The sequence below is a fragment of the Telopea speciosissima genome, chromosome 2 (genome assembly GCF_018873765.1).
Source record: "Telopea speciosissima isolate NSW1024214 ecotype Mountain lineage chromosome 2, Tspe_v1, whole genome shotgun sequence".
NCBI classification, from domain to species: Eukaryota; Viridiplantae; Streptophyta; class Magnoliopsida; order Proteales; family Proteaceae; genus Telopea; species Telopea speciosissima.
Genome location: NC_057917.1, coordinates 55,852,429 through 55,980,737, shown reverse-complemented (window position 1 = coordinate 55,980,737; position 128,309 = coordinate 55,852,429). Strand labels below are relative to the sequence as shown.

The 128,309-nt window shown below is 40.1% G+C and overlaps 7 protein-coding genes across 11 annotated transcripts; all 7 read left to right on the top strand.

Moving 5' to 3' along the window:
• The first annotated feature begins 8,023 nt into the window (after nt 1–8,023).
• LOC122651741 (senescence-associated protein SPA15, chloroplastic) lies at nt 8,024–26,730 on the top strand. 2 transcript variants are annotated; one of them, XM_043845259.1, is made up of 13 exons: nt 8,024–8,082; nt 10,475–10,924; nt 17,290–17,472; nt 17,722–17,795; nt 17,957–18,033; nt 18,129–18,200; nt 24,603–24,671; nt 25,063–25,109; nt 25,224–25,350; nt 25,442–25,510; nt 25,613–25,716; nt 26,270–26,367; nt 26,435–26,521. In XM_043845259.1, coding segments are annotated over exons 2-13 (1,260 nt in total). In that variant the 5' UTR covers nt 8,024–8,082; nt 10,475–10,586; the 3' UTR covers nt 26,437–26,521. The 2 variants fall into 2 exon arrangements, with proteins under 2 accessions (XP_043701194.1, XP_043701193.1); XM_043845258.1 differs by having other exon boundaries at nt 8,025–8,082; nt 26,270–26,345; nt 26,435–26,730.
• An 18,214-nt stretch (nt 26,731–44,944) lies between these two features.
• On the top strand, nt 44,945–66,857 carry LOC122649608 (vacuolar protein sorting-associated protein 26C-like). 2 transcript variants are annotated; one of them, XM_043842825.1, is made up of 11 exons: nt 44,946–45,163; nt 45,242–45,334; nt 45,457–45,521; nt 63,178–63,232; nt 63,710–63,799; nt 63,963–64,047; nt 64,148–64,243; nt 65,014–65,198; nt 65,276–65,364; nt 66,488–66,587; nt 66,660–66,857. In XM_043842825.1, exons 1-11 carry the CDS (start codon nt 45,113–45,115, stop codon nt 66,714–66,716), a joined length of 966 nt encoding a protein of 321 aa, XP_043698760.1. In that variant the 5' UTR covers nt 44,946–45,112; the 3' UTR covers nt 66,717–66,857. The 2 variants fall into 2 exon arrangements, with proteins under 2 accessions (XP_043698759.1, XP_043698760.1); XM_043842824.1 differs by having other exon boundaries at nt 44,945–45,163; nt 66,488–66,789.
• Nucleotides 66,858–72,763: 5,906 nt separating this feature from the next.
• On the top strand, nt 72,764–74,242 carry LOC122650894 (aspartic proteinase NANA, chloroplast-like). The gene has a single exon (XM_043844259.1). The coding sequence runs from the start codon at nt 72,764–72,766 to the stop codon at nt 74,240–74,242; it is 1,479 nt and encodes a 492-aa protein (XP_043700194.1).
• A 16,159-nt stretch (nt 74,243–90,401) lies between these two features.
• On the top strand, nt 90,402–90,794 carry LOC122650893 (uncharacterized mitochondrial protein AtMg00810-like). Its single transcript, XM_043844258.1, has one exon. It carries the CDS (start codon nt 90,402–90,404, stop codon nt 90,792–90,794), a length of 393 nt encoding a protein of 130 aa, XP_043700193.1.
• Nucleotides 90,795–92,228: 1,434 nt separating this feature from the next.
• Nucleotides 92,229–93,728, top strand: LOC122650892 (aspartic proteinase NANA, chloroplast-like). The gene has a single exon (XM_043844257.1). The coding sequence runs from the start codon at nt 92,229–92,231 to the stop codon at nt 93,726–93,728; it is 1,500 nt and encodes a 499-aa protein (XP_043700192.1).
• A 2,918-nt stretch (nt 93,729–96,646) lies between these two features.
• Nucleotides 96,647–99,701, top strand: LOC122651461 (probable NAD(P)H dehydrogenase subunit CRR3, chloroplastic). The gene is made up of 3 exons (XM_043844853.1): nt 96,647–96,959; nt 97,061–97,201; nt 99,434–99,701. Exons 1-3 carry the CDS (start codon nt 96,695–96,697, stop codon nt 99,556–99,558), a joined length of 531 nt encoding a protein of 176 aa, XP_043700788.1. The 5' UTR covers nt 96,647–96,694; the 3' UTR covers nt 99,559–99,701.
• Nucleotides 99,702–99,716: 15 nt separating this feature from the next.
• LOC122651460 (putative clathrin assembly protein At2g01600) lies at nt 99,717–126,038 on the top strand. 3 transcript variants are annotated; one of them, XM_043844851.1, is made up of 18 exons: nt 99,717–99,728; nt 104,555–104,556; nt 105,066–105,074; nt 106,315–106,476; nt 106,647–106,722; nt 106,843–106,940; nt 111,219–111,357; nt 111,656–111,783; nt 113,998–114,090; nt 114,167–114,217; nt 115,711–115,776; nt 115,878–115,943; nt 116,306–116,386; nt 116,477–116,557; nt 116,816–116,995; nt 117,093–117,168; nt 117,283–117,404; nt 125,428–126,038. In XM_043844851.1, exons 4-18 carry the CDS (start codon nt 106,390–106,392, stop codon nt 125,791–125,793), a joined length of 1,710 nt encoding a protein of 569 aa, XP_043700786.1. In that variant the 5' UTR covers nt 99,717–99,728; nt 104,555–104,556; nt 105,066–105,074; nt 106,315–106,389; the 3' UTR covers nt 125,794–126,038. The 3 variants fall into 3 exon arrangements, with proteins under 3 accessions (XP_043700786.1, XP_043700785.1, XP_043700787.1); XM_043844850.1 differs by having other exon boundaries at nt 106,315–106,482; nt 106,653–106,722; XM_043844852.1 differs by lacking the exons at nt 99,717–99,728; nt 104,555–104,556; nt 105,066–105,074 and adding an exon at nt 106,246–106,264 and having other exon boundaries at nt 106,346–106,482; nt 106,653–106,722.
• The last annotated feature ends 2,271 nt before the right edge of the window (nt 126,039–128,309 follow it).

Below are 128,309 nucleotides of genomic sequence, written 5' to 3'. Positions count from 1 at the left end.
TTTGAGGAGGAAAAAGAAAGAGAGAGGGAGCCAAAGTACTCTCCCCTAATGGCTCAAATAACCTTTGTCCAATAGTTATCCACATGAGATACATCGTGGAATTATTTGTGTACATGGATATAAGAATCTTATGTATATTAAAGAGTTTAAAATTTATGTAGAAGGTTGCCAAAAAAAAATTTACATTGCAAAGCCGATTGAGGAGTTATGAGGTTCAAAAATTTAGAGTTTTATTGGAGAGAGTTTTCCTTCGCTGTAGGTGAAAGAAACCCACCATCTTTTTTTTGGTAAATCAGAAATCTATTGATGATAAGTATGTGTAGTAGCCAAGGTTTCATTTATACACAAATAATGAAGCTAAGGAATGGTATGAGGCCAAATCGTCATACACACTAATGACAAGGCCTTTCTGACAAGGGAATTAGTTACACCATTTGTTCCCCTTGGAAGATAAGAAAAATTACATTCAACAAAAAAGATGAAAAAAAGAAGATCCACTTGATATGCATTAAGGTTTACAATCAATTGATGAGTTGTAACAACTTGATAATTAAAACTCACTTGATAAACTTTGAATTTATAATCAAATGATGAATTGTAACTGCTTGATAATCAAGAACCACTTAAGGAGTTTTGAATTTTAAAATAATTGATGAGTTGTAACCATTTGATAATCAAGACCCACTTGATGAGCTTTGAATTTTGTAATCAATGGATGAATTATAACTGCTTGATATTCAAAACCCACTTTATGAGCTTTGAAGTTTATAATCAATTGATGAGTTGTAAGTTGTAACCGCTTGATCATAATCAGGACTCATTTGATGTGCATTAAGTGTTGAAATCAATTGATGAGCATTAAGGTTCCCAACGGCATCGTCTTCTCTGGCAAAGACTACAGTCGGAGAACAATTCAACCTCAGCGTGGATGTCGATGAAGGGTTTTCATGGTTCCTATAACACTTGATTTCATCAAAATAACAAACATATGCAACCTTCCATACCTGTAACAAACTCAACATGAATTTCAGGTCGAAGATGACTGGGAAGAAAGTTTGAATTGCCCATATCTTCATTATGATCATCATCCCACCCTCATTAATGCCTACGGTGAAGGAATATCTCCGTCATGGGTGAATGGAAACTGCCTCCAACTTTATTTATTGGCATTTTATAATTATTTTTCCTCTCAAGTCTGAACCATACTTTTAAGGATTGTTTTTATTTTTATTTTATTTTTATTTTGGTTATTATTATTATTTTTTTATAAGAAAGAAAACAAACTAGATTAGTATAAAATGTCAAACAAAACATCCATATATAATTATAAGACCCTTAATTTGAGAGTTCATCGCTCTCAGGAATAACCCATATACTATATACAAAATATGAAAGCCTTTGGTTTTTATATTTACAACACGAAAAGACTTTAAACAACAAAGTATACGCAACAAAATTGAAAAAACCTCCCATGGCCTATCCATTAGAAGGCTTAAAGCATCCATAAAATAGTAATATTGATGGATCCTAAGAGGGGAGGTATGAGCATAAGGTCGAGGGGAAGAAAGGGGTGGGGTATAAGGATATCGTATAGGTAATGAAACATCAGAGTTAGAAAAGAATTTGAAATTATGCATATCAGCTAACCAACGATTAATCCAATTTATAACCAAAGGAAATAAAAGCTCGTAGCAAAAACAATAAAAAGCAGATGCTTAATATAGAGACTAGATCAGAGAATGAGAATCATTCTCGTACGCTCCTAGGCACACAGACGGAATCAACTCACTCTCTTGGATTTCTATCTCATATGCTTAATGGCTCTCGTACGAGAATCTGATCCAGGCTCCTTAACAAATATGGGTAAAGAATTATTCGTAAGAAATATTTTTACAAAAATGAAGAAATGAGGTGGCTACAAACCTCTCTATTCGTATATATAAGGGCCCTGCAAACTAATGTTTTGAAAGTTGGAACTAACCAAGTGGTTGAATTGGTCGGATCAACCTATCCATGATTTTTGGAAACATTGAACCATTGAACGTCTCATAATTATTTGAACCAAACAATTGAATTGTTCAGTCTAAATTACAAGATGCAACCAATTTTGTGGTTTTGTTTGGAATCCTCACTTTTGCAAAAGCAAAGATACTTTTGACTTACTAATTAATGGGCTATAAATGGATCCATTAATTGATTGTCATTAACTAGCATCCATTTTGCTATTACTTACCTTTTTTCTTACGAATGAGATATGCTTTTGAATTTTTAGTAGAGCATCAATTACTTCCTCCATTTGTAGGATTAATTAGCTCCTATTTTGGCATTAATTAAATCTTAATTTGTAGAGAATTTTATTTTTTTTGGTAAAATTTATAGAAATTTTTTTTTTTTGGTAAACAAATTCGTAGAGAATTAACTATCAAGGTTTTGAATGGTTTCCTTCAAAGGAAATTTTATGGGAAAATTACTCTCTCCCAAATACTTGACCTATTTTTACTCAAACTTCTTTCCTCTAATTTTTTTTGATTACCTTAAAAAAGCTTCGACTTTTTTTTACTTATGATAATTCAAAATACCTAAATTAACCTTGCCTTCTCCCTTGCCACACCCCACTTACGTCCTCTGCCCTCCGTCCACCACCACCCCATGGCCCCCTCCCTTCTCCCATCCACTCTACAACTCCCCACCCTCTTACCCACCTCCCCATAGTTGCAGTTCCCCGCCCCCTCCACATCTCTCCCTTACCTCCCTCCCTTGCTTTCTCTCTGTATCAATGTCTCCAACTCGAGCATAAACATAGAAACAAGCAAAGTAACATTGATGAATCCAATCCCATGACCTTGAGATAGGGCCTATCTCCACCACATGGCCTACCCTGATTGCTTTGCTTATGGTCGGAACCCTCATGCCGCCGACAACTTCACTAAAGGAGAACCACCACCAATGCTATCTACCTCTTGGGACATCTGAAAGAAGAACCCTAAAACATCTCCACGTGTACAACCTCCTATATGACTACCCCCCCCCCCCCCCATTTGCTACCCCAAAGTCTGCGTCATCGATGCAGCCCTCTGCACGGTCGGAGACCTCCGTTGCTAGACTAATTGGGTGTCTTCTTTGGCTTCCAACACACATTTGCAACCAAATGGAGCAACTGGTCCTCCACCTTTTCAACGCCATATTCGCGATCAAGCCCTTCTCAACAATATTTATTCCCTCGGTCTTAGAGTTTGTTTGTTTTCATTGTATACTACTCTTACCTCGAGCCCAAGTCCAACGTCAGAATCTTCGATCTATGGGACCCCTCGCCATGAGAACAACACTTATCCTATACCTCTTCATTTAGGAGAGCTGACAACATCCACTTCGTCCTCGAATGCATATCATATATCCTCCACTACATGATCATGGAACTTAGTCGTATCCTCATGGACTACATTGATAAGACAACAAGTATAGCCAACAACAAGCAATAGCAACAAGGCAAAATGTACAGTGATTTTGTTCCCACTCAGAGGTGGGACAATGTACAATAAAGTTTAGATTATTGGTACGCATATATGGACATACATGAGATGTTGCAGGCATCAAATTTTGTCACCTCAAACATTAAATCGACAATGATGGATGGGGTCTCTTGGAAACTCATCGAAAATATCAGTTGTGAAAGTTCAAGTTTTTATAGGAAAATGGTCGTTTTGCCCCTGGTATTACTTGAGTGCACCGACCTTTTCAAAATTGAATAAAGCTTATAAGATAAGTTTCTTTTGTCATTATAACCCTTGTTGAATCCAAAAAGTTCCATTTATATATTATGTGTTTTAGATATGAAACCATTATGTGATATGTGTTTGGGTATACTAATACGTGTGTTAATGTACTAAGAATTTGATGTTATCCAAACTTCTGATGATGAACAATTAAAGAAAGAACAAAGCATGTTGATTGAAAGAAGAACTGTCGAGGACGGTCCTCCACGTACAGGGGATGGTCTTATGTGATTTGAAAGATCAAGTTGTTGAAAGCTACATTAAGTTTGAAGTAATACTTCAAGAACAAGATTATGATTCGATTATTATTGGTATATCATTGTAATCCTAATGTACAAGATCCACGAGATGTAGAAAATCTAAAAAAAAAAAAAAACAAAACATGACGTCTAAAGGATCTAAATGGACAAACCCAACAAACTAGTAGATCTGATTTAGAAAAATGTCTAAATTTGTTGTCCATGGTCTTCCTTGAATAGAGATGGGCGACTAAACTTAAATGGTAAATCATATGGAATTCTAAGTCATCTTTCTGCTGAGCTTTAAAGTTTGAAGTCCGTGACAGGTCCTCACAATCCTCCGTGCGCGCTTTCGTTATATTTGAGAGTAGCGATACTAAGGCTCTGTATGGTAATGCTTCTGTTTTTTTTTTTAGTGTTTTTGGATCTGATACATTTTTATGTGTTTCTGTGTTTTTCGAGCGTTTCTAGGTCCTAAAATGCTGTATGATAACATTGAAAAAAAAACGTTTCTGAAGTTTAGAAGAAACAGAAATTTGTATGGGTCACACTTAACAGAATCGTTTCTATTGTTCCACACCAACACATTTCAATCTCCTTGTTATCAGCTCATTTCAGATTTAGATAATTAGGAATATAAAGAAAGAGGGTTTCCATTTAACTTTTACAAAAATGAATCTTAGTTTTGCTAGTCAAATGTTCTTATATTGTGGACAAGAAATCCTTTTGAGTTTCTTGAAATTCCTAAGCTGTTAGGTTAGTTTTGCCGTCGGGATAGAAGTATATTGCCCATTGATGCCCTCCGACGGTGAACACATCACTTGATATGTATTTCCCTGCACCCATCCCCTTCGCAAGAGAGTATCCCTTTATTGTGAATTGATGCGAACCATTCACCGTCTCGTTGATGGACTTGGAGCACGAATCCAGCGAAGGAACGTATATGGACGACAAGGAGCGTTTGTTCTGAGAGAGATTGGACTCACATTTAGCTATGATTTCATCAAATTAAGCGAACTCCTCAGACATTATGTTTCTTCTTTTTTCTCCTGGACCTTTTCACGCAATGATCAAACCCTAGCATGTAAAGCGAAACATTAAAACCCCAACCTGCATATATCTACGAATTCGCATCGAAATTCGATCTTTCTTCGACCACACTTTCTATCGTGGAAACCCAAAAGGAAAAGTTTAAATGCAGTAGATCGTCGAATCTTCCCGAAGAGGAAACTGAAACCTTTTGATTTTTAGCAGCAGAAACGACACCCAATTGCCCAAAACCCGAATCTCAGGGAGAAGATAGCCCGAGGCGAACCCTCGAAGACGCTGCAACCAGAGAAGCTTGAAGGTTCGATCGTGGTTTCAATCCCTCGCTGCCTTCGATCGCAGAGTACCTTCCAAGAAAAAGACGATAATTTTAGGGTAATTTTGATGGGTTTTATGTTTTTTAAGGAAAATACCACAAATACCCCTCGTAACTAAAGACGGGCGTTGTTTCTCCAACTTTTCAAAAAAGTGTTTTTATCAAGTGACTCTAAAGTGTGCCCAATCACCGGTTCGTTTCGAAAAACACAAAAAATAAAACCGGACATACCATTCAGTTTTAAGTGTGTTTCTATTCCAAAAAAACGAAAAAACACTAAAAACACTAAAAAAGAACGTTACCATACAGAGCCTAAATCGCCTCAAGACGAATGATCTTGTGATCTTCTGTGACCTGCTGTCATACATGTCCAAGAGTAATAGCCTCGAGTCTCTACAATCATGGTTTTTCGTGATTATCATGCGGTCTTCCATGTGATAGCTAGCATTTATTGTTGCATGGTTATAGATTTAAACAATTTTGACACATCATTAATTAACCACTTCTAGCCACTTGAGTGGAACTCTTAAACATCTTTACTGATGTTGAGGAGCTCTAACAACTAGTTTTCCTTGGAAACTAAAAGTTAAAAATTGGAGATCAACATTGGATATACTTCCAACAAACATATATAGAATGTAATTGTATCTTTAACAGTTACTTTTCCCTCGAAAATGAAAAGATGATTCAAATGTTTGAGTGAGAAACTAAGCTCGACTCTAACGGCTACTTTAATAGCTAGTTCGTTTTGTCTATAAATCTAAGTTGAGTCATTTGAATCAAATAGAGAAAACATATTGAGCTTCCAGTGTAAAGTGCTATTCTAAGTGGGCTATCTTGTGAGAATCTGTGCTGAATGTGTTAAGCTGTTGTTTGAAGAAAGAAGCCTTAATTGAGCTAGAATGTGAAGCTACTGTTGTGTTAAAATGTGAAGATACTGTTTGAAAGAAGAAACATTTGTACTGAAACATGTGTGGCATAAGTTGTATTTCGTGTACTTGTGAAAAGAAATCCTTAGCTTGTGTGGCTCGGGTCCTCAATCCGAGGGACAATGATTGAATGTAGGATGGTATATTATGATTGATAAGACAGATAGTGACATATCAGGGAAGAGTATCGTATTTTCTCTGATTTTCGTATGTAATTGTCAGTACCATCAAATACAACAAAGGTATCAATTACACACTTAATACACAATTATACAACAGTTGTATTTCAATTAACTCCATCCTACGGCCAAAGTTCCGCTAGCGTATTTTTTTTCTTCAATTTGTCCCACTAGTCTGCCTATCCCTTGCACACTCATGTATATGCATATATAGTATGCACTATATCACTCCCATCTCATCACAATTCTGGTGTTGTCCAAGTATGGTAAGTCGGCAATCTATGCAAACTTTGCTTGTACATGATAGTAAGTTGATGACTACTGCTATAGCACGCATTCCATAAACCTGGCATGTCCACATTAGTAAGTCGATGACTACTGCTTTAGTATGCATTGCATTCTCATCTAATCGCAATTTGGTATTTCGTTAGTCAATCCCGACCCTCAAAATAGAATCTTTTCTTGTGGAGCCCGATTGACACCCAATCACTATCATTAGATTTTGTTTAGGATATGTAGTTTAGACCATATTCCCCCATTTCCCTTGTGGATTTCTTTGGCCAATGAAGACCCTTGAAATAGAATCTTTAGTTGTAGACCTTCGATTGAGGCAGTCTTAGCATTTTTTGACCTCCGACAACTTGCATATATCTATTTTCAATATTGTGTCTACATTTCATAGGAACATGCGATCTAGAAAGACTGGTTCCTTTGGGTGAACTGGATGCCTAACCTATTCCTACATCCGTAAGGTAGACCAAGTGATGAAATGAAGTTCTTTTTCTCCCCCTGAAAGGGCAGACGATGTAAGAGATGCGATTTAGGGTGGAAACACCCTAGATTGTTATAGGGCCCAATACACCACAACCAATCATCATCCAGAACTGATGAGATACTATTCACCCTTCCTCGGGTACTAGTACCTACAGATGTATTTCAATACAAAATAGGGTATTTGATTGAATTAGATTTTGATTTTTTTTATTTTTTGGGTAAGAAGACTTTGAAATTGACACGTGGCTAATCTAAACTATGTCATCTGTATCTAACAGTTGGAATAGACATATCATTTGTCCACGTGACAGAATAAATACCTATGTCAAAAAATAATCATGTGGGGATAATAATTTTAAGTTTAAAAATTTCATTTCTCTTGCAACCAAAGAGCATTACCTTCCCTTGTTCCCCTTGCAACCAAACAGAGCTGTCACGAGCCTAGGGCCTGGCTTGTTTTTTGGATGAAATGATAAGCCTTGGCTTTTGGATTGTGAGCGATAAAGCTGGAAAGGCAAAAAGCCGACTACCGAGTGCCAAGATACTGAAAGTGAAGTCCAAATCCATTTGTAGTTGGGTATAATGGGCTTTAGAGCCCAGTATGGGCCCCATATTTATCAAATCCTTATTCCGCATTCTTGTTTGCTTGCGTTGGCAATGCCGGGGCCATAGCCTAAGCTTGTGGATATCATTTGTTCCAGAGTTTTCATGGTCCCTCGCTCACTACATCGTATTTTAATACACATACTGACCATTTCCTATCACACCTTAACTGTGCTACTACTTCGCTCTTCTTCTTCTCTCTCCCTGCATCTGCTTCACCAGGTCAGTCATCTCTCAGTTTATGCCTTTCTCTTCTCTTGAATTGTTTCTACTGTTCTACTGTTTCTTCGAATTGTCAGTGTTCTGTTTCTTGTATATGAAATATCTGGTAGAACTTCAATATGGTGGTTGTTAGATTGGATTAGCTTTCTTTTTTCTTTTTTTTTTTTTTTGGGTAAAAGTTTGGATTAACTTTCTATTTCGAACCTATGTTGAAGACAGAAACACAACGCGTAAAGCTCAGGTGTTTTATAATCTCACTTTGAATCGTTCTTTTCCCCTGTATTTTTTTTTTTTTTGAGAGTTTCATAGGACAGGTTTGAACCAGGTTATCGTATCAATTATATTAGTTTTTTGTTTGGAAAGCACACATGGAATGTGATATTTCATGCAATCCGGCCGATATGATTTCTGCAAACCATATATCAAATTGTGTCATTGAGGTACTGCAACTTGGAAAATTTTATTTTCTTAGTTGTCCATGCCTTCCTTAATGTGTTCATGGTTCAAGTAAGTAAAATGGGCAATAGGACTAGCCTCTACTGATTCCAATTCTGATCCAGGTGGAATTGGCCAAGAATCTGTTAGAATTGCCTGAACCCTAGAAAAAACCAAATAATAATCGTCTGTTTCGATCAGCTAGAATCGGGAGAGGATCGGTCCTGATTCCTTGAGCCAAAAATACGTTCATATGAGATGCTGAACTTCTCTCAATAAGTTCAGAGACATATATCTCGATAAGGGCTTTGTAGGAGGTTTAAATTAGTGCATGTGGTTTAAAATGGAGAAATATGTTTAAATGTGTACTCGTTGCGATATTGTGTCGTATATGAGAGGAAAGAAATGCTAGGCTATTATTGAGAACGCAGTAGTTGCCTGTGGGGCGTTGTAAAGGGGGTGCAAATTTTTTTTTCGAGTGAATGATTATTGATTGTTCTCCGGGTTGGGGTAAGGCGGGAATGTCCCCCCTTGTATTTATTTATTTTGATTGTTTCTATTTTAATAAAATCCTAAAGGCCATCCCGTGTCCTAGAGAATATTCGGGATTAAAAAAATATAAAAAATAAAAAAATAAAAAAAATATATTTATGCTAGGCTATTCCATGACAAATTCAGTACATGGGAAAAGGTTATCAGTTGGATAAACCCTAGGGTAGCATGCTGGCATCTGCTGATTATCTGTTTAGGGTGTCCTGAGTCCTGACCGATTATTTATATAAACATTGGAGTTACTTGATAGACTCAATCACTCAAGATCATAGGTCCACATCTTGGTTCTTTTAAGGAGCCTCCTTGAGAAGGTTCTGTTCAACTGAATGTCTATACATGTTTGTTGGGTAATCCTGGCCTGGCAGTTAGTGATGGAGAGGAAAGTAGTGTATTAGTTTCTATGTTGGGCCAACAGGTGAGGGGATTCAAGTGGAGTAGAGTTGCTGTCTCGTGCTCATGGATTGAGATACGTGAGATCCAAGGGATTCCGTAGTGTGACAGTGGAAGGAGACTCCTCTAGTATTGGAGGGGGGAGGGGGGTTGCGTGCGTGCGTGCATGTGTGTGTGTGTGTGTGTGTGTGTTCTGTGTGTGTGTGTTATCTAGCTTCCTTTGGAATCGACTAGTTTGATTTGAAGCCAAGATCTGCTAAAGTCTGCAGAATAGCTTGCTAAACAGAAGGTTGTCAAATTCTCAAGGAGAAAAATTTGGCTGTCGGACCCTAATTATGTTATGGCTTGTCTGATCTGTTGGGATCCTTTTTTGCATTTTGTTTTGATTCCTTCTATGGTACTCAAATGTTTTATTTTGATCTGATATGCTGTTTGTTCTTTCTATTCTCAATTAATTTCTAATTAAGTTGGTTCTTCAAAGCCACCCCCAAAAAAAGAGGAATGAAACTGCTAAAGGAAAAAGGTACAATGTAGTTAATACGGTATTTGAATGCTTACAACATACGGATAGCTTTGTATATTGTCTGTGTTTGATACCAAGATTGTAACTCAGGTACCGGAGGTCACATATGCAACCACCCAAAGTTTTTATTAATTTTGCAGTGCCAGGGTATTTGACACCTGTAGCACTGCTGTTTCCAGATTTGGTTGATTTGGTAGAAATAAGTGTCTTCTAAGAAATTCATCCCTCATTATAAAAATGGCCTGCCCGGGTGGTGGGGGGGGGGGGGGGATGAAAATACATCCAACATCTGTCAATTTTAGTAATATGAAATTTCTTTAACGTATTTGCTATAGAAGCATTGTTCTGAATGGGAGATCTAGGGTTCCTAAGTAACCATAAGTATTATTCTGAATATGTTTTATTCTAGTGGAGGTAACTTTTAGTATCTTAACCTAAAGTTTTGATTTTAATGGATGCTACCTAATGTGGCACATGCATTTTGTGTTTCAGATTGAGAATGGTACAGAAAATCCGGCAAGAATTTTCTTGGTGACTCGATCTATCCTACCAGTTGTTATCAATTATCATCGTTATTCATTTGCTACTTAGTTTAATCATCAATATGGCCCTTACTCCAAGCCAAGTTTCCGCTGGCCCTATGATGACTGATAAGGCCAATAAGATTGAATCATATGGAGCTGTTTATTTGTTTTCCAAGTCATTACAGCACACTGGGTTACATCCTACGAGTCAAAGAATTGAATTTAGAAGATCTAATAATGGACATCTCTTGGCTGCAAAGTTTAACTTCTCTTCAGAGAGTTTATGGCGTCTATGTGGAAAGCATTGTATTTACACAGTCTCTCGAGAACCTTCTGTTATATGCTCATCCACAGGAACACATAATACTGAAGCAAAAGAATGTGTTAGACACTCTGATGATTGTTCAGATATATCAAGGTATGAGTTTTCTAATTACAGAACTGGTGGACTGGAAATTTTTGTATTGACATAGTTATAAGACACCTACAAGTAGTAAATTCACTTTTCTTCCATCTTAATTTTGGCATTCTATTAATCTTAGATGGTTTCTGTTGTAGTTGAGTGTTATGTTGTAGATGTAAGTGATAGAAGGAGAGGAAGTTGAAGGAGGAAGAGGGAAGAAGGAGAAGAAGGAGACAAGAGAGGAGGGAGAAGAGTTCGGTTGTAATGCTTGTGTCTGAGATTATTCTCTCCAGTCTCCACACCTATATTACTCCACTAACAACAATAAACATATTACATCCAACCCTCCTAGGGAGGGAAAAGGTAAAAAAGGTGAAGAAAGGAGAAATTACATTATAAGTGAACTAGACAAGGTCCGATTCCTAAAGTACCCTTAGAACATTAATTCTAATAACTCTAACACTCCCCCTTAAGTTGGAGAATAAATGTCATGCATTCCCAGCTTGCATAAGAGGATACCGAACTGAAAAGAGGGAAGGCCTTTGGTGAAGATGTCCGCCAGTTGATCACCAGTCTTCACAAAAGGGGTACAAATACGGCTAGAGTCTATCTTCTCCTTAATGAAGTGTCGGTCCACTTCAATGTGTTTTGTCTTGTCATGTTGCACTGGATTGTGAGCAATACTGATAGCTATCTTGTTATCACAGTAGAGCCTCATAGGATCTTCAGTGCCAAACCCCAATTCTTGAACCAATCGTTTCAACCATATGAGTTCACACACTCCATGAGCCATAGCTCTAAATTATGCCTTTGCACTAGATCTGGCTACAACAGGTTATTTTTTGTTCCTTTATGTGACTAAGTTTCCTCCCACAAATGTACAATAACCAGAAGTAGATCTCCTGTCTGTGATGGATCTAGCCCAGTCAGCATCAGTGAAACCTTCCACTCTCAAGTGATTGTGCCTGGCATACAACAGTCCTTTCCCAGGAGAAGACTTCAAATATCTGAGGATGCGATACACAACATCCAAGTGGCCACTCTTAGGGGCATGCTTAAATTGACTCACCACTCCCACTGCATAAGAGACATCTGGACGAGTCATAAAGAGGTAGATAAGCTTCCCCACTAGTCTCTGGTACTTTCCCGCGTCAACAAGAGAGGGACCACAATCTTCCCCTAATTTGTGGTTCTGCTCAATAGGAGAATTTACTGGTTTACCTGTCTCTGTCAACAAATCAAGAACAAATTTCAGTTGACATTTGTTGATTCCTCTCTTGGACCTTAATACTTCAATTCCCAAGAAATACTTCCAGGGACCCAGATCTTTGATTTCAAACTGTTGAGCCAATTAGGTCTTCAGCCTATTTATCTCTGCTCTATCATCTCCAGTGACAACAATATCATCAACATAGACAATAAGGGCTGTGATGGTACCATTACCCCTCTTGGTAAAGAGAGTGTGATCAACTTGACTTTGGGAATATCCATTCTTCAAAATGGCCTGCCGAAATCTCTCGAACCATACCTTTAGTGACTGTTTGAGGCCATATAGAGCTTTCTTGAGACAACACACTTTCCCTTCAACGGAAGGTATTTTGAAGCCTGGAGGGGTTTGCATGTACACCTCCTCTTCCAAGTCACCATGAAGAGAGACATTCTTTACATCTAACTGATATAATGGCTAATCTTTATTGGCTGCCAAGGATAACAGGACTCTTATGGAGTTATGCTTAGCCACAGGAGCAAATGTCTCTCGATAATCATTCTATAGACTTGACTGTACCCCTTGGCCACCAACCTTGCCTTGTATCTGTCAACTGTACCATCAGATTTATACTTGATTGTGTAGATCCATTTACATCCAACTGGGACACGTCCCCTGGGAAGATCCACCAATTGCCAAGTACCATTCTTTTCTAGGGTCATCATCTCCTCAGACATAGTTTGTCTACACTTTGGGTCAGACATAGCCTCAGTAACATTCTTGGGAATAGAGGCAGAAGAAAGAGCAACACTAAAGGTAAAACCTGGAGGAGAAAGAGCATCATAGGGAATAAACTAGGATATAAGATTAGTACAAGCTCTTTCCTTTTCTAGCAATAATATGAAGGTTTAAATCAGATGGAGGAGAAGGGATGTCACCTGATTGAGGAGAATGAATCTCAGGATGTGGATCTGGATCCAAAAAGGACTCTTGGCAGGTCTTCTTTCCTTTACTCTTCAAGCTTTCACCTTTTTTGTACTGAATGTGGTAATCCTTCTCATTACCAGAACCACTTTCAACAATCAATTCTGTTTCAACCAATTTAGTATTCACACCTGATTGATCATCAGTATCAACCACATCCACAGTCCTGTGTTTTCTAATGTCAAGTATAAAAGGAGAGGTAGGGAGAGGTGAATGAAGGAAATCAACAGCCTGGTTACTTCCACAATTCTCCCCCTGAAGAGGATGCTGAGAAGGGACAAAGAAAGGGACAAATTCAAGAAAGGTGACATCTTTGGAGAGAAGGTACCGACGAGCAGAAGGATGATAGCACTTGTAGCCTTTGGAAGTAGAAGAATACCCAAGAAAGAGACACTTGAGAGCTTTGGGATCAAGTTTAGTGCGATGGGGTTTGTTAACATGCACATAACAAACATAGCCAAAGACTTTGGGAGGAAGAGAGAAAGCAGAAACCTCTGGAGCTTGAGTGTCTAAGGGAGATTTGGAGCCAAGGAGTTTGGTAGGCATGCGATTGATGAGAAAAGAAGCAGTGAGAAGACCTTCAGACCAGAAGGTCTTAGGAATATGCATGTCAAAGAGAAAACTCCGAGTGATTTCCAATAAATGGCAATTTTTCCGCTCAGCAACCCCATTTTGCTGAGGGGGGGGTGTCAACACACGTTAGCTGATGGATAATGCCATTATTAGTAAAGAAGGTTTGAAGGCCACCAAACATGTACTCCGCTCCTTTATCCGACCGAACAATTTTGATTCGAGAATCAAACTGAGTAAGAATAGCTGATAAAAATTCTTGAATGCATCACATACATCACTTTTATGCTTCATAAGGACAGGCCAAGTAACATGAGAAAAATCATCGACAAATGAGACAAAGTAACGATAACCAAATAAAAAGGTAGTAGGGGAAGGTCCCCAAACATCAGTATGCACAATATGAAAAGGAGAAGTAGATCTATTACCATGGTAAGGGTAAGATGAACGACAATGTTTTGCAAACATACATGGTTTACATTGAAAAACATGAGAAGAAGCAGTAGAAGAAAATAAGTGAGGTAATTGTTTCCTCATTACAACAAAAGATGGATGGCCAAGACGACGATGCCATAACATAACAAAATCCACAGAACTACTGTCATTAAAGTCCACACACATAGGACTAAGCTGTGGGCAAAAAAGGTTAAAAAAAATAAAGGCCTTGCTCCTCACGACCACTGCCAATAATCCTCCTCGTCACCAAATCCTGAAAAAGACCGTGAGAAGGAAAAAAATGTGACACAACAGTTTAGAGATTTAGTTAAGTGGCTCACAAACAAGAGATTAAGAGTCAGGTTAGGCACATGAAGGACAAAAGTAAGTGAAATGGATGTTGTAACAGGAATGCTACCCTTGCCAGAGATGGAGGAAAGGGAGCCATCAGCTACCTTAACCTTATCCTGACTAGAGAAAATGGTATAGGAATCATAATGATGGGACGTACCAGTCATGTGGTCAGTAGCATCAGAATCAATGACCCAAGATTGGGCTGCAGTAGAAGCTGAGGTGGAGACTTGCAAAGCTGAGGATGAAGAGGAGCTGGCCACTGTAGGTGTAGGAGATGTGCCCAGCTGGGACATGACCCTGCGAAATACTGCATCTGCCAATGTGGAGTCATCCTGTGTATTAGGTGGGTTCTCTGTAGCATCTGCTAGAGTCATCACAGAATGTGCTCGAGCTCCCCCTCGACGGCCACCACGAGTACCACCAGCACCACCACGGGTACCAAGAGGACGGCCATGTAGAGTCCAATACCGATCCTTAGTATGTGCAGATCTACCATAGTGATCACATTTAAACCTGTCTCGACTTCCTCCTCTAGCACCACCTGTTTCTCCTGCACTGTCTTCCCCACGGTTAGGTCCTTGGCCTTTACCACCCCCATGGGTGAAAGAACTAGAACTGAGAGCAGATCTCTCAAGGGATGATGTTGGTGCTGATTCCATAGCAAGACGCCGAGTCTCCTCACTCTGTAAATAGCTGCAGACCTCATCAAGAGATGGGAGAGGAGACCGGCCTAAAATCTGGATTCTGATTGGTTCATAATTAAGGTTCAGGCCACCAAGTAAAGTGAAGATATGCTCCTTTTTAAGACAGCGATACACCTTTGCCTCATCCGCTGGGTTGGTCAATTGAAGGTCCAACTCCTCCAAAAGACTAATATAGGCATTATAGTACTCAGAAATGGTCTTGTCACCCTGCCTCATTGCAATAATTTTTTGGTGAAGCTAATAAACTTTGGCAGAGTCACCTACCCTGTCAAATGTCTGAGAGACACTGTCCCAAATGGCCTTGGCAGTTTCCTTTCGCATAAACCTTCTCCCAATCTCGGGCTTCATGGAGAAGATGAACCATGTCATGACGATGGAGTTTTCTGTCTCCCATTTCTCATAGGTAGGAGAACCAAGCTCTGGGGCTGTAATAGGTCTTGTAATATACCCAAGTTTCCTTTTGCTCCTAAGGGAAAGTTTCATGGAGTGAGACCAAATCCAAAAAATTGGTGTTATCTAGCTTCACAATGGAAATCTGTGGATGTGAGTTCTCAAAGACAAATTGAGGGGCTGCCGGAGTAGGCTGTGAATCAGCCGAACCAAGCCCGGAGACATCAGAATCAACCATATTGTATAGGAAACGACACTTGACCATAAACCAAGGTGTCCAAATCAGGTGGGTAGTACACACTCAATCCAAATATGCAGTCCCACACAAAGAAATATCCAGCAAGAAGGAAAAAAACACCACAAATCAAGATAAAATCCACCTTAGCTCTTGCCAAGAAACGATACCAACTCAAGCAAAGTCAAAAAACACTGCCAAGACTGTCCATAGTATGGTTTTAACCAAGAGAGCCATATATTGCAGACCAAATGTAAGAGAAGAAGAGGAAACAGAATCGGCTTTACCCTGTTAGGTTTCACGAAAATGAGCTAAACTCAAAGAACTTCTTCAAGCAACTAAAGAGGAGCAACAGGAGCATAACCAGCACCCTTGGGCGATTCTAATGGTCCATCCCCAAGACCAAACACATGCCGAAGGAGAGAACTTGGACCTGCAACTGTGAACTGGCGGAAACCTAGGAACAGCTTCAAGTCTTCTGAATCCTATCGTGGCTCTAGGGTTCTCCTTCGCTTCTCCTATCGTGACTTTTCTCTGTCTTTTTTAAAGCTTTGTAAGTACTGGTTATTGGTTTCTCTGCTGCTACAAAAACATTCAAAGCACTCTTTTGTGTATTGTTATTGACATAGCAGTTGTGATTCCTGTGACTCCATATATATATATATATTTGCAATTGAATTGTCGATATTCATATATTCTGTGTTGATTTTTGAAAATGCTGAGATTTCTGGGCAATTTCTAAGATAAACGGGATGATCCATCCGTTGTATCTGCTAATACTTCTCTCATTTTCTTTGTCTGACCCATTGTTCCTCTCGGTTCTCAATCGAAAAATAGATGTCTATCAAAATTTCATGAAATAGCTGCCAATTTGTCCAAAAAAATTCCATAATAGGACTTAAACTATATTTTCGCTCCTTATATCTCATTGTACTCACTCTTTGTTCTATGTGTCCATGAACCATTTGTTTTCCCTTTCCCTTTTTCTTTTCTTGGATTCTGTTAGAAGCTTTTAGTCTGTTACTGTTCTAGAAGGATCCCTTTTCTCACATTCGAGTAGATTGACCTTCTAGTTCTTTTCTTTTGTTTTATGTTTGAAACTGTATCAAGAATTGTAAATATGATGCACAAAACACACAATGAAAAAGTTGCATGCACACATTCTATTGTGTTCAAAATGGCTTCTGGTTAGAATAATTATTTATGAAAGTTGAAAACTGGTAATATACAAAATGCAAATATGGACCATATATCTCCTGCATGTGCTTTGTTTTCAAGGAGTGATCTAGCATAGAATATTATAATTTCTTACTCTATTCCATGCTATTGTTGCAAGTGGCGAAATACTTTAAACCATGCTATTATTCTTCTCTGCTGGTAGTTGCTCCACTGCTTTTCCAATTGCAGCGTTGGTATGGTTTTCTTTAGTACTGACCTTCAAAAGTTTATGTAATTGTAATTTGTAAAACTCTTATTTCATGAATATCCCATTTTTGTACAGAACCCAAATTGGAGATCAGGAAGTTGAAGAGCTTTTTGATTCGTTCTTGCCTGAGCACCCAGTCATGGCTGAAAGCCCTTCTACTTACTCAAGACAGGGCTTAGCTGAGGCTTGCAAATTTGTTTACAATGATGCAAAGTTTGTTAATGAAAGGGCTCGCAATGACATCGTCTTGCTTTCACGGTAATATTTACTTCAACAGAATTTGATCTTTACCTATTGAATCCTTCAAAGAAAATGCACTCAGTCACTGGTTTGTTTTCTGATGTACCACCCTCTCTTAGACAGATATAGTTGTACAATAGTATTGATTGTTGTTCTGGCATATGCTTGAGATTTGTTTTGGTCAGAGTTTTTCACATGTTCATTATGCTGCTTTGCAACTTTTGTATACTTGGGGATTTTTACTCACATTTTCCTGCTATGCATTAGTGGCATAATGAGATTGAATGATCGGGCACGCCAAGATGTTGCAATTCTTGGTCTAGAGTTTCTTAAGCTTGATGGTAAGTTTTGTTAGTTCCTGTTCCTTGAGTAGTTTTATTCTGGATCTCGGAGAATATGCAATGTCATATAATTTGATTGGCTGAGTTTATTTAATGAGATGTATTATACATTGCCCTGGCTTTTTTTTCTGTTAATTTTGAACATGAATGGTACTTTGCAGCTCGGGCACGTGAGGATACTGAGAAGATTGACCATGGTGTGAAGAGGAAAGCAGAACGACTACATCATATAGCTATGGTACATCCTCTAGCTTAGTGCAGTTGTTGGTTGCACGTAACAGGGTTGTCTTCCCAGATGACCAAAGTATTAATGACTTTTTTATGCGCTATCAGCTCCTTAAGGACAAAGCTGGATCTAAGCTGAAAAGTGTGGCAGACAAGCATTGGAGTGATGGGGCATTGGAGGTTCTATTTCTGCTTTAATGTACTTTATTATGATAATACCGATGCATGGAAGAATAAGTATGATGCAGTAGGTCCTTCTTGGACCAGTACAAGCCAGTTTGGGAGCCCAGGCCGAGACGGGCTGGGTCCAAATCTGGTATTTCAGTCCACTAGGATATTCTGGTGTTAATTTGGGCTATTCTTGTAAGTTGGTTTTTATTTTATTGAGTGAAAGATAGGTAACGATAGGAGTTAGTACAGAGTTGTGTGTCTCACTTTTACATTCTGTCCAGTTTTAGATTTCGGTTGGGATTAATAGTCTTGAGTCTATACATGTATACATCACGAATGGAGATTTGGATTTGAATGAAATGTTTAATTTGAGTTTATGTCGACTGTTGTGAGTCTAATGGCTGGTTCGACTGGTGCTTCCTCCTCCTTCCCCTTGTTCGATTCTCTTCCGATGATCGTATTTCTTCTCAGGTGTGTCGTCCCCTTTCTTCCTTCCCCTTCTCCCATATCTTCCTTCTTTCATGTTTTCCTGCCATCATTTGCCCTGTTCTATTCTATTCTGTTCTGGTGACACTTGCAGCCCCAAAGGTTGGGATCCATCTCCTTCATTCCTTCCCCTTTCGTCCTAAAATTTTGTAGAGAAGTCATAAATTCCTGGGAGATTCCGATTACTGAATCTGAGCCTGAGAGTCTACCAGGTTCGTGAGTTCTAGAGGAAAGTTCAGACCTGATTCTCCTTCTACTGCCAGTGTCTGGTTTCAGAATTTTTCCTGAAGCTGATACCTGATTTCTGGAATTGCTAGTGGTTCTTCCTATTTCTTAAGAGGTTTGGGGATTAGGTACTCCTAGATTTTTCTTGGATTTGGCTGTGCAGGGAGGGAGTACTATCGAACTGTTGAGGGACTGGTGTATCATGCTCTTTCTTTAACATGAGTTCTTCTTCTTATTATTATTAACAACATATTTTATTTATGTAAAAGCCCTTATATATCCAAGTATGTTTAATTCATTCCCCATCCTTCGTGTAATTTACAGAAACACCTTCCACTTCAATGATTCATTCCAGTTAAGTCCCTAAATATGTTTTCTCTTCACGGGTTCCGACAACAACAAAGTCTTATCCTAACTAAATGGGGTCGGCTACATGGATCCTTGCCCTCGAATCAGCTCTATTCGAAGTCATACTTGATACAAGGCCTAAGCTATGCGTGTCTTTCCTCAACATTTCCCCTAGGTTTATTTTAGTTCCTTCAATCTAAATCAAATCACTCCTCCCTACTGGAGCATCCCAAGGCCTCCGTTGAACATGGCCATGCCATCTCGAGCAACTTTCTCATAGCTTATCGTGTATCAGAGCTACTCCCAAATCAGTTTTAATATGGTCATTCCTTATTTTATCCTTCTTAGGTTTGCCACTCGTCCATCTCAACATCCTCATCTCTGGCACACTTAGTTTATCTATATGACGCTTCTTAAGTGCTCAACATTCCGCCCCATACATCATAGCCGGTCGTATAACTTTCCTATAGAATTTTTCTTTAAGCTTTAAAGGAATACGTCGATCACGCAACACTCCAAACACACCTCTCTACTTCATCCATTCTATTTTAATTCTCTATGAAACATCTCTATATCACATTCTTTATGTATAATTGAGCTGAGATACCTAAAATAATCACTTTGCAGAATCTTCCTCTCATCAATTTTCATAATCTCATTATTCGTCCTAGTGTCTAGAGTTACACACCATATACTCCGTCTTCGTTCTACTTATTTTAAAACCTTTTGATTCCAAAGTTAATCTCCATAACTCAACTTGGCGTCAATCCCTCCACCAAAATAATATGATCAGCAACAAGAATACACCAAGGGACTTCCATTTATTTATGAAATTACCACTAATTTTTCTATTTGAAATGCCATCATTTAGTGGGCCCATAGCTACCCAAAATCTAGGTTTTGGGACCCTGGTTGCATTAAAGTAGGTGAGGTCGTTAATTGATGTAGATGGACGAAGTTGAGTGGTTGAAACTTTGTATACGTTTTTATACTCCTCAAAACTTCATTATATAGCTTCCACTTTCTCTTCTTTTGGAATCCCCAAAAAAAGTCCGTATTCTTAGTGATTGTCAAGCTCTTTCTTGTGCTGCTGTCTAAGCTTTAAAGGGATACGTCGATCACGCAACACTCCAATTCCACTTCATCCATTCTATTTTAATTCTCTATGAAACATCTCTATATCACATTCTTTATTTATAATTGAGGTGAGATACCTAAAATAATCACTTTGCGGAATCTTCCTCTCATCAATTTTCATAATCTCATTATCTGTTCTAGTGTCTAGAGTTACACACCATATACTCCGTCTTCGTTCTACTTATTTTAAAACCTTTTGATTCCAAGGTTGATCTCCATAACTCAACTAAGCGTCAATCCCTGCTTGTCTTATCCACCAAAATAATATGATCAGCAAAAAGCATACACCAAGGGACTTCCATTTATTTATGAAATTACCACTCATTTTTCTATTTGAAATTTCATCATTTAGTGGCCCCATAGAGACCCAAAATCTAGGTGTTGGGAACCCTGGTTGCATTAAAGTATGCTTAGATTTATTGTTATATACTGTCTATGCCATCGTTGGTTCCGAACTTGTAAGTAGGTGAGGTCATTAATTGATGTAGATGGACGAAGTTGAGTGGTTGAAACTTTGTATACGTTTTTATACTCCTCAAAACTTCATTATCTAGCTTCCACTTTCTCTTCTTTTGGAATCCCCAAAAAAAGTTCATATTCTCAGTGATTGTCAAGCTCGCTCTTGTGCTGCTGGTCTTGTTGGGGCTGACATCATCATTCTTCTAAACACAGTCGTGATCAGGTGAACCATTGGTTTTCACTGGCAAAAACCAGTTTTTTGGTTTAATAGTACTGTAATCCTCTAGTCAGGGTTGAAACGGTAAATACTGCCTTCTGATAACTTTTTGTTGAGAATCAAGGCAGCAAGCCTATATAAAAAAAAAGAGCAAGTTGCATACACCAAATAGAACTTTGAGGCATCTTCTGAATTAATACTAGATAACGCAGATATGATCTTATCTTATTTGGAAAAGGGCTTCAAACTGTAAGGATCATAAATTTTTAGAAAGCTCTGTATAGTCCACCTCTGTTATATCCCTTTCCAGAGGTTGTGAAGAAGAGATTCCACAACTCCTGTATCCCTTGAAAAGTAGCTAATGCTTCTACTTGAGCAAGAAAATTTTTGTGAAAGGGACTCTTGAGTTCCGCTCAAGAAGAGTCTATCCATTGTACTGAGTACGAATGCCATGGATAAATAGAGTTTGGCTCAGAAGACCTGCCTCTTTCCGATACCTGCAACTTCCATTGGAAACTGCTTTGGCCAGAGGGACATAGGGGTTGGCACATGATCTTAGATTCACATATTAAATCTATGGTTGTTCCTAATGCTGAAGTGGTGAATACTTGTGGTGGTCCCTACTCCCCATGTCTGAGGACCGTGTCCCGAAATTAAGGGTGTCAAAATCATACCAAAACCAAACCGAATTGTTTAAACCGGAATCGGAAAACCATTTATTAAATGGTTTGGTTATGGATTCATAAATGGGACTGTTTATTTAAACGGTTCGGTTTGAACTGTTTAGCCAAATGGTTTGAAACCGTTTATAAACCGATAAAACCGGCTAAGCAAATATTTAAGAACTAAGAAACCCTAATCCTAAGAATAAATGCTTTCGTTTCAAGTCTGAAGTATCCCCTTCATTCGCCATCACGCTTCAAGCCTCAAGCTTCAGCCAATCCTGCATGAGCCTCGAGCTGTGAGCTGGATTTGAGAGTTCAAAGGTTTTCTGTCCTCGAGAAGGGAGAAGATCTGAGCTCTGGAGCTCCGTGCGTGGCTCTACTGTGCTTTGTATGTGGGAGGGGGATTCTTGGTGGTGTGCTTAAACCTTATGAGTGTGGTGCCTCCAAGCATGATGCAACAATAGGTTCTTTCTTATTGGTGCTTGTTCTGAGTTCTGATTTCTGAAGTTTCTGTTTCTAAGATCGGGTACTTCTGAGACCATGGTTCTCCATGAAGTTAGGCTTCTTTAAATTTTAAATTAAATTTTGCATTTGTTTTATTGTTTAAATTGTAGGGTTTTAGCATATTTACAGATCCCTAATTACTGGAAAGATTTGCATTGGCGATATTTAATTACTGCAAATATGCATTGGCATATTTACAGATCCCTAATTAGGGTAGTATTTTTGGGTAATCATTCTCATGTAAAGTAGTTTCAAGTTTTCACGTATTGCAGGTTTGGATTGGCCTAAACTACTTTAGATCCTTATTGGGTTCTAAATCTGAATCTACGCTGCAAATTGGTCCAGAATTTCAGCTAGAGAACTTGGCAGATGATCTAATAATACTGCCAAGCGTTTCATAGAATACTCCAATCCTGCTATGATCGATCTTTTGACCTTCGGGATGAGCATGAGTTACACTACAGTAGGGCCTCAATTCAATTAACACCATGATGATGAACCTCATGGAGAACCATGGAAACTGTGTCTGACTGGTTGCATTAGTTTATTTGCATCTCTCATATAACCAGAGCAAGTAATGTGAAACTATAAAATCGTTAATGTGGCACTCAAACTGTTTAAGAATCATTTATCTCAAAAGGGTAATGAAATTGCCGAATTGTTTAATAAACAGTTTTGGTTTCACAAACTGAATCTGTTTAATAAATGGTTCGTTTTTTGGTTATCTTCTATGACACTGTGAACCGAACCACACCATTTAACACCCTTACTCGAAATTAGCTTCTGATGGTGATGATATTTGAGTTGCCAAACCATTTTGTTGGGTTAAGGCGTTGAATTGAGTTGTCAGTGGGGAAGAAAATGAAGAACTTTGGCACCAACATTGAGGCACTACTAGCTGACAAAAAAAAAAAGATAATTCATGAAGTTAATTGGGGACAAGGGTAGTAGTAGAATACAAAGGTGTAGTGCGAAAGGAAGACCCATGGAAGGACTGTGTTCGAATATTAGTAGAAAACAAGGAATAGAGAAATAAAAAATAGGAAGAGAAGAGGATTAAGAGAATAATATGAACTCCTATTCAAATTATGTAGAGTTGGATCATAATAGAAAGGAAGAAATTTGGTTAGATTGCTATTATGCTCAGAACTCAAGAGTTCAAATATTTGGGAATGTTGGAAGTGTTCTCTAACTTTGAGTTCATGGTTTGAAAAACACATTGGCTATTGCTTTCCAATTGAGATTTGGGAAAGGGTGATCACATGAAATCTCCAGTGAATGCTTTTTTCAAACCAACCACTTTGAAAGCTTCATTTTCCATCTTTGTACATGATGGTGAGCCATAGAAGTTGGTCTGTTGCTAGGAACTGTGAGATCTCGAGTAGCCAATGATTTAAAGATTGGAATTGGAATCCATATCATTCCTGGGTTACACTGATCCTAATCAGGTGATCCAGTGGGTAAAAGCCCATGTTACTTCTGGATTGAATAATCCATTACACATGATAGGTTGGATTGATCCCATTCCCTGCCAATACGGATTAGACAATCTAACTTATTCAATACTGATCCTTAGTATCATGCCCATAACGTGATTTGTTACCAAGGTTCAGGAGGAATTCCCACAACTAGTAACTTGTTGATATAATTGAACTACTATATAAACTTTATCAACTACCTGTTTGTACTAGTGAATATGATATTTGGATTTGCAAGGAACTGTTTCATGATGGTCTTTATATTACTTTTAGAGGTTCAGAATATAACTTTGCTAAAAGTCATGTAGAGTCCTCACATCCAATCCAAAGTTGCATTTAATGTGGACTTTGTGTTCTTGATGAAGTCCTAGACCGTCTAGTAGTAAAGAAGTGGGTGTAAGTAAATAAATGTTTTGTAAAAGGAGACTGCTTGGTGGTAAGTCATCTTTCATTATGTATTGGACATTTTTCAAGAGTTCGAGTCAGTAGAGATAATGAAGTTCCCATCAGGTGTTGGCTTGTAACAGGATGGAGGTCTTTTTGAGAGGGTAAAGTTCTGCATAATTTAGTTCCTTTCTCTCGGTTTTGTTGCGTTGGAAAGTGAAAAACAATCACAGCTTTTATAATGAGAGTATCATACTAAAGAGCATTACATCTGAAAAGCCTTATAGACTTCTTATGGGCTTCCACCCGTAATATTTTCTCAGGGATCTCATTTCAGATTCTTAAGAGGGATTGGCCTAGCATAATCTTTTATGGGTTATATATATTTCGTATAGGTAGAGAGAGAGAGAGCATACATAATGCATTCATATGATGCATGAAAGGAAAAAAATCATTGCTTCATGATACTTTCAAACACATCTTGAATCTGCCTTTCCTTTTCTGCTAGGCTGATTTGCGGAGAGCTGACTTCTGTGTTAAACGACGTGCCATGGAAGATGCTTTGATGGCTTTGGAGGTAAATAATGTTAGGCTTTATCATTTTTAGCATGCTTCAGGAAAATTCATGGGGTCTTCACAAGTAGAGTTGTAGGAGTATTTATATAATATGCATCATATTCCACTGAAAATAGGTGCATCATACAACGTAACTGCTGTCATTTCTATATATTGGTAATTCCTTTTCCTCTGGTTGAACACTTGAACTTGTGATGCTTTTTAATGTGTAAAGGCACTGGAGGCAATATGACTGTGTGCTCTTCAAGGAAAATTTTTATATTTCTTACAACTGTAAACACTGCTTCATAATTAAGCCCACTGATCTATATATAAATAGGTTGAATGACTTAATGCATTCTTTTGTCCTTACCAAAAGAGAAATTTTATGCCTTTGCTTTCTGGTCTTTCAGTTTGTCAAGAACATACATGACATGATGGTCAGAAAGATGTACAAGCTGTAAGTTCTTCAAGTGATGGCACAAAGTTTGGTTATTGAAGTTTTCTTTAATGGTTGCAACTCAAGGTATCTCTGGTTATGACATCTGGTCACTGATGTTTTAGTTATATGCAGTCCTTTACGTAGGAAACAAGGCTCTATATCTGCTAATGACATGCTGGGACGTATAATGCTTGAAAAAAATGGCAAGACACTTTATTTTTTCCCAGAAGTCTCCTCCGATCGGATTTCTGCCATTCAGGTATTTTCTGTAGTCTTATATTCTCTCTTTGATTGTTTTTACTTATCAAATTTAGTTTGCTACAATTTTTTGTTGGGTAACTGATTTACAGGATGTATACTGGAGTATGGCATCTGCACTGTCTGAAGCTGATGGCATTGATTACACTGACCCGGAAGAGGTGTAATCCAGATGGATTTGTATTCTTGTTTCTTAGGGCTGGTTATGTACTTTCTGGTTCCCGTTTTGTTCATGTACTCATTTTTTTCCCTACCTGGAGCAGCTGGAATTGTTGGTTGCAACCCTTATAGATCTTGATGCAATGGATGGTAAAAGTAGTGTTTCACTATTGGCAGAGTGTTCAAGCTCTCCTGATGTTAGTACTAGGTGAGCATTTCTGTTTATAATTTATTTATTTATTGTTATTTTTTTTTCTCTTTTCTCATTGATAAAGTTCATTCGGTAATCAAATGAAACCTTTTAATATACAGAGTTGCAAAAGATACCTTACAGTTATAAAGGAGAGGAAGGGTTCTCTGTTCGAGACACGTATTTTGAATGAATCACGAGTTCGAAATTGTCCTATTTTGGTCAATATCTTCAACTTAAGCAGTAGTGCTGAGCTTTGCATTCAGTTTCCTATAGTTAGTTTGGAGATTCTTAAGATATCGAGTTGACTAATTTCTTCAAAAAAGAGGAGACCATCATATTAAAACCAATCCCTAGAAACAATAAAAAAGTCTTGTTTGGACCAGTAAGTCAATTCATAATGTTTTCGATGATCAATTAGTGACAAAAAATTAACGCAGACAAACAGAAGACAACTTGAAAGCGAAATTCATATGCGGGGCTCTATATTGTTTTCTTTTTTTGGTTATTATTATTGATTTTGATCTTCCTCCCTTTTTTCTTCTTTTGGTTATTTTGTTTCCTTACATAGGCAAGCACTAGCCAATGCATTGGCAGCAGCTCCATCCATGTGGACTCTTGGGAATGCAGGCATGGGAGCATTACAGGTGGCTGAATTATTTGAACTATGTGAGCTTACAAACTCTTAACTCTAATTCCTTTACTATGGCACTTACAGCCTTGTTTATGTGTACAGAGGCTGGCCAGTGATAGCAATCCAGCTATTGCAAGAGCTGCATCCAAAGCTATCAATGAACTGAAAAAACAATGGGAAATAGAAGAGGGAGACACTTGGAGGTTCACAATGAATCAGAAGCAGGTCGAGGATATCGATGGTGAAGAAGCTGATGACAGTGTGGACTCAGGCTAAGAAGTTGTTACGTTTGTGTTGTAGATAACTATACGAAAAAGGTTGAATTTGTAAAGTATGACTGATATGAATGTGATAAAATGCTGAAATAATGAAAGGATCTCAGTTCTTCTTCTTGTGTATCTGTCGCCCTTTCTAAAACAAAGTCCAAATTAACATCCTTGAAGTGATTTCTCCCTTGGCGTTTGGGATGTCTTGGGTGCCCCAATGATTTTGGCACTTTTTACAAAAGATGGTGTTTGGACAGTTAGGCGTACAGTTGAGAGAGAGAGAGAGAGAGATGTCCTGTAGAACAGATGAAGACAAGACATGAAAAACAATATTTTCTAAGGTTTTTCTATTTCAATTTTAGAGAATTATTTTAATTTCTCAGGCTATTTGGTATGATTTTGCATCTAATTTTAGAGATTGAACTATTTTAATCTCTCACACATTGGCTATGTAATATGAAAAATGTCTTTGGATTAGATTTCATAGCCTTAAAAGTAGTCGTCATCGTTATTATTATTATAATCTATTTTTAAAATTGAACTATCAAATATATTTCTTATTCTTAAATATTTTCAATTGATGCAGCCTAACATTTTAAATTTCTGACCAAAAAACTATTTGTCGACTTTTTATAGGAATTGATATTTTCCCAATATTTCAGATGGCAAATGAAAATGTTTACATTAGTTGAAAGGGTAAAGCTGTTTGTAACCGAGGTGGTTACAACCACTTGTTGTAACCAATTTTTGTTTTTCTTTTTTATCCTTGATTATAGATATACCCATGACCCATCCCTTAAAAATAACATTGTTTTTGATAATTTCACTCTCCTACCCTTTCTTTCCCATCTCGGTTCCCTGTCCCTCCTTTCCACTTCCTCACCGGATATGGCTCCCCAGCCCCCGCCACACTAATGCTGTAGTGATTTACTCTTCCGCCTCTTACCATTTATTCCAATCAGAAAACTCACCTTCTGGATTGGTGACACCTCCTTCCACTTCTTCTACTTTGGGAAACTAATGTCTTCTCTCCCTAGAGTCCCGATATGACCAAACCTTTCGATGCCAGATCACGAGTTTTGATTAGCAATCACAATCGAGTGGAAGGTGATACCAATCTTACGATCGCAGAGGCCAGTAGCTCTGCTCACCCTTCCCTCAATCCTCCACTTGAGTACGATGCCTTCCAATTTTTATGTTTTTTTTGTGGGGTAAATAAGCCTTCCAACTACTTGCTCAACCTCCACCCAACCTCTTTCCCGTATTCGTCCGTTGCAAACACCATGCTCCCAATATTATCAAATGCCCTAATCGCCTGAATGCTGAGGATATCACTTCTCTTATTCAGATGCCCACTGATACATCCAATATTCACCGGGCCAATCAACAACCGCCATGTGTCACAGACGACCCGCTCCATAACCAAGGGGAACGAACCGAGGTCCCAGCACCCAGGCACGCGGCCACCACTCGGGCGCGGCCTCACCTAGGCGCGGCCACACATCCGGGCGCGGCCTCACCCAAGTGCAGCCTGCACCCAGGCACAGCATCGTGGGCACGTGAGGTGGGGGCTACCCACCTATGACCCGATCGTATCGCTGCAGACTCATGTCACCACTAGGACTCTAGGCCGCTGCTTAGAAGTCACATCACCCAGACGGATTCAAGCACCAAGGACGTTATCACCACACGCGGGTATCTATCCACCAAGGATCTTGATACCACTAGGACACTCCCTCCTGCGGGGAGATGATCAATCAGGATAGAGCCCCGTTACCCAGGGCCTCTATCCACTCAACGGGACAATCGCCATCAAATTGGGACTCTCCACACCGCCATACGCTACTATAAAAGGCAAGGTACACAACCCCATCAGGGGACATCTAAACTCATACTGAATAATCACTATTCATCTATTTGCGCCAGGAGATCTAACTTTGGCATCGGAGAGCCCTAGGTCGGAACCACACAGGTTCTCTCTGCTGACCCCTTGGTCCACTTGCAGGTGACGGTACTCGCAGGACCGCTCGACGATTTCTTGACGCAACAGATTGGCGCCGTCTGTGGGAACGACGCTAGCCATTACAGCTACTAGCTCGCTTCCATACTCATTCAATAGCACGAAGGAAGACTACCACCACCAACAACGGAGCAAGGAAGGGATCACCACCCCCAGAGTGCTCTCGCCGCAGAGCCAACGACCAGGACCATGTCCCTTTGGAGGAAGAGATCCCCCTTAATGACCAGTTCGTGTTCGGCGAGCCCAACAATGACGAGGCCGACGATGTGGTGGTGGAGGTGACACCTGACCCCAATGCTCCAACCACAGTGGATCAGATCAACGACCTACAACGACAGATCCTCGATGAACAACGACTCTTTCGAGAATATTTGACGCAGCGTGCGACATCTCACCGTCGAAGGACTTCACCATCAGCAAGGGTAGAGTCCGTACCTCGACAAGAATCGAACCCTAGGAGATCATCTCCCAGGGGCGTGAGATCTGAGAGACTTGCGCAACAGGCAACCCCCACTCCGTAGTGGGGGGAGCCTTCCCAGCATCCCAGGAGAACAAGAGACCTCTCGCCACGGTCAAAACGTGGGAGGACGCCAACACCCAGGGCGAGGGTGTCTAGCCCGCAGAGATCGGTCCGGAGGTCTGTGTTCGACGGACGACTGGAAGAAGGTCACATACCACGACGAAGCCGGACCTACAGAGAAGAAAGCCCCTCACCTTCACGACAGGGTTCATCACGGTGTGACCATTCACCATCCCGCCAACACTCAAGGCTGGAGGGGACATCCTGGAGAGAGCGTGAACGGGGTCACAGCGAACGTCCGGCCAGGCGTGGGGGACAGACACGGGACGAGGAGCTCGATCAAAGACTCTGCGACCTGGATGAGAAGCTGGAAGGGTTGAAGAAGCAGACCAAAGGCGAGACGCATTCCATACCTGGACAACACCCATTCTCGGCAGAGATCATGTCAGCCACACTACCTTCCAGGTTTCAACTACCCACCTTTGAACTCTACAGTGGTACCACTGACCCTAATGACCACATCAACTACTTTAATGGCATGATGACGCTGTATGGGGGGTCGGACGTGGTCTCCTGTCGGGTATTTCCGGCATCCCTCAAGTGAGCAGCCACATCATGGTTCTCCAGGCTACGACCGAGATCTATATGCTCGTTCGCAGAGCTATGCGAACAGTTCGTCACCTGCTTCCAAAGCAGCGTCAAGTAGAAGAAGACCACCATCAATCTACTGAACGTGGTACAGAACCCTGGGGAATCTCTCAGGGAATACGTTACCAGGTTCACCAAGGAGTCCCTGGAGGTTCGAGACTTGGATGACCAAACACAGCATGCAGCCCTAGCAGGAGGTACTAGGGACCTGGACTTGATCAAGGACCTGGCACGTCATGAGACCAGGACTATGAAAGAGCTCTTGGAGCGGTGCAATGGGTTTGCAAATATGGCCGAGGTACTACAAGCTAGAACGAAATTAATCGAGGCCAAGCCACAGGACAACAAGAGGTCAGCACCTGATGACCGCAAAGAGGGTAAGAGGTCGAGGACAGAGCGCTGACAAGAGAAGAGCGACCGCCCATCTAGGAGGACAGACCGCCTCCCAGAGAGAAGTGAGAGGGCAAGCACCCCCTAGTTCACACCACTGAACACCACCAGGTCCCAGATACTCATGCAGATCCAGGACCATGACCTACTCCATTGGCCATGACCCATGCTAGCAGGACCAGAGAAGCGGAACCCTAACAAATATTGCCTCTTCCACAAAGAGAATGGGCACGGCACAGAGGAGTGCTATCAATTGAAGAGAGAGATAGAACAACTGGTAAGAGCAGGAAGCTTGAACAAATATGTGAAGGGGAGACGTGACAACAGCCCAGGACAAGGAGATCGAGGTCGCGACGGAGACAGAGTGGAATCGAGACGAGAAGAAAGAAGAACAGATCAAGAGAGAGACCGCCCAGAAGAGCGGAGAGATGCAACAGAACCTAGTGGCACCAAGGGACCTCCTATCCTCACCATACTTGGAGGACCGGGGCAAGAGTCCACCAGAAAAGCTAAAGCTCATGCCAGGTTCGTGGGAGTGGCAAAGAAGCCCAGCAAGATAGCCAGGACCGAGGCAGTGATCTCCTTCTCGGATGAAGACCTGGAAGGACTAAACTTCCCGCATGAAGATGCCCTGGTAGTACAGGTGGAGGTAGCCAATCGACCTGTACACAGGGTACTGATAGACACAGGGGCGTCTGTTGACGTACTCTCCTTGGACGCCTATTGACAGTTCGGGTTCGGGGACGACCAGCTCAAACCAGAGCCCACTTATCTCCATGGATTCTCAGGTGCCACCGCCTCCATCAGAGGTACCATAGAACTACCCGTCACCTTCGGGGTACACCCTCAACAAGTAACCATCATGGTGAATTTCATGGTAGTCAAGTCCGTGGTGTCCTTCAACGGCCTCTTAGGGCGACCATCACTAACAGCCCTTAGAGGAGTCATATCGCCACTTCACCTAAAGATGAAGTTCCCCATCGAGAATGGGGTAGGCGAAGTCCGAGGAGATCAGAAGAAAGCAAGGGAGTGCTATGCCACCTTCATGAAAAAGAACAATGGCAACACCCGTGGAATGGCACTCTGCCTAGAGAGCATTGATGAGCACATTTATGTGTCAAATTTTAGGGCATAAATTATACATTTTACCACATTGGACAGAGTTACTCGGTGCTTTCTTGTGCTTTTCAGGGTTTAGGTGAATTCTTGTGAAAATGAAGGAGGTAATGCTAAGGACATGTTTTTAAGCTTTTTAGAAGTGTAAATGGATGCATAGCCCATCGAGTCAGCTTCGCAATGGTTCAAACGGCACTTGATTCCGAGTTGAAACGAAGAAGTTACGGCCGTTTCCGTAACGAAGCACGAAAATGGTCTATAGTTGTTTATTTGTAATTATTGACACTCGGACGGGGACAAAGTGAAGCGAAAGTTCAATTTCAGGAGTCTTAACGCAATTATTAGAAGTTATATTTCCTGTACCCGAAAGATTCCATTTGGAGGGCTCTGGACAGTCCAACTTCAACTTGAGATATCTTGGGCTCCCAAACTTCAAATTGGACGAAATTTGGGTCTATTTTGGGTGATTTTTCGCAAGGAACACAATGGTTAGGCCTATATAAGCACCCCATGCTCCACGTTTTCTGAAGGACAGAATGGGTATTTTATTTATTCTTGAAGGAATCCTAGTCATCACCCTTACTCTCTCTCTCCTTCAACTTCTCAAGGGCACTTCTGGAACTCTACTTGGGATAGATTTATTTTGAAAGATATTTTCTCATCTATGGAAGGTTGAAAAATCAAAGATGCTTTGATTTTATTGCTTGGAGCAGATATCTACAAAGAAAAGGAAGCACAAATTAGAATTAGAAATTTACTTTTCTAAAAATAGAAGGTCTATGTAAATAATCTTCTCTTCTTCTTCTTTCTTTTTTTTTCTTTTTTTCTTAGGATTCAAGGCATTGTAAAAGAGGAAGGAGAAGAGAATATTCTCTTTTCTTAGGGAATATTTCTCCTACACTTCCCCCTTCTATCGTCTCCTCTCTTCCCCTATAAATACCCCTTGCCCTTTGGGTTGTAGAAAAAGTAGTTTTTTAGTTCAGTTTTTAGTTAGTTTCTAGTTCAATTTTAATTCAGTTTTTAGTGTAATTTTTAGTTCATTCACTTAGTGAAATTTCTTCTCTTCTTCTCCTTCTAATTTGTGATTTTTGGCTTTTCTAAGTTCTAGTTTGCTTTTATGATTTTTAGTTAATGGTTATAATAGGTTTAGTTTATGCTTTAATTTCAATTTAAGTCTTCAATTGGGTTGTAATTTCTTAATTCTAGTTTAGGTTTTAAGCCTTCTAGTCTAAGTTCTTAAGTTGATGACAAGACTTGAAGATTTAGAAGAGGAGGCCATGGTAAGTTTATGCAAGTATTCAAGCTTTTCATTTACATTCATGCAAGCACATCAAGGTATCTCATTCTCTAAACCCTTAATCTCATTCTCCCTTTCCTCTATCTCTCTCTATCTTCTTCTTCTTCCCCCTCTATTTCTTTTATTTTAATTTTATATGGTTGTGATTTATGGATGCATTTTTATTCCCTTATTTCTTTTTATGTGGTTAGTATGTGTGGCTGCATTTTTATTCCTTTCAATTCGCTTTAGTTTGATAGGTTAGATGCTCATGTGTTAGGACGTCAATTTAATCCCTTAATTTTGTTAGATGCTTATGAGTTCGGATGCATTAATTTTCATTAATTTCATTAGTTTAATTTAACACTTTAATTTGGTTCACTTTGCATTACTTTTAAGTTAGTTAAATAGAATGGCGTATATCTCCTCGTGTTCGACCCGTAGCTACGATTGACCCGTACACTTGTGGTTTTATTTTAACTCAAACAAGCATGGTCAGTGACTAGAGAGATGAACTGACAGAGAGAAGGGGAAGGCCAGTGGAAGACCTCATCCCATGGCCCCTCAGCCAGGACGACCCCTCCAAGGTCGTTCAGGTTGGCTCGCTGCTAAACAAGGAACAGAAAGAAGGGCTTGGACACCTCCTCCAAGCGAACATGGATGTCTTCGCATGGTCGACCTCCGACACGCCGGGAATACCAAGTTCCATAGCAAAACACTAACTACATGTCGACCCAACCAGGAAGCCCGTTCAACACAAGCGGCGTAACTTTGCCCTCGACCGACAAGCAGCAATCAAGGAGGAGGTCAAGAAGTTAAGCCGATCAGGGTTCATCAGAAAGGAGAAGTTCCCAACCTGGCTCGCCAATGTGGTCATGGTACCAAAGCCAAGTGGGAAGTGGAGGATGTGTGTCGACTATACCGACCTGAACAAGGCATGCCCAAAAGATGAGTACCCACTGCCCAGGATCGACCTACTGATCGAAGCCACCGCCGGCCATGAGATGCTGAGTTTCATGGATGCCTACTCCGGATACAACCAGATCCTCATGTATGAGGATGATGAGTCTTACACCGCATTCTGGACGGACAAAGAGAACTACTACTACAACATCATGCCGTTCGGGTTAAAGAATGCAGGGGCCACCTATCAGAGGATGGTCAACAAGATGTTCGAGGAGCAGATCGGGCGCAACATGGAGGTATATGTGGATGACATGCTCGTGAAAAGCATCCACGCCAACCAACACCTGACCGACCTAGAGGAGGCATTCGCAGTACTGAGGAGGAACCAGATGAAGCTAAACCCTGCAAAGTGCGCCTTCGACGTAACGTCAGGAAAATTCCTGGGGTTCATGGTCTCAGTCCGTGGAATAGAAGCCAACCCATCCAAGATCAAGGCCATCCAAGAGATGGCACCTCCTCGAACGGTCAGGGAAGTGCAGAGGTTGAATGGAAGGGTCACCGCCCTTTCCAGGTTCGTGTCACGATCAGGTGATAAGTGCTTACCATTCTTCAAAACATTGAAGAACCTCCAAAGCCCTAAAGATTTCACATGGACGAAAGAGTGCCAGAAGGCGTTCGGAGAATTGAAGGAGTACCTAGAGAGCCCACCATTGCTTGGGCGACTCAAACCTAACGAAGAGTTGCAGCTCTACCGGCCGCCACCCCGCGCGTCGCCAGCATCGTCTGAAGGAAGAAGACAAAGTCCAGAGGCCCATCTATTACGTCAGCCATGTCCTGATCGATGCAGAGACCAAGTACACTAGGATCGAGAAGGTAGCCTATGCATTGGTAACGGCAGCCAGGAAGCTACGACCATACTTCCAAGCCCATACCATCATAGTCCTCGCAGACCTACCCCTGAAGAAGATACTGCACAAGCCGGACGTCTCCGGACGATTGATAGCATGGGCGGTGGAGTTAAGTGAGCATGACATCAGGTTCCAACCAAGGACAGCCATCAAAGGCCAGGCTCTTGCAGATTTCATTACAGAGTGTACCCTGTCTGAGATTGAGTCAAAAATAGGGGAGCCCGAAGAGAAGGATCACGGATCGTGGGACATGTTCATGAACGGGTCGAGCAATGAGGCAGGAAGCGGCACGGGTCTCATATTAACCAGCCCCGAGGGATTTTGTATCCAATATGCTCTCCGATTCACCTTCCAAGCATCCAATAATGAAGCAGAGTACGAGGCATTACTAGCTGGACTCTGGGTGGCCAAAGCCATCCAAGTCATACACCTATCCACCCGGAGCGACTCCCAGCTCGTGGTGAATCAGGTGAATGGAGAGTATGAGGCGAAAGATGAGAGGATGGCATCATACCTAGCACGTGCTCAAGCATTGATCGAGGGTTTCGTGAAGTTTGAGATGGTTCGAGTTCCCAGGGATGAGAACGCCGCCGCTGACGCCCTATTCAGGCTAGCCAATGAGGAACTCCGAAATTTGGCTAGCGCAGTCTATGTTGAGATCCTACATGAGCCAACATATAAGGAAAAGCAGGTTAACGAGATCGAGGAGGGACCTAGCTGGATGGACCCTCTACTCAACTACCTCTAGAATGATGTCTTACCAGAAGACAAGGCCGAGGCAAGGAAGATCAGGATGAGAGTCAGTAAAGTACACCGTCCTAGACGGTCTGCATGCTGGGGTAACAACACCACTACTCCGGTGCCTAGGACCCAAGGGGGCAGAGTACGCCCTAGCCGAAGTCCATGAGGGGATATGTGGAAGCCACATGGGGGGATGAGCCCTAGCCTATAAAATCCTCCGCCAGGGACTATACTGGCCATGAATGTAAGAGGAGGCCATCCAATATGCCAAGAAGTACGAGCAATGTCAGTTTTTCGCCCCAGTACCCCATCTACCCGCCACCAAGCTGACATCAATCCTCAACCCCATACCTTTTGCCATGTGGCGACTAGACATCTTAGGCAACTTCACCGCAGCATCGGGAAACAGAAAGTACTTGGTTGTTGCGATCGACTACTTCACCAAGTGGGTCAAAGCTAAACCCTTGGCCAAGATAATAGAGACAGAGATGGAGAAGTTCGTCCGCGACGACGTCATCTACAGGTTCGGGGTACCACGGATCCTCGTCTTAGACAATGGAAAACAATTCAACAACCCCAAATTCTAAGCATTCTGTCACAGCTACAACATCGACTATCGGCCTGTGTCGGTAGCATACCCACAGGCCAATGGTCAGGTGGAGGTCACCAACAGAACGCTACTGGAAGGAGTCAAGAAAAGGCTAGAAGGAGCCAAAGGCAAGTGGGTAAAAGAGCTACCAAGCATCCTGTGGGCATACCGAACTACAGTACGGACGCCCACAGGAGAGAGCCCATTCCGCCTAGCATATGGCACTGAAGCATTGGCGCCAGTGAGGTCTGCGCCATGTCCCATAGGGTTCTGCACTTCAATGAACGTACCTATGTCGACGGACTGCGGGCAAACCTAGACTTTTTAGATGAGGTCCGCGAGAGAGCACTACTAAGGAACATCGCCTACCAGCAACGTACTGCCAGGGCTATAATGCCAGGGTCAAGGAAAGGCTATTCCACCAGGGAGATTTAGTACTACGGAGGGCAAATACATCACGACCACGTAGCGGGAAGTCACCCCAACCGGGAAGGACCTTACATAGTCTCCAAGCAGATATGCCCAGGGACTTACCGCTTGAAGACTCCAGGGGGCAAGAAGGTAGACCGTACCTGGAACTCAGAACATCTGAAGAAGTACTACCAGTAGAAGCATAGCAGAGTGGTAGTGATAACAAACAATGAGAGGAGGAGTAGCGAGAGACGACATCACTGTTTCAAGGTCAATTTGAATTTCATTCAAAATAAAGAGATATTGCAGGAATACTTGTCTTCTTCTACCACTCAATCGAATCACTGCCATTACATTAAGGCGACATGCCAACATTGAGGCTTCATGCCTAAGGCGACATGCCAACACTGAGGCTTCATGCCTAAGGCGACATGCCAACATTGAGGCTTCATGCCTAAGGCAACATGCCAACATTGAGGCTTCATGCCTAAGGCGACATGCCAACACTGAGGCTTCATGCCTAAGGCGATATGCCAACACTGAGGCTTCATGCCTAAGGCAACATGCCAACATTGAGGCTTTATGCGTAAGGCAACATGCCAACATTGAGGCTTCATGCCTAAGGCGACATGCCAACACTGAGGCTTCATGCCTAAGGCGATATGCCAACACAGAGGCTTCAGGCCTAAGGCGACATGCCAACACTGAGGCTGTATGCCTAAGGCGACCTGCCAATACTGAGGCTGTGTGCCTAAGGCGTCATGCCAACACTGAGGCTCTACGCCTAAGGCGTTAACCCACCAAGGTCCGAGGATCACCAAGGCATGACGCCACTACCAAAATCCCATGACTATCAAGGGTCAGAGAGTATCAACGCGCAAACAATCACCAGGAGACAATGCAGTCAAAGAGAAGCAAAAGCGATCACATAGAAAAGTCATAGTAGTTACAAACTCAAGTTCAAAAAAGAAAAAAGGTTGAGACGTCTACAGGATCGGTACGGCCGTAGGGTCAAGGGATCACAGAGTGGTGGGTCACCTCCGACCCAGCAGGAGACATCATGTCCACCTCAAGAGGACGCGCAGTAGCACCCCCCTCAGGCAGGGCAGCCTCCACCTTTGACACCGGAACGCTCTCCACCACAGCTACACCCGGAAACGCCACAGCAAACTCAGAGAACCCCAAAACAGAGAAGTCATAATCGGGGGTCACCTCCAGGACACAAGCGGCTAAGTCCCGCACCCCTCCCTCATAGGCGGGCTGAAGCTGCGCTTGATACAGCGTCGAGAACGCAAAGGATGCCTGGAACTCAGCCACAGCTCGCTCACCTGCAGATGCCAGCTTCGCCTCATGCCTTCCCCTCAATGAATGAAGCTCCTCCTCCAAGACAAGAACCCTAGCCGAGCTCTCGGCCGCACCAGCAGAGGTCACACGCAATTCCTCAGACACCTCCAGGAGCTTCCCGGACGCCACCGCGAGCTCCCCCGACACCCTCTGTGCGTCGGCCTCGGCCCTCTCACGGGCATCGATCTGTCCCTGGAGCTCCCTCTCCATGTCACGTAGGGTGCGCTGTATCTGCACCTCACGAGAAGCGTGACCCTCCAATCGAAGCACCGCCTCAGCAATACGGTGATGGACCTACAATCAACATGGCAGGCGATAAAACAATCTAAAAATAAATGGAGCAATGAACACGATGAGACAAAAAAGGGGATAACTCACCGAAGCCATATCATGGTAGAGGGTCTGAGCCAGACAAGCATCGCTAAGCCTCTGCAAGGCCATCCTCGCGGTAGGGAGCCTGCCCCTATCCACCCACTCCCGCGACACGCCGGCTTCGGCCAAGGTCGAGCCCTCCGACACGCCCAAGGTAATCACCAGGGACTCACCTAGCGTGGGAAGATCAGTGGCAGTACCGCCAGATGAACTCGCACCTTTCCCCTTGGAAAGGGGCAATACAGAAGATCCGGAAGGAGTGACAGAGGGAGGCAGAGGCACAGAGCCTGAAACGCCATCATCATCAGGAGAAGTACGGGGAAGGAGGACACGCACACCAGAGCTCGTCACGCGGGCATGTCCTGGTCCACCCTTCCGCTTTGCTCCAACAACCACAGGCGCAGAAGCACCACTAACATCGGTCACTCCAGCAGATGGACCACCCTGAGAAGCGGCCTTCCTCCGCAGATTGCCACGGAGCAAACTGAAGTCCGGACGCGTATCCACTACATAGACCACCCAACCAATCAGATGACATATACATTCAAATACCAACATGCCAATCAAGTACAAAAGACAATGCTCTTACCAGGACTCAGCTTCCAGAGAGACAGGAAGACCTCCGAGTCCAACTCCTGGACGTGGAACGAATCGCGACCCAGGCACAGCTTGAGGGAGTCACCCTCAAAATCACTCAGCTCAATCCCCTGATTGACCCTCTTGAGGTCAATAACTTCCCTAACAGTCCGTAATGGGCATCGGGGGACTGTGGCAAAAAAGAAGCGATCCCTCCAATACTTCACGTGGCTAGTGATCCCCGTGAGAAGCTCCACAGAGGCATAGGGCCCCTTGAGCACGCGGCAAGCAAAGTGATAACATCCATGGTTCCCCTTCTTCAACAGATAAAAGTGGGAGAACATGGGAACAGTGGCGGCACGCCCCAAGCGGGCGAAGAAGACATAGAAACCCAAGATCACCCTCCAAGAGTTGGGCAACACCTGCCCAGGGGTGAGGTGCCAATGCTCTAACACCAACTCGACAAAGTGAGGGATAGGAAGGCGAAGGCCCTGGAGAAAAAATGAACGGTAGAGACAGATCTCACTCGCACGGTGAGAGAAGACATACTCGCCAGGCCCAGGAGCACGCAACATGACCTCGACGAGAATATGGAACTCCTCACGGAGGGAGACCAAGTCAGAAGGTGACAAGATGCTAGCAACAGGGCCCAACCTATCAGCAGGACCGACGGCTGAGGATGCCGCCCCCGAGGGCCGACGATCCCTACTGGGACCGGAGACACTAGAAGGTCCCACACCTCCATCAGTAGCACTAGGGGAGGGTATAGAGGAGGGAGTACCCACAGAAGAAGGCAATCCGGGGGAACGCTCCTCTGAAGATCCAACCCCGACAGAAGCAGGGCCAAGGTCACCCGGGAACGACATGAAGGACAAGAGAGGAACGAACTACTTACTCGAGAAAGCGATCTCCCCGAAGCTGGTAAGAAAAAATGAAAGGAATGCCACCTGCAAAATATAAACAGCAGATCCATCACATACAAGAGGAAGAAAAGAGAGGAAGAGCGAGGGTCCATCACACCCACGCCGCGGCCACCATAGGCCCGGCCTCACCGGCATGGCGTGACCACCCCAGGCACGGCCACACCCGCAAGGTGCGGCCAGCTAGGCGCGGCCACACCCACAAGGCGCGGCCACACCCAGGCGCGGCCACACTCGTAAGGCGCAGCCACACCCACAGGCGCGGCCACCCAGGAGCGGCCACACACGCAGGCGCGGCCTCACCGAGGCGCCGCCCTACAAAAAAAAAAAAAAAAGAAAAAAAAGAAAAAGAAAGAAAAGGGACCGAATTTACCTCAGAGAAAAGGCGACCGCACTGGGAGACAGGAACAAGACGATGACGCGGCCACACTACGGGCACAATCAAGTGACAGAGATCACAAGAGGCAAGGCACTCAAGCTAAGCACCACTCAAGCCTTCCAAGCAAACCAAGGCACCAAGTGAGCACAAACCAAACACAAGGACCCAAAATCAAGCAAAGTGGATACTAGTGGAGGTGACCCAAAAACAAGCACATGGTGGGCACCAAAGAGAGGACAAAAGACAAAAAGTGGAATGCAAGGGGGGAATTAAAGAAGAGCAAAATGGGAGACAAAAAGTAAGAAAGAGAAATGAGAAGTGAAAGAAAGGAACATATACCTACAAAAAACAAAAGAAGAAAAAGTGTAGGAGGAAAGGTTTGAACCCCCAACCTCTCCTACCTCATTAGTGGATTTACAGGCAAACCCCACAAGGAAAGTCTATTCACAGTGGACCCCTCACTATGTAACGGCATCTACTCTCTTGGACATCCTATCCCAAGAGAGTGGGGGGCAAATGATACATCCAATATTCATCGGGCCAATCAACGACCACCACGTGTCACAGATGACCCGCTTCATAACCAAGGGGAACGAACCGGGGTCCCAGCACCCAGGCACGGCCTCACCCAGGTGTGGCCACCACTCGGGCGCGGCCTCACCTAGGCGTGGCCACACATCCGGGCGCGGCCTCCCCCAGGCGCGGCCACCACTCGGGCTCGGCCACACATCCGGGGCGCGGCCTCACCTAGGCGCGGCCACACATCCGAGCGCGGCCTCACCCAGGCGCAGCCTGCACCCAGGCACAGCATCGTGGGTACGTGAGGTGGGGGCTACCCACCTATGACCCGGTCGTATCGCTACAGACTCATGTCACCACCAGGACTCTAGGCCGTCGCTTAGAAGTCACATCACCTAGACGGATTCAAGCACCAAGGATGTTATCACCACACGCGAGTATCTATCCACCAAGGATCTTGATACCACTAGGACACTCCCTCCCACGGGGAGATGATCAATCAGGATAGAGCCCTGTTACCTAGGGCCTCTATCCACTCAACGGGACAATCGCCATCAAACTGGGACTCTCCACACCGCCATACGCTACTATAAAAGGTAAGGTACACAACCCCATCAGGGGACATCTAAACTCATACTGAATAATTACTATTCATCTATTTGCTCCAGGAGATCTAACTTTGGCATCGGAGAGCCCTAGGCCGGAACCACACCGGTTCTCTCTGTTGACCCCTTGGTCCACTTGCAGGTGACGGCACTCGCAGGATCGCTCGACGATTTCTTGACGCAACACCCACCAACCCAATATCCGCCAATAACAGAGCAAGAGTTTCTCACTTCATACCAATCTATTCTGGACATCTATGGAGCCCTCCCTCTTCACCTAATCCTTACTCGTTCCAAGGCTTAAAGGCTCCATATCCATTGATTCTTTTTTAAATCCTTTTTTAGGTATCTAATTTTTCAGTGTTCCATGATTTCAATTCTGGGTCGTTTAGTTCTTTGTAGATTTTTTTTTTCCGATGATCATGGAATTAGTTTGTGTTTTTTTTCTTTTTCTTTTTGAGGTAGAATTGGATAGCCGAGATTGGTTCATGAAGCTACCAGTGGCCATGGGGATTTCCCTTGCAGCTTGGTTGCTCACGCGGGCGAGCAGCTCTGGGTGAAGTTATTGAAGGCGAAGCGGAGGTGCTTGGGGACCGTCGGAGGACAGAGTGATTTGAGGAAGGATAAGAACTTGCTAAATTTACTTTTTTAACCCTTGTAAATAGTTGACACATGGCTTTACAGGGGCAAAACAGTCTGGTTACAAACAGACGCACCCTAGTTGAAATATTAACATTTAGAAAAAGCACATGCGACCCATAAAAAGCTTACATGGTGTCCAAGCACATCAAAAATTAAATGTAAATTTAAAGAATGCAAACTGGTCGATCAGACACGCCGCCCCTACGCCTTGACACAGGGGCGTATGAAATGACCGCCGCACCCCTAGCCATTTTCGGGGTTCTAGTGGGGTGTGTCGGTCATTTCATGCGCCCCTTTATGTCAGGGCACAGGAGCGTCGTGTGCTGCGGAACCGGGTGGCGTTCTCTGTCCCTTTTTTTTATTTACATAACTGTTTTTATTTTATTCACTTTATTTCTATTAAATGGAGCTTTGGACAGATGTAAGGAATATTTTCAATTGCTAACATTCCCCTTCTCCTTTGCATGGGTACCTGTGGTGAGTATTTTCATTATCTGTACTATATTGTGTGAATTTTTTTTTTTTGGTAATATATTATGTGATTATGAAACTAGCAATTTTCTATAGTTAGTTATCAATACTGCTATATGAAAAAAATGTGTATACAACTAGTAATTAAGGTTGTTCCACAAATAAATACTAATAATGATAATAATAGTTCAGGATTTCAGATGGATAAGTTGGATGTCAATTAAATATATATATAAATGGAGAAAGAACGCTACCTAGGCGCGTGTGTTGCGTTGCCCCTACACCTAGACATAGGTGTGCACGAAATGACTGTCACGGCCCATGGAAAGGTGGAACTTCTTGGGAGTGCGACAATCATTTTACATGCCCCCTGTGTCTGGGCAAAGGGGCAACACACCACACTTGTCCATGTTATAACATTCTCTTTCCCAAATATAAATTAAAAAACAGAACATTTAATATGAGCAATTGAAATTTTTAAGCCAATGATCATTCACACATTTAATAGAATTTAATTTGCATCAAAGGGTAACAATATGTAAGAGAATCCATTGAAATGGGAAAATAATCCTCTCCAATTCCTAATAGTGTGCAGTGCGGTAGTGTTAGGTGAAGATGTCGACACCTGGTAGCTTGGAGATCCAACGGTTTGAATTCATTGACATGCACTGTTGGATATCTGAGCTACCAAGTGTCGACATCTCCACCTAGCACTGTCGCACTACACACTTTTAGTATATCCGATGAGAATTGGTTATAGGGATGATTGAAGATGATAGGGCAATGGAAAGGTCAAGGTTGAAATGGTGTTGGACACAAACCTTTTGGGTGAACAGTAACTGTCTATTTAAAACAAGTGGCCTTGCAAGATAGGATCTGTATATCATAACACAATAATTTGGAATGAGCATAGTTGACTTGGCTATCTCCTTCTGTTGAATGGTGTGTTCATAGCTTTATTCTCACTATAATGTTTTTCATGGTTTTTACATATCCTTCTCCCTCTTAAAGGATGATATGGCAGCAATTTATGAACATCTTTAGCTTGATAAAAAAATAAAAAAAAAGAGAGAGAAAAAAATTATAATTTTATTAAAGAATTGAAAAAAAAACGTTGTTGAATTTCTGCATCTCATTATAATCAAAGGAGAACTCTATGATTATTAAACTAAGGTGTCAAGTAACTTGTAACTTTACTTTTTACCCTTTTAATATAATACATTTTTTTTCTCTAACGACAAATCTTGTCGTTTCACATGTATACTAAAAAAATATGCAAGACAATGTCATCTTTTGATAATGTCATATTGATAAGCCATATTCAAATTATTTTGAAAAATCTTTTTCTACCCCTAAGTTCTAGATACACCTATAGGAAACTTAATATTTGAAATTAGTTCTTGAGGTACCCACAAAGTACTACAATATTGGAACAAATTGAACAATGGGAAAATAATGCATACAAAACTCGTAATACATTCTTTCTTTTCCTGACAATCTCTATTCTCTCTAACCATGTGGGTCGTCTTACGTACAAATCATGAGACTCTCTATTATGCATCCATTGGCTTGACATAGGAGTGGGTAATACTTGCGACAGAGTGTAGATCCCTCTCCCTTGAAAATTCTATAGTGCAAATGAGACTTGAGGTTTTATGATAAATATTTAAACAGCTTGTACTCAAAATTTTAAGTGTTAAAAGAACCAACACCTCACAAATAGGATGTCATGAGTTCAATTCTCTTTGGGGTTTAATTGTTTAAATATATATGGGGAAAAGAATGCTACCTAGCGTTTGGCCCATGTGGCTTGTGTGCCAAGACAGAAATGCGCAAAAGTACAACACTGCCCTCATGGAATGGCAAAAATCCCGCCCAAGGTGATGCTTGCACATGCACTCCCATTGATCAGTACGCACTTGTAGGCTCTAGAGTCCCATGCAACGATCTCTTATATATATAAATATGGGGATCGCCAAGTGTGTGTGGCAACCAATGGGAGCGCGCGCAAGCATCTTGAGGGACAAGACTTCTGCCTTTCATGGGGGCAGGGCAGTTATTTCATCCCCCACTGTGTCTGGGCATGACTTGTGCCCCCCCACCCCCCACAAAGAACATTTCCCATATATTTATTTTAGGAAAGAGAACGCCACCTAATTCGGTACGGAACCGAGTATTCGGTTTGGATCCGATTCGATTTCAAGCAATGGCAGTTAGATCCAGATCCGGACCAAGTCCGAGATCGGTTCTAGAATTGAATACTCTAACTGATTCTGGTCGGTTCAATTCAAATATGGTTACAATTCAGTTCTTATATTCTGTTCTTTTTTGTTACTACATCCAGCTACTATATCCAAAAAAAAGCTCATGGAGAGAGAAGAGAGAGAGAGAGAGAGAGAGAGAGGAAATGAAGAACTAGAAGGATGATCCCACAAGCTCTACCTTCGGCCTTCACTATGTTCGTTCAGGACTCATGAGCACAGAAGAAACTTAGAGAGAGATTAACTCCAACTTGCATGGAGGTTGAAATTGCAAGGCTGTTGAAGATGGAGAATTGACTATGAAGCCGTTGCAACACTGCTAGAGATGGAGAAGATGAAGCGGTAAAAAATTGACGAGCTACAGAAGAAGTTGTGATCGTGAAGAAATCCATATTTAGTAAGATGCAAGGACTAAGGAGTAAGTGAGTCTTAAGGCTTTAAGGCACTAAGAGTTAACCGTCAACTTAGAGTCTTAAACCGTTGAAACTCTAAATCTAATAAACTATTAGAGTTTTAAGTTAACTTTTAAGGCGGGTATTCGATTCGGATTTGGATTCGGATTTGGATTCAGATTCGGTATTTGGTTCCTGGTTACTCATTGACATCCTTAACTGACTGTCATACTCCTGGTCATTTCCATCTTTCCAAGGAGTGCAGTGGTTATTACGCACACCCTTGTGTAAGGGCGCAAGGGCAGCGTGCACTGCGGCCCACCTATTTTAAATTCTGAAGGGGCATTTTCATGACTAAGAAAACCTGCAAAAGCCATGGCACAAAATCGATTAAAATCACCTTCCTCGTTTGCTAAAAGTTTGCCTCTGTAGTTCGTTTCTACTGTTCACTCCCGTTCTATAACCCCGACTCTCTTCACTTGTCGTCGTCGTCGTCGTCGTCGTCATCATGTCGATTGAGCTTAAACTCTCTCGATCAAACTCTATCTATCGCCCCTCTGTAAGTGTTACCTTCGTCTCAGCAAACACTGTTTATCTCTCTCTCTTTCTCTCTCATTTTTATAATTTTCAAATTTAGGATCCACTTGAAGGCAAAATCATCACGAATTTTCCTTCTTCGATCTATCACCAAGGAATTCGCCTCAGTGCCACCGGAACCGTTAATTTGCAGGTATTATCTATCTTTCTCTCTCATACTTCAATTTTGTTTTAAATTTCATAAAAAGTTGGATCGTTGTTTGTTTTCTTAATTTCTGGTGGCTGTTTCTGCTTTTACTGTTGTTGTTGCTGAAGGTCCGTGGTGGATCAGCGGGAGTAATCGAGTCTTTCTATGGCGTTGTAAAGCCCATCTACATCATGTAAGTATCTCGAGTTCCATATGAAGAAATTTGGTTCCTAATTCCTTGTAAGAATTCACGAAAACAATTAAGACTGCCAATGGGAAGTTTGGCAATTCTTGTTTTAGTTTGTTTCATTTTAATTATGGCATTACTAGTGACATTTGCACTATGTACACTGTTTTGTTTTTTTTTTTTTTTGATAGGTCCTACTCTACTCTGTTCTATTCTAAAGGAGAGGAAAGGTGTGAACGAGGAGGCTTGAACCCAAGACCTCCTGGTAGCAATGGGCTTTTACGCACCACTAGATACCAAGTGCACTGGGCACTTGTTCTTTTTTTTTTTTTGGGGGTAGAGCACTAGGCACTTGTTCACATGTACACTGTTTGTGAGGAAGAAAAAATTAAGCTTTAATAATGATGCACCAAGAGATTACAGCATTAGTTAATGTTGTTTGGCATTGCATTAGTGAGAAATCAGTAGTTCCACAAAGAGAATCATAACTGCAGTGTTTCTGGATCCCCGCTTGAGCCATGAATCATTTTTTTAATCAACTCAAGTTCGTTCGCTCATACTTACTATACGATGTAACTTGCTTTTGCATTTGCTTTCTTCTTTGATTCCCCTTCTATCTTTTTAATCGGGTCCAGTCAAAAAACAAACATCGAACTTAGTGCAAAATTACTGGAAAAAGTCACAGTAGGGGAATTGGAAGTGTATGTGAAGAATATATTCTAAGAGATGCAGATAGGCCAAGCAATTGTGTTGCCTGTTTATATTCTTGGAACACTTTCCTTCCATTCATCGTCGGATTGGAACAATGTGGTTTTATGAAAGCCTCCCTCAAGTCAGTTCACTTTTCTATGTCCCAATTTTTGTTTATGTATTAGTGGAATTAATGACCATGGAAGACTTCCCATAAATTGGAAATGTTATGTGTCGGTTCTATGGGTTATGTGTCAGTTCTATGGGGGGTATTTATGTAATGTTATTTCTTATTTAATTGTAAAGTACACTTATGTCCAGTTTTTTTTTTTTTGGTGAATAAATGTCCAGTTTTTAGTCTAGTGTATAGTTGTGGACCCTGTCCTTAATTGTAATTAGTTCTTTTTACATCATTATAAATAAAGTCCCCCACCCACGGTTTGAGTATTCTGCTCATTACTCAAATCATGGGTTGTGTTCTCTTCTCTTCTTCGACTTCTCTCTTCTCCTCTCTTTCTTATGTCCAGGTAATGATTCAGGTTTTGTTATTGTTACATGGTATCAGAGCATTGATTTCAGTACTTGGGAATTGGGATTCCTTTTTGATTCCTGTTCTGATTGTGGTTAATGTTTTTCCGAACCATTTGGTGTACAGCCACTTTATGTTATTTTTTATTTGTTAGAACCCTAGTTTCTTGAACATGCATAACTATGATTTCATCATTATTGTTACTAAATTTATTGGAGGAGGAAAACTTTTATCTGAAGTGCTCTCATCGTTGGATAGGGTTTGCTGTTTTTGGCCAATGCCTATAGGGTTTTCTCTCCATGCGTGTAGGGATTTAACTCCTTATGAGTTTTGTTTGATGATTCTGGTTATTCCCCTCCTCTGGTAAGTCACAATCATCATTGCGAATACTGTTTTATGGACTGGTCATATTTGTTTGATGTGGAAGATCAGATTTCCCTTGTTCCTGCTAAAACCCTAATTTTTAGGGAGATTTTCCTAGAACACAGTCATGTGTTGATTGCTGTGATTTTTGAAGGTCTTTTGTTCCTATACTATATTGTCTGTGGTCAAAATTTCATACCAAACAGACAATCATAACCATCCACGATTTCAAGGGTTTGGCTTATGTGATTTAAGGGTTTCATCATTCTCTACGATTTGCTGTTTTTAGTATTTTTGGCTGTTATTTTTGAGTCTCATGCCCCTGGTTACTGTTCTTACTGCTGGTTGTTGTTATTGGTGGTATCTCTTGTGACTAGTTGCATCTGGTTTATTCTCTGTGAAAGAATCCTACTATCTACAACATTATGGCTGATTTTAAGCCGCCCACGGATAATGTTATGTTTAAATTACATCTATTAAACTGAATGGGGCTTTAAATTATCTTTTCTGACATAGACAATTAGAGTTGATACCACAACCAAACTGAAGATGGCATAGTTGTCAAGGCGATAGGCGAATAAAGGTGCTCGAGGGGTGAAAAAACGTAAGGCGACACCAACCAAGGCGGCGCCTTGACAACTTTGGAAGATGGACTATCTGACTACGTCTTCACCTACTACGACTTCTACTGAGTTAAGGAGTGAAGGACGGAGAATGATACATTACTTTGTAGGCTGTGGAATAGTATGGAACTTTGTGTGGCTGCCAATGTAATGTTTCATACCACAACCAAGTATGTCTGGGATGATCTAAAAAAAAGTTATTTGTAAGATAAGAATGTCTAAAGTATATGATTTATATGAAAAGTTCTTTTCTTCTAAGAAGAATGGTAAATCTGTTGGCGACTACTATAGTGCTCTGATGGGCATACTGGAGGAACTCAATGTGTACCAGCCTCTTTTGACTGATTTGAAATTCTTAAATCTCAACGTGCGGAATTCCTGGTTGTGAATTTTTTGTTTGTATTAAACTCTGACCTTCAGCCTGTCAAGAGTCAAATATTAGTTGGTATGAAGATCCCTCTGTAGATGAGGCCTATTGCGGGATTCAATGGATTGTGTCCCCTTCCTTGTCTAAATCTGAATCCACCACTTCCTCTAAGGACAATTTTGCTTTTGTTGTTGGTAAAGGTGGCTGCGGTTGTGGCTCAGGATTTCCTAGCAGAGGTAGTGGTTTAGGACGAGGTCGTGGACGTGGTATGGGTGGTTATGGTGGCCAACATTCAGAGCAGTTTGTCAGACTGTGTACTCATTGTTGTCAAAATAATTACATAGTTGAGAAATGTTGGGTCAAACATAGTAAGCCCCAATGAGCACAATGATAGTTTGCTAATACTACTGTGCCTAATGGGAGTACTATAGTGGTTTCACACTTTCACCTCATGACACTAATCAGAGTTCTTTCACTAGAGGCAGTGTCTCATCTTGTGATGAGATGTTCAATTAACTACTAAAATGAGTCCAGCAGCTTGAGACATCCTCTTCCACATCTACTGTTACATTGGCTCATTCAAGTATACCCACATGTCTCGTTACCTCATTCTCCACTCCCTGGGTCATTGGCTCAAGTGCCTCCTCACATATGACCTGTAATCCAAATCTATTCTCTTCTTTTCTGCAGTCTAATTATCCATCCCAAGTTATTCTTGTAGATGGATCCTTTACTAATGTTATTGGTCATGGTGCCATTCCTCTGTCTTCATCTCTTTCATTATCTAGTATGCTTCATGTTCCTAAATTATCTGTTAGTCAGTTTACTAGACATTATAACTATTCCATCACCTTTTAGTCTTTTACTCTTTCTATTGTGTTTTTCAGGATCTCAAGACAAAGATGACGATTGGTAGAGGACATGAGAGGGATGGCCTATACTACTTTGACGTTGCTCCCTCATCTGTGGTGATGTCTATTACCTCTATTGGTGTTCCTCCTCTACATTGACATGAGAGGGATGGCCTATACTACTTTGATGTTGCTCCCTCATCTACGGTGATATATGTTACCTTTATTGGTGTTCCTCCTCTACATTGGCACTACTGACTGGCACATCTTTCTCTCTCCAAGCTACAACATATGGTCCCTAGTTGCAAGTCTATCTCTCGTATAGAATGTGAAGCTTGTGAGCTTGGTATACATCACCGTATTGTTTTTCCATCTCGTAGTGTGTTTATGAGTCAGTCTTTTTTTGCTTTGGTTCATTCTAATATCTGAGGTCCATGTAGGGTTAAGAGTCGGTCCAATTTTTCTTATTTGTCACCTTTTTCGATGATCACTCTCGTATGACATAGTTGTATCTTTTAAAGGATCATTCTAAGTTTGTGTGTTTGTGTTTTTTTTTTAATAATTTAATAATAAAAATAAAATTCAGTTTGGTGGTTATTTGAAAATTCTGCGTACTAACAATGCTCTTGAGATTACTCAACATGAAATTTCTTCTTTTGTTTTAATAATGGTATTATCCATCAAACTAGTTGCTCTTATACATCCCAACAAAATGGTGTGGCAGAAAGGAAATCCGTCATTTTTTAGAAATTACTTTATCCTTACTGTTTCATATGAGTGTCCCCAAACGTTATTGGGGAGATGTTGTTTTGATCCCTTTTATTTGATTAATTGGATGATTTCTTTTGTTCTTCATAATAAATATTTTTTCTTTGTTATTTTCCTCATTGTCTACCACCACGTATTTTTGAATGCAAATGTTTTGTTCATAATCTTCGTCCTAGCATTGATAAACTATCTCCTTGTGCTATAAGTGTCTCTTTCTTGGGTGCTTTTGTACCCAAAAAGGTTACCATTGTTATGATCCTATTCTCCATCAGCAGTTTGTTAGTGCTGATGTTACATGTGTTGAGAATATCCTTACTTTGGCGTTGTTGTTTATGACTTAGGTCTTGTCTCTCCTACTCTCCTACCTATTCCTCAAGTCATTCCTCTTGAAGATTCTAATCCCAAATCCGCAGGTGTACCATTACAGGTATACAAGCATCATCCCAAACCGTCACCGCTAGTTGTTGTCATCCTCACCTCTCTCAATCTGAGTTTTGCCTGGAGGTTCTTCTCCTGATGACTTGCCTGTTGGACCAGGAAACACTGTTCACAGCAGTGTCACAGCCCATATTTTCCTTGTGTGGAGATACTTTTTAGAAGATTTTGTGGGCCCGTCAAGTGGAGAAAGATTCTATCCTAATGCTGCCATAGTTTAGGTTCTATTTTCAGTTTAGTTTCTATTTTCATAATTAGAAATTAGTACTTTCTATTATGTAATTGGTAATTGGTTTCTATTTTTGAAATTAGAAAGTCTTCACATCATCTTGGTTGTTGATAGTGATATGTAACCTCATTCAAAGTTTATAAATAAAGGCCAAGGGGGGGGGGCTAAGAGCTAGACAGTTTAGATTAAAAAATTTCAGTCATGATTGCATGCCATTGATGCTGCTGCCTTTGCTCCTGTGAGAGTGTTGCTGCCTTGTGGATCTCAAGGTGAGGGATTGGTAGATCTCCAATCGACTCCTTGCATCTATTAAGATCGGGAGGTTCTTCTTCTTCACTCCTTGCATCTGTTCAGATTGGGAGATACATTCTTCAATCAATCTTCAAGCTGCTATTGTTTTGAAGATCAGTTTTTTTTTTCTCAAGTAAGTAGTTTACAGATTTCTGTAATTACCTTCTTCTTCCCACCTTCCAATCTAAACCTACCTACCCACAATCGATCCCCATTAAACCCTAACTCCCCTAAACCCTAAACTTTCTGTCCAGCTTTATTCCACCAACCAAATTTCAACTATAGCCCCCCTCATCCCTCCTCTTCCACTTGACCTTGGTTGTAGGCCCATTCCACCATTAAAACCCTAATTCTCCATCCTTCATTAATTTCCCAAAAAACCCTAAATTGCAGATCCATCACTTCTAACCCTTTATTATTTACAAACCTTGGCCAAATCTTCTCCTTCATCTCTAGAATATTCGACATTAAGCCCTATCCTAATTTCCAACCTTAAACCCTAATTTCACCTAATTCTCTGTTTCCCAAAACCCGAAATCCTAACCCTAATTTTCTGAAATTTGAAATTCCATACAAACTTTGATCAAATCTTCACTGTTAGCTTCCCCTAGACCTGCCTAACTTTACTAAATAAAATCCCACCCCGTTACCCTAAGGCTAACCCTAGTTTGACCTAATTTTCTTAAATCTGCCCCAATTGGCCAACTGTTTTAGGATGGTCCTGGTTATTGGTTCCTAGTGGATCTATAATCTTTCTAGGATTACATTACCTTTGGAAAGGTACTCGTTCCTGTACTCAAAACTCTTTGGTTGCCTATCCGATTGCTAATTATGTTTTTATTTTCCATCTTCCTATTTCCTTTTGTATATTTGTCCTCTCATTGACCTCTCACTTTGTTCCTACCAAATACCAAGATTCTTTATCTCAGCCTGAGTGGAAGTCAGTCATGGATGTGGAAATAGATGCCTTGCTTTTTCGCAAGACTTGGACTTTGGTTGATCTACCTCTTGCTAAGGATCTTGATGTCTAACTGAAAAAGAGGCCAATCAAGACTTGAGCACTTTAAAGCTCATTTGCTTGCTAAGGGATACACTCAAACATATAAAGATGACTATTTTGAAACCTTCTCCCCTGTTGCTCATCTAAATTTTGTAAAAGTTTTGGTCTTTTTGGTTGTTAACCTTGATTGACCTCTTTTTCAGCTAGACATTAGAATGTCTTTCTATATGGTAATTTGCATAAGGAGGTTTATATGGAGCAACCTCCTGGATATGTTGCTTAGGGGGAGAATGCTCGGAAAGTTTGTTGGCTGAACAAAACTATTTATGAGTTGAAACAGTCCCTAAGAGTATGGTTTGATAAATTTAGTAGAGTCGTTGCTAGTTGTGGCTTTTCTTAATGTTACTCAAATCACTATGTATTTGTTTGACGTCAAGACTCTATGGTTATTATGGTGGTCGTTTATGTTGATACTATTATTTTTGTCAATGGCTTGTCTGGAATTGAACAAGTTAAGTTTTACTTAAAGCAGCTCTTCTAGATGAAAGATTTGGGCGCTCTCAGATATTTTATTGGCATTGAGGTTATTCGAAGCAAGAAAGGGCTTAGTTTGTCTCAGTGGAAGTATGTTCTTAATCTTCTGAGTGAGACAGGAATGTTAGGCTGTAAGCCTATAGTCTATAGATATTCCTATGGACCCTCATATTAAACTTGGAGCGTCCGATGACGAGGAAGTTGCAGGCAAATATCATTATCAAAGGTTTAGTCGGCAAACTTATATATCTTACTGTTACCCGACTTGATATATTCTTTGTTGTTGGTGTGATTAGTCAATTTATGAAGACATCTAGGCAAGTTCATTGGAAGACAATGTGTTGTATACTGAGATAACTCAAGGGTACTCCAGGGAAAATGTCTTATTTATCCTCATAATGGACACATCAATAGTATTGGTTATTCTGATGTTGATTGGGCTGGTGCTGATGGTGATTAGAGATCTACTACAAGTTATTGTACCTTCATCAGAGGTAATCTTGTTACATGGAGAAGTAAAACGCAAACTACAGTAGCCCGTTCTAGTGCTAAAGGTGGGTATAAAGCAATGACTCACACTATAACTGAGTTAATGTGGCTTAGATCCTTTGTTCAGGAGCTTGGTTTTCTGATCAACAAACCTATGGACATGTTTTATGATAACCAAAAAGCTATTTATATTTCTAGTTGTTGAAATAAGTGGTTATAGGGGCAGAAGAGTCTTTGTGTTTTTTTCGGTTATTTGCTCTTTTATTATGTCGTTTCTGTATAAGGGCATACTTGTCCTTTTTCCCTTTTTGACTTAATTATAAATATATTGGAGAGACCTGCGGCAGATTATTCTATTCTGTCCGCAGGTCCTCTCCTCTCTTTTGGGACTTGTGTGTTTCTTCCTTCTTCTTCTTTTCTTCATTCTCTGATCTGGTTACTAAGTTCTGGTTAACTAACATGGAAAGGTAAACGTTCGTGTACTCAGAAATCCTTAGTTGCCTATCCTATTGACAAGTTTGTCTCGTTATCCCATCTTCCGGCTTCTCCTCATAGTCTTGCTACCTCTTTATCTTCTTATACTGTTCCTCAAACTCACAATAAAGCTCTTAAAAGCCCTGCTTGGAAAAAAGCCATGGATGTGGAAATGGATGCTTTACTGACTCGACATACATAGGAGTTGGTAGATTTACCTCCTGGTAAAGAACCGGTTAAGTGTCGTTGGGTGTACACTATTAAGTATCATTCTGATGGGTTTGTTGAGCGGCTCAAAGCCTGCCTAGTTGCTAAAGGGTACACCCAGACTTATGGTGTAGATTATTTTGAGACTTTCTCTCTTGTAGCTAGGCTGAATCCTGTTCACCTCATTATTTCTTTGGCTGTAAACTTTGATTGGTCCTTATACCAATTGGACATTAAAAATGCCTTTCTTTAGGGTGACCTGCTCAAAGAGGTCTATATGGAGCAACCTCCAGGGTATGTTGCTCAGGGGGAGAATAATAGACGTGTGTGTAGGCTGCACAAGGGCATTTATGGGCTGAAATAGTCTCCCCGTGCTTGGTTTAAGAAGTTTAGTTCTGTTGTGATTGGTTTTGGGTTTACTCAGTGCTTCTCAGACCATTGTGTGTTTGTTCGCCACCAAGGAGAGAGGTTGGTGGTTCTTGTGGTTTATGTTGATGACATTATCGTATCAAGAAATGATGAGAGTGGGATCAAGGAGGTGAAGAGTTATTTATAGCAGCATTTCAAACTAAAGATTTGGGCCAGCTTCACTACTTCCTTGGGATTGACGTTATTCGAAGTAAAAAGGGAATCAACCTGTCTCAAAGAAAGTATATGTTAGACCTCTTGACCGAAACTGGTATGCTTGCTGCCAAACTAGTAGATATTCCGATGGATCCTAATCACAAGTTTGGCTCTAATGATGGTGAGGGTCTTAAGGATGTTCACTCTTACAGAAGCTTGGATGGAAAGTTGTTATATTTGACAGTCACTGGGCCAAACATTTCCTATGTTGTTGGGGTTCTCAGCCAGTTTATGCAATCCCCTTGCAAGTCACATTGGGATGCAGCTATTCGGGTTCTTCGGTATTTGAAGGGAGCCCCTAGAAAGGGGCTGATTTATCGGCCAAATAAACACATGGAGCTTGTTGCCTACTCTGATGTAGATTGGGCAGGTTCAGCCAGTGACCATCGATCTACTACAAGATATTGTACCTTTGTTGGAGGAAATCTGGTTACATGGCGAAACAAGAAACAAACCACGATTGCCAGATCCAGTGCTGAAATAGAGTATAGAGCCATGGCTCATACCACTGCAGAGTTGATGTGGATTAGATCTCTCCTGCTTGAGATGGGGTTTCCTGTTCCAACCCCTATGAAGATTGTTAAGATTATCGTGTTTAGTTGTTTGGGGTTATTTATGTCTTTTATGGTTCTTTCTAGTTAATTCTAATTAGTTTTATGTCTCAAGGGTTTTTTGGGTGTTTTCTATTGTAATTCTCTTAAAGTTCTATTATAAATAAACCTGTCTCTCACGATTTAGTAATTCAACTAAATCGTGAGAAGTCTTCTCTCTCTCGGTTTTACTCTTTCTTCTCTTCTCAGATCTTCTTCTTTCTTCTTTGCTTTCTTCTTCTAGTTGTCTTGCTGCAGGGTTAGTTTTTAGCTTTAGTTACATTACATGGTATCGAGCTTTGAATTCCCGATCCACGAGATTCTCCTTTGCTTCTCTTTGTTTTGAAGGTTTTTCACCTCTTTATTTATATCGTGGTCTCTGACAACCATATCTGCTTATATTGATCTGAACTCTAGTCATATATTCATGAAGGACTAGAGTTCCCTGCTATGTTGCAACTGATTGTGTATGTTCCTGCTGCTGTTCGAAGTCCTTGAAGATTGGTTCCTTGCTTGCCCCTAAAACCTTGACAATCGATATCCAAAACCCTGTGGAAATCGATTTGTTTTTCTTCTGGGATCTGTTCTTCATTCTTGCTGCTGGATTTACAGTGATTATACATCATTATTGTTGGTTATCTTCATCAAAGATTTTACTTCTGTATTGGGTTGTTCTGCCCTATTCTTCAAGGCTATCGATTTTACCCTGATCAGGGTTTTTTTTCTTTTCTTTTGGGCTATTATCGACATTGGTGTTTGCATCTATTAATTTCCCTAATGGCTGATGCTAAGTCTTCTACCAACAACTTTAACATTCAGATTGCCAGTGTGAAGCTGAATGGTGCTTCTAATTATCTACTTTGGTCTTAAGCCTTTGAGGTCTATTGCACTGCTCGCCGGAAGATGAAATACCTTACCATGGAACCTCTGAAATCTACTGATGATAAATATGATGATTGGAAGGCTGAGAATGCAACCCTTCTTTGCTGGCTTTGGAATAGCATGGAACCCTCCATTGCTTCTAATGTGATGTTTCATAAAACTGCCAAGGGTGTTTGGGAAGAACTCAAGGAAAGCTACTCTCAAGATACAAATCTGTCCTGAATTTATGATCTCTATGAGAAATTCTTCTCTTTTAAACAAGATGGAAAATCCCTTGGTGAGTATTACAGTTCATTGAAGGGGATGTGGGAAGAACTTAATGTAAACCAGCCTATCTCTCACTGATGCTGCTGTAATTAAGTCCCAACGATCTGAATTTTTGGTTGCCAAATTTCTCTCTGGGTTAGATTCTGATCTTCAATCCGTCAAAAGTCAATTGTTGACTGGAGAGAAGATCCCCTCTATGAATGAAGCATATTGTCGGCTCCAGAGAGTTGTATCCCCTTCAGTGGTGAAGTCTGATTCAGCTCCTACCAACAAAGATAATTCTGCCCTTTTCACTTCTACTGGAGGGCGTGGCCGTGGTGGTGGTGGTACCTCTTCTCGCGGTTGTGGTTCTACTTTTGGGTGTGGTCGTGGAGCTGGTTCTGGAGGTTGTGGGACTATGTCTAACACTGCTGGTTCTGGTTCTAGTTCTGTTGATGCTAGTTCTCGATGGTGCACTCATTGTAATCGGTCTAATCATACTGTTGACAAGTGTTGGCTCAAACATAGCAAACCACAGTGGGCCCGTGAGCAATTTGTAAACTCTGCCAAATCTGATGGAGGGGCTGATTCTGTGCACTCTTCCGACACTGCCCCGGGATCCTCTACTGATGGTGGTAACTCTTCTAATGATTTAGTCTCTCAACTCTTACAACGAGTCCAGCAACTTGAGGCTTCTTCTTCTACATCTACAGCTGTCCTTGCCCACTCAGGTACTACTGTTTGTTTCGCGTCCTCATCCTCTCCGTGGGTCATTGACTCCGGAGCATCTTCTCACATGACCGGTAAGCCTAATTTGTTTTCATCTTGCACACAGCCTTCTATGTCATCTCGGATTTCTATTGCAGATGGATCCTCTATACCAGTCACTGGTCATGAGAAAGTTTCCTTGTCTTCTGACATATCTTTAACTAATGTTCTCCATGTTCCCAAGCTTCCTCTTAATCTTTTGTCTGTTAGTCAATTAACTAAAACTTTGAATTGTTCTATAACCGTTCACCCTTCTTATTGTGTCTTTCAGGATCTTGCAACAAAGACGAAGATTGGTGGCGGGTATGAGAAGGGAGGCCTCTATTACTTTGATTTGGGAACTACATCCACTGCACCAGTTGCTACTTCTCCTGGCGTATCTCCTTTACATTGGCACTATTGGCTAGGACATCCTTCTCTATCTAAGCTGCACCACCTTATTCCCAGTTGCAAGTCTGTCTCCTGTATCGAGTGTGAAGCTTGTGAGCTTGGCAAGCATCATCGTACTGTTTTTCCTTTGAGTCCAGAGTCTAGGAGTACTTCTTTATTTCAGTTGGTTCATTCGGATATTTGGGGTCCTTGTAGGGTCAAAAGTCGGTTAGGGTTTTTTTATTTTGTTAGTTTTATTGATGATCACTCTCGAATGACATGGCTGTACCTCTTGAAGGATCGATCTGAATTTGTGTCTGTCTTCAAACAGTTTTATAATGAAATTCAAGTTCAATTTGGTGTTCCTTTAAAAACTTTGCGTACTGACAATGCCCTTGAATTAATTCAGCGTGAGGTCTCTCATTTTTGTTCTGACAATGGCATTCTTCACCAAACTACTTGCTCTTTACACCCCAACAAAATGGTGTGGCAGAGCGCAAAAATCGCCATATGTTAGATGTCACTCGTTCTTTGATGTTTCATATGTATGTTCCTAAACTCTATTGGGCAGATGCGGTATTGACAGCCTGTTTTTTGATTAATCGTATGCCTTCATCTGTTCTAAATAATCAAATTCCTTTCAAAATAGTGTTTCCTGATCGGGCTGTTTTCTCTCTTCCTTGTGTTTTTGGTTGTCAGTGTTTTGTTCATGTGTTTCGCCCAGGGCTTGATAAGTTATCTCCTCGGGCTGTTAAGTGTTTGTTTCTTGGATATTCTCGTACCCAGAAGGGGTATCGATGTTTTGACCCTGTTACTCGCTAATAGTTTATTTCTGCTGATGTTGCCTTTTTCGAGAGTTCCCCTTATTTTGCTGGTTCCTCCGTTGATGTTACTCTTAATTAAGTTGGTCGGGTTGCTGCCCTTGCTCCTCTTCCTCTGTCGATAGCTGCCCCGCCTGTACAGGTTTATATGCGTCGTCACCAACAGCAGTTGCTGCTCTCACTTCAACCTATTGCGGCCACACCTTTACCGCCACCAGCTGATTCTTTGACTGCAGATCCTACTGTTGGTGTTGATGATCTCCCTATTGCTCAGAGAAAAGGTACTCGTACTTGCACTAACCATCCTCTTTATCCTCTGGCAAATTATGTGTCTGTTTCTCATCTTCCCCTTCATTATCGTGCTTTTGCTATTGCATTACATTCTACTTTTATTCCCACTTCTTATACCATTGCTGTCTCACCCTAAGTGGAAAAATGCTATGGATGTGGAGATGGAGGCTCTCATCTCTCGTAAGACTTGGTCTTTGGTTGATCTCCTACCTGGTAAGGATCTTGTTAAGTGTCGTTGGGTGTACGCGGTGAAGTACAATCCCGATGGTATTGTGGAGCGGCACAAGGCCCGTTTGGTTACCAAGGGGTTTACCCAGACCTATGGAGTCGATTATTTTGAGACTTTCTCTCTTGTTGCGAGGCTGAATTCAGTTCGTATTTTGCTTTCTTTGGCTGTTAACCTTGACTGGCCCCTTTTCCAGATGGATGTGAAGAATGCTTTCTTATATGGTGACCTGCAGGAGGAAGGTGTATATGGAGCAACCTCCTGGTTATATTGCTCAGGGGGAGGATAGTGCCCGAGTTTGTCGCCTTCATAAGGCAATTTATGGACTGAAACAGTCTCCCCGTGCCTGGTTTGATAAATTTAGCAGTGTTGTTGCTGGTTGTGGATTTTCTCAGTGCTACTTTGATCACTCTATCTTTGTTAGACGACAGGGGTCTAATGTGGTTATCTTAGCAGTATATGTTGATGATATTATCATTACTGGTAATGATGCTTCTGGGATTGCACAGGTGAAGACATATCTACTTGACAATTTTCAGATTAAGGATTTGGGTAGCCTCAGGTATTTTCCTTGGCATTGAGGTTGTTCGCAGTTCTCGCGGTCTAAGCTTGTCCCAAAGGAAGTATGTTCTTGATTTACTTGATGAGACAGGTATGATGGGTTGTAAACCTATTGATACTCCTATGGATCCTCATGTCAAGTTTGGTGCTTCTGATGACACAGACTTTAGTGATCCACACCAGTATCGACGCCTGGTCGGTAGACTTATCTATCTTACAGTTACTCGTCCTGATATTTCTTTTGTTGTGGGTGTTATCAGTTAGTTCATGCAGACGCCTAAGCAAGTTCATTGGGAGGCTGCTTGTCGTATTTTACGTTACCTTAAGGGTGCTCTGGCAAGGGCATCTATCGCCGTCATGGACACACTAGCATTGTTGGATTTTCCGATGCCGATTGGGTTGGTTCGATGGTGATCGTAGATCTACTACAGTTATTGTACTTTCTTTGGTGGTAACTTGGTTACTTGGAAGAGCAAGAAATAGACTACTGTTGCTCATACCAGTGCAGAGGCTAAGTACAGAGCTATGGCTCACACAGCTGTTGAATTGATGTGGGTTCGTTCCTTTACTCATGAGCTTGGTTATTTCAGTGATCAGCCCATGGAGATGTACTATGATAACCAGGCTGCTATCTATATTGCCAACAACCCTGTGTTTCATGAACGAACCAAGCACATTGAAGTTGACTGTCATTTTGTTCGCGATGCTGTTCTAAAGAAGTTGATTACTATTCCTTTTGTTCGATCCCAGTTTCAGCTTGGAGATATGTTTACCAATGCTTTGTTTTGACCACAGTTTGCAAGTGGCTGTTCTAAGCTGGATCTTGGTGATGTCTACGTTCCAGCTTGAGGGGGAGTGTTAAGATTATCGTGTTTAGTTGTTTGGGGTTATTTATGTCTTTTATGGTTCTTTCTAGTTAGTTCTAATTAGTTTTATGTCTCAAGGGTTTTTTGGGTGTTTTCTATTGTAATTCACTTAAAGTTCTATTATAAATAAACCTGCCTCTCACGATTTAGTAATTCAACTAAATTGTGAGAAGTCTTCTCTCTCTCGATTTTACTCTTTCTTCTCTTCTCAGATCTTCTTTCTTCTTTGCTTTCTTCTTCTAGTTGTCTTGCTGCAGGTTAGTTTTTAGCTTCAGTTCTGTTACAAAGATGTTTTGTGACAACCAGGCTGCTATTTATATTGCTAGTAATCCGGTCTTTCATGAAAGGACCAAGCATATAGAAGTGGATTGTCACTTTGTTCGCAACGCCGTCTTGAAGAAACTGGTTGAGACACCGTTTATCTCTTTGTCTGATCAGGTTGCTGATGTGTTCACAAAGTCCTTGTTTGCTCCTGGTTTTAAGTCCTGTTGTAACAAGCTGAGCATGAGTGATGTATATGCTCCAGCTTGAGGGGGAGTGTTGAAATAAGTAGTTATAGGAGCAGAAGAATCTTTGTGTTTTTTTTGTTATTTGCTCTTTTATTATGTCGTTTTTGTATAAGGGCATACTTGTCCTTTTTCCCTCTTTGACTTAATTATAAATATATTGGAGCAAACCTGCGGCAGATTATTCTATTCTGTCCGCAGGTCCTCTCCTCTCTTTTGGGACTTGTGTGTTTCTTCCTTCTTCTTCTTCTCTCATTTCTTCTTCTTTTTCTTCATTCTCTGATCTGGTTACTAAGTTCTGGTTAACTAACACTAGTAATTCTGTATTTCATCAGAAGACTAAGCATATTAGAGTGGACTGTCATTTTGTTCGAGATGCAGCAATGAAGAAATTGATTTCTACTCCTTTGTCAGCTCTAGTAATTAACTTGGAGACTTGTTTACCAAAGCCTTGTTTTGAAATCATAGTTGTCATGGCGTCGCCATAACGACCGCCGCCGCCATGGCGTCATATCGCTGGAGAAGTGGGCATATCGACCACCGATATGGATGATGTAAGAATATAGACCGATATGGCCTCCATGTCGTCACCATGGCGCCGCCTTGGACGCCATACGACATATGGCCATATCGGGCGACATGGTTGTTTCAAATTATAAAACTTAATTTTTTAACAATAACATTTTTTAACCATTTTTTATTTTGATGCTTTTTCCTTAACATTAAAAAAAAAAAAAACATCAAACAAAAAACACTAATATACTATTGACTAATACACAATCACATATTCACATCAGCAATTTTTTTTTAAATTTAGATGGGTTGTTTATTAGCTTTATTCACTCAATATAAATTATGTTCTTATAATTGTTTATCTGTTTTGTTACTTTTGTAGTGACTTTCATATTAATCATATCTCAACTCTCATGATTTTTCAACTTTATTTTCAGCAAGACTATTGCTATCAATTATTTGATAATCCATGATTTCATATACACTAATGGATATTACACTTTCATGAATTAAACCATAGTAGATTAGTAGTACACTTTCATGTTAATTTTTTATGTTATAGGGTATGTCATACCATAGTTGTCATGGCGACGCCATGGCGTGGCGCTGGAGAGGGTTACATGGCGACCTACGCCATGGCGACCCTCTTTGATTTCTTCTTCCTGTCTCTCTTTCCCTCTTCGATTTCTTCTTCCCTCTCCGATTTCTTCTTTCCCTCTTCAATTTCTTTCGATTTCTTCTTTCCCTCTTCGATTTCTTCTTCGATTTCTTCTTCTTGTCTTCTTTCCCTCTTCGATTTCTTCTTCTTGTCTTCTTTCCCTCTTCGATTTCTTTCAATTTCTTCTTTCCCTATTCGATTTCTGAATTTTCTTCTTAAAACTTGAGAAACAATAGAGAAAAAATAAAACATGGCTTGAGTATACATCTATTAACACATTAAAAATAGAGAAAATAAAAAATAAAACATGGTCAACATGCTCGCCGTAGCAACGCCATGGTGGGCGACATGTCGATATATCGACGTGACACCCCTCCACCGATTTGGATCGCCGTGACGCCGTGACAACTATGTATCATACTAAATGACATTAAAAATAGAGAAAATAAAAAATATAACAAGGTCGATATGATCGCAATGGCAATGCCATGGCGGACAACATGTCTATATATCGACATAACACCCCTCCACCGACTTGGATCACCATGACGACGTGACAACTATGTTTGAAATATATATCTCCAATGGTTCCAAGATGGGCATGGGTGATATTTATGCTCCAGTTTAAGGGGGGTATTAAGTGTGTCGGTTCTATGGGTTATGTGTATGCTCTATAGAGGTTTTTATGTAATCTCCTTTCTTATTTTAAGTGTAATGTACACTATGTCCAATCTTTAGTCTAGTCTTTAGTTGTGGACCTGGTCCTTAATTGTAATTAGTTCCTTTTACATTATTTATAGATAAACTCCCCCACCCATGGGTTTGAGTATTCTGCTCATTATCAAACCAGCTGGAATTTAGATGATGGAGGTGAGCAAGGAGGAAGAAACAAGGTGAGATAAGAAGAAGAAGACAAGAAAATAGAGAAGAAGAGAATTCCGTGGAATATTGTGTATAGAAGTATTGTCTCCACCACACCTATATTACTTCACTAATAATATGAAAGGAATTACGTCCACCTCCCTAGGGAGGTAAAAGGTAAAAAAGGAAAATTACAATATAAGGCAACTAGTCAACAAACTAGTTCCTAAAGTACCCTTATTGCATAAACTCTAACAAAACCGTGGGCTATGTTCTCTTCTCTTCTCTTTGACTTCTCTCTTCTCTTCTCTCTTTCTTATCTCCAGATACTGATTCAGGTTCTATTATTGTTACAGGAAACTTGGGTAGCTACACTGTTAGGCTCCAATAGTTCCAGGAGGTTTGGGATGTCTTCTAATTTTGTTTTATTTGATAACACTAGAGCTTAGTTCTTTCACTGTTTAAGATGGTGGAAGTGGAATATCAGGAGTGTTAAAACCTACTCAGGGGCCAAGTGCTAGCAAAATAGGTGGCAATATCTGTTTCATTTCTTATTTGTTCAACCCCTGAACACTACTCAGATGGCCAAAAAAATTTGCATCGAAATTAATGCAGCCAGAATCTTAATGTTGATAAATTAACTTAAGCTGTCTGAAAAAATAAAAACTAAGAGTCTTTGTGTTGGCGATTGGTGGAGAGTTGATAAAGCATCAGGCGATGAATTAGTGGAGAAAAAGTGAAATTTATCTCTTAAAAACCAGGATAACACATTCAGTATCAAATTTTTATTAGGTAAATATTATGTTGTTATTTTTCTATCTTAAATAGATTGAGAGGAGACTCTTTTTGATGGAAAGTTGACGTGATAATGCTAAGCATACTTAATTCTTTCCATTAATCATTTTCACGTGGCTTTCATTGACAGGGTTCCATCGAGATGGTAGTGTGTGTTGGACCTTTATCTTTTTATTATTGCCATATCTTTTTCTATTTCTCTTTATCTGACTTGGGTTTGCCATCTTGAAAACAGGAACAGAATTGTTGAGGTTAGATCTTCTGGGAAGCTAGCTTCAGGTGCAATTGAGGTAGGATGCTGAAGAAAAATATTACAAGCTTCAATTGTTTTTAGTATCAAATCAATAGTTAGATAATTATTTGTGGCACATGTTTAGAGATGTTATGGCATCAATTGATGGCATATCTTTTCAGTAGTGAAACCAAATTTTATATTCTCTAAAATTAGTCTTTTACATCAAGCAGTTTCTGGATGCTAGAGAGACATCTAATATGATTATATCTTGAACTTCCCTGTTGTTCTGGTTCCCTTTCTTCTTTTGGATTTGTTCCTATTATTGGTAATTGTATGATTATGTAGTTCATTGATGGCTTTGAAGTTAGTGATTGTTCTCTTATCTTTACCTTTATGATTTTGGTCTGCCATTTAGTTTGGCTTTAGTTACTGGATTCGTTTTAATCTTTCAATCCTTCATTAAGCAGTTGTGACTGTGATGTTCCATTATATCCTTATCAAACTATATAGAGATCTAAAAATATCATCACAGATACCATTCTCCATTACTCTGAGACAGCAAGGACAAGATAATTCTGAACCATTTTACGAGACATTCCATGGAGTGAATATCAGCATCCAGGTGTAGCATTTTCTCCTTTAAAAAGTGCATTTGATCTAGTTCCTTTTGTCTTTGGACAGTCATATGATATTTGTTATGCATGCTCTCTTCTCTTCTGATTGATTTTTCTTTTTCTTCAATTTTCATGTCATCAACACTTGTTGACTACTACTTCCTACAATAGTATCTGATTACTGTAGATATAAACAGAGGCTACTTACATAAATCGTTATCTGCCACAATGGAATTCATAATTGAAAGTGAAAAGTGTAAGAATGCATTATTTCTTTGTCAATTGTCCTTCCATATGACTAGATTAATGATTCAGCAAATGAATTCCCAACCCCCCCCCACCCTCTTTTTCTCCAGGCAATCTTATTGAGGCACCTGTTTCTCCAGAAATGGTTATCTTTTATATAACTCAAGACACACAAAAACATCCAATACATCCTGAACTGCAATCAGGTTTGGCCCTTGATCTCTTATCTTGTATTGTAACTTTTCCTTGGTACCTTGGGAAATGAGAGGAAAACTGTACTTCCCTTTCATTTTGAATGTGGGCAAGTAGAGAATGTAGAGAGGAAATTCCAATATAAAATTCTATAATAATCTCAGAGAATTAAAGCAAAGAAAATAAATCTGCAGAAATGAGTGTTGGGAACCAGCATCTCGAACTGATGTGGGAACCGATGCGTGTGAATCCAATCATGGGAATTCTATTAAACAACCTCCATTAATCTGCACAGCCCATGGCCTTTCCGTGCTGGTCATAGTTCTTATCAGGTCAAATCTGTAATCCCCATACAAGTAAATCACTAATTTGACTTGAATAGGGTTTTTCTAGATTCTAATTTTAAGTTTCTTAAAGTAAACATCTTTTTCTTAGTAGGATATAGTTATAGAAATTGGTGTTACCTGGAACAGCCCAATAGGGTTTTTTTTTTTTTTGGGGGGGGGGGGGAGAGAGAGAGAGAGGTGGATCTCTTACTCTTCTCTTCAGTTTGATAACTTTTTCTAAGATTTCTGTATATTATCTACTGCCCTAACACACAAGGCCCTGTTCATGAGTTGGGGCATGTGTAGGACCTTAGGTTGATGCTAGGGTCAGTGGATCAATTTTGGCTCAGCCAAACACATAATTTCCCCTTACATTACCTCCCTTGTTTTATTTGTTTGAAATCTGTTTCTGTTATATACAATTCTTGTACTGCTAACATAAATATACCTTTGGATAGGTGGATTCCGGATCACAGGGAAAATCTCCACTCAATGTTCTGTGTTGGATCCTATTAATGGTGAGCTGACAGTAGAAGCATCTGCAGTTCCTATACGCTCAATTGATATCCATTTACTCCGAGTGGAATCCGTTCTTGTGGGAGAGATGGTTATCACTGAGACCTCTATAATTCAGACCACTCAGGCATGGAACATCACCTCTCAAGAATATTCTTCCTTAACTGAATATTGTGTCACATGTTTGTTTTTCCTTTTTGGCAGATAGCAGATGGAGATGTTTGTCATAACATGACTCTACCAATCTATGTTATACTTCCACGTCTTTTAACTTGTCCAACAGTCTTAGCTGGGTGAGTTGTTGATTTGCTCACATATTAGGAATTAACAACTTCAATTGTACTATCCAGTTTTATATTTTCGGTGCATGAATTTCTTATTAATCCCCAGCAGAGCTTTAATGTTATTTTTCTTATGCATCCAACAAATGCTACAATTTTTTTTTACTGGTATCATTTACATCCTTTTCATCCAGTGCATAATATGCCCTTAAGGATGAGGAAGTAAGCAATTTCCAGGGGCAAGGCTAGGTCTAGATCTAATGGTAGTTTTGAGAAGCTCAAGTTTTGTTAAAAACTCCTTTAAACCTCTTCTGGGTTTTTTGGCATTCAGTGCATTAAAAACCATCTTATCTGTGATAGAGGTACTAAAGTTATTAAAGGTAGCTTAATTGCTGCAGTTGCTTTCTTAGCATAGGATCTGAACTTACATCCAAATAAGTTTGTTCTATTGAGCTTTTGCAAACACTCTTTTGCTGCTCTTCTCATGAAACTCCGAGAGATAACATTTAAAATCATTCACGTTATGGTGACCATGGGGATAAAGTGACTCTTTCATCACCCCCCCCCCCGGCCCCAATAAAAGAATAATGAAAAATCTTGTGATGTCAGAGCAAAACACATCAAATTTTGTTGCAAAGCAGTGAAGTGAGAAATTGTAACCTTCTTTTCATTGCCATTTGTCTTATCCTCAAAAGTTATTTAAGATACGGTTAAAAAAGGGTTTTTAAAATAGTTTAAAAGTGAATTATCATTATGTCATTATCAAAAGCTATTACTCTCTTGCCCATTTTTTGAGTACACATGTGAAATGACAGGATAGGATTTATCCTCGTTGAAAACAAATGTGTTACACTAAAAGGGCAAAAAAGTTGGTTATAATTTCTTTTTCAATCGCCTTAGTTACAACATTTCTCAGCACTAAATATTCTCTATGCTCCTTTTTGAAAAATTCTTAATCCCTTTTTTTTTTTTTGGGGGGGCGGGGGGGGGGGGACAGATTCACATACCAATCTTTCATTGTTTCACATGGAATGTATTTTTTTTTTTTTTTTTTTTTTCTTGTTTGCATATAATGCTCACAACATGTAGTACTGAAAAAATCTTGAACAATGGCTGTCTAAAATCCTGTGTGCAGTCCATTTTCGATTGAGTTTCAGGTATCCATCGTTATCAGTTTCCGGTCAGATCTATCAAAACTGCACCCAAATTCTGATTCCATAACTCCCAGGTTGTGGGTAAGTGTTAATTATGTACAGCAACCATTTTACCTTTTCCTTGTTTTTGACATTGCACCTCTCTGATTTCAGCTTGCAAGGGAGACTGTATCACTGGAGTTTGTCCGAACAAAGTGTGACTGGTTGTAGTGGTATCTACCCAGTCAAAATTTTTCTGTCATATAGTTGCACACTGCAGTGTATGGGCCATTTTACTTTGGATTATAGAACCTTGTTGCATAAACTTGTACTAATTATGTTTAGGGAGAGGGATCAACACATTGCCCCCTTATATTGTCATCATATACATTTAGAGGAGGAAAGGAGTTTCAGGGGGTGTCAATACATATACCGCGGTAATCTGCCCGGTTGCTTTGTCCCTTGTGTTTATTTTATGAATGAAATTATCTTCTGAGAAGTCAAAGAATTCTTACATCTGTCATCCAATTCTCTTTGGTTTAAAATGTAGGCCAAAAGTTCTCTGTGCCAGCGGCACAAAATGCTCCCAGACACATGGGGGTAGGCAAAATAATCGCTCCACCCCCCCTAAATGGCCGAAATGAATGCCCCATGTGTTTGGCACAATCTGTGCTCCCAGGTAGAGAATAATCGCCCTAAAATGTAAAGTAAAAAGTACATATAAAATGTAACATTAATTTAAATAGTTCATACAATCACTTATGATTTAAGTTCGGTTTGAAAATTCACTTCCCTTCTCATTAATTTCCCTTGCAATCTTTTGTTTTTTTGGTAGGACCTTACAACCAACTATTTGAGTAGGTTAGGCTCCATTGGTTTACTCTTGAGCAGGGTTTCATAAATCGGTGAATTGGACTGGGAATTGGTTGATATCGATCTTGCTTTTGGGGATTTCATACGGACGATTTCGGGGGAAAAAATTCAGACAACAACAACAACCATAACCTTATTCCAACTAAATCGGGTCGGTTACATGGATCCGATAGAGACTATGACAGTAATAGAAATAAGAGAAGTAAAAAGATGTAAGAGGAGTAAAAGAAATAAAAGAAAGTAAAAAAGACTAAGCAAAGGAAGAAGTCCAAGTAGTAGTTAAAGCAGCATCCCAGGAACATTCTCCTACAAGGGGTCGGCTACACGGGTCTTTGTCCTCCAAACAATTCTATCTGCGATCATTCTAGGATTGAGTCTTACCACATGCATTTCCTTTCTGACTACTTCTTCCTTCTCCAATAGTCAATTTAGGTTTGCCCCTACTTCTTTTAGCTTCGTCAAACTGAATCTGGTCACTCTTTCTTACCGGTGCATTCATAGGTCTCCGTTGTACATGACCATACCACCTCAAGCGGCTCTCACGGAGCTTCTCTTGGATTGGTGCAACTCCCAATTCAGTTCTAATACAATCATTCTTTACTCTATCTCTATTACATTCATATTATCTATATTACTCTTCTTAATTGCTCAACATTCCACCCCATAAGTCATGACCGGTCTTATTACTGTCTTGTAGAATTTTCCCTTAAGTTTAATAGGCATGCGTTTGTCACATAACATTCCCGAAGTACCTCTCCACTTCATCTATCCTACTTTAATTCTATTGGAGACATCATCCTCTATATCACCCTCTTTGTTAATGGTTGATCCCAGGTATCTAAAACATTCGCTTTGTGATAATTTTTGCTCCTCAAGTTTCACCACTTCATCTTCTCTCCTAGTTTAGAATTGTTAGAAATTTTCTTGGGACCTACTAATTGTAGGGTTTTTTTTTTTTTTTTTTTTGGTGTCCGAATTTTTACCCTGCTCTCGAGCTATTAAGGCTACGTTTGGTAAATGTCTGAACAAAGAACGCCCGTTCTTGACTAGAAACATTCTTTGGCGTTCTTCATCTAGAACGGCGTTCTGAGACCAAAAATGACTGTTTGATAACAGTCTCAAGAACGCCGTTCAGAACGAAAATGGTGTTTGGTAAAACCTGTTCTTCCCTATTTGATGTTAATTGCAATACTACCATTTCCTTCTAAATTACACCAAAAAATACTTGTAACTCTTTTCTCTCTTACCATCCTTAGCATAAAATTAAAATATCTCATTAACATAGCCAAAGTAATTATAAAATATGCCAAATTTAGAAAATGCCATTAAAATTGGGTTCTTGTGTGGATTAGTGTCATAACTGACAATGCTATGAACAGTTGAATAAAAATAAAAATTAGGCCTTGGTGGATTCGAACCACCATCCCCTTGGAACATGCTCATGTTCCAAGTGCTCTACCAATTTGAGCTAAAGACCCATCAAGTACTCATTGATTAGGGGACACAGGATAAAGTATTGTTAATTAATTTACTGTGTTCTTCCCAGTGGTACTTCCCAGCTAGGACCACCAGTCTATACATGCAAAAAACATACAATCTGGTCAGCTTGTAAACAGAATGGATCCATCACAACCCTATAATTCAGAAATCACTGATGATGGTGGCACTATTGTCTAACAGAATGGATCCATCACAGCCCTATAATTCAAAAATCATCTATTAGGCTTAGTAGGAGAAGAGAAGAACTGTATGTATAAAAGAAACAGTAAAAGAAAGACAAAGGTTATGCCCTTCGCTTAAATAAAATGAAAGTAGTTTCAATTTTGATACTTCAGGTCAAATAGCCATTGTATTCGCAGTAAAAAGAAAGACAAAGGTTATGCCCTTCGCTTAAATAATTTGCAAAGAAATCATATGACATGCTTTGAATGCCCAGCAAGTAAATCTTTATGGTCATGTAGCTGTTTTACAAACGACTTTTCCATGGAATTGAGGAATAGGCTGTGCTTCTCATCTGTCCATTCTGTGAACATAGATCCCGCCATCTAAAAGCCCAACATAAGATTAACAATGGGAGACCAAGATGAAATTTTAAGGAAGCTGATAGGGAAATACATGGGAAAATATTTACTACTTTCTGCTACACAAGGAGGTAAAATTTGGTAGAACAGTCCCAATAATTATTTTCAGTTCAAAGAACCAATGGATTTCTGACAATCTTTTAACGAATCTACACTCACTGGATCCACTTGATTGAACTTCCTTATCTACTCTAAAAGCTATCTAAAAGAAATAAAAAGGGAAAAAAAATTGGCGGTAGTTTAGTATACATAGAAATTAGGAAAATTCAATATAACTGCATTTCCAATTTCTTCTCTTAAAGCAAATAACAGAGATTATTCGTATTACATTGATTTCTCAAAGAAAGTGTAACTTCACAGTTTCACGTTCACAACCCTAACATGGAAAAGTAAGAAACACACAAATGAAATAAAAAAAAAATGGGTAAATTACGTCACCCTCCCCTGTACTTTGCCCTAATTACACGTTCCTCCCCTTGGTTTTCCCACCTTACGTTTTGACCCCTTATGGCTGACGGGGTTAGGGTGCTGTTAGTTAATGGTTTGAAAAGACAATGTTATCCTTTACTAACAAATTAAAACTGCATTTCCAATTCTACCCTTTTCATCATCTTCAACCTAAAATACTTCTTTCTTTCCTTCTCCACCGCCAGCACCACCACCACCACCACCACCACTACTGCCGCCGTCTCCTCTTCCTCCTCCACCGCCAGCACCACCACCACCGTCACCGTCACCGTCGATGGTGATATACATGGTGATATACGAGGGTCTAACCACCTACCAATGAAACTCAAATTTGATATTAACCAATTAATGGCCAAACAGAAAGCTCATATTTAAGGATCCCAAAAGATGGTTTCATGAGAGCTTGCACCAGAAACCGGAAACACCTTCTACAGATCAAGCTCATTCCATGGTTTCAGATTGATTTATGAAATTATTAATTATCTGTCCAGCAATTTTTTCTTCGTACTGTGTGTGATTATTGCCCTCCAAGGACACCTACTTCGATCCAGTTTTGTGGCCCATCTGGGCTGTGGTCTGTTGGCAATAAGAAATCTCCATCTCAGTCTGGTGGTATCCTGTTTTTTTGGCCTATTTCTCTTAAGAACAAAAATACATTTCAGAAATTCACAGGTGCATAGTTGAACCAATTGTATAAGTCTTGATGCAAGACCAAATGACAAGTACTTCTAAGTTACCGAACTGCTACAGAAAACCATCTATAAAAACCCCTCACCTGAAACCCCTTCCTAAAACACTCATTACTAGCTTAAACCCCTACCTGAAACACCTCCTTGAAACCCCCTGTCGATTTCTGAAACCCTGTTACTAGCTTCAAACCCCACCTGAAACATCTCCTTGAAACCCCCATTACTGCGCTGCTGATTCCTGAAACCCTAAAGGGTATCGGCAGTGCACTTCACCGAAATAGCTCCTCTCCCTGAACCCATACTTGCCAATCCACCTCCCTAAAACTCTGTGCTCGCATCCCACCTGACCTTGCGGGTCCATGGTGACCTGCAAATTCGGGAACTAAAAAAAATAAATAAAAAATAAAGCTGTTTCAGATGCGTTATGGGTGTTTGATTGAACAGAGCTTGAAGAAGACGAGAACTCCTCTCTTGTCAATGATGATATTTGTTTAAAAAACAAAAGAAACCCCTTGTTTTAGTCTTTCATATGCACAACAGGGGTCTTAGATGGGTTCTTTCATGGGTCATTTTTTGGCCAGCTCTGGTATTAAATGAACAACAACAAAGGTGGGGGTGAGGCCGTGAGGGAGGGACAAGGATAAGTGGCGGGGGTGGGGAGTTGCAGAGGGCAGAGAGTGAGTACCTTCTGATCATCGACGATTTTAGGTTAGGAGGTTGCAAGAAAAGGGGTTGTAGGATGAGGAGGAAGGAGGGTAAAAGGGTTGCCTGTGGTTAGGGTTTAGTGAAGAGGAGAGGAAGAGATGGAGGAACTCCATTTTTGTTCTCGCCGGAGTTTGCCGGAGAAGGGGTTGGACGAGGAGGAGGAAGAAGCAGAAGGGTAAAAGGGTCTATTTATATGAACCCAGGTTAGTTTGGGGATTAAATCATAAGGGTAAATGGGTCATCTCACAAGGATCCAAGGTTAGTTTGGGGATTATAAAAAATTTTACTACGCCACATCAGCACTTAACAGACGGACGCTAACGACAGGGGTGTAATAGTAATTTTATTCAAAGTAGAGGGGAGGGGTATGTAAGGTGGGAAAATCAAGGGGAGGAACGTGTAATTAGGTCAAAATACTAATTGATCAAACGACCAAAACCCATCCGATCCATACCCTAAGAAATCTCAAATGGGAAAGAGGAGAATAGAGTCAAGAAGGGTTACCAAGCTGTCCATTTTTTCTTCTTCTTCTTCAACAAGAGTTCTGAAATTGTCTCCGGTGAGCCCAGATGTCTCGAAGCCCATTGTTCTTCTGCAAATACCCTCCATGGCTGGATCCGATGAAGACGGTGGCATCTCTTGACTGAGATTCCGATTCCCTTCCATTATTAACTAAATAAAGCAAAGCTTCTTACGAAGAGAAAGAGAGAGAGAGAAGCAAGAATAGGGCGCAAGGGCTACGCTACTATTTAAGCGAGAGTGAGAGATGGCGAGAGAGCGAGACAGAGAGAGACAGAGAGTCAGGGAGGAAGCGAGAGAGAGAGAGATAATAGAGAGCGAGAGAGAGACAGAGAAGATCGACCTGCAAGTTCGCCTCCTCCTCTTCCTTTCCCCCCAGATCTGCCTTTGGGTTTTCGACGTTTTTGGGTTTTTTTGGTTGTCTTCGAGGGTTGCTCACAACTTTTGATCGTGAATCGCGATGACTTGCGTTCTTTGTTCTTTGCAGACCGTCTCCTGTAAAGAACGTTCTTTTGGCAAAGATTTTCTCCGGTTCGTTCTTAAAGAACCAAAAAAAGGAACCGTCAAACCATACAAAAAATGGCGTTTTTTTGTCCTTAAAGAACGAAAAAACAGCTCTGAACACTGTTCAGACATTTAACAAACGTAGCCTAAGCGTTAGCCTCCATGATTTCTCTTGCGCTGTCTACCGTCCATCCATCCGTGCATTTTTTATCTCTGAACTCTCTAATAATCGGTCCTTCCTCTTTCTCAGGCACAAATTGCGCAGTGTAATAACGTGAAATGCTCAACGAAATAACTTGCATCTGCTTATTGTATATATATCTTTGATCAGAAGGAAATTTAGCAGGAAGGAGAGAAGAGGCTAAAGCCCGGAGGTACAGATTTTCCTAACCAGGAAATCTAAAAGTATCTCAGGGTTCTCTCTGTCTCTCTAACGATAATGTCGTTACAATCCTTCCTCCAGTTCTTATTATTGCTTCTATACATTTCCTCCATTAATGGGTTCTCTGTTAATCCTTCCGCAAAAGAATCTTCTTCCGTGATTCACTTTAAGATGATTCACAGACACGCTCCGGAGCTCTTGGGTGAAAAGAAGTTAACCCACTACGATCGCATCCAGGAACTCCTTCATGCCGATAAGCTTCGCATGAACATTCTCTCCCACAAACGCAAGCTCAGGGCAACATCATCAAGGAGAGAACTTCAGGGGGACGGCACTTCTTTCTCGTTTCCGTTGCTGTCTGGCGAATCTACCGGTACAGCCTCGTACTATGTACCGTTCAGAGTCGGCACTCCAGCTCAGGAATTCCTGTTGTTGGTAGATACAGGGAGCGATCTCACCTGGATGAATTGCAGGTTCAGATGTAATGAGAACAACATAGGGAGCCATTGCAGTAATCCAAAAGATCATAACTTAACAAAGCGAGCCTTCTATCCCGAAAATTCCCAAACCTTCAGAACCGTACCCTGCAACAGCACTTTGTGTCAACAAGGTTTCTTGAATCTCAATTCTAACCCCGAAATGTGTCCGACGCCCAATTCCCCTTGCAGCTACGATTACCCTTACGCTAGCACGGAAGTAGCCCAAGGTGTCTACGCCTACGAATCTGTGACCGTGAAACTGAACAATGGTGTGGAGAAGCAGATCCCTGACATGTTAATAGGTTGTACACGGGAGTGGAACGATTCCTATGGAATGGGCAAAGCTGATGGAATCTTCGGTCTGGGTTTTAATTCCCATGGCTTCGTCTCCAATATCTACAAGAACTTTCAGGGGAAATTCTCCTACTGCTTGATGGATCAATACAATACCAAGAATCTATCCAATTACCTCACATTCGGCAATCGCAACCCCCAAGAGATGCCTCCCAACATGCAATACGCCGTATTGGGTACTATCGGAGACCATTTCGGAGTCACTGTGGAAGGAATCTATGTAGATGGGGTGAAATTGAACATCTCTGATGAGGTTTGGAATATCGAAAAGGGTGGAGGAATGATGGTTGATTCAGGGTTTAGCTTGACTGCTTGGGTTCCAGTGGCATACGATCCCATCATAGCCGCCCTTGAGAATCCATTAAAAGGCAAGTTCACAAGTGTCAAGTTTGAGGGTTTCGATTCATGCTTCAAGGTCCCCCAAAACAACAACAACGCCACCATGTACGAGTCGTTGGTGCCAAAATTTGAGATCCAGTTCTTGTCTGGGGTTCGATTGAAGCCAGCAGTGAGGACCTATTTTATTGACGTAGACGATACAGGGGTGAAGTGTTTTGGGTTTAATCGGGCGCCGGAAGGAGACGCCTCTGGCAGTTCCATCTCCATCCTCGGAAATATTATGCAACAGAATCACATGTGGGAGTTTGACATTCTTGGGGATCGATTGGGATTTGCTCCCTCTTCTTGTTCCCTTCTTGCTTAGCCACCATAGTTCATCTCATTCTTACAAAAGGAAATGAATTTAAGTAAGGGGAAATGTCATCCTCGTCCCCTCTAAGTATCCATAATATCAATCCATTACCCAAGTTTTGAATAATGATAATACTCTCCCCTATTTTTTGAAGATTCTATCAACCGTGCCCTAGGATTGTTATCGCCCCCAGTATTGGGGGGTGCTGTGCGCATCGTGCGGCATAGCACCGCCCATGTGTGCACAGTGGGGCCTGCTATGCACACATGGGCGGTGCTGCACCACACGATACGCACAGCACTGCCCCAGTACTAGGGGCGATAATTTTCCCCGTACCCTAGTCGTTAAAAAAAATTCATTAAGTGATGATATGGGTATTTACAAAATTTTTAAAGCCCCATAATGCCCTTAATGTAATATTATTCCAATTTTACCCTCTTCAACCCCAACACTTTGGTCTTCTTAGAAGAGATCCCTCCATTTGCCCTCTTCAACCCCAACACTTTGGTCTTCTCAGAAGAGATCCCTCCATTGTAAACCAGAGCCTTCAGATGTTCATGATGATTCTTACCCAAAAAAAAAAAAAAAAAAAAAAGATGTTCATGATGATGTCGTTCATTTGCAGAGATTCCATTGGACCTACAGGAAGTGATGAAGTCGAGCGAGCCGATGGGAGAATAGCAGTGCACCGATGACAAATCTCAGAAGATTTGTTGGTTGAAAATGGAGGGGTTTTTGGGGGAAGAAGATAGAAACAAGGGTTTTCTATTTTTGGTTTTGTACTGTGTCTCTCGCCTTCTCTGCTCTTCTTTCTTCTCGCTCTTTTTTTTTTGTGGTTCTGGTGGAACTAAGAAGGGGTGTTGGGTTGGGGTTTTTTGGAAAAGGAAGACGGAGGGGTTGGTTCTGGGAAAAAAAAAAAGAAGAATAAGTGGTTCGATTGGTTTGCAGAAGGGTTTCAACTTTTTTTTTTTTCTCGCTGCTATATAGTGAGATAGAAGGGAAAGGGAAGGTGGGTTTGGGGTTTCAGTGGGGTCGAAAGAGAGGGATGGGAGAGGAGAGTGACGCATTGGCATCTTCTTCTAATCTTCTAACCATCCTGAGGTGCTCTGTAACTCATTTCTGTTGTTGACAAGAACTATTTCCAAGAGCAAGTTTGCACCAACCATTGGATCTGTGCAAAAGAAGCTAAATATCAAGGGAAGTCAATCCATTAGAGTCATTCACGACCACAATTATTTCTATTTTGGAAAGAACACCCTCCACATAAGGGTGTCAATAGGGATGGTTCCCGGTATTTGGGAGGGGACGGTACTGGTACCGGTACCGGTACCGGTACCAAAAGTGCTAATCCCAGTACCGTCCCATTTAGTTAACGGGACCAAACCTAGATCCCAGTCCCAATTACTAGTGGGACGGGACGGTACTGGTTCTTAAACGGTTCTAGGCACTATAGAAAAAGGGAAAAGAAGTTTAATTGTTTCTAACAAGGCAAGTTTATTAGTGTTGTAGAATTTTTTCACTATCATGAAATCTAAGTTGTGTACTGTTTTTTATAAAGCAACTTAAATTATGAAATCATAGTTCGTACCAAAAAAAAATTATGAAATCATAGTTTTACTTCTTCAAACTCCCTAAGATCACATGTAATAAGCTTCTCATTTTTTTAAATCTAGAGAAGTTTTACAAAATGGAAGAATCCCATTGTGTTTCCTCTTTGATTTTCCCAAACAAAACTCTATTTATCACACATGTCACATGGTAGTATGATACGAAGTACCTAGTGCAAAAAGGAAGAACCTAATAGATGTAGTTGGTCGAGGGAGGAGGGAGTAGCACTGTAGCAGGTTATATGAGGAGAGACTTCAAGCTACGATTGTTGATCGGCCTGTTGTTCCTCTTCATATTCAAAAGGCAATTAGTGAAACCCTAATGAGTCGTAATTCTTATACCCTTTCTAAAAAAAAAGGATCTTATATACTCTTTCTTTTTAAAAGGTACTAGTAGTTTCGGTACCATCCGGTACCTAATTGGTATTTCGGTACTGGTACCATTGGGAATCCCGTCCCAGAACCGTCCCGTCCCATTTATCATTCGGTACCAAAATCAGATACCAGTACCGTCCCATTTACTAATGGGACGGTTTGGTACTGGGTTTTAGCGGGACGATATTGGGACGGTTCCCGGTTCTGGTCCCAAATTGACACCCTTACCTCCACATCTACAATGCCTCTACCTCTCTGGAAATAGAAAGTGTCATTCAAGACCACAAACAGTGCAAGTTTGAGAAAAAAACCCAGTTCAAAAATCTTCATGAAACACCTAGACTATATATTACTTCAAATTTCAAGCCTTTTAGAAATCACCCAACAGTTCTTGAAGGCAGACTTGGACAACCCATCACACGGTTGCATTTAGGAATTTGCTACCCAATGACATTCTAAGAAAGAGGGAAGGAAGGAAGTCAGAAAAGGAGCTTAGAACCAGAAACCAAAGAAGCTCGCTAATATTAAAAAAAAAAAAGAAGGAAAAATGGAAATTCAAGAAAAAGGATTTTGTTCTTCAGCAGTGGATGTGAAGCCCAGTGGTAGGATGCATGGCCCACGTAATCCATTCTTCCGAATAGCCCCTAAGCAATTCCAAAAGTTCAAATTGGAAAATGGAACTGCCAGTAACAGGGGAACTGATTTAAAATAGCATTCCTAAGCTTTGTTGAATGGTTTTTAAATTTCTGAACTTTATGTCTACCCGTCAAAAAGAAGAAATTAGATTTGATGATTTGGTGGAAAAAAGAGCAAACGCATTGGGGATATTTTGAAACAGAACGAATATGAATTGATTAAGAGATTCAGATTCAGTTAGGAAAACCTAGTTTATAGTTAAAAAAAACACTATAGGTTAGGGGTTTGAATTCGATTAAGAGCAATACCATCTCAAGAGCACATGCAATGGGGAAGGCTGCACGCTCAATGAATTCATACTCTCAAGGTTCTTGTTTTGGGGTTGAAGAAGAAGAAGAAACACTGAGGGGTTTTTGGGGAAGAAGACGCAAAATGGGTTTTGGAGTTGAAGAGGGTAAAATTGAAATAAACTTACATTAATGGTATTATGGGGTTTAAGAAGAAGAAGAATAAAGAAGGGGTGGGTTCCACTCCAGAAACCATTTTTAAGTCCATTTAAAAGGTAATATCATCTTTTGAACTGCTGTTGTAACACCGTTAACCACTTAGGGTACGGTTGAAAGAATTTTTCAAAAGTAGGCTAGGGCATTATCATTATTCAAAACTTGGGTATTGGGTTGATATTATGGATACTTGGAGGGGTTACGCCTGAATGACAAGCCCCATCCCTCACAATCATCTTTTTTTTCTGCAAGTTTCTTCTTCTTCCTGGTTCTGGCTGTGATGTCGCTGCTCCAATGGCCTCTGTGAGGGAAATCCAAGTTTTCCAGATCTGGCCGACAACGGTTGGAAAGATGTTATCTCTAAACTGTTTTCAGATCTCAGAAGTTATAATCACTTAAAAAACCAAAACTGTTCCAGAAAACAGAGCATCCGCCACCTGCTGCTCCTGATCCTATTTTTCCCCTCTATTCTCTACCCAACACTGATTCTTGAATTGCACATCGCTTTTAGTTCCTTCCGTAGGCCTCCATCCATATTCAGTTAATTGTCCATTTTAATAAAAATGAAAGACTTTTTGCTGGAACAGATGACTTGGGATCTGAAATGCTCATAATAAGTCAGATTTCGGGCTGATGGTTGGATTTTTGGTGCCGCTCTTATTTGTTGGAACAAATGACTTGGAGTTTTTTTCTCTTAAAATTTTGAGTGGTTAGTTATCTAAAATTTTGTATGGAGAAGGTTTGATTTTATTTTTGTAGGGAAATATCATTCCCCTCCCCTCTAAGTATTCATAATATCAATCAAATACCTAAATTTTGAATAATGATAATGTCCTATTCGATTTTTCTAAAATTCCATCAATCGTATCTATTAAAAAACGTCATTAAGTGATGACGTGACATGTACAAAATTTCTAAAATCTCAAAATACCCTTAATATAACTCTATTCCAATTTTGCCCTTCCCTATTTTTCCTTTGCGTCTGCTTCTCCCATTTCCTCTTCTTCCTCTGTGCTTCTTCTTCTTTCTCCGCCAGCACCACCATCATCGCCACCACTGCCGCCATCGATCCTCTTCCACTGCCAGCACCACCACCACCTCCTGCACCACTATCACCATCGAAACCCCTTCTGCGATGAAGGGTTATCAAGAATTGGTTCAACCCATGTCAATTTTTCTGAACTCGTGGTGGTTCAAAGTCTGATATGGGTAATTCTTTACTCAATTCTCTTTCTTTTCTCGATTAAGAGAAAAAAGACCAATCACCATTTTCTGATTATAGGTGAGAGGAGGTGAAGACTGTTTTCCTTTGCCTTTGGTTGCTTTGTTTCGGTACTTGTTTCATGATTTTTTATGTGAATGTAGATCTATAGCTCACTTGTTTAATGATTTTTTAGGTGGATGTAGATCTGAAGCTCACTTGTTTCATGAATTTTTTAGGTGGGTATAGATCTGAAGCTTGGTGAAGCGGTGAATCTAGGAGGCAGATCTGAAGTTATGAGTGCAGATCTGAAGCAGTGGGTGTAGATCCGAAGCTTGAACCGCCGGTGAAGATCTAAAGCTAGGAGGAGAAGAAGCTGCTGCTTGCACAAGGAGATTCCTTGTGTTTTCTGAGCACCGATCTGAGCAAGGAGTTTCCTCGTGTTTTCTAAGCACCGATCTCGATCAGCTCCAGTAAGATCTGGGCACTGGGAAGAAGATCTGAGCAGTGGCTAGATAATCTGAGCACTGGATTGAAGTAGAGGAACCAACATTTCCTTCGGTCATTTCGTCAAACTGCTTCAAGCCACTACCTAAAGAAGCACATCTTCAAGCGGAGGCGACGATGGAGGAGGAGGTGGAGGAGTTTTATACGATACTTAGGAGAGTACATGAAGTGGTTAGGTATTTTGGTGGGAAGGGAGAAAAGAGAGTGAAGGAGAGGAAGCAGCGAAGAAGAAAGGAGAGAGTTGCGCCATCGTTTCGTTGGGAGGATTTTGAGGAAGTAATGGATGTTAACGGTAAGGGAAAGAAGACGAAGAAGAAAGATATTGGTGAAGCAATGGAGGAGAACTACGTGGCTCCTGTGTCTCTAGATCTCAACGTTGAACCAGAACCGGTGCCGGAGATGATCTGAGGAACCAATACCCTTCGATTTTGGGCGGTTTTATTTATTTTTTATTTTTTTCTAAAAGGGCGGTTTTACATTGAAGGGGAAAGGGGTTGCAGAGGGGAGGTCTGGGAACAGGGACGGTGGTGGAGAAAGGGTTTGCAGCGTAAGGAGAGAGGCGTTTTACAGTGGGTGGGGAAAGGGGTTGCAGACAGTTGGTTTTACTCTTTTCTTCTTTTTTTCTTTTCTAAACAAGCGGTTTTACATTGAACGGTTAGAAATGAGGGTAATATCATCTTTTCATACTCTGTTTTAACAGAGTTAGTCACTTGGATACGGTTGATAGAATATTTAAAAAATAAGGGAAGGCAATATCATTCTTCTTTCCCTTATTTTTTTCCTTCAAAGAACAAAGTTGTAAGCGGTCGTTATTATGTCCTGATGTGTGGATTGATTGGATTTATTGGTTTTTATTTGTTAAGATCATCTGCAGAGCTAGGCCTTTTAATCATTAATTTTTTCTTATAGTTATAAGTTGATTTATGGATTATGCTGCTTGTGATTATTTTCGAGTTGATTATGAGGTTACTTAGTTAAGTTTGTGTTTTTCTTTGAGGATCTGAATGGATTCATTGGATATCTTTTAGAATTTGAAAGTTTGGAGGTGAATTTGTGTGATCCATTATTATTATTTTTTTTTTTTTCAAACCCTTAATGATTTGGGGAAGATGAGGGTAATTTGATCAATTTTTTTTTTTTAATTCTAACGATGTTAGTCCCAACTCCCAACTCCCAACTCCAAAGTTAATGGAATGGGAGCATGGGTTAACTTTTTAGAAAATTAGGGGGCACACAAAATTTTCCAAAACTGACGAGTGTTTTTGTAATTACATGATATCTCAGGGGAGGTATGTAAAAATTTCCCCATTTAAAAAATAAATTATCTGATCCACTTACCAAAAAAAAAAAATTCTTTATGTCATTATCAAAAGTTATTATTGTCTCATATGAAATAACATGATTTACCTTGGTCTGAAAAAAAAACATAATGTTAAAACTAAAAGGGCAAAAAAGTTAGGTTATAACTTATTTTCGCCAACTTTACGACAACAAGATTTTCCCAAAACTAAAAGATTCTCTACAATCTTTGAAAAATTCTTAATCCTTAACAGATTCACATGACACATTTTTCATTGTTTCACATGGAATGTATTAGGGCTGCAATAGGGTCGGGTTGGGCTAGGCCTTTTAAAACCCTAACCCAACCTTAAGTCCCCTTAGCTGGGCCCAAGCCCAATCCGGCCCTGACTCAGGGCCAGAAAAATCCAACCCTAACCCACCCTCAAGGTCAGGCCAGGCCGACCCTGTTTGGCTTTGATCTAGGGAGGAAGGGAGATGCATGGGCTGGCCAATCTAAGAAAAGTGAGATAAATGGACTGGCCAGGTTGGGAAAAGAAGATGCATGGGCTGGCTAGGTTGGGAAAGGGAAATGCATGGGCTGGCCAAGTTGGGAAAGGGAGATGCATGGACTGGTTAGGTTGGGAAAGGGAAATGCATGGGCTGGCCAAGTTGGGAAAGGGAGATGCATGGGCTGGCCAGGCTAGGAAGAAGAATAAGAGAGAAGAAAAAAGAAACAAGAGGAAGAAGAAGAAAATAAAAAAGAAGTAATAACATGAAGAAGAAGACAGAGTTGCGTTGGGCCGGGTCATGCTCAGCCCGAAGCCTCAACTTTGACCCAGTCCGGCCCTAACTTAGGGCCAAAAATTCCTGACCCTGACCCGCCCTCAGGGCCAAGGTATCTCAACCCAGGCCTTGTTCAGGCTCAGGGCAGACTAGGGCGGGCTCGGGGCGGACTAGGGCAGGCTCGGGCCGTCAGGGTCAAACTTGCACCCCTAGAATGTATTTTCTTTTCTTGATTGTATGTAATGCTTACAACATGTATTACTGAAAATCTTGAACAATGTCTTTTTAAAATCCTGTGTGCAGTCTATTTACAACATGTTTGGACCAACTGATCTTTGGTGCGGGTTTTATGCCCATGAACCCACACCAATAGAATAGGGCATAATTAATTAAGCCCAATATGGTATTGGAAATATCTTACTATCTCTCACTTGGGCTACATTAATTATACACATCTCCCTATTGACTTGGCCTGTGAGTCACATAGCAAATTACCACTTTAAAACCTTGAAACAACCACTAAATTGACTCATCTCGAACAACAGCAGAAGATACACTTCAATATATGGCATACAACTTTCTGTCAGTCATAAATACAAGCCTTGTTAACCAAAATCGCAATGAGAAATTAACCATGACAACCAACCTGTGATCACATATTCCATGTTGTCATGCTCTTATGGGTCCTCCTTTACTTTGATATTAACCACCACCCCTTGGACAGACTGCCACAAAATCGGTTAATATCTAACCTTGACTTACCGCCTACCTTTGGCTAAATACCGCCTTTGACTATTACCACCATGAAACCTTAGCATTACCGCCTTGAAACATTCACATATCAATAAACATATGCATACAACTGCTAAACTAGGCAAACCATGCATACTCATAAATATCCATGCTCAACAAACCAAGCATAACAAGTATATTCACAAATTTTCATGCTTCACAAACCAAGCATGCAACATAACAGTTAAGCATAATAACCAAGCTCCCACTGAGCTCCCACTAATTAATCAAAACAAGTAATAAGTTCCCACTGATTTACTAAAACAAGCAATAAACCACCAAGTAAATTGTATCAAAATTTTGAAACAACTGTCTGAATTTCTATGTGACCCAGTACCATCGAACCTTTAGTTTCATCATGAGCGTCTTTTGAACACAACTACCTTCTTCCTATTCCCATTTTCCTATCCTGATCTTATCTCCTAGAGTGTTGCTAAATATATTAAGTTTGGACAGTAACCCTAAATGCTCTTATAGGTCCACAACTTATTTTTTCTTATAGCTATTCCAATGCGGTAAGAATAGTAGAAAACATTCCTAAATATGACACCATGTATGGAAGAAGAAGCAATCAACAAGATATTATACATGAGTAAACAGGCCAGTCAATTTTATAATCAGTGCACTTACCAATATAAAACCAACTAAGAGTTACAACCGTTACGTCATTCTTATTCATCAGTATTTACTGCAAAAGGAACAACTCCCGAAAATTCCATCACCTTTGGGCAGAAGGAACCCTTAGATTATTGTCATTTTCAACATGTGTTTCCTTAACTTAGGTGACATCATCTTTGGGCAAATGTCACCAACACTTTGATGTGATATACCCACACCTAATGAAACACGCCAGCAATCAGAACTAGCAAACAAGAGTTTCTATCATACTACATTATCCAACCTTTGGGTCGAAAAATGCTTTGGTCCTCTCAGTGCAACTACTGCAAGAAGGCAATGATATTCAAAAATCTCCTCCACCTTTGGGTGATAAGAAACCCCTAGGCCATGCTTCTCCATTTCTTGTGCATAAAACTTATAAACCTTGACAATGCCACCTTTGGGTAATCATTATCTACTTTGCTGCTAATATAGTTATGTATATTTGAATTACAAAAATTTCACAATAAAAAACAGGCATGCCACTTTGGTGGGTCCCACCTAATTCCATCATGATACTTTATAATTCTAACCTATGCAGCCAAACTAGGGATCCTAAAACCTATGAACAAAATTAACTTTGACATTAAAGTCACTTTGATACATTTAAGTACCTTAAACCCTAAAACCGGGACACCCACAACCTATCGTAATTAAAAGCAAAACTCGAGAAAACTGAGTTCATATAGATAAAACCGTTAAAACAGATCCCTGAAGGTGTCAACAATACCCAAACAAGGTACCCAAAAATAGACCTAAAAAAAATCGAATACAACGGTCCAAACGGAGCTCAATTCGATGCTTCATGCCCATTATAACATGCATTCAAGGTTGTAGAAAAACACAAAAATTGCCAAAATCGTGGTCTCTGATTACCTAAGATATACCAAATTACATATCAAAATGAAGAGCACAAAAAAAAGATAACCTAAAAAAAATCGCACCTTAAATTCATCCAAACGAACCCACACGGGCCTCTAGAAGTTTTTGATTCTAAAACAATAACCAAAACCAATTCAATTTAAGTAAATGGATCAATCCGAACCAAAACAGAGTCGCCAGTCCGGTTCACCCTATCAGCCCTACGACGTCAAAATTCATTTTTCTTTTTCTTTTAAACCTTGTCGGTGAGTGGATATCACTCGCCACTTTAGTCGGCACATGGCGATCCACTCACCGAAATGCTCGTCTCGCTGAGGGCTTTATTTCGGTATAAAATTTTAAAATTCCTTCAGTGAAAAAATCCGATAGTGGGTAAAAATTGTACGGGTTTGCTAAAAATCCGACTGAAAATTCGTTCTTCGTTGTTGAAAGATCGATTTAAGTTCTTAATCAAGCAGTCAATCGATTCTAGGTTTGTATAGATGGCTCTGATACCACTATGTTAGAAATTCCTTAGATTTTGTGAAACCCTAATCCATCTCCATATAGTGATCTAGAACACGATTGAATAAAAAGAACGAAAAATTAATGTATACCCTACACCCACGTCACAAAATAGGCTTTTACCTGGTAAGACATATTAGCATATATTGGTAGTCCATAGTGCCATAGGCACCTTTGGTAATTAAACTAGATAGGGTCAATCTGACATTTGTGTGTGCAAGTTGTGGCATACAACCAATCCAAAACAAAGGCTTAACTTTGGACTTTCCACTCCATTTGGTTGCAAGGGAAATTAAAGGAATGAAAAGTAAAAGTTTTCAAATCTAATAAATAAACTTTTGTAATCATTATCCCACGTGACTATATCAAAAACTAAAATCATTCTATAGTTGATTATTGAATATTAATTTCCTGGGCAAGTAGCTCTCTTACCGTTAGTAGCTTCCTTCCCACAACAGCTACTGCCTCCCCCTGTAGTCGTCAGCTTGTTCTCTTGTCTTTGATCTGAAAGGTAGGTCCCTACAAAGCATTTGAACAATAGTTACTGGGATGACCAGCTACAAGCACTCTTGTTCGAGTTAGCAATCTGTCCTCTCATCTTCCAGCTATTCTATTCTTCCTTCCTTTATTAGACTGGTGTGCTTGCCTTAGTTGATTCCCTTTCTTGCTTTCCACAGATAACTATAAAATGAGCATTTGTACCCCTTGAATCAAATTGCAAATTTTGATGTCGGGCTGGGAATGTGAGCCAAATGAACTCATATCTCACTCGGAAAAGAATCTTCTAAGTTTAGAAGAAAGTCAGTTCCCTTTCGAGCCGAGCTAGCTACCTTTCCATCTAAATCCCTTTGGTTAAAAAATTTGTTGTTACACTAGCAGCTAGGGGTGTCAATTACAAACCCGCATCGGTAATGCCGATCGGTACTGATCGATGAAAACCGAGCCTGACATAACTAATTAAAAACATGCCAAGCTTAAAAGCCCACCCGATTATTAATAGGTCGTTCACGGTGCACAGTGAGAGCCCGACCGACTAACCGAAACCTGTGTTTTAAGTGGTTTTTTAATGACTAAAATATAAATTCCATTGTCATGATCATGTGAATGGTAGAATGGAGTATATTGTTTTTTAGTTAAAACTTCTTGGGAGTCTCATTCTTGATAAAACTTGCCACCTACTCCATCGCAAACCCCAATTTACTTTTCTTTTCCCTATAACCCTAACCCGTTATTTTCTTACAGTCTACTACCTTCACCGTCTCCCTTCTATTTTCAGTTTTCAGTCAAACGAAGATGAACCCTAGCTCCTACTCATTGCTCGTTGCTCGTCACAGGCCCTGCTGTCTCTCTTTCTCTACGATGACAACAAAGTTTTTTGGTTGCTACCTGCCGCTCCTGCTAGACTATGGCAACGAAATCTCCTTCTCTCTATTTTGACAACAATAGAATCTGTTTGGTCGTTGCTTGATGCTCTTGCTAGAGGACGACAACAGAAGCTCTCTCTCTCTCTCTCTCTCTCTCTCTCTCCATGAAATAAGCCTTGATCCAAGTTCAATCAGTCTCTTTGGCTTCAAAATCCGACTCTGCAAGCAATTTTCTTTTTATTTGAAATTTATTATAATTTTAATTATATGTTCTTCAGATCTTGATCTTCATTCCTCACAAAAAGGATGCCTGTTTAGCAAAAAATCCTGTAGCCTGAATGAAAACCGATTAATCGACCGACCGATATTAAATGTGTTCATGCCTACCATATGTAGGCCCGATCCCTTATACGGTCGGTCACGGTGCAGATGTTAGAAATGATGTGGCCTGATCAGGCCTGATCGAAATCGACCGTGATCGACCAGTTGACACCCCTACTAGCAACCAAGGAAATGGAATAATTCACTTTCCCTTTGGGTTCATAAATACCCTCCTAGGTTTTAGTATTTTCTATTCTGAAAATTTTCACTTCCCTTCCCTCCTCCAATTGGGATCCTTTACTGCTGAGCTGCCCGGCAAGATCGTGTTGCCATGACACAGTGAGGCACACAATGATCGCCTTAGCTCCACTCAAGCAAGGTGCTCGGGTAGGGGTAAGGCAGTTATAGCATGCCTCACCGTATCTTGGTAGCACCGCCAGCACGATCCTACAGGGCAGCTCGGCAGTAGAGGATCTGGATCCTGGACCACCTCCCATTGCAGCCTAACTCTCAGAGGAAATTTTTTTATCCTTCAACACAATAGGTTTTAATCTTCGAGAAGATTTTATACTTTTTTGGATTCTGAAGATTCAAAAATTCATTTTTTTTTTTTTTGAATTTGGTCCATACTAATCGTTTGCACTTGCAACAAATTGGGTTCTGAAGGTCTCGACAGTTTTCTCAAAGAATTTTGGAGTTGGGTTTCGGTTCTCTCCCCGCCTTTACAACCTAGATGGGTGCTCGAGGTTCCAGGCTGAGAAAGAGAGAGATGCAAAGTAGCGGCGAAGTGGTAGGAGAGAGGGTGGAAAGGAAGCAGAGGAAGTGGCCAAATAACTTGTAAAAGTTTGATTTTGGCAATTGGAGAGGATTATAACGGATGAAGATATAAATTTGAACTCAGTTTCAAATTTCAAATCTGATAATGGGAAAGGAGGTTGACTCAGCTCATGCAAATCTGATAGGAAGTTACAACCATCTCTCCCTTATCTATCTCTCCTATTTCTTCTCCTGTAAATCTGTATAACAGTAGTGTAGGAATAGAACTCTTATCTCTTGTAATTTGAATTTCAAATGTAGAGTCACATACAATATAAATATACAGTCTGTGATCAAAAGATGATACAGAGAATTCAATCTTCACTTACCTATTCTATTTTGGTATCCAGAGCCACTGACCATCGTCCTTAACAATAATGGTGAATTCCAACTCCTCCACTGCCACAACCATCTCCACTCTAGCTATCATCTCTCCTACCAATATCGTTTAGCTATTGCCCATTGACCTTGATCGAACCAACTACCTACTTTGGAAATCCCAGTTCATACCCGTCTTACATGCTCATGACTTATTTGGATACATTGGCGGCAGCTTTCCCTGTCCTCCTCCAACTCTTGCACCCTCCCCAACCGATTCCACCTCCTCATCTGTCCCTACACCCAACCTTGCACATACCTCTTGGAAATGTCAAGATAAGATTATCCTCTCTTGGATAATCTCTTCCTTGACCGAACATTCAATGGCTCATATCATTGGTGTTTCTTCCTCTCAAGCTGCCTGGAATACCCTAGCAAAAATTTATGCATGTCAATCCCAAGCTAGGGTGATGCAACTTAAATATCAGTGGATGCAAATCAAAAAGGGGGAACCAGCTCCATGGCCGAGTATCCTCAAAGAATCAAAGAGCTCGTTGCCAAACTAGCTGCTATCGCCCAACCTGTGTCTGAACCGGATATCATATCAGCATATTGGGTGGCCTTGGATTAGGCTACGAGTCCTTTGCCACTTCTATCACTATAAGGATTGATCCTCTTCCTCTTGATGATTTCACTAGACTTCTTCTAAGCCAGGAAATTCTAAAAGAACAAAGATCTCCTCTGTTGGATCTCCCTACTGCTGAGGCCAATCTCACGACCAAAGGGGTGTCTTCAACGACACCAACTTCCTCTCCAAATGGTTCAGGTTCTATGTCCTCTAATAGAGGCCACAATTACTACAATTATAACAACAGGCGGGGTAGGGGTCGTGGCCGAGCACCCAACAACAATCAGAGTAACAACTATGTTCAATGCCAGATCTATCGTCGTGGCAATCACTCTGCGTTGTCGTGTTACAACCACTACAACCCAAGCTTCCAAGCACCAACACCAACATCTTAGTCGGCTGCACCTTTTGCTCTACTTGCCACACCAACTGCCTCTTTTGATTCTGCCTGGTATCCTGATTTAGGTGCAACCCATCACCTGACTGCTAATTTAGAGAACATGAATATGAACAATCCCTATACTGGTTCAGATCAAGTCAAAGTGGGTAATGGAGCAGGTTTGGCCATACATCATACTGGAACTTCTATAATCTCTACTCCTCATTCTTTTGAGCTTAAAGATGTCTTGCATGTTCCACAAATAACAAAAAATTTACTCTCTGTTAGTAAGTTTACATTTGACAATAATGTGATTTTGGAGTTTCACCATTCTTCTTGCTTTGTGAAGGACCCTCGAATGGGAACAGTTCTACTCCAAGGTTCGAATAAAGATGTGTTGTATCATCTTCCCACTTTTCTGTTCTCATAGTCTTCTCCAGTCAATAACCAGCCTAGTGTGCATCTTGATGAGAAGGTATCCAAGTCAACATGGCATGATCGACTTGGTCATCCCTCTGTCAAATGCCTAGACACTATCATTCAATACTCTAATTTGCCGACTGATGCTGCTATTTCTTCTTCAATGTGTGCTTCTTGTCAAATGGGAAAGTCCCATAAGTTGCCTTTTCAATTAAGTAATTCTATTGCTTGTTCCATGTTTGAATTAGTGAATTCGGATATTTGAGGACCAGCCCCAATATCCTCTATTCAAGGTTATCCCTATTACATCTCTTTTATAGATGATTTTAGTCTATATACTTCCCTCTTGTGAATCGTTCTGATGCTCTGTTTGTCTTTCTAGTTTTCAATAAATGCGTGGAAAACTATTTTAAAAGCACTATTAAAATGTTTCAATCTGATGGGGCCAAGGAGTACCAAATCTTTGATCACTTTTTTAAACAACATGGAATCACTCATAGATATTCATGCCCCCACACATTTGAACAAAATGGGAGGGTAGAACAGAAGCACCGCCATGTTGTAGAAATTGGCTTGCCATTATTGGCACGTGCTTCTGTTCCAATGAAATACTGGCTATTAGCTTTTAAAACTACCACTTACCTGATAAATCGTTTGCCAACACAAACGTTGCAAAATAGATCTCCTTTTCAGGTATTGTACAAAGATGCTCCAGATTACTCACACTTGAGAATTTATGGGTGTAACTGTTATCCATGGCTTAGACCATACAATCAACACAAGATGCAATACAGGTCCACAAGATGTGTATTTTTGGGCTACAATACTGCTCACAAGGGCTAAAAGTGCTTGGAACCAACAATTGGCAGAGTGTACATATCACGTCATGTTACCTTAGATGAGACCCTATTTCCCTTTGTACAAATGTCATCAAGCACCAGTGTACCCCCTCCCCCTGTTACTCCCAACCCCACATTCATCAATACTGGAGATGTGATATATCCATGTAACACCCCTCCCCCCCCCCCCCCCCAATCTCCCCAATAGTGCAAACACTCCCCAACCCCACGGTTCACACCAAATCTAATCACTCCCCACCCCTGGGTCAAAATGACCTGCCTTCCCCCCCCTTGGGTCACAATGACCTCCCCTCCCCACCCTCGGGTCACAATGATCCTTCCTCTCCATCGGCCATCGGGTCAGAATGACCTACCATTGGGCCAGCAAATGTCTAGTCCCTTAGCATTGGTTCCCCTTGTAATCAACCCACCATCTGGTCCATCAAATGAGCATTCCATCCATCCCACCATAAGGCATCCTATGGTCACTTGACTTCGTGATGGTGTGACCAAACCAGTTTCAAAACTTAACTTGCTTGCCACATGACATCCTATCCCTCAAGCACTGCTGCCTACTATCTCTTGCTATGAAGAAGAACCTAAATCATACACTATGGCAAATAAAGATCCCAAATGGAGGGCTGTCATGAGTAATGAGTTTGATGCCCTACTACGAAATGGAGCTTGGGAGCTAGTTCCTCCACATCCATCCTTTAATGTTATTGGAAACAAATGGGTGTATCGCATCAAGCGAAATGCAAATGGAACCGTGTCTCGGTATAAGGCTCACCTTGTAGCTAAAGGATTTACTCAACAAGAGGGCCTTGATTACTCTGAGACCTTTAGCCCAATTGTAAAGCCTACTACAATCAGGCTAGTACTATCTCTAAAGGATGGTGCCTACGCCAGTTGGACGTCCAAAACGCATTTCTAAATGGTGCGGAAGAATGGGTATACATGACCCAATCTCAAGGCTTTGTCGATCCAGCCAATCCACATCATGTGTGTCATCTAAAACGTGCCTTATATGGCCTTAAGCAAGCACCAAGAGCTTGGGCACATAGGCTTGGAGCCTTCTTAATCACACTTGGATTCCAGTCATCTCGGTCAGATACCTCTCTATATGTTCAGTGTATACAAGGTCAGCGGATCTATATTCTAGTATATGTCGATGATATTATCATCACAGGGACCAATACCATCGACATACAGAATATTATTCAAGAACTAAGAAGTGAGTTTGCCATAAAGGATTTAGGGAATCTACATAATTTTTTGGGCATTGAGGTACATCATTCTCCCAAGGGTTGTTCTTATCACAAACTAAGTATGCCCTTGATCTTCTTAACAAGACAAACATGGAAGCTGCCAAACCTATGCCTACACCTTGTTCTACAACCAACCTCACCAAGAACAATGGAGACTTATTCCCTGATCCTACGCTCTACCGAAGTATTGTAGGAGCATTGCATTATCTCACATTAACAAGACCTGACATTGCTTATTCAGTAAACAAGGTTTGCCAGTTCATGCACTCCCCAACAACAGAACATTGGGCTGCTGTCAAATGTCTCTTGCGGTATATAAAAGATACCCTTGATCATGGCATCCATCTTCGTGTGTCACAATCCATTCTTCTTAATGTGTATACAGATGCAGATTGGGTTGGGTGTCCTGATGATCGACGATCTACTAGTGGTTTTTGTATATATCTTGGGGATAATGTGATATCATGGAGCTCTAAGAAGTAGCACACAGTTGCAAGGTCTTCCACCGAGGCAAAGTACAAAGGGTTAGCAAATGCAGTAGCAGAACTCATATGGTTGCGTCAACTAATGGTAGAACTTGGTGTGTCACTCCCAGTACTTATACTATATTGTGACAACATAGGAGCAACCTACTTAGCAGCAAATCCGCTATTTCATGCACGTACAAAGCACATTGAAATAGAATTTCATTTTGTCCGAGAGCAAGTCGCCTCAAGGAGTCTACAATCCGATTCATTCCTAGTCAAGATCATATTGCAAATATTATGACCAAAGGTCTGCCAGGACCGCGATTTTGAACTCTTAGAGCCAAGCTCACCGTCGTGCAACGATCGCTTCGCTTGAGGGGGCGTATAACGGATGAAGATACAAATTTGATAAAGAGAAAGGAGGTTGACTCAGCTCATGCAAATCTGATGGGAAGTTACAACCGTCTCTCCCTTATCTATCTCTCCTATTTCTTCTCTTGTAAATCTGTATAGCAGTAGTGTAGGAATAGAGCTCTTATCTCTTGTAATTTGAATTTCAAATGTAGAGTCACATACAATATAAATATACAGCCCGTGATCATAAGATGATAAGGAGAATTCAATCTTCACTTACCTATTCTATCTAGGATAATGATCCCTCTGGTGACTAAGGTCAGATTTGGTATGATTTCTATTTCAGTTTCGGATTGGTTTCATGAAATAGTCAACAAATAGATTTTTGGTCAAGAAATTGAAATTTTTTTGGTTATATCAATATGAAATATTTTAAGAATAATAAAATCCATTTGGTAGTTCAATTTTTGAGAATATAGTCTATTTCTTTGGGAAGGGTGGGGGTGGGGGTGGTCGTGGAGGGGGGGGGGGGGCAGGGTTGGGAAGGGGGTGATGGTGGTGGTGGTGGCGGGATAGTGGTGGTGGTGAGACCATTAGGAGAAGAAGGATGGTGTTTTAATTTTAGCATGAAATTATTACTTTGCCCATCAAATTAACCATGTGCTCATTAAAGAGCAAGAGTGAAATAAAATGAAATAGAAATCTTGAAATAGCTGAGAAGTTGTTTCAGAATTTCTATTTTATTTGAAATACGGTGAAAAAATCAAACCAAACGATTTTGAAATCAAAGTCACCCCATGAAATTGAAATAGGAATCATACCAAATTAGGCTGGAAAACCAATACCCAAAAAATACCACCAGTTTTGTTTCTGAGCTCTATCATAATTCATAATCACTGCTGTCTTTCCTCTTTCTCAGGCACAAGTAACGTGAAATTCTCAACGGTAACATTTGTGTCTCCTTATATTTTTCTTTCACCATGAAATAGGAAGGAAATTAGCAGGAAGGTGGAGAAGAGGCTAAAGCCCGGAGATACGGATCTTCCTAACCAGGAAATCCAAGTATCTCAGGGCTCTCTCTGTCTCTCTAACGATAATGTCGTTACAATCCTTCTTCCAGTTCTTTTCATTGTTACTATACATTTCCACCATTAATGGGTTCTCTGCAAATCCCTCCGCAAAAGAATCTTCTTCCGTGATTCACTTTCAGATGATTCACAGACACGCTCCGGAGCTCTTGGGTGAAAAGAAATTAACCCATTCCGAGCGCATCAAAGAGCTCCTTCATGGCGATAAGGTTCGCATGGAGATTCTCTCCCACAAGCGCAAACTCAGGAACGAATTAGGGGCAACATCATCATCATCATCATCAAGGAGAAGAGCATCTCAATTTCATGGGGACAACTCTTCCTTCTCGTTTCCGTTGTTGTCTGGCTCCTTTACCGATACAGCCTCGTACTATGTAACGTTCAGAGTCGGCACACCTCCTCAGGAATTCCTGCTGTTGTTAGATACAGGAAGCGATCTCACCTGGATGAATTGCAGGCTCAAATCTAATCAGGGCAATCGCAATGCAAAAGAATTAAACACAACAAAGCGAGTCTTCCATCCCGAACATTCTAAAACCTTCAAAACCATACCCTGCAACACCACCTTGTGTCGAGAAGATTTCGCCGATCTCATGTCTAACACAGTATGTCCGACACCCAATTCCCCTTGCAGCTACGAATACTCTTACGTTAGCACGGAAGTAGCCCAAGGCATCTTCGCCTATGACACCGTAACAGTGAACCTAACCAACGGTAGCAAGAAGAAGATCCCTGACATGTTAATAGGTTGTACACAGGTGTGGAACGATTCCAATAGCCTTAGCAAAGCCGATGGCGTCTTCGGTTTGGGTTTTAATTCCCATAGCTTCGTCTCCAATGTCTACAAGAAATTCCATGGAAAGTTCTCCTACTGCTTGATGGACCAATACGCCACCAAGAATGTAACCAATTACCTCACCTTCGGCCATCGCAGCAGCACCCAAGGGATACCTCCCAAAATGAAATTCACAACATTGGGTCTTATCGGAGACCATTTCGGCGTCAGTGTGAAAGGAATCTATGTAAATGGGGTGAAATTGAAGATCCCTGCTAAGGTTTGGGATATCGAAAAAGGGGGAGGAGTGGTTATCGATTCTGGGTTTAGCTTGACTATGTGGGTTCAAGAGGCATACGGTCCAATCATAGCTGCCCTTGAGAAGCCATTACTTGGGAAGCTCAAACGTGTGGAGTCTGAGAATTTCGACTCATGCTTCAAGGTTCCCAATACCACTACCATGTACGAGTCATTGGTGCCTAAGTTGGAAATCGAGTTCTTGCATGGGGTTCGATTGAAGCCAGCAGTGAGTAGCTATTTTATTGACGCGGACGACACCGGCGAGGTGAAGTGTTTTGGGTTTTCTCAGACACCGGTAGATGATAAGGAAGCTTCAGAGAGCAACTCCATCTCTATCCTTGGAAGCATGATGCAACAGAATCACTTGTGGGAGTTTGACATTCTTCAGGATCGATTGGGATTTGCTCCCTCCTCTTGTGTGCTTCCTGCTTAGCCAATAGCCAATACCACCAAATTTTTCTTCTTTCTTCTTCTGAAACTTTAATTAAATGATCCTCCTCCAAATTGATCTTCTTCTACTTTGAATTAATAATCCAGCTTAATTACTATGGATGATACCCCCATTATATATTATACCAGCTTAATCATCATCAAGATTCAGCTAAAACAGCCAACAGCTCTGGTATTAGAGCTTGGTTTAGGCGAAAGTAGTTGGTGTGAAGAAAAATAAAGGGAAACAAACCATATAGTGGAGAAATCACCATGTTCACTGCAAGCACATCAGGTTTGAACATAGAACAGCATTTCTATTCCAATATTTGCTAGACAAAACTATGATATCCAGAACATCAAGATGAAAACCCTATTTCAATCACAAGAAATATGAGATTTAGTGGAATTCAGGTATGTAAAGCCCGAGTCAACAACAACATTAACAAATACCCAGAAAGAGCAATTGAAGGAGAGTAAGAAAAAGGATACAAATTCCATCTTCATCATTCAGCAAGGAGTCTTTGAAACCATCTTTCCAAGAATCATTGGAGCAACAAGAGCTTATGATGCATGGGACATTTACGGAAAGAGTTTCAAGGAAACTTGGAAGGTACAACCCATCAAACTTCAACCACTTAATCAACTCAGATTGGGACCTATAACTATTAAAAAAAAATATTCATTAAGTCATGAGAAAAACAAGGGAACTCAACTAGAATGACATAGACAAGGAACAGGAAGAAGAAGAAACTCTTTTGACAGGAAAAATGCTAGAGAAACTAAATAGAAATGTGACATTTGTAAAAGTAGTCATGTTGACAAAGATTGTTGGCTCAAGGAGATTTTTCAACGATTCATTTCCAAAAAGATTATAGACTCAAGATTAATCAAGCAGCTAAAGTTTTGAAGAAAATAAAGGTCAAGGTAACTTGTTTTATGCTTGTCTAACAGCTTCATAGATGAAAATTGAAGTTTGGTATTTGGATAGTGGTCGCAGTGACCACATGACAATAGATAAAAATATCTTTTCTTGATATTGATCATTCAATAATTCTCAAATGAGAATGGGAAATGAAGCTTTGGTGCATGCTAAAGGAAAAAATAACATTTGGAATTGAAACAAACATATTGACCAAATATATTTGAGATATGTTACTAGTCCCATATTTGGAGCAAAATTTGCTAAGTATCAATCAGGCAGCTAGTGGAGTATCGTTATTCAGTCCTTTTTGGAGATAATTCCTGCCCAATTTATGACAATGGAGATAGAAGATTTGTGCTAGCAAAAATATACATGGAGAAAAAGTAGAAAATTATCATTTACTTTCAAGTCTGTGGGGAATGTAATTTTGAAGGCTGGGATTAATGATGAATGTTACTTGTGACATAGAAGGCTTGGATACTTGAACTTCCAAGGTTTCAATGATGTAGAGAAGATCTCTGAAAATTTTTTGGATTGGTTGGATCTACAAAAGTCAACCTAATCAGATCGAAAATATTAATTTTGGCATTGCAACTCCTGAGAGTAGTAACTTTTAACTTGGATAGAATTACACAGAAATTTGTGCCATTATAGAAATACTCTTTAGACGTGCTGGGCCGGCCATTAAAAATATTAAGAAAATTATTTGGACATCCCCTAGACTATTGCATGTTTTCTTACTACATCCAATTTTTCAAATAATTACTTGACACCTCCTAAAACCTGACAATATTAGTCTGTTGTTAGTGTTTAACTGAAAATGTCCATTTTACCCTTATGAGTTATTCAACTGAAACTTATCAAGTTAAATAACCAACCTTCTTCTTCCAGCAACCCACTCCAACCCCTCTAAATTGACTTAAAATTGTAGTTTTGCAAGGGATTAAATGGAAGTTAAACATAATCCCTCGTTTTTTCAGTCTCAGCCGTTAATGAAATTTCTTCATCATCCTTCGTTAGAGGCTCAATTCAATCTGAAATTCCAGGCAAAGCTGCTGTAACACTCCGGCTTTTCAATATCATCCAAGCGCAGACCCAGATTTCAGGGAACATGTTGATAAAGTTTGGCTTAAACAAGTTGGGCAGAAATCTGAGAACCAGATTTGATTTTCTGATTCTAACTTCACGGTAGAGTGGTTTTTAGGAGCATAATCTTGGGATTTCAATCGCTTAGGAAAGAGGAATTCCTGTCCAAAGTTTCAGAATAGTTGGATTGGTATATGAGGAGTTCTACCGCATAACACTCAATTCAGATGTACGACCAGAACTTATAAAATGGAAGCAATTTCTAAAGAACTAATAGAAAGGAAAAGGATAAGAGAAAGTAAGAGAACAAGAAGAAATAAGAGATACGGAGGAGAGAGAGCTTGCACAAAAGAAGAAGAGGCGGGGGGAGATTTCTATTATGAAGACTAATTTTAGGGTTCTTGAGGATTGATTTTAGGGTTCTTGAGCACCAATTTCTGAGGACTGATTTTTGGTTCGGGGGACTGATTTTAGGGTTCTTGAGCACCAATTTCTATTTTGTCTCTGAATTTAAAATGAGATGGAATCAATCCCCAAGAACCGTAGAACCAGCCTTTGTATCTAGAAATATGGAATTAATAAGGTTATTTCAATTTTTTTCCCCATTCGACGGGCACTGAACAGTCGTGTTGCAGACGCAATGCAGTAGGGGGCAGGGGTGGTGGGGTTGCATGATGAAGAAGAAGTAGTAGGAGGAGGAGGAGAAGGGGGTAAATCTGTCACTTCAGTACCTTTTAAGGGTAGTTTAGACATTATAAAAAATTTAACCGATGACATCATCACTAAACTTACGGACATGACTTGAAAAAAATGGTAAAATGCAAGGGGTATCCTAAGTAATTTTGTTTCTAAAGATAATTTGATGAGTGGTACTGAGTGTTTCGTAGTTTGGACTGTGAAGAGGGGCGAAGCGGAGCTGTGGTTTTGAGCATAGCATAGCAGAAACTAGAAAGCAGAGCATGGGAAGTCTAGACTGTTTATCCCTATCCTTGAGCACTACCACCTCTAGCAGGTGCAGCAACCTTACCGTTTTGGCTAAACTATCTGAGAACCCAACTCAAACACCTGATTCTCATACTCCAAAAAAGCCCATTCCTGCTGGTATTGGTGGGGTGCGGTGGAGGAGTAATGGAGCTGTAAAGACACCGAAGCAGAAGCAACCATCCATTGCGGAGGTTGAAAAGGCTATTGGCGCTGGAATCTTCCGTGACGGAGACTCCACAACCAGGCAACGCCTTCTTATCTCATCTCTCACTTATTACTGAGAAACTACTGCATCTCTGCGTCTCATATTCTGAATTGGTTTGCGCAACCATACACAAACAGGGACTCAGGTGAAAACTCCACGATATTCGACATGTTTTTGTCGACCACAACCAGCCGACCTGAAGGCTCTGTGGAGAAGAAGCTTCGAGAGACAGGGGAGTGGCTCATTGACACCTCTAAAGGCACTTCTGGTTCAGCTGGTACTACTTCCCCACCTTCCCCCTCTTGCATTCGTTTCCATTTATTCTTCTCTTCGATTGAGAACCCAAGTTCATTTTTTCCCCTGTTAGTTTCAAACTGCGATATGGTAGGAATGGTTGTTTAATTTTTGGGAGTCAATTTGCTGCATATGTAATTAGCAAATGAAAATAGCGACAAAATTGGTAGGATTTTTGACAATTACATATGTTTCATTGAAGATCCTTATTATGGCTGTGCTGCTGATCTATCCTAATATATCAGAACCCTCCCAAAATGGCTATGCTGGTTCGTTTTTTTTTTTTTTTTTTTGGGGGGGGGGGGGGGGGGGGGGGGGGGGGGGGGGGGGGGGGGGGGGGGGGGGGGGGGGGGGGTTTTTTTTTTTTTTTGGTGGGGGTTTTTTTTTGTGTTTTTTTTTTTTTTTTTTTTTTTTTTTTTTTTTTTTTTTTTTTTTTTTTTTTTTTTTTTTTTTTTTTTTTTTTTTTTTTTTTTTTTTTTTTTTTTTTTTTTTTTTTTTTTGCTGTGTGAAAATCAAAATACTCATTTCATTGAGTTGCATATATTCATCTCTGTCTTTTAATTGATGTTGTAACCAGTTGACTTAACATTCTCTCTTGAATTGTTAGAAACCAGTTAGACCTTTTTTAACTTGTTAATCTTTTCTATTTAATACCGGTTGATGTTGAAACCAGTTGGCTTAACATTCTGGATTTAATAGGAAACACTTGAGCCTCTTCAAATTTGTTCACCTTTTCTATTTAATTCTCTATAGTTTATACTATATAGAAGTCATAGTTCAACTGGTGGCATTGAGGCAAGAACACATCAGTCGGTTATATGCTTGTTTTCGTTATGTTTGCTGCATATTTACATGGAAACTCTTCACTGGTTGTTAGTCTGTGTTTGACTTGGCTCCTACTAGTTATCCTCCTGTTTTGTATTAACAATTTACTCATGGTCAAAGCTCTATGTTACTGGATGTCATCTTATGTCTTCTTACCTGAGGTCTAGGTTCCATGAGTTTTGTTAGTGACATACTCATACCAAGCCATGGAGGTTCTGTGCTGACACTATGACATTTTTTGTGTAAAAATTACACTGTAGCAATTATAGATTTTTCCTAGAGGTACTGCCCCAAGTCTCCTCTTGTACAAAACGTATAACCATACGAGTTAGATGATGAATATTCCTATAAAAATCCTATGAGAAATTTCTAATATCCCAAAAAAAAAATATCAATGTGGTAAGCATGCAATTTATCATCTTTCTTGTGATAAAACTGATAATGTTGCACATTAAAAAGAAAAAGATAAAACCAATCATTCAAACCAACCAACCCCTCCCCTAAACATAAAAAAAGGAAGATGTATCTCATTATGTTTCCTTTATTTATATGTTGAGATGTGTGTACATATGCATTAAGAGTATTAGCATCCTTTTGGGTATACAATGTTATACTTTTTCTCTTTTATGGTTAAAAAAGAGTTAAGGGAAAGAGAACGCCACCTGGTCGCGCCAGACACGCTGCCCTTGCGCCTTGACACAGGGGCACGCGAAGTGACCGCCACACCCCTAACTTGAATTCATATTACCATATGAAAGGAGATATTAAAGTGGAAACCTACCATGGCCTTTGCCTATCGGGATAGGTTTTGTTAGGTCTGATCAAGTTTTGAATCAGTTTCAAGTTTCATTTGGTAGACCTGTGGCAAGCTAGAGTCAGCCCTAAGGCATTAGTGCATGACCATTGGAACAAAATTTGATTATATGCAACGTTTGTTTCTACTCTTTTTTTTTTTTTTTTTTGTAATTCCCAATTTTTTTTGTTGTTTTTTCTCCATATTAGCTCCTACCTGACCCAGCACAGTCTGTTACTTGCTCCTGTCCCACCCTGTTCTCAGGTGGGGTTTTGCTTGGTTTTCTGCCGAACCTCACCTGTTACTGTCCTTATACCCCATCACCAGAAAAATATACTGTTAAGTGTAAACTAGGACTATTCCAATTTTATTGTCACCAACCAAGTGGTGGAATTTATTTAGACATTGTTTAGGCATTGGATGGAGAGCAGCTTATGTTGGCAATCTTTCCAAGAATGACTCATTTTGGGTTCTCAAATATCTATTTTTAACATCTTTCAGGTCTCCTTCTGATCCTGTAGCATTTTTTGCCTTTCTCATGCTAATGGGGATTTAATTCATGTGACCAGCCTCATGTTGACTACTATTGTTATGCAGGGCAGGATATTCTGTTCGTAGTATCTCTATGGATTCTACCTGTGTGGATGTTTTTGTTGTTAGTTGCATCCGGGGTCATAAATCTACCTTCCAGTATCCCCTTTCTGGATGACTTAATCATGTGAAGGAAACAACTTAGCCTGATAAAAACTGTGATTTTGTCTCATCTGAGTTTCTAAGGTACACAAATTTGTAAATACATTAAAGCTTGTTCTACCACTATTACATAATTTAGAATATGATAACAAATGCAGAAGCAGCCATCTCAGATTTGTTGATAGTTGCTTGGTTGCTTGTTCTCCTTACACACGACGACTTTGAGTGTGTTGTTCTGCATCAAGAAGTTTGCCTGGCCCTCGTGCTTTGGTGGCACTGCAGTTGAAATACAGACATTGATGGATGCATTGGTTTTATACCCTGCAAGACCTCTGTAGGAGGTATCATGTTGGGATAAATTTCCTGCAAGAATCCTCCTATTTATTGGAGACTCTACTACTGACTATTGATAATTCTAATTTTTCAAATTGGCAAAACCCTTCTATATTTCTAGTCGTTGGGCCTTTAGGGACGACTGTTTTGAAGACATGGAGGAGAAGGATCACGTTGGTCGATTGCAGATGATATTCTTCTTTCCATCCTATCATTGTTTGCATTGATAGAAGCTGCAGCTGATGCAGATGCCTATGGACTATATAGGTAAAAAATATCTCTTACCTTGACTTTGTTTTTGCAAACATGAATAGCTGTGAAAAAAATGGAGGTAAATTCTTTGGCTTCTATCCTATAAGCATGGGTGAAAGAGGGAGGAAGATGATAGAGATGGAATGCATGAGATTTGTAGGATGAGTTAATTAAATCTTGAGATTTAGGGTTTACTACTATTAGGGTTTTGAGTTTGCTTGTGACATTGTTGAGTGGATTCAATATGCTATTGCTAAGAGGGTTTAGTGCTTAAAATTCAACTTATTCAAATTAAGCTTCTTTTCTAAAGATTGTTATAAATAGGGTCTATATGATCTTCCTCCATTTTTTGCTCAAGAAACTGCATCCTCTGTGAAGTATTTGTTCTTGAAGCAGCCTCCTGATTTCAATGTTTTTAATTCTCTTGTTTAGGAATGAGGGAATAAGTGGGGAGCGGTTGGCACTCATTCTCACCCACCTCAAGCAATTAGTATTGAATGTTGAACGTTGTGAAGAAAGCCTCTGACTATTTTGCTTCAATTCCCTTCTAGTATCAGCTCCCTCCTTGCATAGATTTGAGCTTCATCTATTATACCGTGTTGGGGGAAGGGAACGAGAGAGGTAAAACAAGGACATTGTGTCTCCACCTTCACCATAGAGAGATTGAAATCAGTGGGTTTGAGGGTAGCCTTTATAAAGTTGAGCTTGCATTGTGTATGCTTGCCAGTTCCATTCAGCTTGGGACTCCTTAACATTTTTCTTTTTTACTTCCCTTCTCTTCCTTTTACTTGCAACCAGACAGACCCTAAATAAATATATAGGGAAATGTTTTCTGTCTGAGAGCATGGCTCCTATGCTTGTACGAGACCTTATCAGCATCCCCCCATTTTGGTTCAATCTATGTGAGGCAGGGAGTTCATTTTACAGAGAGGAGGAGAGAGACAGACACAAGGGTATAGGTGTGGGAGTTACACTCCCGAACTGGAAACTTTCTTTTTTTATAGTTTTATATGAAATATTTCATCTTAAAGGCTACAAAGCTTATCAAACGTTATTTTGATGTGGAACAAGCAAGAGGAAAAGAGGGGGGAAAGTGGAAGTAATCGTTTGCAAAATTGTGTTTTTGGTTAGAGAATTGTTAGTTTAGGAGAGGGTTCCCCACGATGTCTGTGTGGAGAAGAATCTGCATGCCACACCAATCGTTGTCTTGAAAATGTATCATAGATATTGGGGCAACATATTTTGAGTAGGAGAGAGAAAGTAATAAAAAACACTTATGTGAGAGGAAAAGTACACTCTGGTGTCATGGAGAAGTTTTTCCCTTATACATTCATTCACATTAATGGACACTATGGGTTGGTTTGGTTGCAAGAGAAATTGAAGGGAAGGAAAGGGAAGTGAAGTGAAAAAATAATAATAATTAGTGCTAGCTGACATTAAAAAGGGTAACACAAGAATTAGCTTGATTCATATGTAGCTACTCTCTTCAGTTGACAACTAAGGTCGCCACTTAACCATGTATCACAATTTAAGTACCCTTGCCTCGAACCTTTGTGCAATAAGGTCCCATTTGTTTAGGGGGGACTTAGGTAGGGTGAGAAAATGCTGATGTGGCACATCTCCCATCCCTACCTTGTTTGGTTAATTTGGGTGGTGAATTTACAAAAGCTCAGGGAACATCATTAATTGCTTTGTTTGCTGATGTGATATTTCAAAATCCAATCCTTATGCTATCCAAAGTCAGACTTTGGTTACTGTTCATGGGAAAAGTAACTTTACCTCAACATTTCCACCCCAATAAAACCCCACCAACATTTATGTTCCATCTTCCCAACAATCCTACCCCATCTTCTCCTCTAAACAAAAGGGGCCTAAGGCAATTTTGGATAGTCAAATATCAACATAATTTATGATGTTCTATCTTATATGTAAAAAGGATTTGGTCTCTTTTTCTTTTTTTTTGGTAAAAGGATTTGGTCTCTTTTATACCATATAAGGATGATGACAAACTATTGTGAGCAAAAGATTAATTTTTTTTTAAAGTTATGACAGCTCTATTGTGACCCCAAATAGAATTGATTGGATGGCAATGATCAATGTAGCTGATCCCATTTAATTAGAATAATGCGGACTGCATTTAGTTGGGATAAGGTTGAGTTGCTCTCTCTCTCTCTCTCTCTCATCATTTCAGGAATTGGTTTCCAGGATAGTATCAGTCTCTGCTGATACCAATCCAGATCAGCCCTTATCAGTTGGGATCAACCTGTAAAGGCTTGAAAACATCATTTTTTCGAAGCCACAGGGGCCCAATATTGGTCTGTAGAACTTTGGAACGTCCTAGTATTGGCTTGTAACGGTCCATATCGATCCAATATTGGTTTGGATCAGATCAGTATCGGCCCATATCAGTATGGATAAGCCTGCAAAATTTCCTATGATTTGATCAAGACCGGATTAGCTAATCCGGATCAATTGCATGCGCTCACATTCTGCTTCTAGAGTTGGTAACCTACTCTTCTCTTCTTGTTTTGTTGTTACAAACAATTTTAGGATCCTTCCGTTTCAATATCACACTCTAAGAAGTCAGATGTGATGCCGAAATATAACAATTATTAATAAAGTTTAACTACCTCAAATAGAGACACGCTCTTTAAAAAAAAAGGCATACCCAATGCATGAGACTCCCGTCACTGTGGGGTCTGTGGTGTGCCCAGTACACATTCTTTCTATTTGAAAAAAAAAGGCAAGAGATCTTTACTTGGTTGCATGGTTTCTATACAAGTGTCTAAGCCAATGGATGAACAGATACCCAGGGGTAAAACCATCATCTCACAGTGCCCTGTGAGACAGTGTACGAAACACCACCAAGTAGAGATCTTTTTTTACCAAAAAAAAAAACAATATCTCTTTTACGTTCCATCCTTTTTTATACTTATATTATAAGTTGTCAACTAATCAGCCTCCATTGTCCATTCATGTTAGCTAAGACCCACAAGGCAGTAGCAAAACTAGCAATAAACTAATTTTTTTTTTTTTTTTTTTAATGGGAAAAGAAACTTTCATTAAAGAAAAGGAAAATTACAAACCATCTACACAGCACGGGATATTAGTAGCAGAATCATAAAAACATTTAACTTATTTACAAAAGCCAGGTTAGAAAAGGTCTTAAAAGAGATATCAGAAGATTTAGAAGAAATCTTCAAGAGATAATCTAGGACTTCTAGGGGCCAGGACGAAAGGGATGGAGTTGGAAGAAGTCCAGGTAGCAAAGAATTTGAGCACCAAACTTCTTTCAGCTTCAACCCTCTCAAGGAAGCAAAATCAAGTCCGTTGAGAATCCCAGTGAGCTCAGGTTCCAAAAAATGTGAATTTTTACTTCGATCAGCAGATAGATAGCGAAGTTTGCCATTAGTCAAAAAAGCAAAGACCCAACCCGGCTTACCTACCCTGGTGGAGCCAATCCCTGCACAAAGCAACACAGGAAAATCCAACACGGGTAAATGACAGTTAGAGAGAGACAGTAGAACTATCCATATTGGTGATAGATAAAGAAACATCATTAAGTTTAGAGGAGGGAGGAAAAATTTTTAGGTCCCTCAACCACTGGTTTATTCTACAAATTGTCTTCCTAGGGTTGGGGCGAACATTGTTAAAAAGAATATCATTACGAACCTGCCAAATAACATAACATGAAATAATAAAAATAGAAAAAAACCAGACTAAGAACACTTGTCCAGCTTTCGGTCCAACAAAGTAGAGATGCAAAAATGTCTGAGAGAAGAAAATGAAATGAATTCAGTTCTCAGACCCAAAGGACCAGCTACCCAGATATGCTTAACCCATTCACAAGATAGCAGAACATGCCAGAGGGTCTCATTACAAGTGCCACAGAGAGCACAAGTGGAATCGATCTGAGTCCATTTCGAAATAAAATTCTTAACCGGAAGCCCTGCATGTAATACACGCCAGAAGAAAAGTTTAAACTTAGGCAAAATCTTAAGCTTCCAAAAAAATTTCCACCAAGCGATAGAAGAGAAATCAACAATATCTAAAGAAGTAATAAACTTAGTAGCACGTTTGGTGCTAAATCGACCATCCCTAGCCAACGTGCACCACCAAGAGTCAGGGGAATCCGAGCACTGCATGCGAAGGATGTTGGGCAGAACAGATGGAGAAACAATCTGAAGCCGATCCTTATCCCAATTCAAGTTCAAAAGAAAGAGAGACACCTTTTCAGGGAAGGTCCTTTGTGAGGCAGCAGGTGAAATAGTAAAACCTAGGACCGAAGGGACCCAAGGATCAGACCAAAAGAAAGTGTCTGCCCCATTCCCAATTCTACGAAAACTAAATGATTGGAGAGCTGGGATGATCTTAGTGATACTATTACATCCCCAAGAACCTTTTTTGGTTCGGATTTTGGGGTCAAATAAGGAAGAGAAGGAGTAGTACTTAGCCTTTAGAACATGGGCCCAAATAGAGTGGTGATCAGTCAATAACCGCCAACCAAGCTTAAGGAGCAGAGCCAGATTTTGAGTTCGCACCGATCGAAACCGTAAACCACCAACATAAGTAGGAGAGCTCATAGTTTTCCAAGGGATGATAGAACTTTTCTTATTCGAACCAGAACCTCCCACCCAAAAATGATAGCAAATCAAATCAATCTTCAAGCAAACAGATTTAGGAAAATAAAAACAACTCATTAAGTAAGCAGGCGTCGAACTAAGAACAAATTTAATCAAAACTCCATGCCCTGCATAAGAAAGATGGTTAGCTTTCCAAGTAGAAATCTATTTGAAATACGATTAACAAGAGAATCAAATTGTCTAATTTTAGATCGTAACAGAAATATAGAAGTTCCTAAATAAGAAGAGTTAGACTGCATTTCAGGAATACCCAAAATATTTCCTAATAAGGTTCTCTGAGAGTGAGAGACATTTTTACTAAAGTATAGTCCACTCTTGTTTTTTTGGTAATTGCAATAAACTAAATTAAATCCAAAGCAAAGTAGCAAACCTATCATAATTGTCCCCCATTCTCTATATTATAAGACGCGTGGCATCTGCCCACCGCGATATATTTCCTATAATAAATGGGCCCACATTGTAATCTCAGCCTTTATTATTATTATTATGTTAATTTTTGTAGAAGCAAAGAGTGACGTGTCTTCTCTGCGCATCAAGTAACCCCTTTCGCCCCCCACACCACACCACACCACACCACACAGCAAATAATAGAAAATCTAAAACTTTTGGATGTGGAAGTTTCTAGATAGGTTAGATATCTAATTTGTTATCCGTCAATATTATGATCCCTGAATAGTTTTTTCTTTTGTTATTTGAATAGATCGTTTTTCAACAATCAACAAATAATATTGATTTTCTCAAACAAATTATGAATAGTTTTTTTTCTTGAATAGTTCTTTGTTCAACAACCAACAAATAGAATTGACTTTTTCAAATAAATTTCAAAGAACTATATTTTATATTTTCATATAAGAAATTTATATTTAATTTCAATTTGAAATTCAACATGTGACCAATTGGCATCATACCCCTAAGGAGTGGTAATGTAGAAATTAAACCTCGAGTTAGTGGGTTCTTTTGGTGGATGTTTATTCTCTGCGGTTTCTTGGTTGGTACAGTTTCTGCAATTCCTTTCATAGAGGGTAGAAATGATCATCTTATTTCTATTTTAAACACATTGCCCATATGGAATCCACCCTCTCTTATTAAAGACACTAGAGAACTGTACCGGAAAGAAAATTGCAAGAGATAATTTTCCTTCTTTTGGTGGTCTTTAGTTGTAAGTTGTAACCATCCAATCTGTTAAATGGTAAACATCATCCAACTGGTATGACTTCTACATTCTATCTGTAAATTAGGATAGTAGATCCAAATAAAAAACAAAAACAAGTGATCGATGGTCAATCGTTTTATAGACCGTAACTTGGCTTGACAAATTAACGAATTTTTTTTTTTGGTAATACAAATCAAAGATTATAGATCATAACAACCACTGGGCAAATACTGTACCGAATATTTTAACCAAAGTGAGGGCCCGCCCAACAGCTCTTGTGCTGGAAAGCAGAGTGCGACAGCGAGCGAGCAAGAAGAAGGAGGGAGAGAGAGAGAGAGAGAGAGAGAGAGAGAGGCAACCAACAAAGAATCAACGATTGCTTGATCTACCATCCGTTGAGCGAGCGAGCGAGAGAGAGAGAGAGAGAGATCGCAGCGGCGACGGAGAGAAGAAGCAAGAATTTCTGGTCAGAGTGACACATGGCGACGCTTCAGACATCTTGGAGAAAGGCTTATGGTGCTCTCAAAGACAGCACCAAAGTCGGCCTTGCCAAAGTTAACAGCGATTTTAGTGTAGGTTTTGCTTATATTTCCTCCACTTATTTGAAGATATAAAAAAAAGATCTTCTTTAACGAAATCTCGAATGAATTTAGTTGTTTTTTGTTTGATGCATCTCCGGTTTGACTGATTAATAATGGTTGTTATTTTTTTTTAATACGATTTCAAAAATTTCTTATTGAAGGACGTGGATGTTGCGATCGTGAAGGCAACAAATCACGTCGAATGCCCTCCCAAGGAGAGACATATCAGAAGTGAGTGTTTATTTATCCAATTCAATCAGATTTTGTTGGGTTCGTTGGTTTTAAGTCTATTTTGAGTAGGGTTTTCTATTTTTAGGGGGTAAATTTTGTTAATTTTGATTCTGCTTTCAGAAATCTTGCCTGCTACCTCAGTGATTCGGCCGCGAGCGGATGTTGTTTACTGTATTCATGCTCTTTCCAGGCGATTGGCTAAGACTCACAATTGGACGGTATGCTTTCTCCCATTCTGGAGAAATCGGGATAGTTGCTATTCCCTTTTGGTTTGTTGGTTTTGGAGTTCTGATTTCTGGGTTAAGAGTAATTGGGAGTTGGGGGCACAAGCACAACAGGACATGCCCAAAGAACAATATCAGATATCTTAATTGATCATTTGGAACATTAGCAGAATCCCAATTGAAAACGTGAAAAAGCGAAGATAGATAGATAGAAGGCAAAACATGTTCACGGGTGGGGGTTTAAAAGTTTGTTAAAATATACGGGACTGATGGGGTTTTCAAAAATCTGGAAGATGAGTGACACTCTTTCTGTTTAACTCCTTCTGCAGTTTCTTTTAATATTGTTGTCCTTGTGTAATTGATGCTATTCTCTTCAGCAGTTTTGTTAGCTGCTCTCTGCTGGGTGCTGGCATATATTTTCCATATATTCTCTCATTTCCTCCTCCTTCTAAGAAGTTTTTGTTATAACTTGAAATATTGTGCTGCCACAAACTTCAATTATAGACACCGTCTTGTGTTAAATTTCAAATCTAATCACTTCCAGATTTAAGCTTCATGGAGCTGGACTCTTGCTTAGAGCACTTCTAGTGATCTGAATCCTCTACAGTGATGTTTACACAGCCCAATGTACAGTAACTCTGTAGAATTACTCCTTGCAACAGCGTGTTGCTTTCAGTTCTTTTGAGTTAACAATACTGATTGTGGTTCAAAAGTCCTTTCTAAAACAAGCCCTTTACATTCTCTTAAACTTTTGCCCAACCGAAGATGAATAATAAGGAGTAACATTTAACTGAAACTAAATCTCCTGATGATATTCCCTTATGATTCTGTACTGCAATGCAACAGAAATCCAGTACCAGTTTCTCAGAGGGGTGAAGTGATGCATATTGATTGAAGGATCTGGATCTGCTAGTGATGGGCATAAGAGAGAGAAAGAAAGATAGGAGATTGAGAGGAGAGAGAGAACAGAATTTCAGAAATGTGGGGGGGGGGGTGTGAAAGAGAATCATATGGTGGTGGCTGTAAGCCTTTATTATCATTTTATAATGCTAAAAATAGAAGATGAAAATAGAAGAAAAGTGGCTTAGCTTAAAAGCTCCTCTTCATAGACACATGGGCGATCCAAGGATTTTGGTTCAAATCAGTCTCCCTGTCGAACTTTGGATTTGTTCAAAGAGAAAGAGTAGTACTTGCTATTTCTTTCTCCCTCTCGCCACGTGAAAGCTGCTAGTCGAACTAGAGCCTTATTCCCGTTCCTGACCCATAGCCAATAGGGCACTTACTCTACCTATTGGGAGGTGTTCTATCTTCACTCAATAACCTCCGCTTTTGCGCAGGCGGAAAAAAAAAGGTTCTAAACTGAAATAAAAACTGACAGCTGGACTCTTTTGATTTTGTTTGATTCCTTTCCACGTGTATAAGTTTTTTATGTAACAGATTCTGCTCTAACAATAAAATAGAAGGAAATAAACTTCTTAAGGTACCACCCAAAAAAGTTCTAAACTGAAATAAAAACTGACTGCTGCACTCTTTTGATTTTGTTTGATTCCTTTCCACGTTTATGAGTTTTTTATGTAACAGATTCTGTTCTAACAATAAAATGGAAGGAAATAAGTTTCTTAAGGTACCACCCATGATATAGAAAAGACAAGATTCTAGAAATTCTGGAATCCTTGAAGCCACAAGCTGTAAACACTCTTCAAACTGGGCCCCACGAGCTATGAGCTGATAAGGTTTCTGAAATTTAGGAAACCTATAACTGTAAGGGTTAAAAAAAGTCTCCAAACAGCTCCACAGTACATGGTTTCTAGAATAATGAGATCAGAACCATCGTCATCCATAGTTTGAACCGAACCAGATCAAACCCAAATCGAACCAAACTGGTCCTGCATTATCAACCCAAAGTTTGGACAAGCCTTAGTTACCTGACTCATATCATGTCCATATTTCATAATTCTGACATCTTGAACCTAAATGAACTGTATCAGGGGAAAAAACACCCTAAATGAACTAAGTTCTCCATAGCCAATGGAAGTAAGGGTTCAGACTGCATTCTGACTCAAAAACAATATCGTTCTATGCTAGATGATACATTAGATGGCTTGAATAAGATCATTCATGGTTTTCCTTTTGTATGTTCTTTGGTCATATCTGAAAATTTTGATAGACAACATTGTTGCATATAGTGTTTCAATTTCACCCGAGCATTCTTCCATTCTTTTTCTGGTGAGGAGATCTAGATGTGCTGAACAAGAAACTTACTGGGGTTTTGCATTTATTTCACAATTTCCCCCCTTTGGTGTTGCATTTATTTCAATTTTTTTCCTTTCTACATTTTCCTTTGTTTGCCTTTGACTCCTACACTAAAATAAATATTCCACCACTTTTGTCAATCCTGCTATGGACTGGTCCATGTTCCTCTGCTGCAATGCCTTCATTACTTTCCCTCCCCAGTAGTTACCAGTCAAAATGCAGTTTGTCTCAGATAACAATGATGTTTCAGTGGCTGGAGAGTAGTGGAAATTGAATAAGAGTAGCTGGTAAAGAAAATATATTGGGAACGATAGGAATTAGAATGATTACTATTTTAATGATGGTGATATCTGTTATTTCTCATAGAATTGGTGAATACTTGTGAACATTGGCACTTGTCAGCCTGTTGCGATGAAAGATCTTGAGGCTATGTTTTATGTTCTTCAAAATAAAATCAAATGTAAAAACTTAGTAAATTAGTGTTGATCTATTACAGTAGATTCTTCCTTGTAGAACTTCATGAAGAAAGTCTTTTATTGTAGATTACTTAGGGATGTAAACAGATTGAATTCGAATCGAATTGGGCACTATCTAAATTTGAATTCGTTTACCAAGCTGTTATCCGAATTCGATCTGTTTATCTGCCCGGATATGTATAAGTAGTGTCAAATTCGAATTTGATTTTTTAAATGGATTTCGGATATTATCCGATTCGATTCGTTTAACAAACGGATACCAAATATCCGAATGCTTTCTATCCGATTGCTGAAAAAACAGAGACAGGGAGTGAGTGAGAGAGAAACAGGTCAGGGAGTGAGTGAGAGGAGAAGAAGACGATGGAGCTCAGATTTTTTTTTTTAAATTTTTTTGCTGTCCTTTTTGGGAAGTCTTGTTTTTACTATTGGTTTTGTCTGTGATAGAAACCTGAGTAGCATGAAGAAGAATAAAAAGAAAAACAAAGTTGCAGGAAGAAGAAAAAAATAGTAAAGAACAGAATTTCAGGAAAGAAGAAGAGAAAACCAGAATCGAAGAAAGAAGAATGAGAATAAGAAATTAAAAAACAAAAAAAGATAAAACCATAGTTGAAGGATGAAGAGAAGAAAACCAGAGTCCAAGGAAGAAATAAGAGTAACAATAAGATCGCAGGATACTTGTCACTAGAGTATGAAGAAACATGCAGTCGTCGGGGTTGCCTGAGCTGCAGCCACCAGAATCGCCACTCGCCGCTGTTGGAGACTTGGAGTCGCCTGAGGTTGTAGATGCACTGTCACAGTGGGCGAAAGGGTTAAGGTTGTCTTCGATGAGGGTTAGGGTTTCTCGTCTTGTCGATGAGGTTAGGGTTTCTTGTCGACTTCAAAACTTTTCGTCCTTTCACCTTTCCAATTGCTTTCGTCTTTTGAGTTTTGAGTTTGTCTTTTAACGTTTTATTATTATTATTTTTTAATGGATTTAATGGATATGTGTCAGGCAATTCATGTTACCATGTATGGCATGTTTTTTACTTTTATTTATTTTTTGTTTTTTTAATGGATATGCGATTCATGTTACCATGTATGACATATATATCAATCAATATATATAAACCAATGGAAAACTCAAAAAATGAATCATATTACTTAACTTACAAAATTATAAAACTTAATCGGCTAGACAGATATGGATATATGTTTTGGATATTTTATTACCCTCGGATAGTTAAACGAATTGGATTATAATCGGTCGGAAACTAGGATAACCATATTCGTATCCGATTAGTTTTCGAACGGATTCGGAAAATTTCCGGATAGTGATTTTTCGAATATGAATTCTCTTAAACGAATACGAACACAGGTCGAATACGGATTTTTGACTATCTGTTTGCATCCCTAAGATTACTAGTTCAGAAAGTTTTTTTTTTTGGGGGGGGGGGTTGGTGGTGGTGGTGGTGTTTTGTTTGTAATATCTCCCCTCCCCCCGCGTTATTGTTTCTGGAGCTTTTCAGTTCTTTGTAATGTTTTCTATCTTGATGGTACTTCACAGGTGGCATTAAAGACATTAATAGTTATACATAGATTGGTGAGGGAGGGTGACCCTAGTTTCCGTGAAGAGCTTCTAAATTTTTCACAGAGAGGGCGAATTCTCCAGTTATCCAATTTCAAAGATGATTCAAGCCCAATAGGTTAGTCTATTCAAACCCTGCTCTTAACTGTTAAACTCTATCATTGTGAACAAACTTCTTTTTTTTTGGTGTGTGGACAATGATTTAAAAATAACATGGCATGGTGTAGTCCAGCCATCCATGATTAGGTTGGAATCAAGTTGACATCCAAACCTGTTTGTTGAAAAAAATACAGCCCAAATGTATATTTGACCATTGCCTCCTTGATGGCTGGTGCTATGTAAATTACTGCCGCTCTTCTTTTGCTGACATTGAGAACACAAAAACTTACTTTTTTATTTTTTATCTTTCTTTACAGCTTGGGATTGCTCTGCATGGGTTCGTACTTATGGACTATTCTTGGAGGAAAGACTGGAATGTTTTAGGGTCTTGAAGTATGATATTGAAGCTGAGCCTCTCGCAAGACCTACCCAAGGGCAGGAGAAGGTATTTCTTTATATATTTTTGTTTTCGATATGTGCATATGGTCCTTTTTGTAAACAAGGGGAGGAGAAGGTACATCTTCATGTATTGTTGTCTTCAGGCTATGTGTCTAATATAACTAATTTGGAAAGAAAAAGAGGGTAAAAGATTTGTCAGCAAGAAAAAGAATAAAGGAAAGTAAGGAAAAACAGCAATAGATTAGGGGCTGGAAATTTTGACAGTGAAATTGAAGGAGACTCATCTTTAGTGATTAAGTGGCTGTCCTCACACACTGACTCCCTGGGAGCTAGCCCATCTGATTCAGAATTCCAAAATAAAATAAATTCTTGTCAATAGCTGAAGTTTCAACCAGCCATTCCATCCCCTTCACCATCCTTTCAAGGCTCAATTTAATATTAGCTCTCCCCTTCCACTTCTGATTAGACAAAAGAGTTCCACCACTTCACCTCCTTCAGGATTCCAATAGAAGAATTAAAAAGGCTGGAAAGGGAACAAAGCATAAAGCATATACTAAAAATACATAATGAAATGTAAAGCTTGTCTAAACTGCAGGGTTCTCCCCCTTTGACCCAGCAGGTAAAACCGTGAAGCTCTTGTCTCCGTGAGGGCCAGTTGAAATCAAGATAAATAAAGTAAGGGTTAGGGGGGGGGGGGGGAATCACCAAGCTGGCAGCTTGGCAAGGAATCCCCAAGCTGAACCCATTGTAGCCGTCAATAGTGGGGAAAGAGGATGGGGAGAGAGAATTTAATGGAAAAAATAAATAAAAAATGAATGGAAGGGGAACTTTCAAATCTGCCAGCTTTGTGGACCTTTTTCCGTAAATTAATAATCTAGGCCTAACTGCAATTCAACCCACTCTAATATTACTCCAATTGGTTCAGAATGGTCATTCACTGCCAAAATTAGTCTGTTCTGCTGAATTATGGTTGGCTTCTGTAGGATCAATCCTCAGTTAAATTTGTAGAAAATCCAGTAATGATCCAAATTAATTTGAAACACTGAAACTTGAGGAATGATTGGCTAACTTATTAACTTCTGACAATATGATAGCAACAGCTCCAATTGATCGATGGAGAAGTTAAGGATCAAACAAGTTCAATGTGATGCATATCACAGAACCAGTCTTGAAGAATCAGTATGTGACATAAGCAAATACTATCCAAGTGATAGTGCCTAGGGTCTTATTTGTCACTTGCTGCAGATTCAAATCCCAAAGTTTCCAATCAAATCAATGGTATCTGATCAAATCATATGGATGGCTTAACACCCGATCTGGTTTTGTACAATCAGTGACGGTACTACTCAAGAAATGAAGAATTATTCTTAGTTTATTCCCTACTAAATGATGTGTTTAAATTGATCATAAGATCTAATAGTTTGAACATCTATCTTTATTAGCACAGCATAGTGTGAGAGGAATAGCACCAAAGACAACTATAAACAGTAGTTGAACTATAGTAATGCACCAGCAGGGGGAAAAAAAGAAGAGGAAACCCTGACTGCAGCTAGAAGGTGATGCTGCAGCCAAACTTTGCAGAGAGATCCACATGTTTCCTGGAATGTTAAGGCTGTCAGCTGGTCCTGGGTAATGAACTGTTGATCTCTTCTAATTTTGAAATGGTTAATGGAATAGTTATAACTTGAAACCCTATTTTTCAAAGGATTTGGTTTCCAAGAAAATATTGTCACCCCTTTCTGAAGGAATGCGTGGAAGTTGGGAAGTGTTTGTTACTCTTCAATCCTTTTGTAAAATCCCAACGTGAAGGTGTTGGGCGGAGCCTTAGGAGGGTTGGAGTTAAGGGGCTGAGAAGAACCCAAATAAACTTTGCTATACTTGAGACTGAGACTGTAATTAATATACTGTGGGTTCACTGTTATGTTGAGCTTTTGGGGTTCCATGGAGCTGATTCTTTTGTACGACTATCCCGTGACTCATGCTTCTCCATCTTATGGGCTGTTTTGGATATCAGTCCAGCATATTTTGTATTTTGGAGCATCTTCAATTTTCCTTCCTGAAAAATCCCCCCCCCTCCCAAAAAAAAAATAAAAAAAAATAAAAAATTATCTCCTTCCTTTCCCCTTGGTGTTCTGTCACATTAATAGGGTAAGCTAAAACCATGTTGTCAAAACCATGTTGTCAAGTTTGTCAACTTGCTAGCTTTTCACCATTCTGGATCTCTGATATTGTTTTTATTATTACGTCCTTGTATAATCAGGGTCACAGTAGAACCAGGGATCTTGACAGTGAAGAATTGTTGGAGCAGTTGCCAGCTTTGCAACAGCTGCTGTACCGTCTTATTGGATGCCGGGTAATTTATGCAACAAGTGTGTCTGTGTGTGTGTGGACATGTGAAGGATTGACCTTAACTTCTTTTGACTTTACAGCCAGAAGGAGCTGCTGTTGGAAATTACGTAATACAATATGCCCTGGCACTGGTATGTCTTGTTTACTCTTTGTTTCCATGACAATTTTGAGATTCCTATTTTATTCTGTATGAATAATTAATGAAGTGCAGAAGTAATAGCTGATACTTTCCCCAAATTATGATAACTAGAAAAAAGAAATAAATTTTAGTTTTAAAATGACTTGATTGACACAAGGTAGGTTATCGTGTAAAAACAGTGCACGGCTTTGTGCCTGCAATCCAGTTAGATTCAATGTGCAACATTAAAAATGGGAATAATAGTACAACACCACAAAAACAACTCAGCCGTAACCCAACTAAATGGGGTCGGCTACACGGATCCTTGCGAAGACAGAATGTTAAACAAAAAAAGTAAAAGAAAAGAAACACAACAACCGCAACTACAAATCTGTCTTATACAAACTAACTCGGATTGGCTACACGGATCCTTGCCCTCCAATCAGCTCTATTTGACGTCATACTAGGGACAAGATCTAAACTGCGCATGTCTTACCTCACCACTTCTCCTAGGGTCATTTTAGGCCTGCCCTTAGCTCTTTTAGTATCTTCAATCTGAATCAGGTCACTCCTCCGAACTGAAGCGTCCAAAGGCCTCCATTGAAACATGGCCATGCCACCTCAACGACTTTCTCGTAGCTTTTCTTGTTACTAGTAGAAGCTAAAAGTAAAAAAGAAAATGCATGCAGGCACACAAGCCGAGAAGTGACTAATGTGTCGAGACATTTTTTGGGCTGTGATGTCACTGGTTTTCAAGTGCAATGATTTCATTTACTCCTAGGACTTGCTTTTTGGTGAAATTGAAAATTACAGCTACCTCTTGCTATTCTTTCATGTTGAATGGTCAGCTTGGGTTTTAGACTTTTTCCTGGGTACCTTTCAGTTTTGTTTCTCAGTTTTACTCATCTTTGGGAAACCCTGATGCCACTTTATAAATTTTGTATACCTTTTTAGTTTTTAATGGTTTTTTTTTTAGCCAATAGGGACACCTTCTCTCTCATAGTTGTATTCTTACGTAGTCAATTGCTATTCTTGCATATGCGCATATCATCAGGTCAATCTAGTTCTGCCTGATGTTTGACTGGATTGATCTTGGCCTATTTTGGGTTGATCTATAGGTTGGCTTATAAACATTGTTCTTATTTTGGGAAAAAATGAATTCTTCCCTGGAATTTTATTTCCTCAAAAAGCATATAGTCAGTGCAACCACATGATCATTTACTGTAATTTAAATCATGCTACCTCTCTCTCTCTCGCTATATATGTATATATATATATATATATATATATATATATATTTCTTATAATAAAGGAATTAATAGTGACACCAGTTGCTTAAATTAAAAAGGGGAATTTCCCGTTCTACTTCCTACCTCATATCCTGCACTGTTGGGGCTTCGTCTCTAGAAAATTAACTCAGATCCTGTTCATCTGTGAGGTTCTAGTTGATATTGTTCTACATGCATTTACATCTTGTCATTCTAATAATTTAATCTCATTTTTCAGGTACTCAAAGAGAGTTTTAAACTCTATTGTGCCATTAATGATGGTATCATCAATCTTATTGATAAGGTAAATGATATTATTATTTATGTGAGAGTTGCCTACATGTCCTAACAATACCAATTGTGTCTTCATTTTCTATCACATCATTGATTTTTGTTTTCCTGTAGTTTTTTGAGATGCCAAGACATGAAGCCATGAAAGCCCTGGAAATCTATAAACGAGCTGGCCAGCAGGTAACATTACGTATGCATTTCATGAAATTTTCTTCAAAACAAATATTTATGATTAATCTGCTTGGTTAATGTAAGTTATATTTTGGGTTTCTGTTGTGAATCTAAGAGCAAGAATTTAAAACTCTGTATCGGAGACCAGATTGGAATCCGCCTGTCCTAATACAGATCAGTCGACACTGCCCAATCCTAGCTGAGCTTTGGCTGAAACCTCACAGTTGCTGCAATATTGTTAAATTGTTGTTGGCTGATATGCCTGATCCAATTCTGATGCTTGAAACCTTGCTCTATGGTCAAGAATGGTTATTGAATAAGTTTTTGCTTTTTATGTTATTTTACTAAGGAAGTTTAGATTTCAATTGCAGACTGGAGGCCTTTCTGATTTCTACGAAGTGTGCAGAGGATTGGAACTTGCGAGAAATTTTCAGTTTCCTGTTTTGAGAGAGGTGAGGTTCTAGTTGACTTTAATTTCCCCCCCCCCTTTTTAATTATAGTTTGAATTGATGCCAAGTTAATATTATTCTCTCCATGTACAGCCTCCACAGTCATTTCTCGCAACCATGGAAGAATACATAAAAGAAGCACCTCGTATGGTTTCGATTTCAACTGAGCAATTGGTTAGTATGCTATTCAATATGCATGATGAGATGTTCATTAATAAAAGAAGGGATTGAAGTACCATGCATGATTTATACTTCTAAATGTTGAACAGTATATATTGTTAAGATCAAAAGGAGAAAAACTTAAATTTAGATCATTTGTGTATTAGGAATTTTTCTGTTACACTGATCAATTATTGATATGCTAGTCAAATGCCTTAGACTTGTGTATGAAGATGTATGCTGTAGAACTAACATCTGCCCATGGTGGTTCAGGAATTTCCAGAGAGATTACTTCTAACTTACAAACCAGAAGAAGCTCCTTCTCCTGATGATGCAATACCTCCAGTGGAGGAACCAAAGCCACTTCCTTCAGTTGAGGTTGCTGCTGCACCTACTGAGATTACTCCTGAAGTTACTCCTCCACCTAATAGCCTCGACACTGGAGATCTTCTGGTAAATCTCGACTTGAGAACTACATTATCTTTTGTTTTTGATTATTGAATCAACTGTAATTTGGTATAAATTACCTCACTTGTCTTCTTATCTGCAGGGATTAAATGCTACAATTCCTGATGCATCTGCGATAGAGGAAAGCAATGCATTGGCTTTAGCCATTGTTCCATCTAGTAAGATATGCCTACTGATCTCCCTCCTGCCGGGTGTCAAAAAAAATCCTTTTTTGTGTGATTATTTTCTACTTTTTATGTGTTTATTTAAAAAAAAACAACCCATGTTTTCAGATGATACTGCATCATATCATTCTGGTTCTGTTCAAGCAATGGATCTGGATCCTACTGGATGGGAGCTTGCACTGGTTACTACTCCAAGCAGCAATTTATCTACAGTTAATGATAGACAATTGGTGGGTCTATCTGCTTTTTATTTGTTCTTTTCTCATTTGTGACTCATGTCTGGCACAGTAATACTGGCGAAAATAGAAAAAACAAAGATACTTTTTGCTTCCATGATAATACTTTGCATTGATGTTGATTTACTTAGAAACTAACATGAATGAAGTTGGCAGCAAACTATGGCTGAGAGAAAGTCATAAATAACTCAGGAAGAGAGCTTAGATGTCGCATGCCTTTTTCTTTCCTGTTTCTGTTGGACTAGCTGCTACCTCTAGTCAAATTGTGGCCCTCTTTCTCTTTTGAATATATGTTATTGCTTTGCCTATATTGCTAGTGTACGTATTGGTACAGAGCAACCTGTTGCAAGTTAGAGATTTAGATGGATACAGTGGAAAAACAAATAATTATGAGTTAAGGATGACTTCTGTGATGTATGGCCCCAGTTGTAGTGGCAATATTTTTCCAGACTGCCCTGCTGAATAAACTCACCTCCTCCCCCCCTTTTTTTTTTCCGCGACTCCTATCAAAATATGGTGTCTTTTGTGATAATTCTTGGCTGGGGAGGAGGGGGCAGGAGGAAACAGAAAACATTCAGTGAGTTCTTGTTCCTTAGGCCTGGGCTTCTTATCTAATGTTATCTTCTTCTTCGTCTTTCTTTTTTTTTTTTTTGGGATAGGTATCTCATGTTATCTGTTATGAAAGTTCCCTTTTCTTTCCCATAGTAGTCTCTTTAGTTACTGAAAAACAACATTAAAAAAGAAAAGAATCTGCTATATGGTACTTATCTATCAGACAGTAATGTAGAAGGGATTCAAATAAGAACCACTCTACAATAGGATCGATGATAGGTTGCAGCAGAACATCAAAATAGCAATAAAATCAGAATGTAACTTAGAGAAATAAAACCAAATCAGCCAGCAGAACTTCACTAGAATGGGATCGAGTGAAGGAGGAGTTGTGGAGGATCTGTGGTCCAAATCTTAGCCTATTCTGACGGCTAACAACTGAGATATGAGATAGAGTCAAAATTAGAAGGTTGTAGCAGATCTTGCAAAACAGTGGAAACTGGGTCTTCAAACAATGGATCGAGTGGAGCTCCTGGTTGTGTGATTCAACCCTCCAAACCGCTGCTGAAACTGAGTTCAGGTTGCAGAGAAATTGAGGCTTGAAGTTTGCTGGAGAAATAGAGCAGAACAGCAGGGCCGCAAGGTTGTCCAGGCCTCCTCTGGGTTGTATGTCGCAGCAGCAGTCCTTGAGGTGATTGGAGATTGATTCAGGCCTTCAAGGAGTCTTCACAGCAATTGTATTGAGCAGCAGAGAACAGCAGCAGCACAAGGGTCAATTGTAAGGGTAGAGAAAATAGAAGGTAGGGGGATAAAGGGATTAGGCTCTCTCAGCCAGGCTCCTAATGGCCCTTCATGTCACTCATAAGGGACAAGAGAATCTTTGCATTAACAAACTTTTCATTCAACTCATAAAATCATTCTGAGGCTTCTAAAAGCCTTTACAATAAATAGAGGGCTTATACTTGCTCCTCAAGAAACTAACTTGACTGAAAACTAGAAATTAAATCTTGCAACATGAAAATAGAAACTAATTGAAAATAGCAACTACTAAGGCTCTCTTTGGTATGCTTTTTATTTTTGATTTTTGCTAATTTAACAAAAATCATTTGTGAAAACCATTTTTGGTCAAAACATAAAAATCATTTGGTAACCACTGCACCGAATAGATTGTAGACAAAGAAATATGTTTGGCATACCTATGTGCATAATAGTTTTTTGAAGTGGGTGGTGGAGAGATGCCACCTTTATCCATCTTCCTTCCCAAAACATAAACCCAGAACCGAGTTGTTGGGTATCAATCTCTTTGGATTTTCTGTTGGTTGAACCGTGGGTCAAAGAGAGGGAATAAAATAATGGAATAGCTTGTATTAATGATAGAAAGGCCCCTCTATTTATAATAGAGGGGAAGTTACAAAATAAAGTAAGCTAGGCGATGTGGGACTAAACCACACAGCCAATATAAACTTAACACATTAAATAACATAAAAAAATACCCCAAAAGGACTGGGGTATTCTGGTGTACATTATTCTAACACTCCCCCTCAAGCTGGATTATACAAATACTAAAGAAAGAAGATCCAGCTTGGACTAAAGAAAAAAAACTCTCTTCATAACAATGCTAACACTCCCCCTCAAGTTGATGCATACAAGGTACTAATGCCCAACTTGAATAAAATGGGAAAAAAGAAGTTGTAGTAGAATTCAGTTCCAAAATGAATGCAGTTCCCAAATTGACCTTCAAGAACTTGAAAAAAATAGACCTTCAAACTTGGACAGACTTTATCAGCAAAAAAGACATCTCTCACCAATCTTTGTCCAATAATGAATCTCTGAATTATAACCTTGAAGATAAGTAACTAGGGTAGCCGTCAAATGAGTCAAGCAGCAGTAAAGATCAAGCAGGGGAAAAAAAAAACCAAAAAGTAGGATCTCATATGGGCAGGCAATAACCAAACATCTTCAAAACTTTAAGGCCAACCTCCCCCTTATGACAAACTTTAACCCAATTACAAAGTAGATACCCATTGGCAATGGTGAAACCTCTGACCTTCTATGTTTTGCACCAAGTGTCCCTGCATGTTCTGCTCTCTGCAATGGCTGCAGGTATACTGTATATAATCCCCCCCTCACGTGTAGTGCACGTGGACATAAGAGAGATGATGTAAGAGAAAGGGCAAAACACAACATTCCAGAATTTTTCAATGGCTGCCAAGTGGAATGGAAAAAAGAAGAAATGGTAAAGAAGAGAATACCATTAACTTCCAAGGTGGTTATGGAGAATGCCAAAGGGATGTTTTGGGAGTTGGTGAAGGAAAAACAGCAGTGGGATAATGAAGTAGGAGTAAATTATGCAACATATAAAGTTCCAACCATCTTCCATCGATCAAACAAACACTTTTGATGGAAACCCCTGCATGGGAGAAACTCCTAACTCCAATATTCAATTCTGAGAAGTATACAGATCTGATTTGAAGTAAGGAAATGCTCCATTCTTCAAGGCTTGAGCAATCTTCAAACAAGGAGGAACAAGTGTGCAAAAATTCCAATGTCTAAAGTCCTACATGCTAAACAGTACTAACGAAGATATCTGGACAGTAATGCATTGAAGAAGCTACAACAACAAATTGGATCAGATCTGAAGTAGTAACAATGCTAGGATTCAAGCTCCAAAATGAGCCGGATATGAACCAGAAAAGCTCCATGTAACTGAATAGGTTCGTAGGTGCAGCCAATAACCATGGAACACACTGTTGTAGTCCCAAATAAGCTGATCTCCAGGGTAGTAGATTCGAGTCTTCCATAACGAAAGAAATTCGATCTACAATAATAGGAAACTCAGTCACAATTATAGGGCAGCAGTATTCCACACGAAGGCAGCAGTAACACATCAACCAGTCGAAGCCAATCAATAACACCAGCCAGGTAGGTAGTGAAGCTCAAAATAACCAGCAAATATAAGATAAATAACCAGACAAATCCATAGGCAGTTGAAGCAGCCAGCCATATAGGAACAAGAAAAACAGGTTGATAATTGGAGAAACCGAGCCATAAGAATGAACCTGAATTTTCCCAAAAAGAACTGATGAATGATGCTGAAATAGGGGCTGAATACTCCTCTGATTTTTATAAAACTCTCCTAAAAAATCAGCAATAGTGGACTACCCTAACCTTAGATCGATTATAGTCAGGGTTTTGTAAAAAACCCTGAAAGGGAAGATTGATTGTAGGGAAGGGGGCTTCAACAAAGTGATGATGACTTGTCAAAGGTGATGTCTTCTGGTAATAGATGCTGACCACCACTGCTGGAATGGATCTCCAGTTAGAATAACCAATCTCCTTGGTAATTGAGACTTGATCTTCACGTGGGAGAAACACAAAAAAATTGCAGAAAAATAGGGCAGTAGCTATCATGTGCAATAGACCTTCGTCAAGTCAGGAATAGTTGAAGTAGAATGTCCTTCTTGATGGTAGAAACACCTCCCAAAAAACTCCAATAGTAGCAATTAACCCTAACCCTAAAATCGATATTTGTCAGGGTTTTGAAAAAACCCTGAAAAGAAGGATCGATTGGGGTTAGGGGTCTTCAAACACTTGGAAAGAGCCTAAAACTGAGGTCGAGTGATCCTTGTAGGTGGAGTAAGCATCCCTCCAAAAGGGAGCAAAAACAGAAACCTGTAACCCTAATGTCGATTTGAGTCAGGGTTTTAACAGGTAACCAAAAATAGCAGGTTGAGAAGGTTTTGCTGTAGGTACAAATCCAGCCATCAGATAGTGGCCAAACTGAGGTCGATTAAGGCTGGTAGTAGTCGGAAATTATCCCTGAAAAATTAGTTGCATCTGACAAGGGAAGCCCCAAAATCGATTAGAGTCAGGGTTTTGAAAAAAACCCTGACAAGGTGAGATCGATTTGGGGATTATGGCTGGAAAACTTAATAAAAGATGGAGAGAAAGAAAAAAGGGAAGCTAGGTTTTGGAATAGGGTAGAATAGGGCTGGAAAAGGCTGCATAGGGTGCTCCAAAATTGGAGGATCAGTTTTCATTAGGTAATAGAGATCTGATCTCCAAAGAAAGGGGGGAACTCCAAATCGCAGATGTGGCTCCAGTAGGGTTCAAGCAGATTTTTTAATAAAAAGATAGAAAGGAAAGGGGGGGCAGCAACTAAGTCATCGATATTCTTAGTTTACCTCATGAGTGCTGCCCCTTTATAGGCTGAGAAGAAGAAGAACAGGAGAAGGAGAAAACTGAGAAAGGGAGAAGAAGAAGAGAGATCGATGGAGGAGAAGTAGGGAGAAATAGGGTTTTTTTCTTCTCTCTAACCTAGATCAGACCAGCTTTGATACCATGTTGATTGAACCGTGGGTCAGAGAGAGGGAATAAAATAATGGAATAGCTTGTATTAATGATAGAAAGGCCCCTCTATTTATAATAGAGGGGAAGTTACAAAATAAAGTAAGCTAGGCGATGTGGGACTAAACCACACAGCCAATATAAACTTACCACATTAAATAACATAAAAAATACCCCAAAAGGACCAGGACCAGAATACCCCCACGGTATTCTGGTGTAGATTATTCTAACATTTTCCTTATTTCATTTTGGGATTTTAGGTTTAGATCACTCATCCATATGCGATTTAATCCCCTAAGATCCAGATCTGAAAGGTTTTTGCAAATCAAAATTGAATTAGAACTGTTCATTTCCACCCAAGATCTCATTTTTATTGTCAACGACACTCTCAAGTTCCTCGACCAACAGAAACTCGACGGTTTTCCGGCAAATGCTGACCTCTCACGGTGCTTTCTTGTCGGCAACAGTGCCAGGGGAATCTGGCCCACCATGCCGCATGCAGAGCCAGAAAGGCTGAATTACGGCAGGTGAGGGTGATCGGGCAAATATCGATACAATCCTTCTTCGGCGGTGAGGTAATAAGGTCAAGAAGAGAATCTTCATTAACATTGTTGAATCTGTTCTCCTCTTTCTCCAGAAATTCATAGTGAACCGCTGACGCTAACCAAACAAAGCTTTTTTTGTTTCCTTTTTCTTTTTGGAGTTTTTTTGTGTCTTGTTTTGGATTTTTCTTCATTTTTTCCTTCCATGCCCCAATAATTTTTTGGTTTTGGGGATTGGAATTGTAACTTTGAAAATTTGTTTCTGGGCGTTATTGCGCTGATTTTTGTAAAGTGTTGTAAAGATGTTTTGAGAATTTCAGGCCCTCTTTTCCTTCCACCTCTCTATCAGCCAAACAGGTCCGATTAGGTTGATGGTTTCATTGATGAGAGATCCTTTTTGAGAAAGGGAGGAGGCAATTAATAGATTCTAAACTAAATTCTGCATTTTTGTTACACTTCTGAATTCTGATCCGTAGAGTTAATTATCGGGAGCAGTAGTAGTTCTTGAGATCAGATTGAAGAAGATGCCCATCGTGTCGTTGGCTATGACAGATTGGTTGTGGAAGGCGTTCTTGCCTGAAGGAGAAAACAGAGACCATGAAGTGGTGAACGCGACGGGGCCGAGGGCGGTGGATATAAGTGGAATGGAGTATCCGGAGACAGTGGTGGTGGTGGGAGGATTTGATCCGTTGCAGGATAGGCAGAGAGAGTTCTATAAGTGGCTTAAGAGATCTGGGAAAGAAGTGAAGCCGATAGAGTATCCAAACGCAGTTCATGGGTTTCATTTGTTTCTTGAAATACCTGAATCTTCTCAGTTTATGAATGAGGTCAGGGATTCGTTTGTACTGCAGAAGAAGAAGAAGATGAAGAAAGAAGAAGAGGGTCATTTCTAATTAAACAAGGAAATGACGTTCTTACCCTTCTATTTTGAGACCTATGAGCACGTGCTCATTAAAGTCCCCGAATAAATGGTCAAAAGTGATTTTTGGCCAAAAGCCATAAACGGCTTTCGATCTATTTTTGGTTTTTGATTTTTTTCAATCTTTTTTAAGTAGAAACAGGCTCCATAAACAATACCAAACGCAACCAAAAACGTTTTTTAAGGCAAAAATCAAAAATAAAAACTATACCAAAGATGGCCCAAGGCTTTATAGAATCAACCTTCTCAACAAGCATGGAAAGAAAAATTGAAGCAAACTGAAATTAGAAACTACCTAATATACTTTCTAAAACTGAAAATAGAATCTAAACTAGGACAGCATTAGGATAGAATCTTTCTCCACTTGATGGGCCCACAAAATATTCTAAAAAATATCTCCACTCAAGGAAAATATGGGTTGTGCTACTGTTCACGTGAACAGTAACGTGAACAGTGTTTTGGCCTCTTCTTCTTCATGTGTGGCAGGATTTGTGTAGCTTACTCGAGTGGGATAACAGCACCTCAGGTCCTCAACTTAGAATTTTCCCAACAGTTTGTGGTTGGGGACATGAATCTTGTTCCACCACTCTGTTCATCCTTTGTCTTTTCCTGGTTTTTCTGATAGAAGCCATTCCACTCCATCATACTTTTGCAGCTCCTGGCTCTGATAATATTCCTTTTTGGTCTTTCATGAATTGATGATATGGGTCTGTCCATGTTCATTCCATATCTTGCTATCAAGCATCTGGTGCTTGTGCATGAAATAACTTTTGTGCGTATCAATGGGTGCTAGGAATGTTCTATTACTTGATATGGGTTGGACATTTTATGAGCTTCCAGGTTCATTGTTTCAATCTTTACTTGGTTCTGTGACTTCGTACAATGTGCGATATGCATGTTCGGGTGCTCTCCCTGTTTAATTTACATCATATATAATTTTCCTTTGATTGCTGATGAAAATAGGGGTTGTCTAAAAGCTGTCACCTGGATGAAAAGTAAATATTTAATAGAAAGTACATCATTTGAGATTTTTATCTTTTTAATTTTTGTTTGGAAGGGGGAGTAATACCTGCATTATTTTGAAACTCAGATTGATTAATTAATTTCTTTGGAGATTTTTCAATTTATTGAAGGTGAAAGGTTCCCTGATCTGCACAGATCATGCAACTGGTCTGCACATTGCATAGCTATTTGTGCCACATGGAATGTGATGTAGAAATTCTGACCATTGGATATTTAAGAAAGGATCTGGATTTTTACCAATTTTCAGCTTGAAATACAATCATTTACCCTCCCATGTATGTCCTGGGACCCCAAGTCCTCCATGCACCCTTTGTAGTCCCAAAATTTTCTCTGTATTGTTCTGCCACTTGGAAAACTCCACTTGGGTTGAAACTTGACATGTGAGCAGGAGAACTTGGGGTCTTACCTGTCCACAAAATTTCAGCTCCATCCAATCTACCACATAGCAGACATCATGTGCAGACCAGTAAGGGTACATGGTATGTATAGACCGGGGAACTTCTGAATGCAAGTCAGACCTTTCTCGGGAGTAATATTGTCTTGGTTTACTGCTGCACGTAGGGCACCCTCATTATTTAAATATCATTGAGTTAGGTGTTAAAGATCTTTGTTCCCCCTTGGTTTTAATGCATGGCAGGCTGGTGGATTGGATACACTCACTCTCAACAGCTTGTATGATGAAGGTGCATATAGAGCTGCTCGGCAACCTGCTTATGGAGTGCCAGCTCCAAATCCTTTCGAAGTACAGGATCCATTTTCTTTTTCAAACAGCATTCCTCCCCCACCAGCCGTTCAAATGGCAGCAATGGCTCAGCAACAGCCAAATCCCTTTGCACAATATCAGCCCACCTTTCATCATCAGCAGCAGCAGCAGCAGCAACATCAGCATCTGATTATGGGCCCATCAAATCCATTTGGTGATGCAGGCTTCGGGGCCTTTCCTGTGAACCCGGCTCTTCACCCGCAGAGTAATAATCCTTTTGGGACCACTGGCCTGTTATAGCTGTAGTATGAGATACATACACTGTAATCTACCGGCACCTATGCAGAGCTTTCTGTATTTAATCAATGTCAGTGTGCAGCCTGAGCCGTATGTTGGTTTGAGTAGCGGGCAGAAGACGGAAGACGGAGTCGCATTTGGAATATACAGGATGTGTAAGATTTTTAGATGTTAATATAATTCATTACAGTGTCACCAAGTTAGTGTAAAGTGTACTTGCAATTTAGATCATTCTTTCCTTGTCCAAATTTAGCATAAGCTTATGACATGGTTCGAGCAAGAAGACATCTTTTGGTTATTCTGACCTTGCAAAGAGTTGGATGGGCATGGCTCCCTTTCTGTTCATTGCATTTTCTCACTGAAATTTTTTTGTATGCCCTTGGTTACACATTCTGACCAGTCATTTCTGGGTGGCAGAATTGCTTCTCTTCAAAAGGGCATACCCAATGCACAAGGCTCCCACCACTGGGGTCTGGGGAAGGTCATAATGTACACAACCTTACCCCTGCTTTCGCAAAGAGGTTGTTTCCAGACTCGAAAGTGGTCACAATGGAGCAATCTTTACCATTGCACCAAAGCCCGCCCTCAAAATTTTTTCTCTTCATGAGGTCTATTTCCAGGTTAAGAATTGGATGATAACAATTAAGCTGAACATCAAAATGTGTTGGTCAATCAGCTGTGATACAGTAGCCTGTCAGAACACCCTAATTTAGGCTGTTTTTGGTATGCATATTTGGAATAGGTTCTGGGTCTAGAACGCATTTTGAAATATGGTTCTTCTCTATTTTTTTGCTTGAATGCATTCTAGACCCAGAATCTATTCCGAGAATGAATACCAATACAAATTTAGCTTGGTTATACGTGGTAGAGAAACCCATGAATTAGGGGGCTGCAGAATCTATGTATTTAATCACGTAGATGGTATTATAATTAGTGGATCTTAACTGGTTCAGACAATCTTATTACATGACAGGATTCTGTCTTAAGGTATCAGGCAAATCCAAGTCTACCACTGTTGTCAGAAGTTTTAGGCAGGTTGTGGCTCTGTGAGACCATCAGGTATAAAATTCCATTATCTTGTTGAACTAAAGCTAGAACTGACCGGTTGGGAAAAATTTGTTGATGCTCTAAAATAGTTCAAGGAAAAATATATATTATTTATAAGAGAAGCAATACCGCCACCTGGTTGCGTCAGACACGCCACCTTGCACCTTGATACAGGGGTGTGTGAATGACCATCACACCCATTGGAACCCCAAAAATGATTAGGGGTGCGACGGCCATTTTGCGCACCCCCGGTGTCAGCATGTAGGGGCGGGGTGCGCTACAAGAGAAAACAGAAAAAGTAAGGCTAGGAGATTCATGGATAACTTTCGCCATGTACTTTTTCCCTATCATTAAATTTCTTCTTGGTAATCCATGCACAACAGTAGCTTAGGACGTGTTTGGTTGGAGGTATCTTCGGAGTCGGATTCGACGGAATCCGGATTCTGTCATTTTTTGGGTGTTTGGTTTCTTGGAACCCAGATCCGTATTGGATTCCAAGAATCCATAAAAATCTACTTTTTAGGCTAAATTTTGGAATCCACCAGAATTCGTCCAAGGGGGTGAATTCCAAATAGAATCCAGAATTCCAAGCCCTCAAATAAATACGGTGGAATCTTGTGGACTCCAATTTTATCGAGATCGAAACGAAGGAAGTCGATAGGGTTTCTCTCAGCCTTCTCGTTTCTTCTCCAAAACGAAGACGAAGTCATCTCTGCAACTCTCGTCTTGCCATCAAGTTTCTTCTCCAAACCGAAGACGAAGGAAATCGAGACTAGGGTTTCTCGCATCCTTCTCATTTCTTCTCCAAACCAAAGCCGAAGTCGTCTCTGCAACTCTGGTCTTGCCATCTCGTTTTTTCTCCAAACCGAAGACAAAGGAAGTCAATACTAGGGTTTCTCTCTCTCTATTTGTTTATCTCATTTATCGCTCTCTCTCTCTATCTCTTGTCTTTGTCTCTCTCACATTATCTCTGTCTCTCTCTCTGTGTCTATGTATCTCCCTGTCTCTCCCTTTATCATTCTCCAAATGTATTTAGGGTTTTTATTTTTATTTTTAAAAATGGAATTATTTGATTGCTAACCGATTTTCCTCTCCATTTCAAGTTCGATTGTAGTTAGGGTTGTTTTGAAAATCTGTGGTGGAAGGAACATCTTGGATTAACACAGGTATGCCACATTTCTTCACTCTCTCCCTTCTCTGAGACAGCTGCATTATAGTTATGGATTTTTAAAAAATACATAGGTTAAGTAGATGATTTGGGGGCGACTTGAGAGCATATTTGATATATTGCCTAGATTGTTTAGTTTCCATTTTATTTGAGTTTCTATTATCATGTAAAAGTGTTTTTCTTTATATTGATGTAATACAATGGAAGATTAAAATGAAGTGAAAGAGTTTTTGAGTTGCTACTGTGTTATGGCTGTGGCGAGAGAAACGTCTCTCTCTCCTCCATTCTTTTTTTCTTCTTCCTT

Excerpts from the sequence above, each read along its gene's own strand:
- LOC122651741 (XM_043845258.1), top strand. The coding sequence starts at position 10,587 with ATGGCCCTTACTCCAAGCCAAGTTTCCGCTGGCCCTATGATGACTGAT. Across the intron at positions 18,034-18,128 it reads GACTACATCATATAGCTATG|CTCCTTAAGGACAAAGCTGG; the intron begins GTACATCCTCTA and ends ATGCGCTATCAG. Across the intron at positions 25,110-25,223 it reads GTCAGAAAGATGTACAAGCT|TCCTTTACGTAGGAAACAAG; the intron begins GTAAGTTCTTCA and ends AGTTATATGCAG.
- LOC122650892 (XM_043844257.1), top strand. The coding sequence starts at position 92,229 with ATGTCGTTACAATCCTTCTTCCAGTTCTTTTCATTGTTACTATACATT.
- LOC122649608 (XM_043842824.1), top strand. The coding sequence starts at position 45,113 with ATGTCGATTGAGCTTAAACTCTCTCGATCAAACTCTATCTATCGCCCC. Across the intron at positions 45,522-63,177 it reads GTAAAGCCCATCTACATCAT|GAACAGAATTGTTGAGGTTA; the intron begins GTAAGTATCTCG and ends TCTTGAAAACAG. Across the intron at positions 63,233-63,709 it reads TAGCTTCAGGTGCAATTGAG|ATACCATTCTCCATTACTCT; the intron begins GTAGGATGCTGA and ends ATATCATCACAG.
- LOC122651460 (XM_043844851.1), top strand. The coding sequence starts at position 106,390 with ATGGCGACGCTTCAGACATCTTGGAGAAAGGCTTATGGTGCTCTCAAA. Across the intron at positions 106,941-111,218 it reads CTAAGACTCACAATTGGACG|GTGGCATTAAAGACATTAAT; the intron begins GTATGCTTTCTC and ends GGTACTTCACAG. Across the intron at positions 111,358-111,655 it reads AGATGATTCAAGCCCAATAG|CTTGGGATTGCTCTGCATGG; the intron begins GTTAGTCTATTC and ends CTTTCTTTACAG.
- LOC122650893 (XM_043844258.1), top strand. The coding sequence starts at position 90,402 with ATGGAAGCTGCCAAACCTATGCCTACACCTTGTTCTACAACCAACCTC.
- LOC122651461 (XM_043844853.1), top strand. The coding sequence starts at position 96,695 with ATGGGAAGTCTAGACTGTTTATCCCTATCCTTGAGCACTACCACCTCT. Across the intron at positions 96,960-97,060 it reads CCGTGACGGAGACTCCACAA|GGGACTCAGGTGAAAACTCC; the intron begins CCAGGCAACGCC and ends CATACACAAACA. Across the intron at positions 97,202-99,433 it reads AGGCACTTCTGGTTCAGCTG|GGCAGGATATTCTGTTCGTA; the intron begins GTACTACTTCCC and ends ATTGTTATGCAG.
- LOC122650894 (XM_043844259.1), top strand. The coding sequence starts at position 72,764 with ATGTCGTTACAATCCTTCCTCCAGTTCTTATTATTGCTTCTATACATT.